At 41.9% G+C, this 144,179-nt stretch overlaps 2 protein-coding genes across 2 annotated transcripts; both read left to right on the top strand.

The window, feature by feature from the left end:
- Positions 1–936: 936 nt before the first annotated feature.
- LOC128097081 (signal-regulatory protein beta-1-like) lies at positions 937–11,685 on the top strand. The gene is given in 5 exon segments (XM_052717249.1): positions 937–1,303; positions 5,715–6,032; positions 6,480–6,509; positions 6,512–6,790; positions 11,573–11,685. Coding segments are annotated over 5 exon segments (1,107 nt in total).
- A 31,262-nt stretch (positions 11,686–42,947) lies between these two features.
- On the top strand, positions 42,948–133,547 carry LOC128097080 (signal-regulatory protein beta-1-like). The gene is made up of 5 exons (XM_052717248.1): positions 42,948–43,311; positions 57,681–58,031; positions 126,196–126,513; positions 126,964–127,278; positions 133,435–133,547. Exons 1-5 carry the CDS (start codon positions 42,948–42,950, stop codon positions 133,545–133,547), a joined length of 1,461 nt encoding a protein of 486 aa, XP_052573208.1.
- The last annotated feature ends 10,632 nt before the right edge of the window (positions 133,548–144,179 follow it).

The following is a 144,179-nucleotide window of genomic DNA, read 5'->3' as shown; positions in this document are numbered from 1 at the left end:
GCCAGGTGACCACACCATGTGCAAGGAAACAGCAGGGCCTCCTGGAGGGTGGGGTGCTGTGGGACCCTGTGATAGTTGCCTTTTTACACCAAATTAGAACTTCTGACCTCCAAAGCAAAAAAAAAAAATGTTTCTTTTGTGTCAAACCACTAACTTTATAATAATCTGTTACATCATCCTTAAAGTTACTATAATGCTGGGGTTGGAGAGATGGTTCAGGGGTTAAGACCACTTGCTACTCTTTCATGGGGCCCAGGTCCAATTCTGAGCACCCACATGGTAACTTATAACTATATATAACTTCAGTTTAAAGGGCTATGACATCCTCTTCTGGATTCTTTGACCAATAGGCATGCATTTGGGTGCACAGACATACATGGAAGCAAAATACCCATACACATAAAATTAATTATGTAATTAATGTGATTATAAAACATTTTAAAAGCTAGTAACTTAAACAAAGGGTTTATTTCTCTAATTAAGGTGCATCTTACTGCATATTAGGAAATATCTATGTCAATATCACACCAGATGATAAAGCAACCCCATCGTGAGCTGGGGGTCTGACCTAGAATCTTGTAATCAAATGTACATCTCACTAACGATACCTAGCACTTAGGTTTACATCTCTCTGGTCTAAAAGAGTCATATAATCACATGCTACTATAAAAGAAGTGCTCATGACATGTGCACAGAAAATGAAAACCAAACAGATACTGGATGAAGCACGAGAATTCCAAGCAGAATTGGGGCTTCAGTCAGAATCCTGCCAAGTTCTCAGTGTCTGTGATTCAGTTTCTTTGTCATTTACATTCTTTTGTTCAGAGGCCCAGGTGAGGAGAACTGTGATCATGTCATGCTGAGCTCTAGTACATAACAGTATTTGATCACAAACTAGAGGATCCTCTGGGTTCCCATCAGGATGAGCACTGACTGATGTTTCCTACAGGAGCAGCTACACAGAAGGAGCTGAAGGTGATTCAGCCTAAGAAATCAGCTTCTGTCTCTGCTGGAGCATCAGCCACTCTGAACTGTACTGTGACCTCCTTCTCCCCCGTGGGGCCTGTGAAGTGGTTCAGGGGTACAGGACAGAGTCGGCACCTAATATATAGTTTCACAGGAGAGCGATTCCCCAGAGTCACAAATGTTACAGATACTACAAAGAGAAACAACCTGGACTTTTCCATCCGCATCAGTAATGTCACACCTGCTGATGCTGGTACCTACTACTGTGTGAAGATCCACAGAGCAGACACTGGCAAGGAGATTGGGTCTGGGGGAGGCACAGTGCTGAATGTGCTTGGTAAGTATCTCTTTGTCCTCCTCATCCCTGATATCTCCAACAGGTCAAAATGTGCCCAAGATTCTGTGAGCAGCAAGTGAGAAGCAAGCCTGTAAGTGACCCTCATGTTCATAGGGTGACTTTACTCCAACTGTAGACCAAGGAAGCAGAGGAGAGGAGAGGATGTGATTTGTTAGAGGTGCCACTTCTGGTAAATGGGGGTAAATTCATACCCTTGTCTGCCTTGCAATATTTATCTTTCATAATCTGTCCCATTCTAGTGGCTCCATAAACATAGCTAATGCCATGTTCAGTGACAGGGACAAACCTGGCCTATACCTCCAGAGTGTATTACCTTACCCGATTAAGTCTTGTCTTTCTGTCCAAACAACCTGGGCCTAGTGTACACCAGGTTCCACTCTAGATGTCAAACGAGATGGCAAGAAGCAGGCAAGCAGGAGTTCTTTACCCAAGACATGTGTCTCCTCTTCCCAAGAGGAAAAGCACATCAAGGCAGAGAGTGGCAAGGCCAGAGCACAGTGTGCTTTTCTCATTTTTCCTTCATCCACAGCACACTGAGATCCTTTGGTATTTGCCCACATTCACTGTGGAATCTGTCACTCTTGGTTTAATTGGTGGCCTTTATCTTGGATCTGTCTGGACACATTTTCTTTCCTATTTGCACAGGCACTGAAGGTTCTGGGCAATGTAGTCTTGTGTCCTGGAGGGTGTCTCCAGGTAGATGACCTCCAGTTACCAGCAGAGGCATCAGGACATTCACTTTGACCTGCCTTATTTCTTGGTCTTGATTCTGGCAATTTTACATCATGAAGGACAGCCAGACTATCCAGTCCAGGCCTGTTTGAGATGTAAACCCAGTTTGCCAGTGCCCTGTCTATGGTCTCATAGCCAGTTAGTGCTGGGACCTGGCCTTGAACCCACATCTGACTCCAGACCAGCTTCTTGCTGTCCAAGCAAGGAACACCATCTCCACATCAGAGCCTGGTGCATAAGAGATGCTGAGTCAGATTTTCTCAAATTCAGCCAGCATTTCCATTCTTCCTTAGCTCTACAAGGTTTCAAGATGTTCATCACACTCAGATGCTAATAGTAGTGATGAGAAAGGTACCTTAATACCAGCCGTAACCTCACCCCATATTAGAACTGAGAACTGTTCTCCTATGTAAACAAAGCATGGTAGTTCAGCAGCTAGAGACACACTAATTCAGATCCCAGATCATGAATGTTTCATTTGTTTCAAATTGTGGCCACTAAAACAGAGCTACAGCGGATGAACTTGTATGGCCACAGTCCTGGCAATAAGGCATATGACTGTAGTTGTTTTTTACTCTTTGGGGTCCTGCTACCCAGATTCCAAATAAACATACAGAGACTTATTTTTACTTACGAATGCCTGGCCTTAGCTTGGCTTGTTTCTACCCAGCTTTTCCAACTTAAGTTATCCCATTTCTCTTTAACTATGTCTTGCCTCTTGGCTTTTTTATTTTTTTTATTTTATGTTATCTTTCTTCTTACTCCATGGCTGGCTGTGTGGCTGGCTCCTGCTGTCTTCCTCTCCTTCTCCTTTTCTCGCTGCTCCTCTTCTCTTTAGCCTAGATTTCCCCTCCGATTTAATCTCTCTGCCTGCTAGCCATGTCTATTTCTCTCTCCTGCCTAGTTATTGGCTGTTCATCTCTTTATTAGACCAATCAGGTGTTTTAGATAGGTGAAGTAACGTAGCTTTATAGAGTTAAACACATTCAATATAAAAGAATGCCACGCATCTTTGCATAATTAAACAAATATTCCACATCATAAATGAATGGAACACATCTTAAACTAATATCCCAAAACACATGCCATCTGAAGGAGGCCTGCTGCATTTGAGGGTGAATTAGTTATAATGATGTTACCAATTTCCTACCTGGGTGTGGCATAGCAAGTTTTCTCACAACCTATCAACAAAGGGAGAGACAAGAGGAGTGGCTTCGTCCTGACACCACACAGGGGTCTCACATGGTACCCTCTCCTGCTAGCACAATATGTAGACTTCCTAAACTGAAGGAGTGAAGTCATATAACACACTTAGAGAAACTGCTGACATGGAGGAAATATTTCATCTTGTAAGCTTTGCTACTCAGAATCCATGTGACCTTGGATTTTCACTTTCCTTCTCCAGGCCTTAGTTATCAATTAAGTATGGGTGGGGGTTGATAGTGCTCAACCTGGGTGCTCTTCTATCTTTGGAATAACTTGGGAAACTGAGATTAAATTCCAGATCCATGTTCCTTTAAAGTCTGATTTGGGTTTTGGCATCTAAAATATCAAATGCTCCAGAACAGCTTGGGTTTAAAATCCCCTCAGATACATTTTCTGAAACAAGAGGAGATATTTGTGATTATTCCCTTGATAGAGCTCTTAGGCTACCAAGCTGAGGCATGACAACCCCTTATGCTTCAAAGTATCAGGGCCCAGCCTGCTGCACACAATATCCTAAAGCCCAAGTAATGTGCCAGTGACATTTCTCAGAGAGGTGACCCAGGGTCCCCAAGATCCTACCAAGTCAGAACCATGTTTGACTCCAGTCTCAGGCACACAACTTCCCTGTATTGCACAGGACTGCAGGAGAACAATATCTGAGGCCAGACATTTCTCTCTTTCACTCAGAACTGTATCTTAATGACACAGTACATCACTGAGCTGTGTTCTTCAAACTTCTCATGGTCATCTGCTCTCTATAATTAACTCCTCTGGAGGCAGTGCTTGTGGTCTTGATTGTGCCATAAAAGGCACTGATCAACTTTGAAGATCACTAAGAAAGAGGAGGATGTCAGGGTATAAAGTTATTTCTCAAACTGTGGGTTGGGACCCCTCTCCTGGTTGAACACTTTCACAAAGGTCTCATATCAGATATTTATATTATGATTTATAGCAGTAACAAAATTACACTTATGAAGCAGCCACAAAAATAATTTTGTGTTTGGGGGTTACCACCCCATGAGGGTTGCAGCATTGGGAAGGTTGAGAAACACTGGTATAAAGGCTTCAGCTCCTTAAAAGTAGATATTTCATGGGAGGGGCAGGAATAATCTAGAGACATGCCATCTTGGGCCTTTATGGATTTTGCTGCAGCTAATAGTGGCAAAGAATAAATATATGATCTCACATATAGTAACAACTGCAGTGATACATAGAATTATAAGCACACACTTAGGCATGGGTTTCTACCTTCATTTACATCTTTCTATGGTGACATATTTTTCAGTTTTTATGGAAAAGGACACTGATGCCCATTACATAAAGATCAGGATTGAAATTAGTCACATGTTGGGGTGAGATGACATTCGTCATTTGGTCTGTGTAACTTGTCCACCCACAGGCACTCTGATATTAATCCCACCAAAGGTTTGGTCACTGGAATCTGGGAAATACCAACATGGCCAGAAACTCCTGATAAATAGTGACTCTTCCCTCAAACCTGTAGGGATATCAGCTGTACTCGTATTTGGATACCTTGACTTCAAATAACACTCATGGTTTACACTCCTGATTTGATGCACATTTGAGAAGGAGTCACATATGCAGCCTGTTACACATAATAACTTCAGCACAAGGCACCTACACAACACACTGCTGCCTCCCTCTCACTACTCCACCCACACATGTGCTTTCAACCAGGGAATGTTACTGTCTGCTCAACAGGGTCATATCTGTTCTCTTGTGATTAACAGTTAGGAAATGAACCACCTTTAGCTTCTTCTGCAGAGGGTAATCACTGTTTTCAAACTCAAATCAAGTCCAACTGAAGCCCATTTAGAGATGCAGACTACTGAGCTCTCAATGTTAAATTCAGAGTTGGCACAGATGAGACCTACTAGCATGTACTTAAGGAAAGAAAGCAAACAAATATGGGAAGCACCTCTGTGACGTCATTTATTTCCTGAGTTACTATAGATGTAAATCTACAAATATTTTCCCTAGATTTGCTAGGTTTCCAGAGGAAGCCAGCAGGAGAAGATGATAGAAAATACAAAATACATTGATAATTGCCTTCCTTTGCCAAGGCTAAGAATTCTCCCTAGACTTGCTCTTCCTCCTTTACTTCCAGGGATCTTTGCTAAACTGTAGAGGCAAAAGCACAAAGGATACCACAGAAGGACCAGGACAAACCTTGCCCCCCCCAACAAAAGAAGGAAAGAAAAGAAAAGAAAAAGCAAATACTAAAACAAGGAGGATAAACAGTTAATAAGGTCTGTATCTGGGACACAGCTATGACCTTAGAGTAGAGCTTAGTGTGGCTGAAGCTCTGGTCTTGATCCCAAGCACCACAGTAAACAATAACAATAAGACAGTATCTAAGAAGGGTCCTCAAATGTGATGGCAACAGTGGTGGCCATCACAATCACATTCTTGTCTACGTGCCTCTTTGTAACTAAACCATCTCCTCCTGTGGTCTCGGGCCCTGCAGTCAGAGTTACTCCTGAGCAAACAGTGAGCTTCACATGCAAGTCCTATGGCTTCTCTCCTCGAAACATCACACTTAAGTGGTTCAAAGATGGAAATGAGCTCCCTCACTTCCTAACTACTGTGGACCCCAAAGGAGAAAGCGTCTCCTACAATATCTCCAGCACAGCCCAAGTGGTATTGAGCCCTTGGGATGTCCACTCTCAGATCATCTGTGAGGTGGCCCATGTCACCTTGCAAGGAGGCCCTCTCCATGGGACTGCCAACTTGTCTGATACCATCCAAGGTAAATGACTCTGAATCCCAGCTCAAGCTCACATCTGTTCAGAATGGTTTGGTCCATAGTTCCCAGCAAGCATTCATGCATACCATATAGAGGTTTAGGGGAGTCATAGACTATGGTCAGCATATAAAGAAAACTATTTAAACAGAAAAAATTACAGCTGTACTGATTATAAACCATGCCCCTCATTCCTGATATTTTCATTTTACTGTTGTTATTGCTTTCCCATTGAACCTGGGAGTTGTGCTTATTGACTTCATTTATTACGACACTCACCTTGTGCATCTATGTGTCAGGAGCTGTGTTTAGGGGTTCTACTCTGGCACAAATAATCATCCTTTTCCCACGTCAATCTTGGAACAGGGCTGGTTCCTCCATACTTCAGCCTCTCCTCTGAGGTCTGTCTGTGCTTAGGCTTTGAAGTCTCAGCTTCTGCTTCTGCTGTTTCAGTTTCACCCACTGTGGAGATCAGCCAGCAGCCATCAATGGTATGGTTTCTAATAAGTTCTACCCTTTGAGCCTTCGCTTGACCTGGTTAGAGAATGGAAAAGTATCCCAGATAGAAGAGCCTTCTATGTTCACAGTAAACAAGGATGGAAGCTACAGCTGGACCAGCTGGCGCTTGGTGAATGTATCTGCCCATGAGGAGGACATGTTACTCACCTGCCAAGTTGAGCATGATAGACAGCCAGCAGTCCTAAAAACCCATACTGTGGTGATCAGTGCACAGCAGAGGGAACAAGGTATTAGCACCATGTCTGGTGAATCTCCACCCCAGCTTCTTGGCTGTTGGCAAATTTATCCTCTTTTTTTTTGAATGTCAAAGGTAGCATTTTGCTTATTGTATGATAGTCCTAATATCTACAACTGAATAGAATGTTAAAGTTAGCTTTCATTGCCAACTTCTGAGGGGTCTCATACATCTCTCCATTGATGTGTTGATATTCACAGCTATTAAATAAGGGAGACAGGAAGGCATCATCCTACCCTAGAATCCTGTCTCTTGCCTTTTCCCTAATGTTTGTTATTTCCTCATGTTCATATTCTTCCTTTTCAGTATCTTCCCTGTCTCCTTTCCATTTTACACTTTTCCATGGACATCTGAGTCCTCACTGAGTGTAATCCCAATGGGCCTCCTGAGCACCTGTAGTTTTACTGTGGATCAGGAACCCAACTGACTGTGAGTGGTCATTTCATCCTGATTTGTTGTAATAGACAAATATCTATGTATTCAGACCCTGACTCCACACTTAGTACAAGCAGCTTTGAATTTGGCTGTCATCTCTTGCCCTTCATTGGTCATCATCTAATGAGTCATCAGTTTTATAGACAAGGACTCTAGGGGTGGGGAAGCAATAGGGATGTTGAGTTCTTGCCCTGAGACCTTGTGACCTGGTCTAATTAATATACTAAGGTCCCTGGGAGCAAGGTCATCGAGAGTGTATAAGGCAAATTTTGCTAGTAAAGTATTTCTCCTTGATTTGTTACTATGCTAGTACTTAGAATGAGATAAAGACCCCTTTGTATGAATTTGTTTTATTTTCCTCTCATGAAACACCAGCTGTGGCCCTCAACTCCCATGACTTTTACAAACTTAGGTTCCTTGTCATACAGCCTTTTTTGTGAACTTCATCTGTGGTGGTATTTTACTTGTACTGAAATGTGATTTTAATTGTATGTTAATAAATAAAGTTGCCTGGGGGTCAGAGCTATTAGAGCCATAGCAAGTGCGTGGCGGTGGTGGCCCACGCCTTTAAGGACCTGGAGGGCGGTACATACAGGCAGTGACGAGGCAGTCACATGTTTGGGTTTACAACCAATGAGAAGGCAGAACAGCTAGAGTATATAAAGACATACACACAGGAAGTAGGTCCCTTTCGGAGAGCTCTCTTGGCTGAAGAGGATCCCTGAATCAGGAAGGGTGAGGCTCTTAGCTCTGACCTCTTGGCTTTCTTCTCTGAATTGGCTCTGTGTTTCTTATTTAATAAGACCGTTGGTTACATCTACATTCATCTGTTGAATAAACAGCAGGTCGCCCAATTATCTGTTACATCACCATTAAAACAGTAAAGTTTAGAATATACCAGCTTCCTTAGAGTATGACTTATGTAGATGCTGCATAATTATACCCTATGATGGCTCTGTCATGTGTGCTCATCCACTTGCAAATGCAGTCCACAGTGGGTTCTCAGGTAAATAAGGATATTTTTATTCAAATCTAATACCATAATCACATTCAATGAAATTAACTATAATTTCCAACAATATTTCAAATGGACTGTATCTTCAAAATTACTTTATAGACTTTTTTGTGTGTCATAAAATTAGGTTCTTCAAAATGTATCACCTTCCACAGTTTACCCATTAACAAATAATTTTAGAACTTTTTGTCCATTTTATGTGAGTATTCAAACTTCTGCTATAGAATTTCTTAGACAATCGTGTTGTCCTTTTTAAGTCTAAGTGTATATGTATATGTATATGTATATGTATGTGTGATTATATAGTGATGTTCCTCTCTAGGTATTGATGTGGAAAACTTGTCATAGCTCTTTCATTTCATCAGTCTTTCTGGAAGATTTCCAATATTTTCCTCTTCCAAAAAAAAAAAAAACTTCTTTCAGTGATCATATCTATTTTTTCAGTTTCCATTTCATTGATTTTCTACTCTTCTCTCTTTAATATTCTTAGAAGAATATGTAGAAATACCTCATGGGTCACCAAATGATGTAAAGGAAATTAGGGTCCTGTCTTGGGATTCTTAGTGCCATTCATTTAAGAATGGGTTCAAAGGATGGGAAGCTCAATAAGAATTTAACTAGAGTTTGAAAATAAAAAATTCCTTCAGCAGGCAGGCTCTAAATCTCATCAGATTCCCAGAGGTTGATAATGTAGCAAAGAAAAGGAAAACAAAAATCAGAAACAAATAAACAAAAACTCCCCAAAACTTAGCCAGTGCAAAGTCCAGACACACGGTGAACAACAGGTGGGGAGGGAGCTGTAGGAAATAGTACTGCAGCCCATACATGGTACCCGGTAAAGCAAGCTTAGGTTCTGGCAAGCCCTGAAAGAAGATAGGAAAAAGAAAAAAGGTTGTTCCTTCTTAATCAAGGCCCAGAAAGGTGAACTTCACTGTGGTTCAGCTGGGAAGAACTGTACTGGGAGAAGAAATGCTGGGAGCAAAAAGGGCAGCATCTCATTAAAGGATCAATTATTCCACCCCTTTATCATGACTCATGTTTAATTTGGCCTCCTAGGGCCCAAGTTGAGATTCTAGTCTCTTGATGTGAAGTTTACTTAGGCTTTTGTTACTAATCTAAGGATAGTATTTCCTTCATTCTCTCTGGTTTAGTTTGGTTGGTTTCCTGGAGGTGGGAGACAATTCACTTCAATGCTTGATGCAGAAGAATTACCTTTCTATGGATAACTATTGTCTGCTACTTTAATTTAAACAATTACACCTCTACCACAGCCCTGGGAACAATGACCATTAGTCCTGGGATCTTCAATGCTGGACAGTTCAGTAATTAAATTGCAAATTCTCTTCTTTGAGTGTATTTCCCAGACTACTTTTTCATGTCAGAATCCCACCAAAGAATTCTATAGTGAAAGTGGGAAGGCAGGCCTTTCCAGAACACTGTGATATTAACACATTTATGAAAGAGCCTGTGTAACACAGGGAGCCATGGGATCATAGTGCAATGACAACAAAAGACACAGCAACTCCTCAGAGAGCTGGAGCACCGGATGGCCACTGAGAATTCCTTCAGATTGAAGAGGAAGGAGGAGGCAATAGAATTTATATCTGTACTCTGCTGTATCAAGTTGGGTGTTTGCTTCTTCCTAAGGCCCCATCAAGACCATTTTGATTCTTGTTTGTTTCGTCTTTGTTGTTGTTTGTTTGTGTTTTCAGGCAATGCTATACTTTCATTTCAAACTCAGGCAAAGAAATGTGTTGTTTAAATTGCCATTCCAACATACACAAGGGAAGTCAATTCAAGAACTCAAACATCACACCCACAGTCAAAAGCAGAGAGAAGCAAATGCAGCCTTACTATATGCTGTGTGATGCTCACCTAGCTTTCTTTTCTCGTCTTACACAGTGTGGAGTCCTGTGTCTAATGAAATGGTGCCACCCACACTCAGATTGGTGCTTACCATCTCAATTAACAGCTAAGACAATGCACCACACACCCACCAACAGGTCAACCATTTCTACACAATTTCTTAGCTGAAATATTCTTAGAATTCTAGGTTGTGTGAAGTGGACATTTAAAATTAACTATTATAGACAGTGTCTCTGGAAACTTAGGCTAGTAAAAACTCACACTTCTGATCCTCTTGTTTGTACTTTCCAGGTGTTGAGATTATAGGCATCAAAACATGACATTTATTCTCGTAGATTTGTCTATAGAATTTTTGTCCTTCATCTGCACATTTTCAGCAAATAGTTTCCAGCAAGGCTGTTTACAACTTCAGCAGGCTCTCTTACCCCAAGAATCTGGATTTTTCCAGGATTCTTTTATCTAAACAAGGCACTCTGTAAACTCTTTCTCTCAATGGATCATCTTTATGTGCATGTCCTGTGCCTAGCTATTCCTGGATAATTGAGAGACTGAACTTGTCTTGTCGAAGGACGGTGTCCCAGGGATCATCTAAATACCTGCAGTAAGGAACTTCTCTGAATTCCACTAACCTTGTGACATACCTGCAGATCAGATTCCCCATTGAAAAGGAAATAATAATCCTTAAATCCCAATAGTTCATTCTAGATCAGAATATGAGTGGCCATGGCCCAGGAACACAGATTTAGATCACATCAAAGTTCACTGTGGAAGAACTTTTATTTATTTATTTTTTTGTAGTAACAGAACAAAGAAAGTCCTAAGTCAAGACACTTTTGCAGTACATTGGTGGAAACATGGAAGAGGTGGGTTACCACACAGCAGAGAACCCTGTTCAAGGCTTCAGAGGCTATCTGATGACATGATTAGTATCTGGAATGGTGGAAGCTAGTGGTCTGCTAAGTTAATATATTCCAAAGGAAAACTAATCTTCTGCTTGTACATTCTGAATTATTTACCTCATGGTCACAAAGCTGTTATGTCAAGTACAGAGAAAGGCTATTAAGAGAGCTGAATATGGTCCACGATAATTTGGCTCTGGACCGGAAGCATGCCAAATTCTCCAATTCTCTGAAATTCAAAAAGTTAGTAATCATGACAAAAAGATCAGTTTGAAGGTTCAGCTTCTTTGTGACAACTTTTGTTCGTAAAATCAAGTGCTATGTGTCATTGAGTAGAAGTTCTTACCCAGTCTCTCTAGAAGGAAACTTGGTGACTTGGGGCAGGGCCAATGGGAAATTTGAAATCCTTTTACCACATCTTCTGCTTTGAAGTATTGAGGCTGGGATAGGGCACAGATCAAACTCCTCAGAGCTTTGATGGATGGGCTTGAGAATCCACAAATGGACCACGTAACGATCCCTGAGGATAAACCCCTTGTATGCTCTCTAATGGTTCCTGTTACCACTTGATTTCCAGGACTGAAGACATCAGATACTGCTGAGGTCCTTGTAGCTGTGTTCCTTGGACCCAAACTGCTACTGGTAATTGGTGCCTTTGCCATCTACATGCACAAGAAGCAGAAGGCCTGACTGTAAGTTAGGAAGGATGGAGGCTGTATTAGTTACTATTCTGTCGATGTGACAACATACTATAAGGAAATTAATTTATAGAAAAAAAGGGTTTATTTGGCCATACTGTTCCAGAGACATATGAGCCCATCAAACCTAAGAGGCATGAAGACAGATCAGGGAGCCAAGAGCTCACATTCTTGTGGAGAACATTAAACAGAGAGAATAAACTGGAAGTGTCACAAGGCTTTTTAAGATCAAAGCTACGTCCTGTGACATAGGCTGCAGTGTCTAAACCTCTCCAAAGAGTACCACCAACTGGGAACCATACATTCAAGTATCCTAGAATATAGAGAATATTTCTTATTCAAACCCCAGAGGGTTACCAGTCTTTGTACTAACAAAGAAGGGGCAGGGGCAGTAGGAGGGCCAAGGCATTTGTGAAAGTTTTACCATCTGTGGTGATGACATGTTGCTGAGGATCCTCAGGAATCTCTTGGAAGCCTTTGAGACATCCCAAGCTCCCAGGAAGTATGTGTGTCCTTCAGGAAGCTTTCAGTCAAGGATCAACAAAGGCATCCAAAGAAGCCTAAAGGAAGTGAAGGACATGGGCCCTGGGGAGGATGTGGGGTATTGGCCTCACTGCCCCTGTTAAAGGTCACCACAGAAAGTGGAAAGCAAGGGTTCATGGGAAACAGCAATCTACATTATGGACCAATTTTTAGAAGTTCCAAAGACCTGTAATAAGGACTGTTCCTTCTTTGTTCTCTCTGTGATCATAAAGAATAGACTCACAAAGACTGTTTGACTCAGGGACTAGGCTTAGATGAAACTTTTGTGACATGGGCACCACATCCACTCAGGACAGGAGGAGAGCAGTAACAGGGACATTGCAGCACTAAGGTACAATGTGTAAGTGGTGAAAGGATTTTTGAATGAGAGGTGATTCTCTACAACTCTTCTCTTCATTCTGCCATATCAGACCCTGACTCTCTGACATCATCTTTCTTATAGGGGCTCAGACTACAAGAAGCTGGTGAGAAGCTGTAGAAGACTGCTCTGAATGCCTCCCTCATGAGGAGAACGCCAACTCAGATTCCCTGTTATTCCTCTGCATAAGCATTGATAGATAGCTCATAGTTGTGATGCTGTGGTTATTGGATTCTATTCTTGGGGTTCTGAATCTCATTAATAAAATAATTTAAAAATGAATTCAAGTATAAGTTCAAAGACAGTTTATTCAAGTTATAAGGGAAAATTCCAAGTTCAGACACATATACAACTGAAAAACTTCACAAAGGAGGAGAATGGAGGATTAAAGGGGAAATACACTCATGCTGTTCAAGAAAGCATGAAGGTCAGACATATGGTGAACAAACTTCCACACTGTGAAAAGGGGACATTTCTAGCAAAAGTAAGGAAGCCTGAAGCATCATAAAAGGTATGCTTAGATTCAGCCACCATACAAAATACAAAAGAAAGAGACAGAAAGAAAGTAAAAAGGAAAATGCTTTGTGGGCATCATAAGTGAGATGAGATGGTTTACATGGTAAATGTGACACTATATTGAATCACTCAAAGGTGTCACAAGGAGAGATTTTCTAGATTGTCTTGTGGTCATGTCTGTGGGAGACTGTCTTGATGACATTAGTTGATGTGGAAAGATCTATTCCACTGGGGGGCTCACCATCCCATACTTGGGTCCTGGAAAATATAAAAAGAATATAATAGAAAGTAGCCTGAGGAGTCAAAAACATGTATTCATTCTCTCTCTCTGCACTTGACTGTGATATGACAAGCTGTTTCAAATGCCTGCCACCTTGACAAGCAGTTACAGATTGTAAGTTCGAATAGAGAGATAAAATGAACCCTTTCTCTGCTAAATTGTTTTTCTCGGGGTATTTTATCACAGCAAAAGAATTTAAACTGGGACAATTGGCAAAAGGGGGGCGATTTCATCAACTCGGGTACACTAGAATTGACAAGTGGCTTTTAACAGTGTGAAGTGGAGATGTAAATGAATTGTCATTACATGAACAGCAATGAACAAAAGCAACTTGTGGAGGAAATAATTTATTCGGCTTATACCACTCTATTACAGTTCATCATCAATGGAAGCCATGGCAAATATTCAGGGAAAAAGCCCAGAACTGCAGGAACTGAAGCAGAAGCTGAGGAGAAATGTTGCTTACTGGCTCGCTACACATCACTTGCTCAACCTGCTTTCTTTCTTTTTTTTTTTTTCTTATTTTGCAATACCATTCAGTTCTACATATCAGCCACGGATTCCCTTGTTCTCCCCCCTCCTGTCCCCCTCCCCTTCCCCCCAGCCCACCCCCCATTCCCATCTCCTCCAGGGCAAAGCCTTCCCCACAGACTGAGGTCAACCTGGTAGACTCAGTCCAGGTAGGTCCAGTCCCCTCCTCCCAGGCCGAGCCAAGCGATCCTGCATAGGCCCCAGGTTTCAAACAGCCAACTCATGCAATGAGCACAGGACCCGGTCCCACTGCCTGGATGCCTCCCAAACAGATCAAGATAATCAACTGTCTCACCCATTCAGAGGGCCTGATCCAGTGGGGACCCCTCAGCCATTGGTTCATAGTTCATGTGTTTCCATTCATTTGGCTATTTGTCCCTGTGCTTTATCCAACCTTGGTCTCAACAATTCTCGCTCATATAAACCCTCCTCATTCTCGCTAATTGGACTCCCAGAGATCCACCCAGGGCCTAGTCATGGATCTCTGCATCCAGATCCCTCAGTAGTTGGATGAGGTTTCTAGCACGACAATTAGGGTGTTTGGCCATCCCATCACCAGAGTAGGTCAGTTCGGGCTGTATTTCGACCATTGCCAGCAGTCTGTTGTGTGGGTATCTTTGTGGATTTCTGTGGGCCTCTCTAGCACTTTGCTTCTTCCTGTTCTCATGTGGTCTTCATTTACCATGGTCTCCTATTCCTTGTTCTCCCTCTCTGTTGTTGATCCAGCTGGGATCTCCCGCTCCCCCAAGCTCTCTTTCCTCGACCCTCGCCTTTCACTACCCCCACTCATGTCCAGGCTGTTCATGTAGATCTCATTCCATTTCTCTGTCATTGGGTGATCCCTGTGTCTTTCTTGGGGTCCTGTTTTCCAGGTAGCCTCCCTGGTGATGTGAGTAGCAGTCCAGTCATCCTTGTTCCATGTCTAGTATCCTCCTATGAGTGAGTACATACCATGTTTGTCTTTCTGAGTCTGGGTTACCTCACTCAGGATGATTTTTTCTAGATCCATCCATTTGTCTGCAAACCTCATGATGCCATTGTTTTTCTCTGCTGAGTAGTATTCCATTGTGTATATGTACCACATTTTGTTTATCCATTCTTCAATTGAAGGGCATCTAGGTTGTTTCCATGTTCTGGCTATTACAAACAATGCTGATATGAACATAGCTGAACAAGTGCTCTTATGGTGTGTCAACCTGCTTTCTTATACCATGTAGGACTACCTGCCCAGGAGTGGCACTGCCCACAGAGAGCTGGGCCCTATCACATTAATTATCAATCAAGAAAATGCAATACAGTCTTGCCTACAAGCAAATATTGTAGAGGCTTTTTCAGTTGAGATTCCTTCTTCCTAGATAACACTGGCTTTTGCCAAGTTGATTAAATATTATCCAGCATATCTTGTAAAATATAGAATCATATATTTGAGATCATTTGTTATAGAAGCTTGGAGTGCTGGTGCCATGACCTCTCACAGTTACTGTTGTTATTTGCTTCTTTATTGATTGAATAACTGCCTAGGTTGCTTACTTAATGCTATCCTCCTAAGCACACCAGCACTTGCGTTTTTGTCCTATAGTGTTTGCTAAGAAGCTACAAATCTTTGTGGGACAAAAGAGACTTATTTCAATTAGATTGACACAGAACCGGTGCATGGTTTATTTTACTAGTTTGTATATACTTGCAGTTGAAGCAGACATAGTCACAGTGAAGTAAGTCAGGGTGGTGCTACTTTGTATTTCCATTTCCTCCTTTGTGCTACACTCAGTAAGTGATCCCTGTGAGGGTGTACGGGATGACCTGTGCAGAGTGCACAGCCTTAGTCTGTGGATTATGCAGGTTCCTGTCAGAAACTGATGAGCACTAGTTGGTGTTTCCCTGTGCAAACTGCTGCACCGGGTGACCTGCAGGTGATCCAGTCTGAGAAATCAGGTTCATCTGCTGCTGGAGAGACAGTCACTCTGAGTGCACTGAGACTCCCTTGAATCCTGAAGGCACATGGAATGGTTCAGGGGTGTGCGCACAGCTGGGAGATAACATATAGGTTCACAGGAGAGCATTTTCCCAGAGTTACAAATGCTTTAGACATCACAAAGGGAAACAACCTGGACTTTTCCATCTGAATCAGTAACATCATCCATGCAAACAGTAGTACCTACTGTGTGAAGTTCCAGAAGGGGCACTTATAACAAGAAGCTGCAGTCTGAGCCAGACAGCAAACTGACTGTGCGTGAGTACACTGTTGTTTCCTTTATCTCCAATATATGGCAGCAGTTATGTTGTCCATCCTTCTATGAATAACAACTAAGAGGCAGGAGTGAGGGATGGGTGCTAATGTTCATGAACTGATTTCACCGCAATAGGTCGGGGAAGCCAAGAGGTGCAGAGGACTTGCCAAATAATGAGATCCCCCTTCTGGTTAATGGAGGAATATCAGATCTGCTTTGTCTGCCTGCCTCACAGTCCTAGTCTTTTCCTGTCTGATCCAGACCTCTGTGTGCACAGACAAGATCTCAGTCAGTTGAGTGACTTATGTAGTGACAGGATCAGATATGACCTGCTTCCTCACAGAGCACTTTTCCTCCATAGGGAAGTCTTTTTATTTAATGCTCTAAGCCCTGAGGGTCTGCTGTGACAGTCTCAACTTTGGATGACATGGAAATATCAGGGAGTATATAAATCAGGATCTCATCTCCATGAAAGCTCTGTATTTCCCTTCTGTGAGGACCTATGTCAGTACATAGGGGGCAGGATGTTTTTCCCACTTCCTCTTCATCTACAGCACACAGAAATATCCTGGAACACCCGAGTTTCCTGTGAACTCCTTCAGTCTTGGTAGAGGAACTGAAAAGAGGTTCTACATTTTCCGTGGGCCTGTCTGGAAATCTCGTGTACCAAAGATGACCTACTCTCAGAGGCATGAAGACTGAAAGGAGCTGAGCCATGGCCCAGAGATGGATCCTGTGCGGGTGATGTAGGGTTCTCAGGTTAGGCAAGGAGATGCTTATTTGGATTTCTGAAAGATGCACATAGTCCTCTTTTCATATATTAATTCTCAGATTTTACACACAGAAATGACATTAAGATAATCCAATCAACCCTTTTAATGATGTGAGATCTGTCTGTATGGCTATGCCCTTGTCCAAGAACCCATGTATAGTTAATATAAGGATCTGGCCCAGAGGCTAGTTATGACTCCAAGACAGCCTTTTGAGCCACCAGATGAAGACACTGTCTCCAAGGAGACAGTTGCACACCGAGTGATGTATCTAAGCCTATTATTGTTTTACATACATTTGTATATATATTTAGTGAGTGTGCATTTGTACTCATGCAAAGTGCTTATCTAGAGGTCAGAGGACAACTTGTGGGAGTCAGTTCTCTCCTTACACTGTGTGATTTCTGGGTATCTAATTCAGGTGATCAAGTTCAGCAGCCAGAACCTTGATCCACTGAGCCTTGTCTCTGGCTTTGAATCAAAGCTTCTTAAACTCAGTCACTACCCAGTGAAAGAACATTTCCATTTATCAATTTCTCAGGAGATCAGATGCTCCCCATATTCAAACACGGAGGCCCAGCTGTGATAGGCAAACCTTTCACCAGTGTCATCCACATCTTCAGTCCATATAAGAATAGAGTTTCTCCCCTTATTCCTGGGTAAACACAGAACCATACTTCAGTACAAAGACATATCACAATAAGGTCTTTGGTAGTGAATGCATCATTTGTTTCCATTTTTAGCTACTGAAACAGTGCTAGAGTGGGTGAACTTGTACAACCACTACCTTTTCCAGGAGGCACAAGAACTCTGGAGAACAGCTAGGTCAGAGGGTGGATGTATTTCAGTTTAGAGAGATTTACACAGTTTTCTATCCTGGTTGTAGAAGCCTCAAGAGTCCTTCCTTGCCTTTAACTGAGGCAGGAAAAGTGGCTTCATTCTAACTTCGAAGTTATCAACTTTACAGACACTAAAGTTCCCAGGTTACCAGTACATCCTCAGCAACCCCAGGTGGGTCAGAAGAGGAGCAGTTGGGTGATTTTCATTATATTCTTGTTACACACTGCCATGCCATCTGCCCAAGCAGTGACCCAGATGAGAAAGTGGGGATGCAGAGACAGGATATTTCACACTTTAACTTTTGACTGTGGGAAAGGGGTCCCTTGGTGCCTCTTCTTTTTCTGTTACTATACAGAAAATAATATGAGTGCTTGTGTGTCAGATTTTGAGTGATATTCAACATAAAAATAAAAGGACATAAAACAGTACTACCTGATTATTCAATCATTGTTTAAAAAAGATATGTATGTAAATGTTTCCAGATAACAACGAGTAAGTATTGTTCTAGAAGCATGCTTCAAGTTCTAGTTATGTTTTAAATACACATCTAAAAAGATGAATGATCATGTCCACCCAGAACATTTGAACATTTTAAAATGTATTTCTTGATCTCCTCTAATAGTTATAAGGTAGGAAATAAATTTAGATCAATTCTTATAATGTACAAATTATGCAGTTACTCAGTAAAAGCAAACAATAGTAATTTTAAATTCTAGGAGCAGGATTTTGAATGATATATATTTCCTGGAATAATGTAACACAGCACCATTCAGTCTGTGATTTGAACAAAAGTTTATTCTGTGTTTCAACCAATCTTAGTGAGTACTAAGGATTTTTTTCAAGAAGGCTAGAGTGATAACCCCAAAGAATATTTTAAAAGGTAGTTTCAAAGTTGTTTTGGGTGACTAAAGAGGTTTTATGACTTAATAGACTTTAAACCTAGAAGGTTAATAATTAATGCTAGAAATGCTTATGAAAATCATACTCATGCTAATAAATTTATGCAAAAATCTCAAAAAAAATTTTAGGGTTAAAGAGAAAATAGTAACAGTGAAAAATGTTTTTTAAAATTGAGTATAGGGATCTGTCAATTAGAATGCCAAAAATCAAATGCAGGATAATAACACTTTAATATTTGGAATGTATGAGAGGGTCTATTCTGTTAATATTCTAAAAATCTTAGTTTTTTCCAATCTTAATTATGTCCAGACTATCTCTAATACCTGAAGTTAAATTTAAGGCACACAGAGAGGAAAATAGTGCTGAACTACTAAGGGTTTGAGGTTGTTCCAAAGATGAATGGCAGTAACCACAGCATCAAAGCAACCAGCACTGGGACCATTAGCACCCACTGCATGGTAGCCTTCTACAGTGAATGGAACTCATTCACAAAGAGACGCTAACTTGTGAGCAGGTAGGGACCAAAGTTAAATGCCAGCTGTGGGACTCACAGTTCTACTCTCTGTCCCTCACACTGTTCTTGTCAAAATGTAGACATGCTCAACCCTCTCCTGACACTTTGTGCTGTGTATACTCCAGCAATAAGCATTAAGAATACAACAGACTGTTCAAGTCTTGTGGGGCTGTTCCCAAATCAAGAAATTCCTATGACTGTCCCAGAATATCTCTCTGCAGCTCCCATGTGATTGGTCACAACACTCAGTGGTCTATAGGCTGCTTTCCCAGTACTATGGTGAGTCTTCTCTGAGCATCAACCATAGAGCAGTGCTACCAGCTGCTCAGCGCGCCACATCTGGTCTATTCATGCAGGAAGAGATTGGTGGTTCCTGGAGGGAACCTGAGACCCCTAAAAATAGCAGCCTCTCTCTGTCTTCTGGGCTCCAAAGAGTTTTTATTCCGCTAAAATTCTTGAAGTTGGGTTCACTGGATATATGTGAGTGCTAAGAGTTGGTGTTTCAGAAATGGGGAGACTCTCTATGTTGAAGGGAAAAAAAGCTCAAGGGCCCAGAAAATAAACTCTAGTGCTGTGGGATGTCCTGTATGCTGTATGTATGATTGATTGATAAATAAAACACTGATTGGCCAGTAACCAGGCAGGAAGTGTAGGCGGGACAAAGAGGGAGGAGCATTCTGGGAAGTGGAAGGCTGAGTTAGGAGATGCTGCCAGCCGCTTCAATGAGAAGCAACATGAAAGATACTGGTAAGCCATGAGCCACGTGGCAAGGTATAGATTTATAGAAATGGGTTAATTTAAGATAGAAGAACTAGATAGCAAGAAACCTGCCATGGAGATACAGTTTATAAGTAATATAAGCATCTGAGTGATTATTTTATAAGTGGGCTGCTTAACTGTGGGGGCTTAGCAGGATCTGGAGAGAAACTCTCCAGCTACACTCTAGGAAACAATGGTGGGGGAAGGGATGCATGTTCCATTCAGCCTCAGATTCCTTATCTATGAAATGAGGATAATCACCAATCCTTATAGGAGCAGAAAATGGCTACAAACAACACTTCTTTATTCTACGCCGAAAACTTTGATGAATGTTTGAGAGGAAGTTGCATATTTACAACTATAGAATGTGTGACCCATGCTGCCCAGAGTCTGTCACTCAGGGACTCACTAATAATTAGCAACCACATAGGACAAATGGTGGACTCCACACAGCAGACACCTGCCCTCCTTTCTCTAATCCATCTATCTACATACTTTCAGGACCAAGAAGTACTTCTACCTACTCAGGCTGCCTGTGTCTGCGCCTCTTATGATTAGTTAACAACTGGGAAATTAGTTATCTCTGGCTTCCTCAGCATAGGACCATCCTTGTTTTCAACCCCAAACTGAAGCCACCAAAAGACCTGGTTCAGAGAAGCAGCCCTGCAGGACTGAGAAAGAAAAAACATAGTCTGAGGGGGTGGCTGACCTTGTGCTAAGCCTTGGCTCACATTCTTGGTGGTCAGAACATTCATCCCCCCCCCCCCCAATTCCTTTTGTAGACAAGGGAGATGAACAGTTGCTTTCAGTGCTGAACAGAGGTGGGTACCAACGTGATGGTGTCTATCCCATTCCTCCCTTCAGTATAACCAACGAAGTACTGCCTCCACAGTTAAGTGGATGCTTATTAAAGTTCACTGAACTGCTCTCCTAGAGAAATCCAGAAATGATGTTTTGTTTGGTACACACAAATTTACTACTAAATGTTCCATCAAACAGCATACCTAATGTTTTGTTTACTATTATGTGACTAGAAGATTTCAATAGGAATCATTTCAAGATCAGAGAATATTCCATCCCAGTGTTACCTTGACCTCAGGAGCACCACCCTGGAATTGGTTGAGTATTTCTACTTAAGACAGAGATAGAAGAAGTCAGAAATCTACTACATCTTGGATTTCAGATTTGAGTGTTTGAAGCACATCTTACTAAAATTAGATCCAGTTGGTGAGTCACTAAAACCTCAAGTTGTAGTGAGGAACTACATAGGACTAAGGTAGGCTCCAGAGAGGAAGGAATCTTGCCCCATTCATCTGAGTCCCGCTGAAAATCCACCGTGAGAAACCCCTCCCCTCCACCTGCCTTCACAGCCTAGTTTCTGTTTCACAACCATGTGTCCTGGGTTGTTTTCCTCTAACACAACCACTCCATGCAGAGGGAGCCAAGTCATCTTTTCTCTCCACAGAGCAGATTATGGAATCTAACCTGTAGTAGTATTTTTTCATTGGGACCACTATTCTGCAAATAATGACATGGAGGTTTATTATTAATTATGAAGGCTTTGTCTTAGCTTAGGCCCAAATTGCTCTTGTAACTTAAATTCCAAACCCAGCTAGCTCTTGTATCTTAAATTAACCTGTTTCTGTTAATCTGCATTCTGCCATGTGGCTTTTTCCTTTCCTCAGTGTGGCACATCCAAATTGCTCTGAATCTGCTGTTGAAATCCTCACACCTAGATTTCTCCTCCTCCTCTTTCTCTCCCTCTAGAAATCCCACCTAACCTCTTCCTGCCTTGTTATTGACCATTCAGCTCTTTATTAAATCAATCAGAAGGAGAAGGTACCTTGTCAAAGACATATCTTCACAGTATACAAATATTCTGCAATACTCATCAGTATAGACACTGGACAGAGTCGACACCCTAAATCTCCATGATACCAGACCCTGCCTCCTGGACCCAGACTCCTCACAGTATCCTGTTGCTGACCCTCCTGCTGGGCCTCACGGGTGTGCATGTCCAGAGAGTAGAATCCTCTCTCCCTGTTTCCAGCCAGCCTTGCTCATGGAATTCATGGGCTTCAGGTAAACATAGGAGCTTAGACAGGAAGGAGGATTAGTATCTTGTCTGAGAGCCTAGAGACAGAGTTTTCTGTAGGTCCTTCACCTGCAGGAAGGCACTGGGAGCAGCTGTCAGATGCTTCAAACAACAATAATTTCTTATGTTTGTATAGCATCCAGTGTTTTAAAGAAAATATCTTCAGAGAATCATATTTAAATTTCTGAAACAATGAGGCCTGTTACATCACCTAGAGGGCCAGGATTTCGCTTTTAACATTGTTCCAATTACACTTACACAGCACCCAATGCCAGCAGCACAAGATGAGACCCCCCCCACACACACACACAAGGCTCTTAGCACTTCCTGCTTTTAACTTGGTGAATTTTCTCCACAGTTGTGTGATAGATGCTCTTACTGATCTGATCCACAAGGAAAAACTGAGGCAGAGATAAGAATTTCTTCTCAACACTCACACTAGTATAAAAGGTAAGATTTAAATCTAAGCCAGCCACCTTGAAATTTGTTTCTTTCCTATTTTTACCTCCTTCCTTCCTTCCTTCCTTCCTATCTTACCTCCTCTCTCCTCTCTGGAGCTGGGGATTGAACTCACTGCCTCATATAAATATATACTCACCATTGAGTTATACCACTAGTGCAACTACAAGACCCAATTTCTTCTTCTTTTTTATTGTTCGTTTTAACCACATTTGGCCACCTGGCTTCCAACTATAAATTAATCTCAGAAAGATGCAGAAAATGTAGGGAGGGCAGACACCTCAGGCTTCTCAGTCTATGAGAAACAAACACAAAAACTTCTTCAAAGATGAAAATCAAATGCTGCCCAACATTTGCTACACACCAAGTCAATGATCCCTGGAACAGACCTCAGAGAACAGGCTTCACTAATCTCCAAGTTGGATTTTCAGCCCCACCAAGAGGACAACCAAGATCAATGTCACATATCCACAGATAAAATTCAGAATTCTTGCCCATGGTGTATCTGATACTCCCATTCTGCCAAGTATTTCCCTGAGATATTTTTAAATCTGAAAATGGCAGTAAATCCTTCAAATAACATACTCTATTACCAAGATAGAGCCTACTTCTACATATCTTGATTGTACATACACATCTGTTTTTGTTTATGTATGAATAGTGGTGCATACACAGAGATACATTTTTAAATGTCTTTCTCTGTTGTTATATAAAATAACCCTTTAAACTACATAACATTCTCATAGGACAGCAACTTCATTTTCCTTATAACCCAGTGTCGTCTCCCTGCTTCATTACTTGCAAACTCATACAGGAAGCAAACTTCCCTTTTGCTAAAATAAAATTTGCCTCAAACCCTTTCTGTCCACTTACACCTTGGATATCCCCCTTGTGTCCAGGGGATGAAAGAAGGAAATAAGGACTAAGAGTAGCAATGCTATAGCTGCTCTCTGGGGTCTTCCTCAACCGCCATGTGCTGGTGGCTTGGTGTTCAGAGTGGAATGTTGTCAGATCTTAAAGGGGAAAGGTACTGGTCTTAGTTACCTGGAGGCACACACACTCTCAAAGGGGATTGTGAGTCCCTGCTCTCTCCTTTTCTCTTGCTTATGACCCAGCCATGCTTTGCTTTACCACTGTCTCTATCTGATGAGCATCTTCTCAGAGACCCCCAAAGCTACAGGACTGCCAAGGGATTGAAGCCTCTAAAGTGGGGAACTGTAGTAAAACTTCTCTCTTTGCTAGTTGATTCATCTCAGGGATTTGCTTTTGTACTGGGGAGTTGCTCAACTCAAAGACTATAATTCAAGTCAAGTGTACCCCAAAACTTATGTGTTAAGATTTGGTCCTGAGGCAGTGGCAATATTTTAGGAGGTGATCCAAAGTTTAGGGGATAGGGCTTTAGTAGAAAAAGGGTGTGTCTGCCTCTTTGGACGTGCCTATGAAGGTTCTGCATGTTTCTCATCCACGCCTTCATTTTTCTGCCATTACAGAAAGAACAACATCAATCCAACACATATTCTTACTGCAAGATGCTCTGCTTTGGCATGGGTCCACTCCAGACGAACCAAGTAACTGTGGATAGAACCCTCTGACCAGAAGCCTAAAGAGTCAGTTCATTTTCAAATGTTTTCTCCCAAGTATTTGCAACAGCAACAGAAATTCTACACAATGACCTATCATTATCTGTATCCTATCCTTGTCCATCTAAGGCTTCACACCTACATCTAAATTTGGTTCCACACCCTGTACCCAGCTCCTTGTTTCTACAGATTATCCAATGTTCATAAAAGTCGCCTTGTTTCTGGAAATCTGTTGAGCAACAATTTTTCAATTTCATATACTCCATGCTTGTCAAACAGTGTTAGAAATACTCTTGGCTCTACCTCATGTGAGCATTATATACCAGTTACTCCTGTCACAGCCTGTCACAAATAAGGAAGGTGGAGGGGGGGGTGAGCAGAAGGAGGGGAGGGAGGGGAAAATGTGGTTGGTATGTAAAACGAAAAGAAAAACATTTAAATAAAAAAAGATGACAAAAAAGAGAGAAAAAACAAAACAAAAACAGAAGAAACATAAAGAACTGCAAGGTCCCTCAATAGAACTGATAGTTGTGCAAGGGATTCACCATAACCCAGAGAGCAGGATCTCTCCCATGAGATTTCTGCAGTGACAGCCAATGTTTGTGGAAAAGGGTAGAACAGGAACAAGGGGTTTTGACTTTCCTCTCCTGGTTGTTCCATTTTCTCTTTATATGCAAATAGCTTCCCTTTCAGAATGCCATTTACTTGGGAAACTCAGTTTCTGTAGAATTCCACATAAATCTTCATTTTAAAATAGACATCGGTGATGCAGGAGAGTAGCACACAGAGCATGGTGCAGATAATATTGGAGCTGAATTGAAACCTGTTAAATTGGTGAATAAAAGAGGCAGAGTCAGCCTGGTGGTGGTGGCACATGCCTTTAATCCCCGCACTTGGGAGACAGAGGCAGGCAGATCGCTGTGAGTTCGAGGCCAGCCTGGTCTACATAGCAAGTTCTAGGACAGCCAAGGCTACACAGAGAAACGTGGGCTCGAAAAAAGACAAAAACAAAAAAGAAACAAACAAAAAAAGAGAGGCAGAGTCATTGCCTAGGTGGGACTTTGCTTTTACTAGAGGAAACAACAGTAGTCTATGAATAGGTAAACAAAATATAATCTAAAAGATAATGTACATTACAGGAAAAATGCCCAGCTGGCTGATAAAAGAAGAATCTGTGGGACAAGAGATTGAAAATAAGGTAGTGTGGGTAAGCAACTGAGAAGAGGAAATTTGAGCCAAAACTAACAGAAGGTGCTAGACTGAGCCATGAGGCCACCCAAGAGATGAATTTGTTGAAGGGCAGCAGAGGCATGGGCAAAGACATGAGATCAGAGCTCCCTGTTACAGTCAAGGACCTGAACCTTAACTCTGAGTGAATGAGAGACACTCTGAGTAACAAAAAGTGTCATGACCTGACGTGAGTTTTAAATTCATTTTTTGGTAACCAATTGAACACAAGCTACTCAGAAAAGATAGAAAATTCTCACATATGTCGAGACAAGACAAAGAAGCTTGCACAAGACAGTCATGGGAGGAACAAGTAAAAGAGGTCAGATATTGAGTACAAGCTAAAGTAGAGTCAAGGATTTGGGGTGGGAGTAAAGACTTCAAGATGTGGGACTCTAACATCTGGAAGCAGAAACACACCTGACCTGAAACCTGCAGGAATAAGGATTGAATCTCGAGTTCACTGCTGGACCTGTTCACTGTGAAGTTTGTCTTCCTTCAAGGAGCCTCTAGAGCACACAACTGGACAAATTCACAGCCAGTGTAAAAGACTAGGCTCTATTTGCCTTCTAAAATTTTTTTAAATTCCTGTTTTAGTAATTCAGCTACCCACCTCCTGTCATACATAAAAGTGTTTCTTTTATGATTTTTCATGTCCTTGTGTTTGTGTTATAGATGGTAAGAACTGCAATTTCCTATTCATGGATTTTCATTTGATGAATATCCAAACTTTTCCTGACTTTAAAACACAAACCGGGCTGGAGAGATGGCTCAGAGGTTAAGAGCACTGGCTGTTCTTCCAGAGGTCCTGAGTTCAATTCCCAGCAGCCACATGGTGGCTCACAACCATCTGTAATGAGATCTGGTGCCCTCTTCTGGCATGCAGGCATACATGCAGGCAGAACATTGTATACGTAATAAATAAATAAATCTTACTTCAGTTTAAAAAAAAAAAAAAAAACCACAAACCATCTAATTAATGATCAGGATATGACAACTCCTACCTATAATGAATGGCATGTGCCCTCTTCAGTGGGTGCATTTGTTCACACACATAATGAAGTGTTTGCATCTGAAATGCTCACATATTGTGAACGTATAACGTTTTTTCCCTGAGGAGTAGCTGCACATTAAAAATAATGCACAACTTAGCCATGGAGCCCTGAGAACCTGATTTGAGATTTGATCATTTTTTTAGACTTGTATCCTTGCTGCTGGAATCCATGCCTGTTTTTAAGGACTCATTATATATGAGGTAATGTTTTCACATTTTTCCACATTACCAGAAAACTAGTAGTCTATTAGATAGTGACATAATCTGGGACATTATACACCTGAAGTTAAGTGACTGGGCCAAAACTGATCTTCTTGTCCCTTCAGCTACTAAATCATTTTCATTCAGTAGTAAGTTTTTTCGGTTTCCATGAGTTTGTAAGCTTTCTGTAGTTTCTGTTGTTGTGGATATCCAGCATTAGCCCATGGGGGTCTTATAAGATGCAGCATTTTATTTCAGTTTTCTTGTATCTGTTGAAACTTGTTTTGTGCCTGAGTATGTGGTCAGTTTTGGAGAAAGTTCCATCCAGTTTTGAGAATTAGGTATACTCTTTTGTGTTTGGGTGATAGGTTCTGCCAATATCTGTTAGGATCATTGGTTGATAATGTCAATTAGCTACAGCATTTATCTGGATGACCTGTCTGTAACCCAGAGTTGGATACTGAAGTCTCCCACTATCAATGTGTTAGCGTCAACATGTAATAAACGGCTTCCCTTGTGTTTGGGGCATAGATTGTAAGAATTGCAATTCCACGGATTTTCCCTTGATAAATATGTCATAGTCCTCCCTATGTCTTCTGACTAGTTTCGTTTGAAGTTTTTTTTTTTTTTCAGCTTTTAAAATGCTTACACCAAGTTCCTTCTTAGATCCATTTACTTGGGACATGTTAAAAAATGTTTATCTTTGGTGGTAAAGTTTGTTTCTTAGATGCACTAGAAGGATAATTTCTGTTTCTGCATCTATTATGTTAATCTGTGTCTTTTTATTGGGAAATAGAGACTATTGATGTTGAGAGTTATCAATGACCAATGATTATTGATTCCTACTCTTTTGTTGCTGTTGTTTCTCCCTACCTATCTATCTATCTATCTATCTATCTATCTATCTATCTATCTATCTACCTACCTACCTACCTACCTATCTATCTACATCTCTCTTTGTGTCTCTTTCTCTGTATCTCTGTCTCTGTCTCTTTCTCTGTCTCTATGTCTCTCTCTCTCTCTCTCTCTCTCTCTCTCTCTCGTGTGTGTGTGTGTGTGTGTGTGTGTGTGTGTGTGTGTGTGTGTGTGTGTGTGTGTGTGAGTGTCTGTGTATCTGTGAGTTTCCTTTCTTTTGACTTTTATACGCTGGGATTTTTATTCCTTGTGTTTTATTGATTATAGCTAATCACTTTAGGTTTGAGTTTTTCTTCTAGAGTCTTCTGTAGGGCTGGATTTGTAGATCATTATTGCTTAAACTTGTTTTTTATCACAGACTGTCTTATTATCTCTATAGATAGTGATTGAACGTTTTGCTGGATATAGTAATATGAGGTGACATTTGCAGTCTGTAGCACATCTGTCTAGGCCCTCTTGACTTTTAGAGTCTACAGTCAGAAATTGGGTGTATTTCTAATATGTCTGCTTTTATCTGTTACTTGATCATTTTCCCTTGTTGCTTTTAACATTCTATCTCACTTCTGTACATTTAGTGCTTTGATTATTATATACCAAGGAGACTTTATATTTTGGTCCTGTCTAGTTGGTGTTCTGTATGTTTCCTGTGCCTTGATAGGCATCATCTTCTTTAGGTTAGGAAAATTTTTGTCTATGATTTTGTGTGTAATACTTTCTATGCCTTTAACCTGGGTTTCTTCTCCTTCCTTTTTTTTTGTTATTCTCAGATTTTGTCTTTTCATGGTGTCACAGATTTCCCGGATGTTTTCTTCAGTAGCATTTTAGATTTAACCTTTTTTAAAGCTCCACCCATTCCTTTTGTTTTCTTCAATGCATGAGATTCTCTCTCCCATCTCTTGTACTCTGTTGGTAAAGCTTGACACTGTGGTTCCTGTTCTAGTTTCTAAATTTTTATTTCCACATTTCTTTCAGTTTGGATTTTCTTTACTGATTCTATTTCTGCTTTCAGGTCTTGAATGATTTTATTCATTTACTGATACTGTTTGTACTTTCTTAAATTTCTTTAAAGGATTTTTTTGTTTCCTCATTAAAGACCTCTATCACAAAGCTGCAATGTACACAACATTAACACTTTTCACTGGTTATTCCTTTAGATGCTTTTTGGCATCTCATGGCTCTTGGTCTCATGTTCATACTCTCCATTTTAAATCCCTCAGTGTTTAGGAGTTGCTTCTTATAAAAACCTACATCTTTTTGTTGTCATTTTTTTCTTTTTATTCTTTTGTCATACAATACATTTTAATTCATGAAGTCTTTATAGATGTGATCCGACTGTGTCAGGGTAAAATAGAGCTACCATTTGCTTTATTCAAAACATTGTTATTTTAGTCACTGTGTTGACTCTGATATATGCCAATAGCTGGACACTTTGTGCAACAGCTGAAGCATTGGATGAGGAAATAATACTAAATGCAAATTAGGTTACAGCAGAGACAGACACAGTACATTTGTCCAGCACTTTATTCTAGAAGCAATAAACCTCAGGGCTATAGAAGCAGAAATGGTCCTGGGAACTGGTGCTGATAGGCTAAGCCTAGCCCTGAGCAATGTTCTCTTGTAGCTGAAATCATCTAAAACCCTTCTTTTCTGCTTTCCAAGAACCCACATGTGTTTGTGAGAAAGAATATGAAGAGTGACAGAGGGAAAGCTCATGAAAGTCTTGAAGAATTTCAGTCTCACTGGTTGGGGTGATTAACTGTCAAGTGAGTAAAAAATGTTCCATATGGATAACTTTGCATGGGGTCATAGAGTTTTCTTTTGAAAATATTACATTCTAACTAACTTTTCAAGACATTAGTGAAGATATTTAGCATCAGGCTCTGTGTGAATCCGTAGACTTAAGAGCTGGGCTGGGGATAAGCAGAAATCGGGAGGGATTGGCCTCGAGTGACTAGGAGTAATGGTGATGATGACTTAAGACAGAGGCAGAAGTCTGTGTCTGGCATGTCTCAGTAAAATCCTTCAGAGTATTTCTTAGTTATCAATTTATAAAGCAGGCATAACATTCAGTGGATGCAATAATAAGAATGTATTACTAGTCATATGTATGTAAATTGGCTATAATTCAACAGACCAAAGTAAGATTGCTTCAGTATGACTTTAAATTTATGGTATAGCATGACTTCTTAGTCTTTTTTCCATTGGTTCATGTTATATTTACTGCTTTCCACTTATACAACATCTACTGATAATCATTTTCATAAAGCGTGTCACATGGATGAGCCCATATGTATTTGGCAGGCAACAGCAATTTTGTACAATGTTAACAAAAAATAATGAGTACTTGCCAAAAGGTAAGATAGCTTACTATACTATGCAGCTTCTTTTATGAAGGTAATTCTGTATTATTTCATGGAATACAGATATTTATATTAAAATTTTCACTGGGAATATTTCTCCCCTCTAGAGGATCCCAGGGGACATCTTTGCCACTTAATTCATACCTTGATGACATTCCAGCTTCCTATAATAGTTCATGTGCTGGCTAGAATCTCATCCCACAGTAACTACTATAGATTTTAAGTTTTCATTTAACAGTAGCCCAATAGATTGCACCAATTATTTGATTAGTAATCTATCGCTGCCGAACAAATAGTTGTCAACACTGTAACTATGCACAAAAATATGCAATGACTTCTCTCTCACATACAGGTAAGTTGTTTAATGTTTGGTTGACTTAGGATGAGATATGAAAGCCATAGTAGCATGCTCCTCATTAACAACCACATAACTGTCTGGCCATATAAATATATATTCCTCCCAGGATAGACACAAAGAGCACAAAGGCCCGAAGTCACCATGCAAACACATTTCTCCTCCCTGCTTCTTTCATATCTGACACTGTGACTAGATTCATGTCAGACATGTCTGACACCTGACTAGACTCATGCTCTAGTCCTAATGTGACTCAGAAAGGTTTTCAAAGTTTAGGCACTTCTACAAGTCTGTTGACTTTTACATTCTTCTAACACAACACCATCATATTCAAGAAAAAGATATCTCACAGTGGCCATCCAGTCTTCCCAAGGCATCTATCTGTACAGCCTTATTGATCTGTTTAGCCTTCTAACCAATGATAATAAAGTGATTTCTTAAAAGTCCTCACTGCCTTTCCTACTTCCATTGACACTCTGTTGACAGTATTTAGTGACTGCTGTTGAAAGCAAACATCAATAGGCTTAGGTGATGGTAAAAGTAAGAATAGTTAACTAAACTGAAAGTAAGTAGAAATTTTTATTATTCATAGACAGGATCTCCATATGTACTCCTGGATGGCCTGGAACTCAGAGAGACCCACTTGCCTGTGTCTGAGTGCTGGGGTAAAAGACATATACCACCATACTTGGTTTGAGTTCCTTTTTTTTTTATTCAGTCCTGGCCCACCTGCCTAGAGTAGCATTGCCCACCGCTGGCCACACTCTCCATAATTAGCAATGGAGAAAATGCTGCAAAGACGTGCCCATGGTCCAACATGAAGCAGGAAATCGCTCAATTGAGGTTTCTCTTCTCAGGTGTCAATTTCACAGCCTTTATTAACCATCACACTCACTGAAAACCTCAGCAAACACTTCTTATACCAGCATTAGAGAGGAGAAGATTGGGTCTTGATGGTTTGCCTCTCTACTCTGTTCCTAGTCATCTATCTGTGGTCAGTGAGGGCGCTTATCCTTTCCCCTCCCTGTTTCCTAACTGCACACAGTGGGAATTGAATTATTTTCTTTTTATCCGGAACCGACTCTGGACATCTGTTCTCCCTGACTGAAGAAACAGTCCACACTGTTCCCTTCTCAGTATGATGTACTCTTCCATCCTCCACAAAGTATATATTTATTGAAGTGCTCCCACTTGCTCTCTGGAAGACATTAGGGTGTTATGATACAATGCTCTGGACAAGGCAACTTCAGAGAGCAAGGATTTATTTGGCTCCCATCTCCAACTTACTGTTCATCATTGCAGTGAATTCAAGGTGGTGAGAATTTGAAGCAGAGAGTGACATTATAGCCCAAGACAAGTGTGGGTTGCAATGAATTAGGGTGTGTATGTTAGTATTTAGCTTGCCCTCTCATTTTGTAGTGGAAGATCCCCTCCTGAAGAAATTATTTTACCCAAAATTAAGACGTGTTTTCCCAACTTATTTAACTAAAGACAAGCCCTCACTGACAGTCTAAGAGGAATTCTAAATCTAAACAGTCTCTCACAGATGTCCCCGGAGGCCTGCTTCATCTGTGTCAAGTTGACAATTACTACAAACCATTAACAGATTCTACTTGGTTTGTGTAGGTGAACAGACTCTTTAGCTTCACGTGGACTACATCTACCAGGCTAGCAGTGGACTCACAAGGGGTCATTCCAAGAGGCCAGCTGATTTACTCCAGCACTGAGCTGTTTTTATAAACATCATATGGGCTTAACTGAGAACTGCTGTGGGATGGTCTGTATGGCAAATGTGTTGCTGATTGGTCAATAAATAAATCACTGATTGGCCCGTGGTCAGGCAGGAAGTATAGGCGGGACAAGGAGGAGAATAGAGCTGGGAAGTGGAAGGCTGAGTCAGAGAGACACTGCCAGCCGCCATGATGACAAGCCGCATGTGAAGATGCTGGTAAGCCACGAGCCATGTGGCAAGGTATAGATTAATGGAAATGGATTAATTTAAGCTGTAAGAACAGTTAGCAAGAAGCCTGCCACGGCCATACAGTTTGTAACCAATATAAGTCTCTGTGTTTACTTGATCGGGTTTGAGCGGCTTGGGACTGGCGGGTAAGAGAGATTTGTCCTGACTGTGGGCCAGGCAGGAAAACTCTAGTTACAGAGAACTGTTGGATGAGGCTGGGAAAGGATAGGCTGCAAAGTAATAATCTCTGAGGTCTTAAACATAGGTGTGTTAGAAAACATGCTTTTGTGCTGGATTGCAATTGATGAGTTACTAAGATCAGTTGTCTTGAGACCAAGTGGATCTAGTATAGGTTCTAGAGAAGGAGAACGGATTATTTTTTCCTGTGCATATCAGAGTCCCTCTAAAATGGATGATAAATTACCTCTCCCTTGCAGCTGCCTGCAACACTGTGTCTCTATTTCAAAATAATCAGTATGTTTCCTGTTTCATCATATCACTGACATGTTCTTTAGGCAGGATCAGGCACAGCACTCATTTTCTCTGCAGATCAGATCCGGGGATCTCACCAGCACAGACACTGCACTGAGCAAGCTCCTTCAGTCTCACCATGCTCGACCTGGACGCTTGGCCCCACATTCCTCAGAGTAATCTACTGCTGACCCTACTGCTGGGACTCACAGGTGAGTGACCTAGGAGTAGGATCATCTCCCTGCCACTGTCCACAGCTGCCAATGAAATTCAAGGACTCCAGGTAACCACTAAACTGCCACAGGAGAGAAGTTCACAATACTGTTTGTTTTCTATAGGCAGATTCAGAAGTGCTGCTCTGTGAGTTCAGACGTTGACAAAATTCCTTTCAGTGGAATCACACTTAAGTCACTGTAACTCTGGGGCACATGGGAGCCAATGAGTCAGTTCCAAGGCAGCTGATGGCCTGGCTCCAAGCTCAGCACTCTCTGCTCCCTACCTGAGACAGAGGCTGACATGCAGGCCAGTGACAGGGCCATGAGGGAAGTGTCTCTGGTGAGGCTCAGCCACCATTCCTTCTCACTTTGTTTCCTCATTCTGTCCCCCAGTTCCTTCCTCATCTGACCTCAGTCTTCTCACTGAGTGCTGCTTCTTTGAGAGGCCGTGCTATTATTTTCTCTTACCAGTGGCTGTGTTATGTTGCTAGGGTGACATGGCAGTATACCCCAGCTGGAGGCCAAAACCATAAACATTCATTTCCAAACAGTTCTGGAGGCTGGAACTGAGTGATCAAGACGTCTACTGAGCTACTTTCTTCTGTGATGTTTCTCCTGTTGTAAATTGTACCTTCTTGATCTGTCTTCATACACATGATCTTATCTCATCCTGTCAGTGTGGATCTTCTCATTTTCTTTAAATGAATCTAGTCACACTGGATTAAGATCCATCTGAATGATATTAATTGACATTTAACTCATGAAAGATCCTGTTCCAAATTCTGAGGTAATGAGTTATGGCTTTGATATGTACAGTATAAACAATTCATCTACAATGTTGTAGCCACATTGTGAGACTTGAGAAAGACCATCACAGAGCCAATATCTGATGCAAAACACAAAGGGATTTATTGATAACAAGCAAACCTGGGCTTGGTCTGCATCCAACATTCGACACAGTGGGTGGAGAAGGACAGCCCTGATGAGCTCTCAGGGTGAGAGGTTTTTAAAGGGAAAAATCAGAAGCAGGGTGGTACAAGCCTTGGAGTCATATGATTGGGTGAGGGTATGTAACCTTTGAATTTACTGGTTGGGGGTTACCATTATCATTTGGGGGCAGGCCTGGACAAGTCCCATGCTCTGTCTTTGAGCTGCCATGGATGCTATCTGGCCTTGCACGTTCACATTGCCCCATGCACATAGCTCTAAGTTGGTGAGGGTTCCCAGACAATAAACAACCGGCTGAACCTTGAGCAATCAGAGTACGTGCAGAAAGGGAGCTACTGCAAGGACTATGTCATAGTCCTCCCAGAAACTGCTTGCTCAAGTCTCAGGAAACTGAAATTGAGCCCTGATCTCTGAGAAAAGACTGAGCAGGCTGTTATGGCGTCTGCTTGGTCCTTTCAATTACATGTAGCCACACATTCCTGGTCTTCTTGATCTTCTCTAGGGAGCTTTGTTTTCATTATTCTCTTGGTAAGCAGGAATATTGACTCTGTGTGGTCTATCCTTATGATTCCCCAAAGGCTGTTTATCCTCAGTTCCTTCTTTGTCCATGAGGAACATTTGATGGTCTCAGATCAGGGTTTATCAGCCCTTGAGCTCCACACTTTAATTAGGGATTATGTCATCTAATGTCATAGAAGTTGAAGTTTTAAAATGTCCTCATTACACTCTCATTACACCTGATACTAGCATTAAGTTATGAGTTCTGATGATTTTACCACTTCCTGAAGCTTTTTGTTTTTTCCTTAAATTAATACATAATTAAATCAATTGTATCTCTTTTCTCTGCTCTCTTTTTCTTAATTCATTGACTCTCTTTCTTTAAATGCCCCTCCACACACACACAGACACACACACACACACTCCTAAATATATAAATAACAAATTGATAAGTCCATATAATGTTATCCAAACAATGACAACATCGATAAACATGATAAACATCAATAAACACGGTAATATTAAAGGGCAATATATCCTTGTCAGAGATTTGTGTGTTTTTGCTTTGTCTTTTTCTTAGTATTTTCTCTATGCTTTGCTATATTGCTGTCTTCCTACAGGCTCCAATGCAACAGAGCAGCCAGAAGATTGAAATTTTTAAACTGTGGTGTTTAGTGCAACTTCTGTTTTTATTGGTTGATTTATCTCAGGAGTTTACTTCAGTGTTTGGAAGAGGTCTAGCAAAAATTCATGTGTTAAAGGTGTCATCCCCAGATAAAGGCACTACTGTGAGAGATGACAGTAAGTTGGAGATGAGCAACTAACACATTACACACTAGAAATATTTCTTCTTTTGAACTGCTAATCCCAGATGTTTTTCAAATCAATAGGAAGATAATTTAGCAAGCTATAATTATATCCAGATGCCCATCCATATCCAGAGCAGGATTCAGCTCCATGACACCATGCATATCATCCAGTGTCATGGAAGGCTCCATGGCTCAGCAAATCAACTGAAAAATTACACTGCAAAGTCAAGAACACTCACCATGTCCCAGATACTGTGCAAAGCACTCCACAGTTCAGCCTCATGTGGATGATTTGCTCTTAACACATTGCCACACACACAGAAAAAGAGGCAGAAGCACAAACAGCCCTAATGGCGATGTCTAGAGCTATTGCTTGGATGCTGCTTGACTGAAATGGGATTCTATTTCTAATAAATTACCAGTTTAAAATGTGTTTCAGTGACGTGGGAAGATGTCACACTGAGTGAATCATAAGCAGGGAAGAGTTTGTTGGAACTGACTATGAGCTACATGCTGTTACATGTGCTGTACTGGGGAATACAAGTGGCAGAATGGTCACCCATGTGGAGCTTAGACTCTCCTGGGGAAAATGACAACAATTAAGAAAAAAACATGAAACTGATATTTTAAAAGGTGATATATGAAAATATGCCCAATTATCCAAAGAAATAAGAAGGCTATTTGGGGAGTTAGAGATTGAAAGCAGGGGGTGTGGTTGGACATCACTGAAAAGAGGAAATTTGAGTAAAGATATAAAGAAAACTGGAGTGTGTGGCACGTGGCCCAGTATTCTAGAAGATGGACTTTACTCAAAGCGGCACATGGCAAAGACCCTAAGTAGAGCCTACCATGTTCATGGACCAAGCTTTCACTCCAGGTGAGTGGAAGGCAGTACAAGCTTGAAACGGAGAAGCACCATGGCCTGGCAAGTGTTTTAAACTGAGTTTCCATGTAATGGTTGAACACTGACTCTCCAGGACAGATAGAAAAAGGTTGTTGCATGTCAGCAAATGAGAGAGGGTGCCTTGCACAGGACAGTGACAGGAGAGAAAACGGGGAAAGGTCATATTTGGATACAGGCTGAAGAGGAGCCTATACAATTTCCTGAAGGATCAGACTTGATGTGGGAGTCAGACCCTTCTAGGCGTGGGGCACCAGCATCTGCAAGAGGAAATGAGCTTCATGTGAAATCTATAGGCCATGTCAGGAGTTTGCTCTTGAACATGTTTACCCTGAGATGTTTACTTCACTCAGGAAGCCCCTGAAGTGCATCACTGGACAAACACCTTCAGACTCAGAGTGTGGGCATGTGTTCCAGTTCTTCCTTCTAAGATTATTGATGTTACTTTATTAACAAGTCAGCTTCCCTTCTCCCATCTTTCAGACTTTAAAAGTCAAACCAGCTAAGTATCATGGCATAACAGCCCCTGCCCTGTAGTGATATGTGGTCCCTTGAGAAGGCCGAATTGAAATATGATTTATGTACACATCCATTGTATGTTTTTGAATTATTAACACCTTATAATCTTTGCTTAGAATTCTTTGCCAGGAATTTAATCAATATAATGACCTTCTGGATCTGTTGCTAGAATTGTGTTGTTCTTTAGAAGGCATCATGTAGCCTTGTCTTCTCCAGGTTTCCTGTGTTCTCCATTGAGATACATGCATCTGGTGATCATTTTTCCTGCTACACCGATGAAAAGGTCTTTATAGTAAGGACTCTTCCTTCTGAAGATGTGTCTTGGATCGTCTTTTGTGCAATGCCAGCTTTGTGTCCAATCTGGACTTTTCAGCTGCAATTAATAACTTTGCCTGTAGCGACTAAGAGACCTGCTCCCAGTCCCTACCCAGGGTCCCAGAAGTGAAATGCTTCTCAGGAGCAAGCGAAAGAAAAGTCTCTGTACTAATTTCACACACCATCTGTGGGTCATTATCTTTTATTCATCTTTAATGCTAATTCTCCTCTCCTAATTGTCTCCAATTTCTTAGATCTATTTCTCTGTTGTTTTTCTTCTGCTTCTCCTCATCTAGCCTCAAAATTCTTCCCTTACAGGAGGCTTGAAGCAATAATAAAAATTACAAGAATTACCTCTCATTGGTCAAAAGCACATTCCTAGGCTAGGACCCAAGCCATTTACCATGGCAACACAAGGTTTCAAGGTTTCAGGACCAGAGGGAGGGTGCAGAATCCAGTATGACACACTCTGAGACATAACTCTTTATCAGCAGACTTGGCAAGTGAAGAATTGGTATCATATCTTAGGTTACTTTGTGTTAATAACCTTGGTTGGAATTGGCATAGTGTTTTAGGCTTCTTAGCATTAATAACTTGGTGAGACATCTGTGCATCTCTGTAAAGTTTTTAACTTATGATCCGTTTACAGAAAAATTCAATCTAGTTTGAAAGTGCTCTGGGGTTTGAAATCAGCAAAATGTGTGTCGCTTGTCTTGGACTAGGGAGAAATTATTTTCTAATGTTAGTCTGAGCTAAAGGAACAAGGCAGGCTTTGAAGTGTCTACCGTCTTGGTGTAACAACTTTCTCCACAGCTTGTTACAAACTCAGTCAAAGAAAACCACACCCCACAAATAATGACCTAGGTGAGAACAACTGTGACGACACAGCAGAGGGGGTGGGAAGCCCAGTGTGCAGGAATTCCAACAGTCGGAGGGATGGTATCAGTGAAATGATATTTCTTCAGTAGCTCCAGAGTTAATATCAGATGTGGGAAAGTGCCTTCCTCTTTGCTAGCCCTGGGAGAACTGGGTGCCTGGACCACTTGCCCATAGCACAGCCAAAGCCATGAGCCAATACTCAGTACAGACAGAAGCAAAAGAAGAACCACAGTGAACGTGCTATATTGTTGATCAGAGCTTTGCAGTGCAACATACTAAGATAGGTCCCGGGGCAGAGTACTGCATGTCCACCAATTCCCAGTCTTCCCATTAACATAAAACTCAGATTGAAGGTCACATAAGCTTTGACAAAAGAGATCCAACATCCTTCACTTTTATTCTAGTGTAACATGCTCTATTCTCCTCTTTGTGGAAACACGTTTATCTTATATCTTTGGGGCACTTGACAGGCTTAAGGGTTGCTGTTATTGTTTTTCTGCTGAATAAGCTGAATATTGAGGTTGCAACCCCTGTGCTGGTGTGCTGGGATTTCTGTGGGACTCACAGATGAGGATATGATGGACTGTCTGACCTTCTATAACCCAACCAGTATAAAGCCAGAAACACTTATGTTGCTTAGATCGTACATAGCTACTGTAGCCTTTCTGGGGGATAGAACAGAGAAGATGGATGAAGTTTCTTCCAAGCAAAGCTGCTGCATAGATTCCAGATGGTCTCTCTAGATCAGCCAAAGCCTGTAAGTATTGGGTGCTTCTTCTATCTATGATCACACAGTCCATGCACAGAGTTAGCTGAGATTCTCAAATCCACTCTGTAAAGCAGATTCCACAGTGGCCAGGACACTTAGTTCAGTTTTCTGTGGTCTCTTCTCAGAATCACAAGGTGCTAGTGCCACCACCCTGCCCCTTGATGACTTCCTTCCCTTGCCCATAGTACTTTGCCTCAGAGTCCAGCTGGCTACTGCTTTAGTTCTTTCTGAGAGATGAAGTGGGTCTTGGGCATGCACCAATGACCTTAAAATATCCCACATTTCCCATTTTGTCTTTATAGAATTAAATTTATCAAACTACTTTATAAATGTTAAAATATTTCATGTTAGTGTATTATTCATTATGTTAGATTTTTCAGAGGAATGGATGCAAAATGAACATATATGTCATGTTTAGGCAAGCCTACTGGGAAAGCAAGTCATAAGTACTGTTTCCACACTTAGAGTTTTGTTCTTGTCTCAATATTATAGGATCCAGTGCTTAATAAAATTAGAAATTAACATTCTGCTTTTTAAAAACTGAACTAAAGCAGTTCACAAATTTTTGAGAGTTGCTTCATTTATTCAACTTCTGTACATATAATATCTTAGTACAAAAGCTAATTAGGTTTTTTAATTTTTTTGTTACAAAAATTTTAGTCTGTAAATTTGATATGTATATTTAGGATTTCCAGTTGAGATAAATTATATAACTTTGAGTAAATTAGTTACATATTTTGTGTACAAACCAATGCCAAAATACAAATTACTTTGTAAGCTTACATAAACTAACTCATTCCCATTATATTCCCTGTTCATTTTTTAATCAGGAAGTATTCTAAGACTATCCACATGTTTTCTAGATATGATATTAGTTATTACACAAGGTTTTAACTTCTCCAAGGTTCCTTTTTGCTTTTGGATTAAGTTATCTAGGAAGCTGTCCTTCCCAGCAGCTCCTGATGTGTGCCCTTCCCTAAGTCTGTTAATGGGAACCACTGAAGTGGAAGATTAGAGCCACCATTTCCAACAGCTAAGTGGAAGCTGGGAGCTCAGGATGCTTTATGAAATTTCAAAATTCACTATACTGCCAAATTTTATTGCAGCTAGAATTTTCCTGCCTTGCCCACAGTCAGGACAAATCTCTGTCACCCGCCAGTCCCACAGCCGCTCAGACCCAACCAAGTAAACACAGAGACTTATATTGCTTACAAACTGTATGGCCATGGCAGGCTTCTTGCTAATTGTTCTTATAGCTTAAATTAATACATTTCTATAAATCTATACCTTGCCACGTGGCTCATGGCTTACCGGCATCTTCACATGCTGCTTGTCATGGTGGCGGCTGACAATGTCTCTCCTCTCCTTCCTGTTCTCTCAATTCTCCTCTCTGTTAGTCCTACCTATACTTCCTGCCTGGCTACTGGCCAATCAGTGTTTTATTTATTGACCAATCAGAGCAACACATTTGACATACAGACCATCCCACAGCACTTTGTGTTGTTTTTTGCACCTGAGCCTTATCTTTGTCATTTTTTATTTCAACCCAAGGGAAGCCATTAGTATTTCTTGCATGGTAGGTATCATTATAATGAACTCAAGCTTTTGATTAGGAATACATGTCTTCAATGGAATACTACTCAGCAGAGAAAAACAATGACATCATGAGGTTTGCAGGCAAATGGATGGAACTAGAAAAAATTATCCTGAGTGAGGTAACCCAGACTCAGAAAGACAAACATGGTATGTACTCACTCATAAGTAGATACTAGATGTAAAGCAAAGGTTAACCAGACTGCAACTCACAACTCCAGGGAGGCTACTTAGTAAAGAGGACCCTAAGAAAGACACCAGGATTGCCCAAAGACAGAGAAATGGATGAGATCTACATGAGCAAACTTGTGTGTGTGGGGGGGAGAGGTGTAATGGAGGGCAAGAGTAGAGGGAAAGAGAGCTTAGGGGAGCGGGAGGTCCCAGCTGGATTAGGAGCAGAGTGGGAGAACAGGGATAGAGATACCATGATGAATGAAGACCCTAGGGGAATAGGAAGAAGCAGAGTGCTGGTGAGGTCCCCAGAAATCCACAAAGATACCTCCACTGTAGACTACTGGCAATGGTCGAGAGAGGGCCTGAGCTGACCTGCTCAGGTAATCTGAAGGCTGAACACCCTAGCTGTCATGATAGAACTCTCATCCAGTGTCTGATGGAAGCAGATGTAGAAATCCACGGCAGGGCGCCAGGTGGAGTTCCAGGAGTCTAATCGGTGAGAGAGAGGAGGGATTGTATGAGGGAAAGATATTGAGACCATGATTGGAAAAAGCACAGGGACAAATAGTCAAACTAGTGGAAACACATGAACTATGAACCAATGGCTGAAGAGCCCCCAAGAAACTGGACCAGGCCCGCTAGATAAGTGAGACAGTTGATTAGCTTGAACTCTTTGGGAGGCCCACAGGCAGTGGAGCCAGGACCTGTCCTTGGTGCCTGGGCTGGCTTTTTTGGAGCCTGGGGCCTATGTTGGGACACTTTGCTCAGTCTTGGTGTAAAGAGGAGGGGACTTGACCTGCCTCAGCTGAGTCTAAGAGGCTGGGCTGACTCCCCAGGGGAGACCTTGCCTTGGAGGAGGTGGGAATGGGGGGGACTATTTTGGGGGTGAAGGCTGGGGGGGTGAGCGGAGGGAGGACGGGAGAATCCGTGGCTGATATGTGAAATTAAGTTTAAAAAAATATTAAAAGAAAAAGAGAATAGCGTGTCTTCTCTCCTATATTGTTCCCAAAGTGTTGTCATGTGAGGAATCCTTGGTTTTATTTAAATTCTGGGTGTATTTTTTTCTTTAAGAACTGTGAACACACACACTATCTCATTGCCCTTGGAAGCTTCCATTTTTGATAAGGACTGTATTCATATCATTTTGATGTTGAAGAAGATGAGTCATGCTCTAGGCTGCTCTTAGTATTCTCTGTTACTCCTCTTTTGTCTGTTGGATTCTAGTGTGTGCTGGTGTGGGTCTCTCTGAGTTTACCTCACATTGAATTATTTCAGTGTGTTGGAATTATAGTTCTTACATTTTATCAAAACAAGAAGGTGTGAGACATTTTTTCCAATAATCTTGTCTCTATACTCCAAATTCTTCAATTTCTCTCTTTATTCTCTCCTTACCCCTGCATTGCTGAGTAATGTTACTCTATCCATTTCTATTATTTAGATTTTTATTTTGTAACCTCCAAAATCCTCTGTGGACCCTGTCTATTGAACTAATAAGTTATGTGGTTCTCTACTCCCCAATTCCATTAGATTCCTTCTTATAGTTTATCTCCATTTATCTTCATATTTTGCTATTCAGACTCTTGACTTTCTTTAGTGAATTTCCATTTGTTCGTTGCATATCTCAAATGAACGTTGTACAGTCTTGGTCCAGTAGTGTAGTACAGTGTAGCACAGTGCAGTCCTCCCAGATTACCAAAATCCAGGCAAAAATGGGTCAGAAGTGTCAGAGTTGTGGGACTTGGAGTTACTGAGCAAACAGGGTGCTGTGATGGGAAGACAAGTGACAAGGGACAGAACCCTCGGTGACCACACCATATACAACAAACAAAGCCGGTCCTCCTGGAGAGTGGGGTCCTGGGACACCATGTTAACTGCCTGGCCCACCAAGTTAAAATGAAACTTCTGACCTCGAAAGCATGAAATAAACAGTTCTGTTGTGTCAAACCGCTTACTTATAGCAATCTGTTACATCCTTAAAGTCAGTATAACGCTGGGGCTGGAGACACGGTTCAGGGATTAAGAGCACTTCCTACTCTTCCATAGGACATACGTTCAATCTTATAACCACATGGTGGCTCACAACCATCTTCAGTAACTTCAGTTCCAGGGGATCTGACACTCTCTTCTGGGTGCCTTGGGCACCAGGCATGCACAGAAGCAAAATACTCACATACATATAATTAATTAGTTAATTAATTAATGTAATTATTATATTTTAAAAACTGGTAATTTAAGCCAAGGTTTCATTTAGCTAATTAAGGTGCATGTTATTGCATATTGGGAGCTATCTATGGCATTATAACTCTACCTAATAAAGCAATCCCATCAAGAACTGGGGGCCTGACCCAGAGAAACTTGTAATAAAATGTATATCTCAACTGTACAAAGCACTAAGTTCACATCTCACTGTTCTAAAAGAGTCAGGTCATCACATCCAATACAATTATTTAAGAAGTGCCATATGCCATGTGCACAGAAGATGAAAACCAAACAGATACTGCATGAAACATAAGAATTCCAAAAAGAATTGGGGCTTCAATCAAAATACTGCCAAGTTCTCAGTGTCTCTGTGACTCAGTTTCCTTGTCTGTTACATTCTTTTGTTAAGAGGTGCAATTGAGGAGACCGTGATCACATCATGCTGAGCTCTAGTAAGAAACAGTGTTTGATCACAACCTTGAAAAGCTTGTGGGTTCCCATTGTGATGAGCACTAACTGATGTTTCCTGCAGGAGCAGCTACTCGGGAGCTGAAGGTGATTCAACCTGAGAAATCAGTTTCTGTCTCTGCTGGAGACTCAGCCACTCTGAACTGCACCGTGACCTCCTTGGTCCCTGTGGGGCCCGTGAAGTGGTTCAGGGGTACAGCGCAGAGTCGGCACCTAATATATAGTTTTACAGGAGAGCGATTCCCCAGAGTCACAAATGTTACAGATGTTACAAAGAGAAACAACCTGGACTTTTCCATCCGCATCAGTAATGTCACACCTGATGATGCTGGAACCTACTACTGTGTGAAGTTCCAGAAAGCAGACTCTGACAAGGAGCTTAAGTCTGGGGGAGGCACAGTGCTGAATGTGCTTGGTAAGTACTGACTGCTTTGTCCTCCTCATCCCTGATATCTCCAACAGGTCAAAATGTGCCCCAGATTCTGTGAGCAACAGAAAGAAGTCTGCAAGTGACCCCCCATGTTCATAGGGTCCACGCCAACTGTGGACCAAGGAAACAGAGGAGGGGAGAGGACATTCTATTTGCTAGAATTCCCCCTTCTGGCAAATGGGGGTAAATCCATACCCTGGTCTGTCTGCCCAGCAGTCCTTACCTTTCTCAATCTGTCTCAGGCTAGTGCCTCCATAAAACCCTGAGAGCTGACTGCCTTGTTCAGTGACAGAGTCAGACTTGGCCGACTGCCTCCAGAGTGTACTTCCCCTACTGATTAAGTCTTCTCTTTCTCCTCATACAACCTGGGTTGAGTATATGTCAGATTCCACTCTAGCTGTCAATAGAGATGGCAGTAAGCAGGCCAGTAGAACCTCTTTACTCAAGATGTCTGTCTCCTCCTCCCAAGAAGAAAAACAAACCACAGCAGAAAGTAACAGGGCCAGGGCATGGTGGCTTGGTTTTCTCATTTCCTCTTCATCCACAGCACACTGGGAGCATTCACAATGTGTCCACATTCCCTGTGGAATCTCTCACCTGGTTTAGATGCTGGCACCAAGCTAGGCTTTTGCCTTAGATCTGTCTGAAAAAGTTTTGTGTCAGGTACCAACTCTCTCAGACACTGAAGGTTCTGAGCAATGTAGGCTTATGTCTATGGGAGTCTCCAACTGGATGACCTCCAATCCCCAGCTGAGGCAACAGGACACTCACTTTGAATTTCCTGACAGAGGCCTGAAGTCTTCTTTTTAGGTCTAGATTCTGAGAATTTTTCAGCATGAAGGACAGTCAGACTACCTAGTCCAGTCTTCTTTGAGATTTTAGCTCTGTGTTCTAGTGCCCTGACTGTGATCATGTAGTCAGTTGTTGCTGAGATCTGTCCTGGAACCCACATCTGATTCTATCTCCATTGAGAAGCCTGATGCATAAGAAATGCTGAGTCAAAATTGCTCAAACTCAGCCAGAATTTCCTTTCATCATCAGCTCCCCAAGGTGGCAAAATGTTCCTAACAGTTAGATGCTAATAGTAGTGATGGGAAAGCTACCCCAATGTCAGCCACACCCTCACTCCATGTCAGAACTAAGAACTGTTCCCCTGTGTAAACAAAGCATCATATTCCAACAGCTACAGATACACTAATTCAGATCCCAGACCAGGAACATTTCATGTGTTTCACTTTGTCACTACCCAAGTGGTGCCACAGTGGATGATCTCATAAAACCACAGTCCTGACCATAAGGTACACACCCTGTGGTCAGGGCCTGTTGAGTCTCAGGGTGAACTAGTTTATAAAGATATCACCCTTTGCTCACCGGTGTGCAGCTGTAGCAAGACTTCTCAGAATCCCTCGATGGAGAGGGACAGAGAGAACGGCTTCATCCTAACTCGATAGATGTCACAAATAAGGACACTGAAGTAATGCAATGTCTAGGCAACCCCAACCAGCAAGGGGCTCAGATAAGATGCAATCTATAGCCTTGCAGTGATATTTCATCTGCTGTGTCATTTGCCCTAAGGATGCCCTGGATGAGAAAGTACATGTAAGGAGGAGATCAAAATACAATGTGCTATGTGCCACATCTCCAGTATATCATTTTCTCCCTAACCATGTGCTATTGGAGAGACATCACTTCTTCCCTTTAGAGATGAGCCTGAGGTTCATAAAAGACACCTGACTTGTGAGCAGGTGAGGAAGAATTACGAATTGACCAAAGCATCCTGCCTCATAAACTAACACTGCATACATGGTATACATCCCACATAGCTTATTCCCTAAGCAGCAGCCACAGAATGGAGCTGACTTCTATGCCTAGTCTTGAAAATATGGTCTGTCCATGGAAGAAGAAAAAAGGAAGGGGCCCCTGGAACAAGAACCTCTTTTCTGGAACAGGAAGGTTGACTAGAATTCCTCAAGTTAGATTGTTAGAAAGAGGCAGAGCCAGGGGCAGGGCTACAGAACTGGGGACAGTTGCTTTGTGTGGTAAATGAAAGTGAGGGCACAGGAAATGGCCTCTGAGACGCAGCAGGGAAGTGGGGACAGAGTCTCTGTTTCAGCCTCAGTGTCCTCATTGTGGCCTGGTGATGACCACAGACCCTTTAGAGATAAAGGCTGCCCCTGTGTATATCATGTGACACAGCAGCTCCCCCCAAACCAGGTGGCATTATGGTTGTAAAACCTTGGCTAACTTACTCTAAATTTGAAGCACGGTTTCCCTTCCTGTACAACGTATATACCTGCACCCTCTTTGTGAGGGTGCTATGACTATCCACAGAGTTGCTAAGAGACTGGCAGCAAGAAGCCATGGGAGAGAAAACCTTGCTCTCTGTGCAGTCCTCAGTTTCCCTTTCTGTGAAGATGACAGCCATGTTCCATGGTCAATGTTATGAATGAATCCTAGATGGCAATGTCAGGGTCATTACAGGGCTTCAGTAGTGCAGTGGTCTGCAGGAGAGAGGACTGAGACTAAGTGTCTGCACATGGTCAGGCCTACCACAGCAATACCCCCGTCCTGGTACCAATTTCTTTCTAAATTGTGGTTACAATAGCTGTGAATAAACACCATGGGCACATAAGCTCTTACAAAGGAAGACATTTCATTGGGGGTAGCTTACAGTTTCAGAGGTTTGACTTAGTATCATCATGGAGCAGACATGGCAGCACTCAGGCAGACATGGTGCCTGAGTGTATATAAGCTGAGAGACCCACATACTGATCCATAGGCAACAGGAAGTGAAATGTGTGTCATACTGAACATATCTTGAACATATTTTAAACTAAGGAGCCCATTCCCACAATTACACACTTCCTCAGACAAGGCCATACCCACTCCAACAAAGCCATATCTCCTAATAATACCCCTCCCTATGAGCTTATGGGGGCAAATTACATTCAAACTACCACTTACCTTAAACCTATAGAGATATCAGGTTTGCTGGAGTTTAGATAGCTTGACTTCAAATAACACTTGTTTACAATCCTGATTTGATGGACATTAGAGAAGGGATCACATATGTAGAAATACAAATGTGTAATGATATTTTCAAATGCAGCCTGTTACACATGATAACTTCAGCACAAGACATCTACACAGCACACTGCCTCCCTCACACTCCTCCACCCATACGTGTGCTTCCAACCAGGGAGTGTTACTCTTTGCTCAACAGGCTCACACCTGTGTCTCTTATGATTAACAGGAAATGAAATACCTTTAGCTTCTTCTGCAGAAGGTGAGCACTGTTTTCAAACTAAGCTAAGTCCACCTGAAGCCCATTTGGAGATGCAGACTACTGAGCTCTCAATGTTAAATTCAGACTCGGCATAGTTGAGACCTACTAGCATGTAGTTCAGGAAAGAAAGCAAGCAACCGGGGAAGCAGGAAGGGCTCCAGCTTTGTGGTCCCTCTGTGACGTCATTTATTTCCTGGGTTACTATAGATGTGAATCTACAAATATTTCCCCTAGATTTGATAGGTTTATGGAGCAAACCAGCAGGAGAAGATGATAGAAAATATAAAATACACTGGTAATTGCCTTCCTTTTCCCAGGCTGAGAATTCTACCTGGTTTTGCCCTTCCTTGTTTACTAGTGGGGATCTTTGTTAAATTGTGGAGACAAAAGAACAAGGGATACCACAGAAAGACCAGGACAAACCCTGCACCAAAAAACAAAAACAAAAAAAACCCCCAAATCTCTAAAAACAAAAGGAGGAGGATAAACAGTTAAGCTCTGTGTTTAGGACACGGCTGTCACCTTGGAGTAGAGCAGGTTCATAGTGTGGCTGAAGCTCTGGAATTGATCCCAAGCACCACAGTAAACAATGACAAGGAGGATAAGGTTCTAACATTTAAGAAAGTTCCTCACAATGTGATGTCATCAGTGGTAGCAATTACAATCACATCTTGTCTACATGCTGCTTTGACTTTGTCTACTTTTGTAGCATGTAGATGAGAGGTGGTAGCCCATACAGTGGCATGGACTAGACAAAGAGGCTGAAGGAAAGAGTGTAAGTAAACTGCAAAAGCTCTGGGTTTGGTGTCCTGGGTTTCAGCACCAAAATGTTAGTAAAATGATGGCTGAAACTACGAGGAGACAGTTCAACCCTAGAGGGCGAGGTATCCCAGACACCTCAGAGCTACTTAGGACAAGAGCTCTGCCCTGAAGGTATCCTGGACACCTGAAGCTGTTTAGCACAGCTCTGATGGCTGAGACTGCAAAGAAGCAGCCCAACCTTGGAAAGGAAGGTTTTCTGACTTCTCCGGAGAGTCAGGCCTGGAACTACTTCAGCAAGGAAGGGTATCCTGACTCTTTGGAAAAGTCAGGGTATCCTGACTCTTTGGGAAGGTCAGGATATACCTGGTATGATGGTATGATGGGGGATGGCTTCCCCACAGGACACAGCAATCCTGCTCCTCTCCTGGAAAGCCACAATCTCTGGCTCAGTGTTACCAGCTCTTTCTCGCTCAGTCCACTACAGGACATCCCAGCAAGGTTCTTCTGTCCAGCTCCTCCTTGCTCAGTCCACTATAGGACATTCCAGCAAGGCTCTTCTGTTCAGCTCCCCCTTGCTCAGTCCACTATGGGATGTCCCAGCAAGGCTCTTCTGTTCAGCTGTCAATGAAGGTCTTCACCCAATACTCTTTTGAGAAAGAGGTTTATTTAGGAAGGAGTCCAGGAGAGTAGCTGCCTCTACCAGGGTGGAGAGAACAGCTCACAACTGACTGGGTAGGGCAGTTTATATAGGATGTCTAGGGGGTGGAGTCAACTGTGATTGGTTAGTTTATTTTCTGCTCAGGGATTGGTCAGTTTTCAAGGTTTTTTCTCCTCATTCTCTCATGTCCTATTCCCTTACTAGAAAAGTATGTCCACTCAAAATTGACATAAATTTTTGCCTTTTTACCCTAACAGCAGCTCCCAGGATACTCCTGCATCCCTCCTCTTTTTTTCATCAAAAATCCCCAAACCTCTCTTTGTAGGGAAAAGGGGCTGGCTAGAGAAACCGACCTGACCCTGGAGCCCAGAATTAGGGAAAGATGGCTCAGATAAGACCAGTGAGAGAAACACAGTTTAACACAGATCAGAACCATCTCTGCCCCTGTCCAATTGACTTGTGAAATCAACCAATCACAGAGCAGGACAGTAGAATCCTGGCCCTAGGGCCCAGGACCAGGGAAAGAAAGACAGCCTGTGTTTGGGACCTGAGCTAGAGAAGTGAACACTTATTCCCCAAACCCAGAACCCAGGAAATATGCCCTGACTCTGAGACTAGTACCAAAAGAACAATCTTGGTCCCTAGAATCAGAGTCAGTGAAAGAAATGTGCCCTGGCCTTAGAGGTAGTGTCAAAAAGCCAAGAAAGGCCAATGAAAGAAACACAGTTTGGCCCTGAAATCAGGGCCATCTCTGCCCCTTGCTCACAAAGTAAGGCAATCAACTCCTTAGTGTCCTGCTTGTCCGCAGTTTGGACAGGGTCAAGGCATCAGTCAATGTAAAGGGCAGTTTTTCACCCAGCAGCCAACTTTGTTTCATTTAAAGCAGCGAGCTCCAGGTGTGGGTTCTTGAATGCCCCACCATCTTTTTTGAAGGAGATTAGAGGTGCTTCCAGGAACTGGCATGTCTCTTTATCATGCTTGTTTTATATGTCTGAGTTTAAGCTGCAGGCAGTGTCAGGACAGGAAAGGGTTATTAAGTTGGGGAAGTAGCCAGGGCCTTGGCTGAGGGAGGTGTCAGATAAGAAGGATCATGAAGTAATTAATAGTGGAGAACTTGGCTTCAGGAAGACAGGAGGGAGGAGGCAGTGGCTGTGGAGGTTCAACAGCAGAGGCTGAGCTGACAGGGCACACAGGAGAGCAAGTGTGGCAGGAGCCAGTGGCTGATACAGGGAATTTGGTTTCAGGACAGGAATAGAGCATCATGGGACTGAGATGGTTTTCGGAGCTATGGCAGTGATGGGGAGGCTGGACTGTGGGAGATATTTTAAAGAGAAGAGGGTAGAAGGGTAGAAGAGGGTAGACATTTTGTAGAAGGGAAGTTTGGGGAGTGTAGAACAGAGTTAATGTATAAGAAATTTGGAACTCTATTTGTGTAAGCTGCAGGAGGAGTTTCAGGACAGAAAAGGGTTAAATTGAGAAAGTGGCAGAGGGAAGTATGGCTGGCCTTCACAGAGGAGGCTGGCTGGCATGAGAGAGTCAGTGACCAGGAGCTGGGGATGGGATGGGCAGGGATGGGATGGGCAGGGATGGCATCGGGGGCTGCAGCAGCCATGGAGGAGGCTGGTGGGTTTGTTCCAGTTACTGGTTGTCAAGGAAAGCTGGAGAGACTGACCAGCTGCTGGGCCCAGCAGAGTGGAGCGGGCAGGGCAGCGAAAGACGCTGTGGCAACTCAGGGAGGAAGGCAGGCTAGGAGAGGGAATCTGAAAAGGACAGAAATCTGTTTCAGAGCAGAAGGAAAAAACAGAAGGCTGTTGTTAACAGTTTAAGTGGCAGTGAAGTTTTTTGTTAATAGAATGAAGGCCATAGCCATGGTGCTCGGTGGGGGACGGGTTATGGCCTGTGGTGGCAGCTGCTGGGGCCTGAGCGGTGTGACCCGTGGTTCTGGTGCCTTGGGGAGAACAGGAAGAGTAGGGCACACATGGCAGAAATGGCTGGCTTGGTCTGCTGAGATTGCAGTCCATGGTACCCTGATGGCATGGCTTTCACTTGGTCACAACATGGCATGAGCTGGCTCACAGAACTCTGCTGCTGTTACTGTGATCAAGCTGCAGGGTGTGGGGGATAGGGAGTGCAAAGGCAGACAGACTATGAGTCCCAGTGTTCCTGCAGAGCTGCGGCAGATGTTTGGAGGACCACAAAGTAGAACGAGAAAGTTTGCAACTGTGAATAGAAGAAAACAGAGACAGTCAGGTCTGAGAAGTAGGCAGGGACAGGAGGAGGCATCGGAGTTCTCAGAGAGAGGAGGCGGAAGGCAGGGACAAGTGGAGACCTGAGAGGTCTCCAAGAGGGCAAGGGGGGCTATATCTCTTTGTTTTGGTCCTTATGCCCACAGACTTGTAAAGGTTTTGATTTGTTTGGTCTTTAGGGAGCATAAGGGCTGTTTTTTGAGGGTTAGGATGTATCAGTAATTTTGAGTGTGTTGGAATTTTCAGTCAGGATGGAAAAAATGGATTCCCTTTGCTAATGGTGACCTTGGGCCAGGGTTGAAGGCCTAGAGCTTCCCCTGGCCTGGAACAGCCATACAGAGACCTCTGAGAGAGAGGCATGACACTCAAACTCCATCACAAAGAGGGAGACAATCCAGGAACTGTCAGACAGGACTTTGGGAGGGTTAGGAGAGGACACTGGATTCCAGTGACATGGCCACAAACACGACAGGAAAACTTCCAATCAAGCCAAAGTAAACAGAATGTGCCTATCAGCTGCCCAAGGGAGTCTACCATAACCAATGAAGTCTGTGCTGGGATGCAGTCTCCCCAATCCCACAGGACAGAGCAAGGACTCTGGACACTCCACAGCTGTCACTTGATAACCTGGGGATTATTTAGGACAGAAAGGGAACAGGAATTTACCAATCTGCCCCTGTTGGATTAGATCAGGCATCAAGAGGTCCAAATGTTTGAGAACTGTGTTGGTGCTGCTAAGGGATCCTGTAGACAGAATCCTGGGTTTTGGCACCAATGAAAGGAAAAGTATTAGCCTAGGACCCTCAAGACCAAGTTCTCAGCACTTTATTTGCCAAGATGACATAGGAGATTTATTTGTTCCAGAGGGGCAGAAGGTAGGGATAAGGGGAAAAGGACAGGAGACAGGGGAAGAGGGAGAGGGGGAAGGGAACCAGGGAAAGGGGACAGGGATATTTGTCCCAGAGAGACAAAGGACTGCCTCTGGATAGATGGGAGACAGATGTAGCACATAGGAAAACTGCATTCTATAAAGGTAAAATGAGAAACTCCCTGTTAGGATGAGGCTTAATTTTAATTGAACATGTGAATTAGGTGAGTCAAAGAGGACTTCAGATTGCTGGATTTCAATACTTTGATAGCAAGACCTTGGAAATCAGCCTCAGGAGGAGGAGGAAGTGACTAAATGAAAAATAGACCTTCAGGGGATAGCTCCAGGAATGTAATCTGATGGTTTTTATCAAGGCAGAGGGAACAGGGGAGAAGGTCAAGGTCTGCCAGAGCCACATGCTCTAGTGGGCTAGTGTCCCTTCACTGTGAATAGAACTAAAGGACTCCAGGTGAACACCAGGACTGACAAAGGAGAGAAGTTCAGAACAATGTTCATTTTCTAGAGGCAGTGTCCTGAGTACTGCTCTGTGAGTCTGTCTGTTGCAACAGGTGACCAAAATACCCTGTCTGAAAATTATTAAAAAAACAATAATTAAATTTTTCTAATATTAAGGCTGACAGAATTACTTTCAGCAGAATTCCACTTAAATTAATATAACTCTGAGCCCCATCAGTGAACACAAGTCAGTCCCAAAGCAGCTGATGGCCTGGCTCCATGCTTATCACTGCTCACTTCCTGGCACATTGAGGCTGACATGCAGGCCAGTGACATGGCCAGAGGGAAGTGTCTCTGCAATGCTCAGCCACCATTCCTTCTCACTTAAGTACCTTATTCTGTACTCTCCTCCAGTTCCTTCCTCATCTGACCACAGACTTCTCAACGAGTGCTGCTGCTTTGAGGGGCTGTACTATCATTTTGTCTTACCAGTGCCTGTGTTCTGTTTCTAGGGTTGCCATGGCAATGTAGCCCAGGCTAGAGACCCATACAATAGACATTAATTTCTTCAGAGCTTTGGAGGCTGGAAACCCAGGGTCAGGATGTCCACTGAGCTACTTTCTTCCACAATGCCTCTCCCATTGTAAATTATACCTTCCTTCTCTCCACATGGGATCTTACTTCAACCTGTCTCTGTGGAACTTCTCCATCTCTTGAAATTTAACCAGTCACAGTGGGTTAAGATTCACACCAATGACTCAACTGACCTTTATCCCTTTAGAGACCCTGTTCCAAATACAGTCACATTATGAGGTACTGTGGTCATAGCTCTGAAATATGGAGCATAAGCAACTTGTATACAACAGGTCCTCACACATCCCTGGTCTATTTGATCTTCTCCAGGGAGCTTTGTTTTCCTTCTCATGGACACTTCTTATTGACACTCTGAGTGGCCCTTGCTCACGATTCCCAAAGGCTATTTGTCTTCAGTTCCTTCTTAGTCCATGAGAAAAACTTGATAACTTCAGGTCAGGGCTTAGCAGCCCTCAGGCTCCTCCCCGCTGTGGTTAGGGGCTCTATTGTGTCATCTAATAATAGAAGTTGAACTTTAAAATGTGCTCACTACATTTTCACTGAACCTGATTCTAGCAGTGATTGATGAATCCTTCTGATGATTTTAGCACTTCCTGAAGCTTTTTATTTTTGATTTTATCAAAATAATACATAGTTACATTAATTATATCATTGCCTGCTTTCTCTTTTTTCTCCCCTTCTTTGTTTCTTTGACTGCTCTCTCCCTTCCTCCCTCCCTCTCTCTCTCTCTCTCTCTCTATATATATATGTATATATATATATATATATATATAACTCCATGATATCTCTCTTTATCTCTCTCTCTTTCACACACACACACACACACACACACACACACACACACACACACACACTTTCCTAAATATATAATTATAATTTGATCAGTCCATATACTGTTACCTGAACAAAAACAACACCAATACACATGACAACATTAAAGGGGAATATGTCACTGACAGACACTGTGTGTCTTTGCTCTGTCTTTTTAGTCATGTTCCAGCCTTGAGTTGCCTTATTATTCTCTTTCTACCATGATCGTCTGTCTTCCTACAGGCTCCAATGCAACAGGATGGCCAGCAGGTTAAAATTTCTAAACTGTGATATTTAGTGCAACTTCTGTTTTTATTGGTTGATTTATCTTAATAATTTACTTCAATACTGGGAAGTTGTCTAGCACAAATGTTGTACTTTGAGTCTGAAATATACTCAAAAATTCATATACTAATTTAGCCTTTGTTCCCAGCTGATGGTACTGTGAGAAATGATTGGGTGTTTAGAAGGTAAGGTGGACATGAGCCACATTGTTCCATTACACACTGTCCTCATAAGGAGGTTCTGCCTCCCCTGAGACCACAGCATTGGAGCCAGTCCAGCCAGGATCCCTGAACTCTCTCAATCAGTGAAACAGAGGACATATTTACTTCTTTGAACTGCTGATCCCAGGTATTTTTCAAATCTATAGGAAGCTAATTTAGCAAGTTACAATTATCTCCAGATACACATCTGTATCAAGAGCTAGATTCAGCTCCATAATCTGTGCCCAGCTCCATGACACTCTGCAGATCATCCAGTGTCAGTAAATGATCCATGACTCAGCAAATTAACCAAGAAATTACTTTTCAAAATCATGAGCAGCCACCATGTCCCAGATACTGTAGAAAGTACTCCAAGGTTCTAGCTCATATGGGCCTACATGTCAAGTTAAAACTCATGTCACATTGCACAGACAGAGAAAAAGAAGCAGAAGAACCAACAACTCTAGTGGCAGTGTGGAAAGCTGTGGCTTGAACCCAGGCTGTCTGACTGAGGTCCTGGGATTAGCAGTCAGTGCCCCTAGAGAGTTTAATCTCCTCTTGAACTTTAGCCTGATGAAGTGAGGACAGGGTCTGTGGTTTTCTTCTGGGTTCTTCAGCTTACTCTTTACATACAAACAGCTTTTCTTTGGGAAGCTCATTCACATGGGAAACTAGTTTTCAATTTCTACATAAATTACCAATTTAAAATGGGGTTCAGTGACAAGGGAAGATGTCACACTGAGCAAATCATACATAGGGAAGAGTTTGGTGAATACTTACTATGAACTAGAGGCTATTGACAAAAGAGATCCAACATCCTTCACTTTTACTCTTATGTACCATGCTCTGTTCTCCTCTTTGCTGAAACACTTTTCTCCTGCATCATTGTGACACGTGACAGGCTTGAGTGTTGCTGTCATTATGGTTCTGCTGGGATAAGTTGAATGGTGAGGCTGGAACCTCTGTGCTAGTGCTCTGGGATTTCTGTGGACTCACAGATGAGAACTGACAATCTTCCAAAACCCTACCTGTGTGAAGTCAGAAACACTTCCCTGACTTAGTACATAGCTACTGCAGCCTGGGCTCTGGGAATGGGACAGAGAAGGATGGAGAATCTCCTAAGCAAAGTTGCTGTGCAGACTCCAGCTGGTCTCTCTAAATCAGCTAAAGCCTGTAATGACTGGATGCTTCTATTAGCTATGATCACCCACATCCATGCACATAGAGTTAGCTGAGATTCTCATGTCCACTCTGCAAAGCAGATTCCACAGGTGTCAGGATACTAGGTTTAGTTTTCTGTGCTTTTGTCTCAGAAAGGCAGGTTCTAGTCCCTCCTGATGATTTCCTTCCCTCTCCCATAGTTGGTTACCTCAAAGTGCAGTGGCTACTGCTTTAGTTCTTTGTGAGGGATGAGATGGGTCCTGGGGCCATGACATTGACTTTCACATCTCCCCATATTTACCATTTTACCTTTAGAGAATTAAATTTATCCAAGTATTTGTAAATGTCAAAAACATTAGTTCATTTTAGTTTCTGTTCATTATGTAATATGCTAATAAGAAATATTGCAGAAGAATGGCTCCTACAAATGTGTCCTGTTTAAGCAAGCCTGCTAGAGGAGCAAGTCATTCATACTGTTTCTATACTTTCTGTTTTATTTCTGTTTCAATATTATAGGTCCTGGTGCTTCATAAAATTTTAAGTTACAACTTTGTTTTTAAATACTGTATTAAATCAGTCTACAAAATTTTGAGTGTTGCTACATTTTTCAAATTCTGGAGATACTTTAGTAAAAGCTAAATAGGTCTTTTTAATCTTTATGGTGTTTTCTAACCAAAATATTAGTCTATAAATTTATTATATAAATTCAGGATTTCCAGTTGGAACAAATTATAAACTTTGACAAAATTATTTATATAATTGGTGTATATAACTATACCAAAATATAAATTACTATGTAGGCTCATATAAGCTAACCCATTCCCATTATTTTTCCCATATTTTATTTTTTAATCAGTAAGTATTCTAAGACTATCCACGTGTTTGCTAGATTCGGCATTATCTCATTACACAAGGTTTTAATTTCACAGACTTGCTTTTTGCTTTTGGTTTCAGTTATCTAGGGGGAAGCAGATTTGCCATAACAGATATTCTTCTTTGAGACCTAACAGTGACTGTGAAGCCTGAGCCCATCCCCCATCTTTCCTAGCAGATCCAGGTGTATGAACTTTCCTAAGGCTATTAATGAGAACTGCAAGGTAGAATATTAGAGTCACCATTACCAAACAGCTAAGTGGAAACTGGGAGCTCAGGATGCTTTATGAAATTTTAAAATTCATGATACAGACAGAAGTATTGTCTTTTAAACTAGGCCTTATTCTCTGGGATCCTTTATTTCAACACAAAGGAAGTCTGTTAATATTTCCTGCAGGGCAGGCATCATTGCAGTAAACTCAGATTTTTAACTAGAAAGAGCATGTTTACTCCCTAGTGTTGGACCCATAGTTTGCCATGTGTGGAATCCTTGGTTTTACTTAAATCCTGGATGTGTTTTTTTCTTTTAGAACTGTGACTACACACACTCTCTCATTGCCTCCTGGATGCTGACATTTCTGATATGAGCTGTGTTCACATCATTTAGCAGGATGAGATGAGTCATGCTCCAGGCTGCTCTCAGCATTCTCTGTTACTCCTCCTCTTTTGTCTGTTGGATTCTAGTGTGGACTGGTGTGGGCCTCTCTGAGTTTATCTTACACTGAATTGGTTCAGTGTGATGGATTTATAGTTCTTACATTATAATAAACCAGGAAGGTGTTAGACAACAGATTTTTTTCCCCAATAATCTTGGCAGTACACTCCAAATTCTTCAATTTCTTCTCTTAATTGTACCCCTGCAGTGCTGACTGAGTAAGGTTACGGGATCCTTTTCCATGATTTGAGATATTTTTTGTAACCTGCTAAATCAATCCTCTGTGGACCCTGCCCTTTGGACTAAGTTATACACATCTCAACTCCTCAATGCCTTTTGGTTCATCTCACAGTTTCTCTGCATTTGGTGTTATATTTGCTATTCAGACTCTTCACTTTCTTTAGTGTTTTTCCTTGCTTTCCTTTTTGCTCTTTTCATATCTCAAATGAATGTTGTACAGTCTTGGTCCATTAATGTAGTATAGTGAGTGCAATACAGTGCACCTACCAGATCATCAGCGTCCAGGTAAGAAGGCATCATCAGTGTCAGGGTTATGGGAAGACAGGTGACCACACCATGCGCAAGGAAACAGCAGGACCTCCTGCAGGGTGGAGTGCTGTGACCCTGTGACAGTTGTCTTATTACAGTAAATTAGACCTTCTGACCTCTAAAGTGTGAAGTAAAACGTTTCTGTTGTATCAAACGACTAACTTTTTAGGAACCTGTTATATCATCATGGGATTGGAGAGATGGTTCAGGGGTTAAGGCCACTTACTACTCATCCATGAGACCCAGGTTCAATTCTGAGCACCCACATGGTGACATAACTATATATAACTTCAGTTCCAAGGGTTGTGACACCCTATTCTAGCTTCCTTGACAGCTAGTCATGCATTTGGTGTACAGACATATATGGAAGCAAAATACCCATACACATAAAATTAATTAGCTATCTACTGTGATTATAACACATATCTTTAAGAACTGGTAACTTAAACAGAGGGTTTATTTCTCTAATCAGGCTACATGTTATTGCATATTGAGAGCTATCTATGGCATTATCACTTCACCTGGTAAAGCAACCCCATCGTGAACTGCAGGCCTGACCTAGAGAATCTTGAAATCAAACATACATCTCATTAGTTATATCTAGCTCTTACACTCATGTATAACTAGCTTTAAAGAGTCCCATGAATCACACCCAATACTATTACACAAGAAGGACTCATGCCATGTGCACAGAAGGTAAAACCCAGCGGACACTGGATGAAGCATGAGAATTGCAAAGAGAATTGGGGTTTCAGTCAGAATCCTGCCCAGTTCTCAGTGTCAGGGATTCAGTTTCCTCGTGTGTGTTAATCCTTGTGTTCAGAGGCCCAGGTGAGGAGAACTGTGATCACATCATGCTGAGCTCTAATAAAGTAGCAGTATATGATTATGAACTAGAGGATCCTCTGGGTTCCCATCAGGATGAGTACTGACTGATGTTTCCTGCAGGAGGAGATATCAGGGAGAACCTGAAGGTGATTCAGCCTGAGAAATCAGTTTCTGTCTCTGCTGGAGCATCAGCCACTCTGAACTGCACTGTGACCTCCCTGCTCCCTGTGGGGCCCGTGAAGTGGTTCAGGGGTACAGGGCAGAGTCGATACTTAATATATAGTTTCACAGGAGAGAAGTTCCCCAGAGTCACATATGTTAAAGATCCCACAAAGAGAAACAACCTGGACTTTTCCATCCGCATCAGTAATGTCACACCTGCTGACGCTGGAACCTACTACTGTGTGAAGATCAACAAAGCAGACTCTGACAAGGAGCTTCAGTCTGGGGGAGGCACCCAGTTGAATGTACTTGGTAAGTACTACATAGTCCTCATCCCTGATAAATCCAACAGGTTATAATGTGCCCAAGATTCTGTGAGCACCAAGGAACAAGCAAGCCTTTAAGTGACTTGCATGTTCATAGGCTGACTTAACCCCAGCTGTGGACCAAGGAAGCAGAGGAGAGGAGAGGATATGCTATTTGCTAGAGGTGCCACTTTGTAGATAGAGTTTTTCTCTCCAGGTCCTGCCAAGCCCCAGCAGTCCCACAGCCCACTTATAAACACACAGACTCTTATATCATTTAAACTATTTGGCCTAATGGCTCAGACTTCTAGCTATCTAGTTCTTACATCTTAAATTAACCCATTTCTATAAATCTATACCTTGCCACATGGCTCATGGCTTACCAGTATCTTACATGTTAGTACTCATGGTGGCTGCTGGCAGCGTCTCCTCCCCAGCCTTCCTGTTCCCAGAATTCTCTTCTCTGCTTGTCCCACTTATACTTCCTGCCTAGCTACTGGCCAATCAGCATTTTATTTATACAAAGCGATATCCACAGCACTTCCCCTTTTCTTTTTTTTCAAAAAGGAAGGTTTTAAATTTCACATAGTAAAATTACATATAACAAAACAATTATCAAGCAAGAATTACAGTTATAATATCTAGTCTATTTATAATATCTAGTCTATTTGGCAAAATTAAAGAAGATATCCTATCTATCCTATATTTGTGAGTCTAAGGTTTCATATCTAACTTATCTTTCATCATAACTAAGGAAAATTATAACTATCTAGTTTCCAACTACGTCAAAGACCTCAGAAGGATATAATATTACCTGAGAAATGGGAGAAGGATGCAAGCAATTTTTGGGAGTCTTGCAGGGTAGACAGAGACAGCTGGCAGCCTGGACAGTCACCTAATGTTCCTTTGTAAAGTTGGCACATCTGTCTTCAGCCCACAGGCCTAGAGTCTCTCAGTCACTTCTCTCTGTGTCCTGTAGAATGTCTGGCAATTTCTTCCATGAATCAGGAACATGAAGGACCATTTTGCCAAACAAAGTTCAGTGGTCACCTTCCTATGGGTCCTGCATGTCCAGTTGATATATTTTTTTTCAAGCAGTCCAGGCAAGAACAGTTTCTTGCCCAAATGGTTATTTTTGCCAATGTGAAGATAAACTCCATATAGAGTGTCTTCAATGCCCATCATCCTCTCTGAAGTAAATCGGTGCTGCCAGGAGCAGACACGTCTCATTGTCCAGAAAGTCTAAATTTTTTAAAACATTTTAAATGCCATAATCTGTAGGTCTTTGAAGGGTTTGAAGAATCCTTATCTATCTGAAATATATCTATATATACAAGAAAACTTAACTAATATGGCTACAAGTTTGACTATCACAGAAGACTATTAATCTGTATTTTTTAATTATCCATTAAAATTTAAATGAGTTACATAAACATAATACCTCCAATGAGAGTAGAAATATATATACAGTATAACAAAATTAAGTTTAAACTTGTATCAATAAACTAAAATCCATAGCAATGTAAAAAATTTCTAAACAAGTTGTTACTCTTTAAAAGTAGGTTTATTACTCTACCTTTCATCCTATTATATCTATATTATATCCCCTTTTTGTAGATGAATGGTCTTGTTAAATAAGAAACACAGAACCAATGCAGAGATGAAAACCCAAGAGGTCAGAGTTCAGACCTAAAAACCTTACCTTTCACTGCTGCTGCTGTCCTCTTCAGCCAAGAGAGCTACTTCCTGTCTGTTTGTCTTTTTTATAGACTTTCTATTCTGCCTTCTCATTGGTTGTAAACCCAACCACATGACCTCCTCGCCACTGCCTGTCTGTACAGACCTCCAGGTCTTCTATGGTTGGTATTGAGATTAAAGGCGTGTGTCTCCATGCTGGCTGTATCCTTGAACACACAGAGATCTGCCTAGCTCTGCTCCTAAGAGCTGGGATTAAAGGCATGCACCACCACCACCCAGCTTCTGCTATGGCTTGCTATTAGCTCTGACCCTCAGGCAACTTTACTTATTAATATACAAATAAAATCACATTTCAGTACAATTAAGATATCACCATACCTTTTCTTCTTTAGAAAGAGATCACATTTATAATCAACCTGTTTTAAATAAAAATATTGGTTTTTCTCTGTCCCACACCAGAAGGTTCTTTTGATATGGGACACAAGAATCTCTCAACCTTTTATTTTAGGAATATGCTTGGGTTTAGAGATGGAGTGAACCAATTCCACCTCCAAAGCCAGCTTGGTATTTTTGGGAATTTGGGCATAGCTTCTCTTGCTACTTCCTGCTGGAGGGGGTTGCTGTATCTTATGGGGACACGAAGAAAATTTTAGGCTTATAGAGTAGTCCGTGAGGGTGTATTGTCTGAGGCAGTTGCCTTGAAACCATTCTGGATGTTGGATCATCTGGGCCATGGTATCATCAGAGACCATTCAGGGGGTCTTGGCTGGTCAAACTTGATGTGTCTTAATCTGGAACAAATCCCTAGCCTCTTGCTTTCTGTGGAAACAAAAACAGAGCCTCCTTTCCAAAGCAACATATCCTTAGATCCAAATTTTGAAGTCAAGGTATCTTTAAAATACACATATTGGCTTAACTCAACAGCTTTTACAATCAAATGTTTTTCTGCAGTTAAGAATCCCAAAGATGCTGGGTGGTGGTGGTGCACACCTTTAATCTCAGTGCTCAGGAGGCAGAGCCAGGCAGATCTCTATGAGTTTGAGGCCAGCCTGGGCTACCAAGTGAGTTCCAGGAAAGGCGCAAAGCTACACAGAGAAACCCTGTCTCGAAAAACCAAAAAAAAAAAAAAAGAATTCCAAAGACAACACAATCCAGATTCTCTGTGTAATATCCATCTTTATATGGCTTATTTTTATACTACCTTTACTGTCTCTTTAAAGACTTTATTTTTAAAAACTATGTATTTTTTAATTTATTAATTTATTATGTATATAGTGTTCTGTCTGCATGTATGCCTATAGGCCAGAAGAGGGCACCAGATCTCATTACAGATGGTTGTGAGCCACCATGTGGGTGCTGGGAATTGAACTCAGGTCCTCTGGAAGAACAGCCAGTGCTCTTAACAACTGAGCCGTCTCTCCAGCCCAAAACTATGTATTTTTTATATAACTGTATATATTTCTTTTTCTCTCTCTTCCAAGCCTACATACATTTTTACACACATTGTAAACTATTGTATCTGAATCTTTCTTAAGGTGAATCTATTGTTTTAAACTACAGCATTACTAAGGCTAAAATAGCAGCTTTGGCTGGTGGCTCCACCTACCTCAGCTTCCCAACATGGCGGTGGTATGTTTACCACCAGCTCTGGGAGTCATCAACTCTCAGAAACAGTGGGTCTATGGTTCTATCAAAGCAGCTTGTAGCCCAGAAATCTCTGTCTCTCTGTCTCTGTTTCTCTGTCTCTCTGTCTCTGTCTCTTTCTCTCTCTCTTGTACTAGCAAAAGCTAAATCCACCATGCAATGTAATGTGCCGCTTGAAGACACCTCATTCTCTCCATACTGTAAGTCAAGTGCACACGCCAGGAACCCACCATAGTAGCTCAAACCAGCAGGCTGCCGCTAACTTGAGAGAGACAACTAGGAAGCTGTTTTTAGCTCCATTTTAGGATCTTTATTCTCAGGTTTTAGGTGGAAACTCTTGCCAACCCATTGGGCACCATTTGTAGCTAGAGTTTTTCTCTCCAGGACCCACCAAGCCCCAGCAGTCCCACAGTCCACTTATAAAATAAACACACAGACTCTTATATCATTTAAACTATTTGGCCTAATGGCTCAGGCTTCTAGCTATCTAGTTCTTACATCTTAAATTAACCCATTTCTATAAATCTATACCTTGCCACATGGTTTGTGGCTTACCAGTGTCTTATATGTTTGTACTCATGGTGGTGGCTGGCAGCATCTCCTCCCCAGCCTTCCTGTTCCCAGAATTCTCTTCTCTGCTTCTCGTACCTATACTTCCTGCCTGGCTACTGGCCAATCAGCATTTTATTTATAGAGCAATATCCACAGCATCACTTCTGGTACATGGGGGTACATCCATACTTTTGTCTGCCTCACAATACTTACCTTTCTTAATCTGTCCCAATCTAGTGGCTACATAAAGATAGTTGATGCCATGTTCAGTGACAGGGACAAACCTGGCCTATACCTCCAGAGTGTATTACCTCACCCGATTAAGTCTTCTCTTTCTGCCTGAACAACCTGGGCCTAGTGTACACCAGGTTCCACTCTAGATGTCAAGAAGCAGCCTAGGAGGAGCTCTTTTCCCAAGATGTGTGTCTTCTCCTCCCAAGAGGAAAAACACATCACGGCAGAGAGTGGCAAGGCCAGAGCACAGTGTGATTTTCTCATTTTTCCTTCATCCACAGCACACTGAGATCCTTTGGTACATGCCCACATTCACTGTGGAATCTCTCACCCTTGGCTTAGATGCTGGCACCAAGCAAGATCTTCGTCTTGGGTCTGTCTGGAAACATTTTATTTCTTACTTGCACAGGCACTGAAGGTTCTGGGCAATGTTGGATTATGTCCTGGAGGGTGTCTTCATGTAGATGATCTCCAATCACCAGCAGAGGCATCAGGACATTGTAGCTAGAGTTTTCCTGCCTGGCCCACAGTCAGGACAAATCTCTCTCACCTGCCAGTCCCACAGCCTCTCAGACCCAACCAAGTAAACACAGAGACTTATATTGCTTATAAACTGTATGGCCGTGGCAGGCTTCTTGCTAACTGTTCTTACAGCTTAAATTAATCCATTTCCATTAATCTATACCTTGCCACATGGCTCGTGGCTTACCGGCATCTTCATATGCTGCTTGTCATCATGGCGGCTGGCAGTGTCTCTCTGACTCAGCCTTCCACTTCCCAGCTTTATTCTCCTCCTTGTCCCGCCTACACTTCCTGCCTAGCCAATGGCCAATCAGTGTTTTATTTATTGACTAATCAGCAACACATTTGCCATACAGAACATCCCACAGCAGGACATTCACTTTGAAACTTCCTAATAGAGGCCTGAAGTCTTATTTCTTGCTCTTGATTTCTGGCATTTTTACAGCATGAACAGCCAGACTATCCAGCCCAACCCTATTTGAGATGTGAGCCCAGTTTGCCAGTACTCTGTCCATGATCACATAGCCAGCTGGTGCTGGGATCTGGGCTTGAAGCCACATCTGACTCCAGGCCAGCTTCTTGATGCCCCAGCAAGTGACACCATCTCCATATAGGAGCCTGGTGCATAAGAGATGCTGAGTTAGAATGTTTTGAACTCATGCAGCATTTCCATTCATCACCAGATCCCCAAGGTTTTCAGATGTTCTTCATAGTCAGATGCTAAGAGTAGTGATGGCAAAGCTACCTCAGTGTCAGCCATGTTAGAACTGAGAACTGTTCCCCTGTGTAAACAAAGCATCATAGTGCAGCAGCTAGAGATACACTAATTCAGATCCCAGATCATGAATGCTTCATTTGTTTCAATTTGTGCCACTAAAGCAGTGCTACAGTGGATGAACTTGTAGAGCCACAGTCCTGGCAATAAGGCACATGCCTGTAGTTGGTTTTTACTATTTGGGGTCCTGTCACCCAGCTCCCAAATAAACACACAGAGACTTATTTTTACTTACAAATACCTGGCCTTAGCTTAGCTTGTTTCTAGCCAGTTTTTGTAACTTAAATTATCCCATTTCTCTTTAACTATACTTTGCCTCTGTAATTTTTATCTTTGTTTCTGTGTATTTTTCTTTCCTTCTTACTCTAGGGCTGGCTGTGTCGCTGTGCAGTTGGCCCCTGGTATCTTCCTCTCCTTCTCCTTTTCTCATTTTTCCTTTCTCTTTAGCCTGGATTTTTCCTTCTATTTATTGTCTCTTCCTATTAGTCCCACCTATTTCTCTCTCCTGCCTAGCTATTGACCATTCAGTTCTTTATTAGATCAATCAGATATTTAAGACAGGCGAAGTAACACAGCTTTACAGAGTTAAACAAATGAAACACAGAAGAGTGAAACACACTTTTGCATCATTAAGCAAATATTCCACAGCATAAATGAATGTAACATATCTTAAACCAATATTCCACAACACATGCCCTCTGGAGAAGGCCTTCTGCATTTGAGGGTGAAATAGTTATAAGGATGTTACCATTTTCCTACCTTGGTGTGTATAATCCCAACCCCTCAACAAAGGGAGACAAGAGGAGTGACTTCATCCTGACACCGCACAGGGGTCTCACATGATACCTTCTCCCTGCTAGCACAGTATGTAGACTTGCTAAAATGAAGGAATGAAGTCATATAACATGCTTAGATAAACTGCTGACATGGAGGAAATATTTCATCTTGTGAGCTTTGTTTCTCAGAAACCATAAGACCTTGGATTTTCACTTTCCCTCTCCAAGTCTTAGTTTTCAGTTAAGTGGAGGTGAGGGTTGGTGGCTGTCAACATGGCTGCTCTTTTCTCTTTTGAATAATGTGGTAAACTGAGAGAAACCCTGGATCCATGTTCCTTTATTGGTCTGATATGGGTTTTAGCATCTGAAATATAGAATGACTCTAGAATGTTCTAATAAACAGCTTTAGTTTAAAATCCCCACAGATACATTTTCTGAAACAACAGGAGATATTTGTGATTATTCTCTTCATAGAGCTCTTAGGCCACCAAGCTCAGGCATGACAACCTCTTATGCTTCAAAGTAACAGGGCCCATTTATACATTTTTGTATGAATGATTTATACATTATTGTAAAGTCCAAGTTATATGCCAGGGACATTTCTCAGAGAGGTGACCCCTGGGTCCCTAAGATCCAACCAAGGCAGAACCATGTTCAACTCCACTCTCACATATACAACTGCTCTATATATTGCACAGGACTGCATGAGAACAATTTCTGAGGCCACACATTTCTTTTTCACTCAGAATTGTACCTTAATGACACAGTGTGTCCCTGAGCTCCATCCTTCAACATTCTTATGATCACCTACTCTCTATAATTAGCCCCTCTGGAAGAGATGCATGTAGTCCTGATTGTACTGTAAAAGCCACTGGCCAACTTCATGAGAAGATCACTAAAAAGAGGAGGATGTCAGGGTATATAGGTGTGTCTCAACCTGCGGGCTGTGACCCATCTCTTCTTTGAACACCTCCACAGAAGTCTCATATTCAATATTTATATTATGGTTTATAACAGTAGTGAAACTACAATTATGAAGCAGTTACAAAAATATTTTTATGGTTGAATGTCACCACCACGTAAGGAACTGTATTAAAGGGTCACATCATTAGGAAGGTTAAGAACAACTGATATAGAGGCTCTGCTCTTCCATAGGTTTTTCAGAGTTAAACAGGAACAATCTAGAGACATGCCATACTGTGCCTTTATTGGTTTTGCTGCAGCTAACAGTGGCAAAGAATAAATATATGATCTAACATCTAGTAACAACTGCAGTGATAGGTAGGATTTGTAAGCATGGAATGCTAACTTCATTTCAGTCTTTATATGGTGATATTTTTACTCAGTTTTTACGGAGGGCCCATTGATGCTCATTAGATAAAGATCAGTATTCATATTAATCACCTTGGGGTTGAGATGAGCTTTGTCATTTGGTCTATGTAACTTGTCCACCTACGTGCACTCTGATCTTAATCCCACCAATGGTTTATTCACTAGATTCTGGGCAGTGTCAAGATGACCAAAAACTCCTAATAAATAGTGACTGTTGCCTCAAACCTGTAGGGACATCAGGTGTGTTCATGTTTAGATACCTTGACTTCAAATAACACTTGTTTATACTCCTGGTTTGGTGAAGAGTTGGGAAAGAGTCACATATGTACAAATACAAATGTGTATGATATTTGCAAATATAACTTGTTACACATAACAACTTCAGCACAAGGCATCTACACAGCACACTGCCTTCCTCACACTAGTCCACCCATATTTGTGCTTTCAACCAGGGAGTGTTACTGTCGGCTCAACAGGCTCACACCTATGTGGCTTATTATAAACAATTAGGAAATGAACCACCTGTAGCTTCTTCTGCAGAGAGTAATCACTGTTTTCACCTGAAGCTAAGACCAACTGAAGCCCATTTAGTCATCAGTTTTACAGACATGGAATCTAGGGATGGTAAAGCAATAGGGATGTTGAGTTCTTGCCCTGAGACCACGTGATGTGGTCTAATGTAATGAAGGGAAATCTAAGGTCCCTGGGAGCAAGGTCATCGAGAGTGCATAAGGTCAGTTTTTGTAGTTAAGTATTTCCCCTTGACTTGTTACTATCCTAGGACTTAGGCAGAGTTAGATAGAGACTCCTTTACATGAATATGTATTATTTCCCCATCATAAAAAACCAGGAGTGGCCATCAACTCTCACGACTTTTTAAAAACATAGGTTTTTTTATCATGAAGCCTTTGTTGTGAGCTTTATTTGCTGGATGAACAATTGGTCACCCAAATAATCTTTATATCACCATTAAACAGTAAAGTTTAGAAAGTACCAGCTCCCTTAGAGTATGAACCCTGATGGTTCTGTCATGTGTGCTCAACACTTCTAAATGCAGTCCACACACAGTGGGTGCTCAAGTAAATAAAAATAGTTTCATTCAAATCTAATACCACAACAAATTCAATGAAATTAACTATAATTCCCAACAATGACTTCATATGGACTGCATTTTCAAAATTATTTTATAAATTTTCTTATGTGACACAAAATTAGTTTCTTCAAAAAGTATCACCTTTCACAGTTTCACCAATAACAAATAAGTTTACAACTCTTTGTCCATTTTATATGTTTTCAAACTTCTGCTATATAATTTATTAGATGATCATATTGTCCATTTTAAGTCTAAGTGTATATGCAATTATAAAGTCATGTTCTTCTCTAGGTATTGATATGGAAATCGTCATAGTTCTTTTATTTCATCAGTCTTTCTGGAAGATTTCCAATATTTTCCTTTTCCAAAAGAAACTTTTTTAAGTGGTCATATCTATTTTTCAGTTTCTATTTCATTAATTTTCCACTGTTCTCTCTTCAGTATTGTTATAAAAATTTGTGAAAATAACTTATGGGTCATCAAATGATATAAAGGAAATTGGGGTCTTATCTTGGGACTCGTAGTGCCATTCACTTAAGAATGGACTGAAAGCACAGGAAGCTCAATGAGGATTTAATTAAAGTATGGAAGTAAAAGATCCCTTAGGCAGGCTCTAAATCTCATCAGATTCCCAGAGGTTGATAATGTAGCAAAGAAAGGGAAAGCAAAAACAGAAATAAATAAACAAAAAACTCCCATGCTGTTCTAATCCAGATACATGGTGAACAACAGGTTGGGAGGGAGCAGTAGGAAATACTACTGCAGCCCATACTTGGTACCAGGTAAAGCAAGCTTGGGTTCTGGCAAGCCCTGAAAGATATGGATAAAGAAAAAAAGTTGTCTGTTCTTAATCAAGCCCCAGAAAGGTGAACTTCACTGTGGCTCAGCTGGGAAGAACTGTACTGGGAGAAGAAATGCTGGGAACAAAAAGGGCAGCATCTCATTAAAGGAACAATTATTCCACCCCTTTATCATGACTCATGTTTAATTTGGCCTCCTAGGGCCCAAGTTGAGATTCTATTCTCTTGATGTGAAGTTTACTTCTGCTTCTGTTGCTACTCTCAGGATAGTATTTCCTTCATTCTCTTTGCTCCTGGTTTACTTTGGTCTTGTTGCATTCCTTAAAGTGGAAGGCAAGTCACTTCAATGCTTGATGCAAAAGAATTACCTTTCTATGGATAACTATTGTATGCTACTTTAATTTAAACAATTACACATCTACCACAAGCCCTGGGAACAATGACCATTAGTCCTGGGATCTTCAATGCCAGACAATTCAGTAATCAAATTCCAAATTCTTTTACTTGAGTGTGTTAACCAGATGACTTTTCCATGTCAAAATCCCATGGAAGTATTCTGTGGTGAATGTAGGAAGGCAGGCCTTTCCAGAACACTGTGATATTAACACAGATGTGAAAAAGCCTGTGTAACACAGGGAGCCATGTGATCATAGGGCAGGAACAACAAAAGACACAGCAACTCCTCAGAGAGCTGGAGCACAGAATGGTCACTGAGAATTCTTTCAGGCTGAAGAGGAGGGAAGAGGCAATAGAATTTATATCTGTACTATGCTGTATCAAGTTGGGTGTTTGCTTCTTCCTAAGACCCTATCAAGACCATTTTGATTCTTGTTTGTTTCGTCTTTGTTGTTGTTTGTTTGTGTTTTCAGGCAATGTTATACTTTCATTTCAAACTCAGGCAAAGAAATGTGTTGTTTAAATCACCATTCCAAGATACACAAGTGAAGTCAATTCAAGAACTCAAACATCACAGCCACAGTCAAAAGCAGAGAGAAACAAATGCAACCTTACTATATGCTGTGTGATGCTCACCTAGCATTTTTTTCATCTTCTTACACAGTGTGGAGCCCTTTGTCTAAGGAAATGGTGCCACCCACACTTAGAGTGGTGTTTACCATCTCAATCAACAGCCAAGACAATGCTCCACATACTCACCAACAGCTCAACCATATCTACACAATTCCTTAGCTGAGATGCTCTTCCTAGAATTCTAGGTTGTGGGAAGTGGGCATTTAAAACTAACTGTTACAGACACTGTCTCAGGAAACCTGAGCTAGTAAGAACTCATACTTTGGATCCTCTTGTTTCTACCTCCCTAGTGTTAGTATTCTAGGCTGTTGTGGATATCGCTCTGTATAAATAAACACTGATTGGCCAGTAGCCACACAGGAAGTATAGGCAGGACTAACAGAGAACTGCCACCAGGACAAGGAAGATGTAAGGTATCAATAAGCCACGAGCCATGTGGCAAAGTATAGATTAATAAAAATGGACTAAATATAAGAGTAAGAGCTAGATAATAATAGGCCTGAGCCAATGGCCAAAGAGTTTAAATAATGTAAGAGTCGGGGTGTTTATTTTATAAGTGGGCTCCAGGACTGGCGGGACTTGGTGGGAGCTGAAAAGAAATTCTCCAGCTACAATAGGCATTGGCTAAAAAACTGGTTGGTTGTTGTTGTTCTTGTGCTGGGGACTGAACCTAGGAACCCAACCTAACCTTACATCTTAGGTAAACACTACAACCAATGCACAACATAACCAGCCTGTTTCTGTTTCTAAAACCAAATTTTAATCTTTGATTAATTTCAAAATTAATACTACTTCCTGAACAACAGAAAAATTTTAGAAGGCATCTACACTGGGGTGGACTTGGGTTGTATGATGGCTGAGGCACCAAACCATGACATCTATTCTGATAGACTCATCTATAGAATTTTTGTCCTTCATCTGCATGTTTTCAGCAAATGGCTTGATCAGACTGTTGGCCACTTCAGCAGGATCCCTTACCCCAAGAATCTGGATTTTTTCAGGATTCTTTTATTTAAACAAGGCACTCTATTAAACTTTTCCTCTCAATGTATCATCTTCTTATGCATGTCTTCTGCACAGCTATTCCTAGGTAATTGGAGACTGAACTTATCTTTTCCAAGGACAATGTTCCAAGGATCATCCTAAATACCAGCAGTGAGGAGCTTCTCTGAATCCCACTAACTTTGTGACTATACCTACAGATCAGATTCCACATTGAAGAGGAAATAATAATCCTTAAACCCCAATAGTTCATTCTCGATCAAAATATGAGTGGCCATTGCCCAGGAACACAGATATAGATCACCTCAAAGGCCACTGTGGGAGAACTTCTATGGAATTTTTGTAGAAATAGAACAAAGAAAGTCATAAGTTAAGACATTTTTGCAATACATTGGTAGAAACATGGAAGAGATGGGTTATAACACAGAGGGGAACCTGGTCGAGGCTTCAGATGCTATCTGATGACATGCTTAGCATCAGGGTTGGTGGAAGCTAGTGGTCTGCTAAGTTAATATATTCTAAAGGAAAACTAATCTTCTGCTTGTACATTCTGAATTATTAACCTAATAGTCACAAAGCTGTTATGTCAAGTATAGAAGAAGGCAATGTATGGATATTAAGAGAGCTGAATATGGCCCAAGATAATCTGGCTCTGGATCTTCAACATGTCAAACTCTTCAATTCATTGAATTTCAAAAAGCTAATAATCATCACAAAGGGTTCACTTTGAAGGTTCAGATTCTTTGTAAGAATTTTTGTTTATAAAAAAAAGGTGCTATGTGGCATTGAGTATAAAATATTATCCAATCTCTCTAGAAGGAAAAATTCTTGACCTATTTGGCCAGTGCATAACTTGAAATCTCTTTGCTGTATCTTCTGCTTTGAAATGTTGAAGCTGAGATAGGGCACAAATTATCACTCCTCAGAGCTTTGATGTACTTAGGAATCCATAAATGGGCCAGGTAAAGATCCCTGATGATAAACTCCTTGTATGCTCTCTAATAGTTCCTGTTACCACTTGATTTCCAGAACTGAAGACATCAGATACTGCTGAAATCCTTGTAGCTGTGTTCCTTGGACCCAAACTATTACTGGTAATTGGTGCCTTTACCATCTACATGCACAAGAAGCAGAAGACCTGACTGTAAGTTGGGAGGGATGGAGGCTGTATTAGTTGCTATTCTGTTGTTGTGACAACACAACATAATGAAAACAATTTATAGAAGAAAGGGTTTATTTGGCCATACTGTTCCAGAGTCATATGAGTCCATCAAACCTGAGAGGCATGAAGAAGATCAGGGAGCTAAGAACTCACATCCTTGTGGAGAGCATGAAACAGAGAGAATAAACTGGAAGTGTCACAAGCTTTTTTAATATGAAAGCTCACCTCCTGTGACACACTTTCTCTGGCAAGGCTGCAGTGTCTAAACCTCTCCAAAGAGTACCACCAACTGGGAACCATGCATTCAAATATCCTAGAATGTAGAGAATATTTCTTTCTTTTTTTTTTTTAAAAAAAGATTTTATTTATTTATCATGTATACAGTGAGTGTTCAGCCTGCAGGCCAGAAGAGGGCACCATATCTCATTGTAGATGGTTGTGAGCCACCATGTGGTTGCTGGGAATTGAACTCAGGACTTCTGGAAGAACAGCCAGTGCTCTTAACCTCTGAGCCATCTCTCCAGTCCAAGAATATTTCTTATTCAAACCACCAGGGGGTTATCAGTCTTTGGACTAACAAAGAAGGGGCAGGGGCAGTAGAAGGGCCAAGGCATTTGTGAAACATTTTTACCATCTGTGGTGATGACATCTTGCTGCGGATCCTCAGGAATCTCTTGGAACCTTTTGAGACATCCCAAGCTCCCAGGAAGTGTGTGTGTCCTTCAGGAAGCTTTCAGTCAAGGATCAACAAAGGCATCCAAAGAGACCTAAAAGAAGTTAAGGACATGGGCCCCAGGGAGGATGTAGGGTATTGGTCACTGGCCCTGTTAAAGGTCACCACAGAAAGTGAAAAGCAAGCATTCACGGGAAATAGCAATCTACATTATAGACCAATTTTTAGAAGTTCCAGAGACCTATATTAAGGAATGTTCCTGCTTTGGTCTCTCTGTGATCATGAAGAACAGACTCAGAAAAACTATGACTCAGGGACTAGGCTTAGTCCTGGACAGGAGGAGAGCAGTACCAGGGACATTGTAGCACTAAGGTACAATGTGTACATGATGAAAGGAGTATTGAATGAGAGGTGATTCTCCTCAGCTCTTCACTTCATTCTGCCATATCAGACCCTGAGTATCTGACATCACCTTTTTTTAATAGGGTCTCAGACTACAAGAAGCTGTGGAAGACTGCTCCAAATGCCTCCCTTACAAGGACAACTCCAACTCAGAATTCCCTATTAATCCACTATAAGCATTGATAGCTCGCAGTTCTAATGCTGTAGTTATTGGATTCTGTTCTTGGGGTTCTTAATCTCATTAATAAAAGAATTTAAGGTGAACTCAAGTGAAAGTTCAAATATAATCTGTCAAGTTTTGAGGGAAAATTCCAAGTTCAGGCAAGTATACAACTCAGCAACCTCACAGAAGAGGAGAACGGAGAAGAAAAGGGAAAACATACTCATGCTGTTTAAGAAGACGTGGAGGTCAGACACATGGTGAACAAACTTCTACGTGGTGAAAACGTGGCATTTAGAGAAAAAGTAAGAAAGCCTAAATTATCAGGAAAGTTATACTTAGATTCAGCCAGCATCCCAAATCCAAAAGAAAGAGACAGACAGAAAGAAAAAGCAAGTGTTGTTTAGTCTGATCTGGCCACACTGAGTTAGACAGACCCACTTGAACCTCAACATACCATGTAGGCACTGCACTGGGTAGTGTTCATAGCTTTGTAGCTGAGATCCCACTGTCTCTGATCCCAGGGGCGGGGATGAGCAGATGCAGAATCAACAGCACAGACTTTGGGAAGTATATAGGCAGTCTCGTTTATTAAACAAAGGGCTGAGGTATTTATGTGGGTGCTGTTTGGTGGGACTTTCTCTCTATGGTTACTGTGGCCTTTCTTGATTTGGCTTTGGGTCTTACATCAGCAGTTGTCATCTTCGGGGTCCAGTTTCAGGCTCCTCTGTGTCAGGACACCACTGGGCATGTCACAACTCTTTGTTTGCTTAAGGTGTGGCAGGGTGCTTTCAGCCTTACCCACCTTAGAGTAGAGAGAATTCTGGGAAGGAAATGTTTAGTATATGAATGAATGGGAAATTTTGTATTGTTTTGTTTTTTGACACAGGGTCTACTTTATAGCATTGACAGTCTGTATATTGCTAAGTAGACAAAGTTGACCTTAAACTCATCAAGATCTTCTTGCCTCTGCCTCCTGAGTCCTGGGATTGAATGTGTGCTACACCCTCATACTTCTGTAGGAAAATTTATTCTTCCTATCTCTTTAGTGTGGTTTAAGAGGGTCCGTTGTCATTGTGATTGACCCTGACCACCTGGAATGTTAGGTCTTCAGCCAGTCTATGGATTCTGTTCTCTTAACCATGAGTTTTCTTTAATGGGCCGTTACACCTACTCTAATATCTCCTGAAAAGGTAACCCTGAAACCATTTAGGGGTGAGATCAGGATCTGAGCCTCCAAACTTTTGTTATCTCTGGCCCAAGGCCATTTTGGGCTTCTAGACAAAGAAGAAACTAGTTGTTTCTTTGAGGTCTGTTTCCCTAAACATCTTGTTCAGATTTAATCTCTTCTTCTTCTTCTTCTTCTTCTTCTTCTTCTTCTTCTTCTTCTTCTTCTTCTTCTTCTTCTTCTTTAACATAACTCTTGATTGATTCTATGGGAATTTCATCACATCATATGCTCCATTCCTGCTCACTTCCCAGTCCCTCCATATCTGCCCCTTTCCCCTGCAGCATCCCCCCCAAAGAAAACTCTGTAAAATATTAATTAAGCACAGGCCCCCAGATCAGTATGGCCCCAGAAGCAGCATTACCCTCAGACACCCACATGGCCTCATCCCATGGCTTTAGGTGGTAGTAGGACCACAGATATCAACTCAGACCCTGGCTGCTCTAGAGCCACAGACCCAGACATGGCTCTTGGCAGCAGCCTGGGCCTGGGCAACCATGGCCCTGTGTGGCAGCACAGGCCACTCAGATAGGCATGGCCACCATGGCAGCAGAGGACCCAGAGACCAACACGGCCACAGGTTGTGGCCAAGAGCCAGAAATGAATGTGGCCTTTGGTGACAACATGGGCCACACATACCAACAGAGACCCTGGCTGTGGTAATACCATGGACCCAGACATGGTCCTTGGCAGCTGCCTGGGCCTGGATGTCACCAAGGCCCCAGATGGAATGGCCTTCAATGGATTCTGTGGCGACTGTCCGCCATTGCAAGATGGCGCCGACTTTCTCTCTGGGCAACGCCCTGCCACATCAGCCTTTGAGCTGTCTGTCACGTATGTCTAAGCCTGTCTGCCTAGCAACAGCGCCTGTCCAATCCCGCACTGCCTCGTGTATCAGACCGGCATGACACACCTCCAGCCTGCATATAAGCACTCCGGCATCCGTGCTCGGGGCCCCTCACCTCCAGCTCTCCCTCAACCAAGCAGTGCTTCAATAAACCGTGATAGAAGAAGAATCCTCGAGTCGTGGTGTCCTTCCCCGCTGGTCGGGGCGCGCCGCAGCTGGTGCTGAAACCCGGGAACCATCGTGAGGGGCCAAAGAGGATTCAGAACTTCACACGGGAAGCGGACGACGTCGGTAAGTTAAGTTCCCCAGGTATGTTGATTGCTGGAATCAACCCTTTAGTCTTTGCTGGTTTGTTCCTTTTGATTGTTCTTGTTGTGTTATTTTGCTGTTTTTGGCTCCGGTGCCACCAGCCAGGACAGGAGTGCCTGTGTTGCTGTTAAAAAAAAAAAAAAAAACGAAGGTAAGACCGCTGTAGATAAAGCGGCAGCGTACGCCCGTGGATAAGTCTTCTGTAGATAAACCAGCGCCATGGGTGGAAGTCATAGCTCTCACTGTGAGGCTTTTATTGATCCGGCCCAGGCAATCCTGCGCCAGAGAGATCTGAAGATTAGCACCAGTTCATTACGGAAAGTTCTACAAGATATTGATAAAGTGGCTCCATGGTTTTTAGTTTCAGGAGACCTAACGGGCCCATGTTGGGAAAAGCTTGAAAAAGATCTGGAGAGAGCTAAGGAGGAAGGAACGTTAGGGAAGGGGACTTTTCCTTTTTGGAAACTGATGCGATCCTGTTTGAAAGATGACCGGAGTGTGGAAGCATTGAGAGCAGGCAGGAGAGCGCTAACAGCATATCAGGACAGTCTTTCTGGAGCAGAAGGCAGAGACAGTGAAGATAGAGGGGAAAAAAAAAAAAAAAGACAAAAAAACAAAAACAAAAAAAAAAAAAAACAGGAAAAACAAAAAGAAGGAAGGAAAAGGGTAGAGCTGAGTGCACCGCTCTATCCCATACTGGATGAGTTTGCGGCTATAAACTTATCTGAGGAGGAGGAGGAATCTGAGGATGAGCTTTCTGAAGAGGAGGAAGCTGATCTTGAGGAGGAAGCGGCTAGGTATGAGAATGGCAGATACGGGGGATTGGAGCCATCAGGCAATAAGGCGCCATTGTCTGATAGGAAACCACCGCCCTACACGAGCTCAACCTCCGGATGTCATTTTATTCGCAGCCAAACTTGGTCGCGACTAGCTTCCGCTTTCCCCGTTTTTGAGGACCCTCAGACCAATCATCGCTGGCATGAGCCTATTCCTTATAAGCAGCTCAAAGACTTAGTACAGGCGGCTCAAACCTATGGTCATTCTGCCAGTTATACCTTGACTTTGTTGCAAAGACTAGCCACTCAGGCCATGACCCCGTCTGATTGGTTTGAGGTAGTAAAAGCATGCTTGTCTACAGGGCAGTATTTGGATTTCAAGTCCATTGTCACTGATATGGCGCATACCCAAGCTCGCATAAATGCGCAGCAATTGCAGCAGCCAGCCTGGACAGCGGATATGTTGTTAGGCCAGGGGCAGTGGGCAGCTAATCAGACAACATACCCAGTACAGGTTTACAATCAGATTAATGATATATACATCAAGGCTTGGAGAATGTTACCAAAAAGGGGAGAGGTTTCAGGTAATCTTACAAAAATTGTGCAAGGACCAAGTGAGCCTTTTTCAGACTTTGTGGCTCGTATGATGGATGCTGCAGGAAAGATCTTTGGTAGCGCTCAAGAGGCAATGCCCCTTGTTCAACAACTTGTCTATGAGCAGGCTACTAAGGAATGCAGAAGAGCTATTACACCTTGGAAGAGTAAAGGACTTGAAGCTTGGTTAAAAGCATGCCGAGAAATAGGCGGCCCTCTAACCAATGCAGGGTTGGCAGCAGCCGTGATCGCAGCCAGTAAACAGAATGGAAAAAAGACAGGAGCTTGTTTTAAATGTGGGCGGGTCGGACATCTGAAACGTGACTGCCCTCAATCTAATCCGGGAATTGCCAATAATGCTAGGGTCCCCGGAACCTGTCCTAGATGTAAGAAGGGGAAACATTGGGCAAATGAATGCAGGTCAGTTAAGGACATCAATGGGCAGCCGATCCCTCAATCAACTCAGTCTCCTTGGCCAAAAAACGGGCAGCGGGGGCCCCGTCCCCAGGGCCCGAATGCATATGGGGCGCTTCAGGAGCCCAGCCTGCGACCACCTCCGAAGTCAGGAGAGCAACCACAGGCTCCGCAGGGCTGGACCTCCGTGCCGCCTCCGGACTGGTATTGACACAAAAAATGGGGATACAAATGCTAAATACAGATATGTCTGGGCCTTTACAAAAGGATACTATAGGGATTATTATTGGGAGATCATCAAACACCATGAGAGGATTAATGGTACTGCCAGGAGTAATAGATCCAGATTATACTGAAACTATTAAAATGATGTGTCATTCCCCTTACGGAATCATCTCCATAGCTCCTGGAGATCGCATTGCCCAGTTAATCCTTATTCCATCCAAACATAACAATTTCCCGGCTGCAAGTAGAGTGCGTGGCCCTCAAGGGTTTGGCTCTACGGGAGTAGACCTTGCATGTTTATCCCTAGACCTAGGCCACCGGCCTATGCTGACCTTACATATTAAAGGGAAAGATTTCACTGGCCTTGTGGACACTGGTGCTGACAGGAGTGTCATGCGTCGAGAAGATTGGCCAAAACAGTGGCCTTTACAGGAGGCTTCTCAGTCCTTACTAGGTTTAGGATACCAAGAAACGCCAGAGATAAGTGCAAAGACGCTACACTGGCGGACACAGGATCAACAAGGCATGTTTCAACCCTTTGTAGTGAGCATTCCTATTAATCTGTGAGAAAGAGATGTCCAACAACAATTGCGACTAATTTTGACTAATGAGTATTCCCAAGCTAGTAAAGATCTTATGATGAAACAGGGCTATGTGCCCAAAAGAGGTTTAGGAGCTTCCCTACAAGGAAGGGTTGAGCCACTTGATGCAAGATTTAAAGCGGACAGGAAGGGTTTGGGTTTTTCCTAGGGGCCACTGAGGATGTATTAAGTATTCCTTGGACAACGGATAAGCCAATTTGGGTACCTCAGTGGCCCTTAACACAGGAAAAACTTTTGGCTACAAAAAATCTGGTCAAAGAACAACTGTCCTTAGGACATATTGAGCCTTCTCTTTCACCATGGAATTCACCAATTTTTGTTATTAAAAAGAAATCTAAAAAATAGAAACTACTTCATGATCTGAGAGCTATTAATGGCCAAATGAGGATCATGGGTCCAGTGCAAAGGGGGCTACCCTTGCTCTCTGCCCTACCTCGAGGATGGCCTTTGATAGTAATTGATATTAAAGATTATTTCTTCTCCATCCCTCTCTCCCCTAATGATAGAGAAAGGTTTGCGTTTACTCTTCCTTCTGTAAATCATGAGAAGCCAGATCTAAGGTTCCAATGGAAGGTCTTACCTCAGGGCATGGCTAACAGTCCCACTATGTGTCAAATTTATGTTACAAAGGCTATTGCTCCCATTAGAAACAGCTTCCCCTCGGTGTGCATAATTCATTATATGGATGACATCCTGTTGGCCGCATCGAATCGGAGCATATTGAATAAATCCTTTACTGCCCTACAGAAAAGCCTGAAAGACTGGGGCTTATATATTGCTCCTGAGAAGGTGCAGGAGACAGAAACAGTTCAATTTTTGGGGGCACAGATCGATGCCACCTGCATCAGACCTCAAAAAATAAATATTAGAATTTCCCAGTTATCCACTCTGAATGATTTCCAAAAATTGCTAGGAGATATAAATTGGCTTAGAGGATATTTGGATATCCCTAGAGAAGTTTTGCAACCTTTGTTTAAGATATTAGAAGGAGATCCCAATGTTACTTCCTCTAGGAGTATTACTCCTGAGGGACTTCAAGCTTTGCAAATAGTCGAGGAGGCCATAAATCGGGCTCAGCTTTCTCGCATAGTGCCACAGAAACCATTGATACTATGCATTCTTCAAACAGCTGGAGTTCCTTTAGGGGTGCTCTGGCAGGAAGCTCCTCTACTATGGATACCAGGACATTCACCAGGATTGAGGACATTGTCTTATTATCCAGATTTAGTGGCGCATCAGGCTCTTGTTGGCATTAAGTTAGCTATCCAACATTTTACAAAGGAGCCAGATAAGCTTATCATTCCTTATACCCAAGAACAAGTACAGATGTTAATGGCCTCAACAGAGGTTTGGCCTGTATTAGTTACATCATTCTCTGATATAATAGATAATCATCTTCCCTCTAATAAGCTATTATCCTTTGTAAATAGAAATGAGGTTTATTTTCCAAGGGTAACCCAATCAGTTCCTATTGCAGAAGCAGTCACTATCTATACTGACGGCTCAAAAACGGGCAGAGGAGTGTATGCCCAATCAGGGAGTGAGCCAAAGGTTTTCCAATTTACCCCTGACAGGCCTCAAGTAGTAGAATGCTTGATGGTCTTACAAATGTTTAAAGATTTTCCACATTGTCCTGTGAATGTTTTTTCCGATTCTCACTATGTTGTTAATGCCGTGGCCCATTTAGAGACGGCAGCCATTGTTCAATTTCATAGCTTAGCTTCTCCCATATTGCTCCAACTTAAGCATGCTGTTTTGGATCGTAAGTTTCCTTTCTATATAGGGCATTTGAGGGCACACTCTTTGTTGCCTGGACCTATGGCTACAATAAACGACATGGTTGATAAGGCTACGCGTATGACACTTGTAGCTATGATCGATCCATTGTCCCAAGCAAAGGAATTTCATCGCCAGTACCATGTCCCTGCTAATACACTTCGGTTGAAGTTCTCCATATCACGCAGTCAAGCCCGAGAAATTGTTAAGCAATGTACGGGCTGTGTGCAATTTTTACATCCACCTCATGTGGGTATTAACCCTCGAGGATTGAAACCTCTTACATTGTGACAAATGGATGTTACACATATTCCAGAATTTGGGAAATTAAAGTACGTGCATGTTTCAGTTGATACCTATTCTGGTATCATTTTTGCCTCCCCATTAGCCGGAAAAAAGGTAATACATATAAAAACTCATTGCCTTAAAGCCTGGGCGGCATGGGGAAAACCCCAAATGATTAAGACGAACAACGGCCCAACATATGCATCAAAAGGTTTTCAAAATTTCTACAGTCAATTACAGGTTGTCCACAAAACTGGTCTTCCCTATAATCCTCAAGGACAGAAAATTGTGGAACGTGCTAACCGTACTCTCAAGGTGTTGCTCATTAAACAAAAAGGGGGAATAGCTGCATATGCATCACCTAAAGAACGGATCTCCTATGCTTTATTCACCCTAAATTTTTTAATTCGAGACATGGATGATAAGACTGCAGCTGATCGCCATGCACAGGCGATCCCCACCCCCCAGAACGCAGTTATCTGGCGGGATGTGTTGGATAACAAATGGTATGGCCCGGATCCTGTTATCACCAGGTCCAGGGGAGCTGTTTATGTTTTCCCACAGAACCGTCCGGATCCCATTTGGGTGCCTAAAAGACTCACCAGACAAGTAAAAAAGGCTCTACAAGATGTTCCCTCAGATGAATATGAGCCGTTGGAAGCTGAGAGTAGTCCTGCTACTAATGATATGGAGCCTGGAAAGAATGGAACAGAGATGGGGAATACTGTCAGCGTTCCCGAAGCCGATGCCAGTTCGCCATAATGCCGCAGTGTTTCCTCGCTTTTTTACCACCACCAAAGAGCTAGGCCTCCCTTGGCTTCCTCTAGATGGGCAGACTGCTCCGCTAGGAGAAAATCGTAGTTTTCAGGAGGAGGGATCAATTTGCTTTACAGTCAATCCTGAGAATCTTAATGAGGAGAAATGTTTGATATTCAAACAACAGGGTTTAACATGGTTCGAGGGTGACACTATCGGTAAGTACGCTATGACCTCAGTAGAAAACTGTGCCAATAGTAATAAGAGCCTTTATTATCAAGTTCTTAATTCTACCTCTTATGAAAGAGCCGTGTAGTTTAATGGCACCTTCATAGTTCCTCGTAATAATTTTGAGGGTGAGGATTCTCCCCCGGCTCAGCCAAAATATGCTCCACATTGTCTGGGAGTTTATGAGGGAGAGACTTGGCCATGGACTGATTGTCAGTCAAAGATAGTGACATGGGCAGATTCGAGCAAACGTTTTACATTCTCGCCTGACATGCGTGGCCCCAAGAAGGATAACAATGTGTATGATCAAGGATTTTTTCTGCAAGATCCACGGATGAAACCTTATGATAAATGGATGCTTTGTGGAGTAAATGGCAGCTGCTCTGGTTTAAACGTATTTTCCCTGCTACAAGGAGGAGCAGCGGGTCTTACTAATTTTACAAGGATGTCTCTTTCGAATTCCTCCATGAAGGACCCACCTACTAATGAATGGGGTGCCTCATGGGAACAGAAGTCCTTGACAGGTAGAATTGTAAAGATAGTTAAGCAGTTTAAAAATGATACCTTCTCTCCCGCTCCGGTGTGTGTGTATCCTCCATTTTTGTTTATATTAAGTAATTCTTCTTTTGAAAGCTGCAGCGATAGGGGCTGTATGCTTGCACAATGCTGGGATGCCACCCAATATACTAGAGCGATGGTGGCCCGTGTTCCCCGCTGGATTCCTGTACCAGTTGAAACACCTAGCCCCATGACGTTGTTTCGCCCAAAAAGAGACTTTGGCATAACTGCGGCTGTGATTATTGCGATCTCGGCCGCTGCCACGGGGGCTACGGTTGCTGGCATTGCTATGTCCACCTCGGTGCAAACAGCATCTACCCTTAATCAATTATCTGATCAGGTAACTCAAGCTTTAGATTCTCAGGCCAGATTGGATTCACATATAAAAGGTGGCTTATTAATAGTGAATCAGAGAATTGATCTAGTTCAGGAACAACTAGATATGCTTTGGCAATTGGCTCAGCTTGGATGTGAATGGAAATATAATGCGCTCTGCATTACCAGTGTCCCTTATAGGAATTATACCAGGGCTGCTAATTTATCCCGTGCCTTATCTCATTATTTAGCAGGAAATTGGTCCAACGACTTTGATGTGCTGTTGGGAGATCTTCGACATGCAGTGGTTGCCATCAATTCCACACGAGTGGACCTCAGCTTGGCTGAGGGGATGACCTCCTGGATCACTTCTGCAGTTTCCCTGTTTAAGGAGTGGGTGGGAGTGGGGATGTTTGGGAGTGTGATTCTTGTAGGACTGGCTTTGGTGTTGTTTTTGCTGTGTCGCATGTCACGAAGGCGCAAGGTAGAAAACATGGCTATGGCTAAAGCTTTGGCTGCCCTGGATGCGGGCAGTTCCCCCCAAGCTTGGATAGCTGTTCTAAAAAATGTATAATACGATGCCCTTGTACCTGGAGGCAGCTTTATGCCATTGCACCCAGAGGGATTGTATTTTACTTGATGGTGGCCTGATCCAGTGTTGCCTTTGCACCTCCAGGGGTATATACCCATTGTACTGGAGAAGGAGCATGGGTCTGCCAGGTCTCCTTTGATCGGTTCACACATCATGAGGTGGGAACCTGATTGGGAGTAAGTCCTCATGCCATTTTTTAAGAAAAAAGGGGGAACTGTGGCGACTGTCCGCCATTGCAAGATGGCGCCGACTTCCTCTCTGGGCAACGCCCTGCCACATCAGCCTTCGAGCTGTCTGTCACGTATGCCTAAGCCTGTCTGCCTAGCAACAGCGCCTGTCCAATCCCGCACTGCCTCGTGTATCAGACCGGCATGACACACCTCCAGCCTGCATATAAGCACTCCGGCATCCGTGCTCGGGGCCCCTCACCTCCAGCTCTCCCTCAACCAAGCAGTGCTTCAATAAACCGTGATAGAAGAAGAATCCTCGAGTCGTGGTGTCCTTCCCCGCTGGTCGGGGCGCGCCGCAGATTCAGGGGCCAAAGACACCAACACATACCCTGCCTGAAGTAGGGCCACAGACACAGACATGGCCCCACATCACAGCCTGGGCCTGGATGTCACCATGGTGCTGGGAAGCAGCACAAGTCACTCAGATCAGCATGACCCCAGTGGAAGCATGGTCCTTGGGCACCAAAATGAACAGTCTCCAGACATCCTTGTGGCCTTTGGTGGCATTATGGGTCATGGATGTCAACACAGATACTGGCTGCAGTAGGACCACAGGACCCAGACGTGGTCCTCAACAGCAGCCTGGGCCCTGAGTCACCCTGGTCCCATGTACCAAGTGGGCCACCCACACCAGCCAGTTCCTCATCGCCTTTGATTCTTCAATCTGCCTCTTTTCACAGCACATTGACTGTCCTGCATCTCTTTCTCTCCCATATCTCCACCAAATATATTCTCATCAAAGTGGTACCTCATTTGGCACAGGTGAGTGAGCCTTCAGGCAGCCCAGACTGTAAGAAGACAGCCTGGGCTGTCAGTGGCTTTTACCCACATGAGTTTCACAGCATCAAATGGGCCTGTAGATGCCTCAGCCAGTCCAGACTGTCAGCCACTTATTCTTATCACATGGTCTTCATCTCGGGTCTGGAAATTATTCTGATTTCCTCTTGACAATGTGAAGAGTCCCTTTCTGAGTACACCTAAGGATCTGGAATCATTGACTCAGGCTGGCCCTCACTGTAAACTTTTTATCTCCTGGATTCTACTATAACCAAACTTCTAACCTCACTGATATTCCTTAATTTGCTACATCCTAATTTTATGAATAAAAATTGATCTTTTAATTATTTGACCAAGCATTCTCAGATAGCCTCCATCAAAAAAAAATTAAAAATATGCTCTGTCATCTTTTTTCTTATCCCTGCTGTTCATGATAGAAATGCTGTGAAATTTCAGAATTTGAGTCATTTTGCTTTATCTTTCTTCACTTAGCCACATGAAATGATGAGTTTAAAATGAGCATGACTATTCTTAAGATAAGAAATGTTTAAAATTTGTTTCTGAAAAGAGGATAAAGTACTGATTTGTAGTGCTTGTGACATTCAATACTGTAAATAGTCTTATCAAGCTAAGCCTCAAGTAACCAACAATTTAAACTCCGGATACACAGCCATGAATCTTTCTCACAGACTGGGCCAAACTATACCTACTCACTACTACAGTGTGTCTACACTGTGAACATGGCTTACCTCCTCTGTCCCTCACCCTTAGCCATAGGACCAAGGGCAGAATCTACAGCATCTGCCAGTTTCCATTTTAGCTACCAGAATGTGTTGTCAAATCAATTAAATTTAGTGACACCTCTGCTTCTTCAATATATCTTAATAGTTCACTTTCTCTCTTTTTTTCTATCTCTGCTCAATGTCACTTTGTCACCAACTTTTCTCACAACACACTCTATAAATTTGGGCAACAAAGAAGCAACACATCTGTGAATTTGCTATGTGTCTGGAAATTAGAATATCTTAGTTCCGTTCACTGATGATGTGATCAAATACATCAGCAAAACAATTTTAAGGATAAAATGAGGAGGTCTCCCAGTGATAATCAACTGATGGCCAGGTTTGCTGCTGGATCTCTGGATGAAAGTTGGATAAATGAGGATACTTCTAGTGAGAGATTGGAAGAAATCTGTACACATAGATTTTCCTCTGTGAGATATAGTTTTCATAAAAGGTAGATTGCCATTCTAAATGAAACAATTCTACTTGTTGTCAAGCTTTTTAAAAGTTTTAGTGGTCATCTATTTTACCTTTGAATGTGGACAAAAAGAAACTAATTAATGAAGACCCTCAGATGCTTTGTGTGCATTATAAGTGAGATGAGAGGTTTTCAATTGTAAATGTGACATGATCTTGAATCACATGAAAGAGTCACATGGAGAGATTTTTCAGGATCAGATTGTCCTGTGGTCATGTCTGTGAGAAGACTATCTTGATGACATTAGTTGATATAGGAAGATCCATACCACTATGGGGGTTACCATCCCATACTTGGGTCCTGGAAGGTATGAGAAGATTGTAGAAAGTAGGCTGAGGTGTGCAGACGTGCATCCATTCTCTCTCTCTGCACTTGACTGTGATATGACAAGCTGTTTCAAATGCCTGCCACCTTGAATTCCCTGCTGTTACATACTGTAAGTTCGAATAGAGAGATAAAATGAACCCTTTCTCTGCTAAGTTGTTTTTCTCGGGGTATTTTATCACAGCAACAGAATTTAAACTGGGACAATTGGCAAAGCAGGTGATTTTATCAACTCAGGTGCACTAGAATTGACAAGTGAATTTTAACAGACTGAGGTGGAGACGTAAATGAATTGTCATTACATGAACAGAAATGAGCAAAAGCAACTCCTGGAGGAGAGGGTATGTTTGACTTACAGCTCTATATTACAGTTCATCCTCCATGGAAGCCATGGCAAATATTCAGTGCAAATGCCTAGATCTACAGGAACTGAAGCAAAGGTCAAGGAGAAATGCTGCTTACTGGCTTGCTACCCATCATTTGCTCAGCTTGCTTTCTTATACCAACCAGGAGTGGCACTGCCCACAGAGAGCTGGGCCCTATCACATCAATTATCAATCAAGAAAATGCAATACATTCTTGTCTACAAGCAAATATTGTAGAGACTTTTTCATTTGAGATTCCTTCTTCCCAGATAACACTAGCTTGTGTCAAGTTGATATAAAACTTATCCAACATATCTTGTAAAAATATAGAATTAGCCATCTGAGATCATTTATTATAGAAGCTTGGAGTGCTGCTGCCATGGCCTCTGACAGTTGCTATTGTTATTTGCTTGTTTATTGATTGGATAACCTTCTAAGTTGCTTACTGAATGCTATCCTTTCTAAACACACCAGCAATTACTTTCTTTTCCTTTTTTTTTTTTTTTTTTTTTTTTTGATTTTTTGAGACAGGGTTTCTCTGTGTAGCTTTGCGCCTTTCCTGGAACTCACTTTGTAGACCAGGCTGGCCTTGAACTCACAGAGATCTGCCTGCCTCTGCCTCCCGAGTTTTGGGATTAAAGGAGTGCGCCACCGCCGCCGCCGTCGCCGCCGCTGCCGCCGCCGCCGCCACCACCACCACCTGGCAGCACTTTCTTTCTTGTCCTGTAATATTTGTTAGGAAGCTACAAATCTTTGTGGGACAATAGAGACTTACATCAATTAGGTTGACACAGAACCAGTGCATTTTTATTTTACTAGTTTGTATGTACTTGAAGTTGAAGCAAACATAGTCACAGTAAAGTCTGGGTTGTGTTACTTTTCTATTTACTCTCAAGCATGAAGCCTACTAACTCCTCTACTGTGAGCACCTGCTCAGAGTGGACTCGTTCATTACTGTCATGGGGATGGAGACCACATTCTGGACAGGTGTTTCTCATGCAGAACAGAGTTTGCATGCCATTGTGATTATGTCTCCTCCCAAGCCCAGGAAACTCTCAACTATCTTTCCCTCCCACTTTAACTCTATTCCTTCTAGTGTCAAATATAATTTCCTGTAGCAGTAACACCTGTGTTACTACCGGTTCACCACGTCAGAAGGAGGGCCTGAGGATTAAAAACAGAGACAAGACAGCAGGTCATTCGACTCAGCAGAATGCCGGATGCCATTTATTGAAGGAGGGAGGAGGCCTTAAAAACAGACTTAGAGCACATTTCGAGAACCCAGGAGGGCAGAAGTCACTACAGATGTTTTACATTCTTGCATCCTAGCTGTTTACACTAAATGCAGGATACACAAACAAGGAACCTCCAGTAACCTGAACAGATACAAAAAAATTGAAATAACCTCCTCTATTCTATCAGACCACCATGCCTTAAAGTTAGAATTAAACAACTACATAAACTACAGAAAGCCTACAATCTCATAGAAACTGAATAATGTTCAACTGAATCACCAATGGATCAAGGAAGAAATAAAAGAAATTAAAGACTTCCTAGAGATCAATGAAAATGAATGTACAACATTCTCAAACTTATGGGACACTATGAAGCAGTGCTAAGAAGAAAATTCATAGCAATAAATGCCCACCTAAAGAAGTTGGAGAAATCTCACACTAGTGACTTAACAGCACACCTGAAAGCTCTGGAAAAAAAAGAAGAAAACTCACCCAGGAGGAATAGATGCCAGGAAATTATCAAATTGAGAGCTGAAATCAATAAAATAGAAACAAAGAGAACATTACAAAGAACCAATTAAATAGAGTTGGTTCTATGAGAAAATCAACAAGATAGACAAACCCTACCCTAATTAACCAAAAGGCAGAGAGAATATCCAAATTAACAAAATCAGAAATGAAAAGGGAAATGTAATAACAGACAACAAGGAAATCCAGAGAATCATTGGGTCATACTTAAAAAATCTGTACTCTACAAAATTGGAAAATCTAAAAGAAATGGACAATTTCCTAGATAGGTACCACATTCCAAAGATAAATCAAGAACAGATAAACAATTTAAATAGACCTATAACCCCTAAGGAAATAGAAATAGTCATTAAAAGTCTCCAAACCAAAAAAAAAAAATGGCCAAATGGTTTCAGTGCACAATTCTAACAGAATATCCAAGAGGAGCTACTAATACTCTTCAAATTGTTCTGCACAATAGAAACTGAAGGAACTTTGCCAATTTCTTTCTATTGGCTACAGTTACCCTGAAACCCAAACCACACAAAATGCAACAAGAAAAAGAATTATAGACTAATCCCTCATGAACATTGATGCAAAAATACTCAATAAAATACTGGCAAAATGAATCCAAGAACATATCAAAAAAATCATCTACCACAAACAAGTAGGCTTCATCCCAGAAATGCATGGATGGCTCAACATATAAAAATCTGTCAATGTAATATACACCATATTGAAAGAAAAAAAAAACACATAATCATTTCCTCAGATGCTGAAAAAGCCTTTGACAAAAATCCAACACCCCTTCATGATAAAGGATTTGGAGAGATCAGGAATGCAAGGAACATATTTAAACATAACAAAGGCAATTTACAGCAAGCCGACCACCAACATCAAATTAAATGGAGAGAAACATAAAGCAATTCCACTAAAATCAGGAATAAGACAAGGCTTCCCACTCTCCCCATATCTATTCAAAATAATACTTGAAGTTCTAGCTAGAACAATAAGACAACAAAAGGAGATCAAAGGGATACAAATTAGGAAGGAAGAAGTCAAACTTTTGCTCTTTGAAGATGATATGATAGTATACATAAGTGACCCCAAAAATCCTAACAGGGAACTCCTACAGCTGATAAACACCTTCAGTAATGTGGCAGGATACAAGATTAACTAAAAAAAAAAAAATCAGTCATTCTCCTATATACAAATGATAATGGGCTGAGAAAGAAATCAGAGAAACACCACATTTTACAATAGCCACAAATAATATAAAATACTTTGGGGTAACTCTAACTAAGCAAGTGAAAACCTGGATAACAAGAACTTTTTTAAGTCTTTGAAGAAAGAAATTGAAGAAGATATCAGAAAATGGAAAGATTTCCCATGCTAATGGATAGGTAGAATCAACATAATAAAAATGGCAGTCTTACCAAAAGCAATCTACAGATCAGTGCAATCCCCATCAAAATCCCAACACAATTCTTCACAGACCAGGAAAGAACAATATTCAATTTCATATAGAAAAACAAGAAGTCCAGGATATGTAAAACTATCCTGTATAATAAAGCAACCTTTGGAGGCATTAAGATTCCTGACTTCAAGCTTGACTATAGAGCTATAGTAATGAAAACAACTTGGTATAGGCATAAAAACTGACATATGGACCAATGGAATTGAATTGAAAACCTTGATATTAATTCATACACCTATGAATACCTGATTTTTGATAAAGAAGCCAAAACTCTACCATGGAAAAAAGAAAGCATCTTCAACAAATGGTGCTGGCATAACTGGATGTCAACATGTAGAAGATTACAAAGAGAACCATATCTGTCACCGTGCACAAAACTTAAGTCCAAGTGGATCAAAGACCTCAACATAAATCCAGCAGTAGGAAGTATCCTTGAATGCATTGGCACAAGAGACCACTTCTTTTTTTTTTTTTTTAAGATTTATTTATTATGTACACAGAAGAGGTTGCCAGATCTCATTACAGATGGTTGTGAGCCACCATGTGGGTGCTGGGAATTGAACTCAGGACCTCTTGAAGAGCAGTCGGTGCTCTTAATCTCTGAGCCATCTCTCCAGCCCCAAGAGACCACTTCTTAAATATAATACCAGTAGCACAGATGCTGAAAGTAACATTAATAAATGGGATCTTATGAAACTGAGAAGGTTCTGTAAAGCAAAGGACATGGTCAATAAGACAAAATGGCAGCCTACATAATGGAAAAAGATCTTTACCAACCCTACATCTGACAGAGGGCTGATCTCTGAAATTTAAAAGAACACGTTAAACTACACATGAAAATACCAAACAATCCAATTTGAAAATGGGCTACAGAGCTAAACAGAATTCTCAAGAGAAGAATCTCAAATAACAGAAAGACATTTAAGGAATTGCTCAACATCCTCAGTCATCAGGGAATGCAAATCAAAATGACTTTGAGACACCATCTTACTCCTGTCTGAATGGCTAAGATCAAAAATACTGATGACAGCTTATATTAGAGAGGATGTAGAGCAAGAGGAACACTCCTACACTGTTTGCGGGAACAAAAACATGTACAGCTACTTTGAAAAATTAGTATGGCAGTCTCAGAAAATTGGGAATCAATCTACCTCAAGACTCAATGATACCACTCTTGAGCAAAACTCAAGGAATGCTCAATCATGCCACAAGGACACATGCTCAGTTATGTTCATAGCAGCATTATTCATAATAGCCAGAACCTGTAAACAACCTAGATGTCCCTCAACTGAAGAATGGTTAAAGAAAATCTTGTACATATACACAATAAAATATTACTCAGCTGTAAAAAACAAACAAACAACAACAAAAAAACAATGACCTCATGAAATTTGCAGACAAATTGATAGAACTAGAAAATATTATCCTGAGTGAGGTAACCCAGACTCAGAAGGACACATATGGTATGTACTCACTCATAAGTGGATACTAGATGTAAAGCAAAGGATAACAACTACAACCCACAGCTCCAGAGAGGCTAGCTAACAAGGAGAACACTAAGAGGGACACATGGATCACTCTGAGAAGGGTAAATGGACGGGACCTCCTGAGTAAACTGGGGGTGAGTGGGAGCAATAGGGGGTAGGGGGCAGGGGGTAGGGGGTAGGGAGTAGGGGATGGGAACATGAGAAAATGGAATGGTTGAACTGGAACAAGGATAGAGTGGGAGAGCAATGAAAGAGAAATCTTGATAGAAGGAGACATCATGGGGACAGGGAGAAACCCGGTTCTAGGAAAGTTCCCAGGAATCCACAAGGAAAACCACAGCTTAGACTACTAGCAATGGTGGAGAGGGTGCCTGAGCTGGACTACTTTGGTAGTCAGATTGGTGAATACCCTAACTGTCATCGTAGAACCTTTCTCTAGTAATTGATGGAAGCAGATGCAAAGATCCACAGCCAAGCATCAGGCCAAGCTCCAGGAGTCCATTTTAAGAGAGAGAAGAGGGATTCTATGAGCAAGGTGCACTGAGATCATGATGGGGAAACCTATAGAGACAACAGAATCAAGCTAGTGGGAACTTGTGAACTTTAGGCCAATAGCTGTGGAGCCTGCATGCGACTGGACTAGGTCCTCTGTATAAGTGAGACAGTTGTATAGCTTAGTCTGTTTAAGGGCCCCCTGGCAGTAGGATCAGGATCTTTCCGTGGTGCATGAACTGGCTTTTTGGAGCCCATTACCAACGGTGGGACTCCTTGCACAGCCTTGATGCCTGAGGAGGGGCATGGAACTGCCTCAAGTGAATGTATCAGGCTTTGCTCACTCCCCATGGGAGGCCTTACCTTTTAGAAGGAGGGGATGGGGGATGGGATTGTTGGGAAGGCTGGGGAGAGCAGGAAGGGAGGACAGATGAGAAGGGATCTGTGGCTGGTATGTAAAATGAGTAAAAAAATTTCTTAATAAAGAAAAAAATGTGTGGACACTGTAGCGTCCAAAAACAATGTAAAGAATACAGCTAATGTCTCCCTTCTACCCCTAATAAAACCTCTTTTCCCTTCCCTGCCCTTGGATGCAAAAGTGACTAGGAACTGTGTTTATCACAGTGTGGCAAAAAAAAAAAAAAAGAAATGCTACATGTGTGGTATCCAAAAAATTCTTTCTGTCTGAGGGTACTCTAACTGTCATATTTTTTCTTCCTACAAAATTCTTACTAATTTTTACATGATACAGATTCAAAATCTACAGATTTAATGTGCTTTTGTATCCTTAGCTGTTGTCTTAGGGTTTCTATCACTGTGAAGAGGCACGGTGACCATGGCACCTCTTATAAGGAAAACATTTATTGGGGTGTCTCACTTACAGTTTCAGAGGTTCAGTCCATTACAATTATTGAGCAGAGCATGGTCATATGCAGGCAGACATGGTGCTGGCTACATCATGATCTAAAGGTAACAGGAAGTAGACTGTCCATCACAATGAGGGAAACTTGAGCTAAAGAAACTTTGAATCCTGCCCCCACAGTTGCATACTTCCTCCAATAATCTCACACCTACTTCATCAAGGCCACACCTCCTAATAGTGCCCCTCACACCTACTTCATCAAGGCCACACCTCCTAATAGTGCCCCTCTCTTTGGGGGCCATTCTCTTTCAAACCAACACAGTTGGGAAAAGTGACAGCCCTAGGGAATGCACCATGGTGGTGTCTTCTCTAATGGCTCCTGCTAGTCCTTGATTTCCAGTACTGGAGACATCATCTCCTGCCACAGTCTTTCTAGCGCTTCTCCTTGGTCTCAGGATACTGCTGCTGGTTATCTCTGCCATTTACATCTACAGGGAGCAGAAGTTCTGACTACAAGTTAGAAGAGGTGGAGGCAGAGTGGTACAAGGATAGACAGAAAAGAGGAACAGCCAGCAAGAGGCTAAGTCACCTGTCACACAGTACTGGGATATCTGGTCTCTAAAGGGTATGACAGGTTTCCAGAGATCCTCAAGAGTCAAAATGAAACTACTGAGAGGTTCCCCAAATCCGGGGAGATGAGTGTGATATTAAGCATCAGGAGAATTACCAGACCTGGAGAAGCAAGAGGACATGGGACAAGGGGTGGTATGAGTGATATTGACATGGTTGCTTGCCTTTGAAGCCAACTTCACCTTAGTAAACATTAAGGGAACAATCTTTAGAGGTTTCAGGTGGACTTCTCTAAAGACTCTTTCCACTTGAGACACTGCTGTGAGCATAAAGAAAGCACAAGGATAGGAATCCTGACACTTGGAGGAGGCTGTATCACAATGTTATGACATGGTCTTCTCCTCCACTCAGAACATGAATACTCAGAGAAGTCAGCACCAGAAACATAACTTCCAGAAGACTATTTGAAACTGGTGAGAGGAGTGTTGTGTAGGACAGGATTCCACAGTTATCTATCAGTCTCCTCCACTGCCAGCGGACACTCTCAGCTTCTATATGAAATAGTGTCACTTGGAGGGTTTCGGCCTGGAAGAAGCAGCTGATGAGATTTCGTACACTCTGTTTTTAATTGCTCCTCCTCCAGTGGCTGGCCTAGCATTCCTTGTTTCCCCTCTTCATGGGCCATAATGCCTCAGAGTTGGGTCTGCATCAGCTGTATGAGGCAGGAACTCTAGGAAGCAGCTCTGAACACCAACTTGACTCTATACAAGTACCTTAGACTCCTCCATTAAAATCTACCCAAGCTCCAATGTGATGAGCACATGAGTTATGTGGTTACCCTAAGTGTCGCCAGTTTTGTTGATCATGGTGAAAATATTGGGAGAGTTCAGAGAATGTGGACCATTTTCATTTCTCTTTCAGCTCTCTCCCACATACAGTGATGATTTCAAAATATTTGTGTCCACCCTTGACATGGTAACTTCAAATTTTGAGTCTATAGAGAATCGGTGTTGATTTGTAATGCTTACATTGTTCTGTCATGTAAATACTCTTCATTGTGGACAATTTCATGCTATCAAGAGTTTAAACTGAAGAACACAGACCTAACAATCTATCCCAGGCCAACTCAACCCCCCCACACCACAGTATTATATCCATAGCTCTTCCGAGGCTCATGTCTTCTGAGCCTTCATTCCAGACATATCCTCTTACAGTGTTGTCACAGCCTCAACAAGCTTGCATTTCAGAAAGCAGGATACTTAGAGAAACTGAATGAAGCAGAGTTACTTCTCTGCTTTTTCCCATTGTGTCTGCAAAGCTTACTCTCTCCTTTCCCTCATGTCTTTATAAAATTTCACTCTATCAAATGTTCATTGCTTACCCCAGTGTTAAATATATACAAAGAAGAAAACATGGTTGGTTCAGGAAAGAAAGCAGACATATAATTACCTATCATGAGTAAGATTCATTAGGAGAAAGAACCATAAAGCTGTGTTATTACCTTAAGGCAGAAGGGAGGACACGAAAACTGAAATATAGGTAGATGATAAATTAGATGATAGACACACACACACACACACACACACACACACACACACACACACACGTAGTGGGTAGTCATTCCAGCTTTGGTCTGGAAGTTCCAACCCCCATTGAGGCTTTGGTAACTATCACACCTACAAGGTGGGGCCAAGGGAGGGCCCTGAAGACCCAGGATCAGGACAATGTGCTCTCTTGTTTCCTGGACCGGTATGCTAGAGGTAGACCAAGGAGAGTTCTCCAGAGAACACTGCCGGACTGTGCTGCATCTATTCTAGAACCTGCCACCTACCTATCCCTTCATTTGTAATTACCAACTAAATAAATCTCCCTTTTAACTACGTGGAGTGGCCTTAATAATTTCACCAATATCTGACGCCCAACGTGGAATGACTACCGACTCCACACACACACACACACACACACACACACACACACACACACACACACACACACACACACATACACACACATACAGAGGGAGAGGAGGGATAGAGATATAAATGATAAATCTACAAAACAGCACAATTGTCTTAAAAACAAAGATGAGGCTTTCTTTTTGCATCTGGAAGAGAGCTTTGTTCTGAGCAAGAGAACTAGGGGGAAGGAGATAACCTCCATGGGAAGGATGGCAGCAGGGAGCACAGACCAGAAGAGCCTCCTCTGAGAAATCCCCCAAACAAAGAGCTACCTGACTTTTATGTTGTCAGATGTTGACAGGAAGCTTTATTCCATGTGACTTGGTTCAGGATCGCTTACATGACAAGAAGTATGGAGCAACCAAGGAATCAGTGATATTTCTTATGTAGACGGTCCTGGATTGAACAGATGTTTCCCTCAGTCATGTTCACAATTCTCCTTCTTTGTTTCTGGTGGCAGTTGTTTTTGAAGAATTTGATTCTGTGAGAAATAAAAGCACAAAATTTGTATATAATAATAAAAGTAATAAGTTTATTAAGAAAAGAGGGTCCAAAAGCAAACAAAAGAATCGTGGAGAGAATAGGTTCCCAAAGAATGAGTGAAGAATTCCTTTGAGTTCAGGAGCTGAATACCAAGAGTTTTGGTCAAATCTGTCCCTTGAGGACATTTTTGACAGTGTTGAATCTTTTCAAGCTTGTGGACATAAAAGTATTCAACAAATGGTCATAATAATGTTAGGTTACACACAGAGCTGACTAATGAATCCTGATTTGTGGAGCCAATGATGACCCAAACCAAAGCTTGTTCTCAACCAGTTACAGTAGAGCTAGGAGGATGAGCCTGTCTTTGCAAGAAATGCGGTCCACAAAGGTGTTAAGAAAGAAATATGTGGATCATATCAAATCTATAAGACATCATGATATGAGTCTACTTTTTCTCTCTCTCTTTCTTTCGCTTATCCCTCTGTCCTTGACATAGCATTTATATGTGACACAAAACAGGAATAATATATCCAAAGTTAGAATAATCAAAAATACAGAATGTTGTAAACAGTAGAGCGCAGATGAAAGAAGCAAGAAATATAAATAATAAAAATAATGTTTGTATGTGTCATCATCGTTCCTGAATCAGCCTGAATACATGCTTTTCCTCTTTCTCCAGTCTTTTTAGATATGTAGAATTGGTCCAACTAATGTTGCAGGTTTAGTAGGCAAATAGGCATATAAACAGAATGTTGGGTCCAGCAAAATGGCTTAGCAGCTTGAACCACTTACCACAAACACTAATAACTTGGGTTTGCTTTTCAGGATTCACGTGGTAAAAGGAGAGAACCATCTCCAACAGCTGTGCTCTGACCTCCACAGATGCACCATAGAACAAGTGCTTCCTTTCTCTTCCTCTTACAGGTGCATGTACACTGACATGTCCTGCTTTCAGGTTAGGTGATGTGGTTAAGAATACAAAACTTGCTTTTCAAGGAAATCACTTTGTGGATTGAGCCTTTTCTCCAGAACTTAACATTATAAACACAGCTTTTTCAAATTGTAACATTTCTGCCATATGTGACTGTTTCTTATGTACTCTATCTTCCCACCCCCTCTTTCTTTAGAATGTCTTTTGTCTTATGATATGCTGTATAACAATTGTAAAGTTGTAACTGGTCCTTTAGGCTTTTTACTTACTTGTAGTAATATGAAAAAATACCAAAAGTATTCTACAATACTATAACCAGGGCTTAGTCTTTGGGTGATCCTGGAACCCTGTAAAGATCACTGGTGGCTCTAATTTTTCTTCCCAATGAGGAGGTTGGAGGAAGCTGACCATAAGTGTTGGGTTTTCCCTTGAAGGAAGAACAGATGGAGACACAGTCAGCTCTGTGGCATAGGCTGGTTACCTTCTTGTAGGTAAATTGGGATCTGGAAGAATCCTGAAGATAAAAATCTGTTAAAATAGTTTCTTCCTCAAGATTGGCAACTAAAAATCTTGGATTTGAGGGGTAGAGAGATGGCTTGGCAGATGATATTTTCCAGAGGACCAAGGTTCAATTATTGGCACCCAAATGGCAGCTCAAATCTGTCTGTAACTCTAACCTCATGAGAGTCACAGTCATCTGGCCTCTTTGAGAACTGTATGCATATGGTACACAGTTTAGACACTCATGCACATAAAATAAAAATGAATAAAATCTCAAACAAAAATTTAAATCTGGGGTTCTGTAAGAAAGAAATATCCCACCTATAACTGAATAGTTTCAGGCACATCAATACGGATGGGGAATTTCAAGCACACCATAACTGGATTTTAGATTCCAAAGTGGTTCATTCCCAGACAGAAGTAAGGCCTCTTACCATCCTCACTCTGCAACAAAAGCCTAGACAAGCACAGACAACCATACTTGGGAAATCATGCACACCTACGGTCTCTGTACTTTATCCCAAGTGCGTGCATCACTCTCAAGTGATGCTACCAAGTGTAAACTATGCGACAACCAAGGGCCTTGGGTGATTGGCTGCCGCTTCACATGATCAGTGAGGAGTAAAGGACATAAATGGAAGCTATTGATCTTGGAAGTAAGAGGGAGTCCAGGGATGGCACATAAGCTTGGACACAGGAGGTTCAGAGAGTGGCAGAAGGCCACTTGTAAGCAACTAGTCCCATGAGGTAAGGGCCCTTCAAAAAACAGTGTTTGTTTTTCCTGTCTTCCCCTGGCACCATGAGTATCAATAATGACCTAAAAGTTTTCAGGCATTTTATACCCATTATCTCATTTAAGTTTCACTGAGGTGCAACAAGAAACATCTGAACCGTAGCTAAGAAAGGAAAAATAAATTCTGAGGGGGTGGCTGACCTTGTGTTAAACCTTGGTTCACACTCTTTGTAGGTCAGAATATTCATTTATCCTTCCTCTCTCTCCAGTTCCTCTTGTACACAAGGGAGATGAATAGGTGCTTTCAGTGTTGAACAGAGGTGGGCATTAATGTGATGGTGTTTTCCATGCCCCAAGAAAGTGTCTACCTTATTCCCCCCCCTTCAGCATAAACAACAAATTTAAACCTCCACAGTTAAGTAGATGTTTATTGAAGTTCACTGAACCTCTCTCCTAGAGAAATCAGGAAATTATGTTTTGTTTGGTACAGACATATTTACTACTAAGTGTTCCATAAAAAAGCATTCATACGGTTTACTACTATATTAGTAGAAGATTGAAATAGGAATCATTTCAAGATCAGAGAGTATTCCATACCAGCGTTAGGTTGACCTCATGAGCACTACTCTGGAATCAGTTGAGTATTTCTACTTAAGACAGAGATGGAAGAAGTCAGAAATATACTACATCTTAGATTTCAGAGTTGAATGTTTGAGGTACGTCTTACTAAGCTTAGATCCTAGTTGGTGAGTTACCAAGACCTCAAGATGTAATAAAGAACCATGTAGGACTAAGGCAGGCTCCAGAGAGAAAGCCTTGTTCTTGCCACACTCATCTTAGTCCCTCTGAAAATGCACCTTGAGGAACGCCTCCCCTCTGGGTGACTTCACTGCCTAGTTTCTGTTTCAAAACCACATATCCTGTGTTGATTTCCTCTAACAAAGCCACTCCATGAAGAGGGAGCCAAATCATCTTTTCTTTCCACAGATCTTCAGAGAATCGTATATAAATTTCTGAAACAATGAGGCTGCTACATCACCTAGAGTGCCAGGGTCTCGCTTTTAACATTATTCCAATTACTTACACAGCACCCAATTCCAGCAGTACAAAATGAGCCCCGCTACACACACATACACACACACACACACAAGGCTCTTAGCACTTACTGCTTTTAACTTGGTGAATTTTCTCCACAGCTGTGTGATAGATGCTCTTACTGATCTGATCCACAAGGAGAAACTGAAGCAGAAGTAAGAATTTCTTGTCATCACTCACATTAGTACAAATGCAAGATTTAAACCTAAGCCAGCCATCTTGAGACTTGTGCTTTCCTACCTGTTTTTACCTCCTTCCTTTCTTCACATCTCACCTGCTTTCTGGAGCTGGGAATTGAATTCACTGCCTCATAGGTACTAAATATATACTCACCATTGAGTTATACCACCAGTGCAACTACAAGACCTAATTTCTTCTTTTTTAATCTTTTTTAAACCACATTTGGCCACCTGACTTCTAACTATAAATTAATCTCAGAAAGATGCAGAAAATGCAGTGAGGGCAGACCCCTCAGGCTTCTCAATCTATGAGGAACAACCAAAATAACTTCTTCAAGGATGAAAATCAAATGCTGCCTCCCATATGCTACCCAGCATGTCAATAATCTCTGGAACAGACCTCAGAGAACTCGGCTTCAATAATCTCCAAGGTGGATTTTCAGCCCCATCAAGAGGACAACTGAGATCAACCATCACATATCCACAGATAAAATTCAGAATTCTTGTCCATGGTGTATCTGATACTCCGATTCTGCCAAGTATTTTTCTGAGATATTTTTATCTGAAAATGGCAATAAATCCTTCAAATAACATTCTCTATTACCAAGCCAGAGTATACGTCTACATATCTTGATTGTACATACATATCTGTTTTTGTTTATGTATGAATAGTGGTGCATACACAGAGATACATTTTTAAATGTCTTTCTCTGTTGTTATATAAAATAACCCTTTAAACTACATAACATTCTCATAGGACAGCAACTTCATTTTCCTTATAACCCAGTGTCGTCTCCCTGCTTCATTACTTGCAAACTCATACAGGAAACAAACTTCTCTTTTGCTAAATGAAATTTGTCTCAAACCCTTTCTGTCCACTTATGCCTTGGATATCCCCCTTGTGTCCAGGGGATGAAAGAAGGAAATAAGGACTAAGAACAGCAATGCTATAGCTGCTCTCTGGGGTCTTCCTCAACGGCCATGTGCTGGTGGCTTGGTGTTCAGAGTGGAATGTTGTCAGATCTTAAAGGGGAAAGGTACTGGTCTTAGTTGCCTGGAGGCACACACACTCTCAAAGGGGATTGTGAGTCCCTGCTCTCTCCTTTTCTCTTGCTTATGACCCAGCCATGCTTTGCTTTACCACTGTCTCTATCTGATGAGCATCTTCTCAGAGACCCCCAAAGCTACAGGACTGCCAAGGGATTGAAGCCTCTAAAGTGGGGAACAGTAATAAAACTTCTCTCTTTGCTAGTTGATTCATCTCAGGGATTTGCTTCTGTACTGGGGAGTTGTTCAACACAGAGATTATAATTCGAGTCTAGTGTACCCCAAAACTTATATGTTAAGATTTGGTCCTGAGGCAGTGGCATGGTTTTAGCAAGTGATCCAAAGTTTAGGGGATAGGGCCTTAGTAGAAAAAGGGTGCATCTGCATCTTTGGATGTGCCTATGAAGGTTCTGCATGTTTCTCTTCCATACCTTCATTTTTCTGCCATTATAGAAAGAACAACATAGATTCAACACATATTCTTACTGCAAGATGCTCTGCTTTGGCACGAGTCCACAGCAGAGAAGCCAAGTAACTGTAGAAAGAACTCTCTGAAACCAGGAACCTAAAGTGTCAGTTCATTTTCAAATGTTTTCTCCCAAGTATTTGTAACAGCAACAGAAATCCTGCATGATAACCAATCACTGTACTGACATCTGTATCCTATCCTTGTCCATCTAAGGTTTCACACCTACATCTTAATTTGGTTCCACACCCTGAACCTAGCTCCTTATTTCTGCAGGTTATCCAGTGTTCATAGAAGCCACCATGTTTCAGGAAATCTGTTGAGCAACAAATTTTCAATTTCATAAACTTTCTGTATGTCAAAGAGTGTTGGAAAAACTCTTGGCTCTACCTCATGTGAGCATATATCCCAGTTACTCCTGTCACAGCCTTTGACAGACTTAGAATGTGGGGGGTGAGCGGAAGGAGGGGACGGGGGGGGGGGGGGGGGACTGTGGTTGGTATGTAAAATGAAAAGAAAAACATTTAAATGCAAAGAGATGATGAAAAAGAGAGAGAGATAAAAAAAAAGCAGAAGAAGCACAAAGAACTCCAAGGTCCCTCAATAGGAACTAATAATTATGCAAGGGATTAGCCATCACCCAGAGAGTTGGATCTCTCCCATGAGCTTTCTGCAGTGACAGCCAATGTTTGTGGAAAAGGGTAGAACAGGAACAAGGGGTTTTGACTTTTCTCTCCTGGCTGTTCCACTTCCTCTTTATATGCAAATAGCTTCCCTTTCAGAATGTCTTTTACTTGGGAAACTCAGTTTCTGTAGAATTCCACATAAATCTTCATTTTAAAATAGGCACCAGTAATGCAGGAGAGTAGCACACAGAGCGTGATGCAGATAATATTGGAGCTGAATTGAAACCTGTTACATTGGTGATGAAAGAGGCAGAGTCAGCCTGGCAGTGGTGGCACATGCCTTTAATCCCAGCACTTGGGAGGCAGCGGCAGGCAGACAGCTGTGAGTTTGAGGCCAGCCTTGTCTACAGAGTGAGTTCCAGGACAAGCTCCAAAGCTACACAAAGAAACCTGGACTTGAAAAAAAGACAAAAACAAAAAAGAAACAAACAACAACAACAAAAAAAAAGAGTCAGAGTCATTGCCTAGGTGGGGCTTTGCTTTTACTAGAGGAAATAACAGTAGTTTATGAATAAGTAAACAAAGTATAATCTAAAAGATAATGTACATTACAGAAATATGTCTAATTGGCTGATAAAAGAAGAATCTGTGGGACAAGAGATTGAAAATAGGGTAGTGTGGGTAAGCAACTGAGAAGAGGAAATTTGAGCCAAAACTAACAGAAGGTGCTAGACTAAGCCAGGTGGCCATACAAGAGATGAATTTGTTGAAAGGCAGCAGAAGCATGGGCAAAGACATGAGATCAGAGCTCACTGTTACAGTCAAGGACCTGAACTTTGAATGAATGAGAGACACTCCGAGTAACAAAAAGTATCATGACGTGACGTGAGTCTTAAATTCATTTTTTTGGTAACCAATTGAACACAAGCTACTCAGAAAAGATAGAAGATTCTCACATATGTCAAGACAAGACAAAGAAGCTTGCACAAGACAGTCATGGGAGAAAGAAGTAAAAGAGGTCAGATATTGAGTACAAGCTAAAGTAGAGTCAAGGATTTGGGGTGGGAGTAAAGACTTCAAGATTTGCGATTCTAACATCTGGAAGCAGAAACACACCTGACCTGAAACCTACAGGAATAAGGATTGAATCTCGAGTTCACTGCTGGACCTGTTCACTGTGAAGGTTGTCTTCCTTCAAGGAGCCTCTAGAGCACACAACTGGACAAATTCACAGCCAGTGTAAAAGACTAGGCTCTATTTGCCTTCTAAAATCTCTTCAAATTCCTGTTTTAGTAATTCAGCTACCCACCTCCTGTCATACATAAAAGTGTTTCTTTTATGATCTTTCATGTCCTTGTGTTTGTGTTATAGATGGTAAGAACTGCAATTTCCTATTCATGGATTTTCATTTGATGAATATCCAAACTTCTCCTGACTTTAAAACACAAACCATCTAATTAATGATCAGGATATGACAACTCCTACCTATAATGAATGGCATGTGCCCTCTTCAGTGGGTGCATTTGTTCACACACATAATGAAGTGTTTGCATCTGAAATGCTCACATATTGTGAACGTATAACATGTTTTTTTTCCCCTGAGGAGTAGCTGCGCATTAAAAATAATGCACAACTTAGCCATGGAGCCCTGAGAATCTGATTTGAGATTTGATCATTTTCTTTGACTTATATCCTTGCTGCTGGAATCCACGCCTGTTTTTAAGGACTCATTATATATGAGGTAATGTTTTCACATTTTTCCACATTACCAGAAAGCTAGTAGTCTATTAGACAGTGACATAATCTGGGACATTATACACCTGAAGTTAAGTGACTGGGTCAAAACTGGTCTTCTTGTCCCTTCAGCTACTACATCATTTTCATTCAGTAGTAAGTTTTTTCAGTTTCCATGAGTTTGTAAGCTTTCTGTAGTTTCTGTTGTTGTGGATATCCGGCATTATCCCATGGTGGTCTTAGAAGATGCCGCATTTTATTTCAGTTTTCTTGTATCTGTTGAAACTTGTTTTGTGTCTGAGTATGTGGTCAGTTTTGGAGAAAGTTCCATCCGGTTTTGAGAATTAGGTATACTCTTTTGTGTTTGGGTGATAGGTTCTGCCAATATCTGTTAGGATCATTTGGTTGATAATGTCAATTAGCAACTGCATTTGTCTGTTTAGTTTTTGTCTGAATGACATGTCTATTTACAAGAGTTGGATACTGAAGTCTCCCACTATTAATGTGTGAGGGTCAATATACAATAAAATTGGGTGCCCTTGTGTTTGGGGCATAGATTGTAAGAATTGCAGTTCCCTATCCATGGATTTTCCCTTTGATGAATATGTAATATTCTTCCCTATGTCTTCTGATTAGTTTTGTTTGAAGTTTTTTTTCAGCTTTTAAAATGCTTACACCAAGTTCCTTCTTATATCCATTTACTTAGGATATGTTTTCCAATTCTTTTACCCTTAGAAAATGTTTATCCTTGGTGATAAAGTTTGTTTCATAGATGCAATAGAAGAAAGTTTTCTATTTTTTATCTATTTTGTTAGCCCATGTCTTTTTATTGGGAAATAGAGACCATTGATGTTGAGCGTTATCAATGACCAATGATTATTGAGTCCTATTATTTTGTTGCTATTGTTTCTCCCTATCTATCTATCTATCTATCTATCTATCTATCTATTTATCTAACATCTATTTATCTCTATCTCTCTTTGTGTCTCTGTCTCTGTCTCTGTCTCTCTCTCTCTCTCTCTCTGTGTGTGTGTGTGTGTATGTGTGTGTGTGTGTGTGTGTGTGTGTGTATCTGTGGGCTTCCCTTCTTTTGACTTTCATACTCTGAGATTATTTATTCCTTGTGTTTTATTGGGTATAGCTAACCACTTTAGGTTGGAGTTTTTCTTCTAGAGTCTTCTGAAGGGCTGGATTTGTAGATCATTATTGCTTAAACTTGTTTTTAATCACAGAATGTCTTATTATCTCTATAGACTGTGATTGAAAGTTTTGCAGGATATAGTAATATGGGGTGACATTTGCAGTCTGTTAAAGTCTGTAGTACATCTGTCTAGGCCCTCTTGACTTTTAGAGTCTACAGTCAGAAATTAGGTGTAATTCTAATATGTCTGCTTCTATCTGTTACTTGATCATTTTCCCTTGTTGCTTTTAACATTCTATCTCACTTCTGTACATTTAGTGCTTTGATTATTATATACCAAGGAGACTTTATAATTTGGTCCTGTCTAGTTAGTGTTCTATATGTTTCCTGTACCTTGATAAGCATCATCTTCTTAAGGTTAGGGAAATTTTTGTCTGTGATTTTGTGAGTAATCTTTTCTATGCCTTTAACCTGGGTTTCTTCTCCTTCCTCTATTTTTATTATTCTCAGATTTTGTCTTTTCATAGTGTTGCAGATTTCCCAGATGTTTTGTTCAGGAACATTTCAGATTTACCCTTTTTAAAGCTCCACCCATTCCTTTTATTATGTCTTCAGTGCATGAGAGTCTCTCTCCAATCTCTTGTACTGTATTGGTGAAGCTTGACTCTGTGGTTCCTGTTCTAGTTTCTAAATTTTCACTTCCAGATTTCTTTCAGTTTGGATTTTCTTTATTGATTCTAGTTCCACTTTCAGGTCTTGAATGATTTTATTCATTTACCTTTATTGTTTGTGTTCTCATAAATTTTTTAAGGGATTTATTTGTTTCCTCATTAAAGACCTCTATCATATTCATACAGGTTGCTTTAAGGTCTTTTTCTTGCATGTCAACTATGTTGGAATATTCATGGCCTGTGGTTGTAGGGTTGCTGTGCTCTAGTGGAAATATATTGTCCTAGATGTTATTAATTGTGTTTTAACCTGGCATCTAGGCATCTGGGATTGGGAAGATTATAATTCTAGGTATTGACATTATGTCCTATTTTTGGAGTGGGACTTTTGTTTTTTGGATAGGTTTTGTTTGCTCTGTGGTTCCTAGGAGAATATGGTGGCTGTGTGTTCCCTATAGAAAAATATTCTGGGATCTTATAAGTGTAGGCACTGGTGGTTCAAAGTGAAATGTGTTTTTGGAGGTTGGGACCTGAGATATAGGAATGGGGAAGAAGCTGAGGGTGGTGGAGAGACTTCAAAAGAGGGAAGAGTTCATGTTATTCCTCAAGAATCTGCTTAGCTAGTCACTTGGGTATCAATTCCAAAGAGCTGGGACTATGGTTACCATCTCTGCTTTCTGGTAGTTAATTTTGTGAGTCCATTTGCATAGGTCACAGTGTTCAGATATTTTGGAAACCATCATTCTGGGTGTTTTTACAAAGATCAGTTTTCTTATTTGTTTTGGTGTGTGATATGATGTGTGTGTGTGTGTGTGTGTGTGTGTGTGTGTGTGTGTGTGTGTGTATGTGTGTGATATGTGAGCACACATGCACTCCTGCATGTGTGATTGCTTAAATTGGGCTGCATCTTCATCCAACCCAAACTAGCTGGATTTTCCAGCCACCAAAATCTTGTGGGTCATTTTATTGAAAGAAATCTCACTTTTCTTCTGTGTAAATGTTAGAGGGAAAAAATGATTTCCATATGGCACATAGAAACACACAAACAAGATAATTCCTTTTGCAAAAAAAAGAGGGGGAGGCATGCATCAAATCCCAAACTGGGCTGCATCACACAGAGGTAAACATAGATCATGTCTTTTAGCTTTAAAGTAGGTGGTGACTGCATCTCATCCCGTTGGTGGGAACTCAACTTAATCTAAGGCAGCTCACTAATTGCACAAAGGGGAAGGAGGGGGTTCAGGAAATATGAGTTCTTGCCAGGCTAAGTACCTTTTATTAAGAAAATTGCATTAAACATGTTCAAAGTAGAAGTGAAAAGAACAACAGATGTGGCTGATTATCAAAATTATAAGAAAACTTTTATATCTACAGCACATCCACAGAACAACTCACCCACATTTGCTTGCACAGTTCCTCAGATGAGAGCACAATTACTTGCTAAAGGTGCTCACCCCATCTTTGGACAGTGCTGCCTTTCTCCTAGATCTAACTAACACAAAGCTGCAATGTACACAACATTAATACTTTTTCAGGTTATTCCTTCAGATGAATTTTGGCATCTCATGGCTCTTGGTCTCATGTTCATCTTCTCTGGTTTAATACCCTCAGGCTTCAGGAGTTGCTTCTAATAAAAACCTACATCTTAAAGCACAGGGACAAATAGCCAAATGAATGGAAACACATGAACTATGAACCAATGGCTGAGGGGTCACCAACTGGATCAGGCCCTCTGAATGGGTGAGACAGTTGATTGGCTTGATCTGTTTGGGAGGCATCCAGGCAGTGGGACCAGATCTTGTGCTCATTGCATGAGTTGGCTGTTTGAAACCTGTGGCCTATGCAGGATTGTTTGGCTCGGCCTGGGAGGAGGGGACTAGACCTACCTGGACTGAGTCTACCAGGTTGACCTCAGTCTGTGGGGAAGGTTTTGCCCTGGAGGAGATGGGAATGGGGGGGGGGGTTGGGGGGAAGGTGAGGGGGACGGGAGGGGGGGAGAACAAGGGAATCCGTGGCTGATATGTAGAACTGAATTGTATGGCAAAAAAAAAAAAAAAAAAAAAAAAAAAAAAAAAAAAAAAAGATATTGAACACTTTCTCAGGTATTTATTTACTATTTGTATTTCTTCTTTGGAGTACTATCTAATAAACCCATTAGCCATTTAAAAAAAAAAAACCTACATCTTTTTGTTGTCATTTATTTTTTTTTTTTATTTTTGTTCTCTGTCATACAATACATTTTAAATCATGGAGCCTTTATAGATGTGATCCGACTCTGTCAGGGTAAAATAGAGCTACCATTTGCTTTATTCCAAATATTATTATTTTAGTCACTGTGTTGACTCTGATATATGCCAATAGATGGACACGTTGTGCAACAGCTGAAGCATTGGATGAGGAAATAATACTAAAGACAAATTAGGTTAGGCAGAGACAGACACAGTACATTTGTCCACCACTTTATTCTAGAAGCAATAATCCTCAAGACTATAGAAGCAGAAATGCCCCCAGGAACTGGTGCTAATAAGCTAAGCCTAGCCCTGAGCAATGTTCCCTTGTAGCTGAAATCATCTAAAACCCTTCTTTTCTGCTTTCCAAATACCTACTTGTGTTTGTGAGAAAGAATATGAAGAGTGACAGAGGGAAAGCTCATGAAAGTCTTGAAGAATATCAGCCTTGCTGGTTGGGGTGATTAATTGTCAAGTGAGTAAAACATGTTCCATATGGACAACTTTGCATGGGGTCATAGAGTTTTCTTTTGAAAATAACACATTCTTACTAACTTTTCAAAACATTAGTGAAGATATTTAGCATCAGGCTCTGCGTGAATCTGTAAACTTGAGAGCTGGGCTGGGGATAAGTAGAAATCGGGAGGGATTGGCCCAGAGTGGCTAGGAGTAATGGTGACGATGACTTAAGACCGAAATCAGAGTTCTGTGTCTGGCATGTCTCAGTAAGAATACTTCAGAGTGTTTCTTAGTTGTCAATTTATAAAACTGACTAACATTCAGTGGATGCAATAATAAGAATGCATTACTTAGTCATACATGTAAATTGGCTATAATTGAACAGACCAAAGTGAGACCGCTTCAGTATGACTTTAAATTTATGGAGTAACGTGGTTTCTTAGTCTTTTTTCCATAGACTCATGTTATATTTACTACTTTCCACTTATACAACATCTACTGATAATTATTTTCACAAAGCATGTCACATGGATGAGCCCATAAGTATTTGGCAGGTAACAGCACTTTTCTACAATGTTAACAAAAAATAATGAGTACTTGCCAAAAGGTAAGATAGCTAACTTCTTTTATGAAGGTAATTCTGTATTGAAATTTTCACTGGGTAAACATCTACCTTCCAGAGGATCCCTGGATCTCTGGACATCTTTGCCATTTAATTCATATCTTGATGACATTCCAACTTCCTATAATAGTTCATGTGCTGGCTAGAATCTCATCCCACAGTTACTACTATAGATTTTAAGTTTTCATTTAACAGTAGCCCAATAGATCACACCAATTATTTGATTAGTAAACAATTGATGCTGAACAAATAGTTGTCAATACTGTAACTATGCACAAAAGTATGCAATGACTTCTTGCTCACATACAGGTAAGTCGTTTAGTGTTTGGTTGACTTAGTATGAGATATGAAAGCCATAGAGGCATGATCCTCATTAACAACCATATAACTGTCTGGCCATATAAATAAATATTCCTCCCAGGATAGATACAAAGAGCACAAAGGCCCAAAGTCACCATGCAAATACATTTCACCTCCCTGCTTATTTCATATCTGACACCATGGTATTGGAAAGATTCATAATCTAGTCCTAATGTGACTCAAAAAGGTTTTCAAAGTTTGGGCACTTCTACAAGTCTGTTCACTTTCACACTCTTCTAACACACCATCATATTCAAGAAGAAATACCTCACTGTACAGGTTCCAGTCTTCCCAAGGCATCTGTACAGCCTTATTGATCTGTTTAGCCTTCTAACCAACAAGAGTAAAGTGATTTCTTAAAAGTCCTCACTGCCTTTCCTACTTCCATTGACACTCTGTTGACAGTACTAAGTGACTGCTGTTGAAAGCAAACATCAAAAGGCTCAGGTGATGGTAAATGTTAGAATAGTTAACTAAACTGAAAGTAAGTAGAAATTTTTATTATTCATTGACAGGATCTCTAGAACTCAGAGAGACCCACTTGCCTGTGTCTGAGTGCTGGGGTTAAAGACATGTACCACCATACTTGGTTTGAGTTCCTTTTTTTTTTTTTATTCAGTCCTGGCCCACCTGCCTAGAGTAGCATTGCCCACCGCTGGCCACATTCTCCATAATTAGCAATGGAGAAAATGCTGCAAAGACGTGCCCATGGTCCAACATGAAGCAGGAAATCACTCAATTGAGGTTTCTCTTCTCAGGTGTCAATTTCACAGCCTTTATTAACCATCACACTCACTGAAAACCTCAGCAAACACTTCTTATACCAGCATTAGAGAGGAGAAGATTGGGTCTTGATGGTTTGCCTCTCTACTCTGTTCCTAGTCATCTATCTGTGGTCAGTGAGGGCGCTTATCCTTTTCCCCTCTCTGTTTCCTAACTGCACACAGTGGGAATTGAATTATTTTCTTTTTATCTGGAACCGACTCTGGACATCTGTTCTCCCTCACTGAAGAAACAGTCCACACTGTTCCCTTCTCAGTATGATGTACTCTTCCATCCTCCACAAAGTATATATTTATTGAAGTGCTCCCACTTGCTCTCTGGAAGACATTAGGGTGTTGTGATACAGTGCTCTGGACAAGGCAACTTCAGAGAGCAAGGATTTATTTGGCTCCCATCTCCAACTTACTGTTCATCATTGCAGTGAATTCAAGGTGGTGAGAATTTGAAGCAGAGAGTGACATTATAGCCCAAGACAAGTGTGGGTTGCAATGAATTAGTGTGTGCATGTTAGTATTTAGCTTGCCCTCTCATTTTGTAGTAGAAGATCCCCTCCTCAAGAAATTATTTTACCCAAAATTAAGACCTGTTTTACCAACTTATTTAACTAAAGACAAGCCCTCACTGACAGTCTAAGAGGAATTCTAAATCTAAACAGTCTCTCACAGATGTCCCCGGAGGCCTGCTTCATCTGTGTCAAGTTGACAATTATTACTAACCATTAAGAGATTCTACTCGGTTTGTGTAGGTGAACAGACTCTTTAGCTTCACTTGGACTACATCTACCAGGCTAGCAGTGGACTCACAGGGGGTCATTCCAAGAGGCCAGCTGATTTACTCCAGCACTGAGCTGTTTTTATAAACATCATATGGGCTTAACTGAGAACTCTTGGATGAGGCTGGGAAAGGATAGGCTGCAAAGTAATAATCTCTGAGGTCTTAAACATAGGTGTGTTAGAAAACATGCTTTTGTGCTGGATTGCAATTGATGAGTTACTAAGATCAGTTGTCTTGAGACCAAGTGGGTCCTGTATAGGTTCCAAAGAAGGAGAACGGATTATTTTTTCCTGTGCATATCTGAGTCCCTCTAAAATGCATGATAAATTACCTCTCCCTTGCAGCTGCCTGCAACACTGTGTCTCTATTTCAAAATAATCGGTATGTTTCCTGTTTCATCATATCACTGACATGTTCTTTAGGCAGGATCAGCCACAGCACTCATTTTCTCTGCAGATCAGATCCGAGGATCTCACCAGCACAGACACTGCACTGAGCAAGCTCCTTCAGTCTCACCATGCTCGACCTGGACGCTTGGCCCCACATTCCGCAGAGTAATCTACTGCTGACCCTACTGCTGGGACTAACAGGTGAGTGACCTAGGAGTAGGATCATCTCCCTGCCACTGGCTACAGCTGCCAATGAAATTCAAGGACTCCAGGTAACCACCAAACTGCCACAGGAGAGAAGTTCACAATACTGTTTGTTTTCTATAGGCAGATTCAGAAGTGCTGCTCTGTGAGTCCAGACGTTGACAAAATTCCTTTCAGTGGAATCACACTTTAGTCACTGTAACTCTGGGGCACATGGGAGCCAATGAGTCAGTTCCAAGGCAGCTGATGGCCTGGCTCCAAGCTCAGCACTCTCTGAGACAGAGGCTGACATGCAGGCCAGTGACAGGGCCATGAGGGAAGTGTCTCTGGTGAGGCTCAGCCACCATTCCTTCTCACTTTGTTTCCTCATTCTGTCCCCCAGTTCCTTCCTCATCTGACCTCAGTCTTCCCACTGAGCACTGCTTCTTTGAGAGGCTGTGCTATTATTTTCTCTTACCAGTGGCTGTGTTCTGCTGCTAGGGTGACATGGCAGTGTACCCTAGACTGGAGTCCAAAACCATAGACATTCATTTCCAAACAGTTCTGGAGGCTGGAATTGAGTGATCAAGACGTCTACTGAGCTACTTTCTTCTGTGATGTCTCTCCTGTTGTAAATTGTACCTTCTTGATATGTCTTCATACACATGATCTTACCTCATCCTGTCTGTGTGGATTTTCTCATTTTCTTTAAATGAACCCAGTCACACTGGATTAAGATCCATCTAAATGATCTTAATTGAATTTACCTCTTTAAAGATCCTGTTCCACATTATGAGGTACTGAGTTATGGCTTTGATATTTAGAGTATAAACAATTCATCTACAATGTTGTAGCCACATCGTGAGACCCCCGAGAAAGACCATCACAGAGCCAATATCTGATGCAAAACACAAAGGGATTTATTGATAACAAGCACACCTGGGCTTGTTCTGCATTCAGCATCCCACACAGTGGGTGGAGAAGAACAGCCCTGAGTTCTCAGGGTGAGAGGTATTTAAAGGGAAAAATCACAAGCATGGTGGTACAAGCCTTGGAGTCATATGATTGGGTGAGGGTATGTAACCTTTGAATTTACTGGTTGGGGGTTACAATTATCATTTGGGGGCAGGCCTGGACAAGTCCCATGCTCTGTCTTTGAGCTGCCATGGATGCGAGCTGACCTTGCACGTTCACATTGCCCCATGCACATAGCTCTAAGTTGGTGAGGGTTCCCAGACAATAAACAACTGGCTGAACCTTGAGCAATCAGAGTACGTGCAGAAAGGGAGCTACTGCAAGGACTATGTCATAGTCCTCCCAGAAACTGCTTGCTCAAGTCTCAGGAAACTGAAATTGAGCCCTGATCTCTGAGAAAAGACTGAGCAGGCTGTTATGGCGTCTGCTTGGTCCTTTCAATTACATGTAGCCACACATTCCTGGTCTTCTTGATCTTCTTTAGGGAGCTTTGTTTTCATTATTCACTTGGTAAGCAGGAATATTGACTCTGTGTTATCCATTCTTATGATTCCCCAAAGGCTGTTTATCCTCAGTTCCTTCTTTGTCCATGAGGAACATTTGATGGCCTCAGGTCAGGGTTTATCAGCCCTCGGGCTCCACACTTTAATTAGGGCTTATGTCATCTAATGTCATAGGAGTTAAAGTTTTAAAATGTCCTCATTACACTCTCATTACACCTGATACTAGCATTAAGTTATGAGTTCTGATGATTTTACCACTTCCTGAAACTCTTTGTTTTTTTCTTAAATTAATACATAATTAAATCAATTGCATCTCTTTTCTCTGCTCTCTTTCTCTTAATTCATTGACTCTGTTTCTTTAAATGTCTTCACACACACACACACATACACACACACACACACACACACACACACACACACACACACACACATACTCCTAAATATATAAATAACAAATTGGTAAGTCCACATAATGTTATCCAAACAAGGACAACATCAATAAACATCAATAACATGATAATATTGAAGGGCAATATATCATTGTCAGAGATTTGTGTGTCTTTTCTTTGTCTTTTTCTTAGTATTTTATCCATGCTTTGCTATATTGCTGTCTTCCTACAGGCTCCAATGCAACAGAGCAGACAGAAGATTGAAATTTCTAAACTTCGGTGTTTAGTGCAACCTCTGTTTTTTTTTTTTGGTTTTTCAAGACAGGGTTTCTCTGTGTAGCTTTGTGCCTTTCCTGGAACTCACTTGGTAGTCCAGGCTGGCCTCGAACTCACAGAGATCCGCCTGGCTCTGCCTCCCGTGTGCTGGGATTAAAGGCGTGCGCCACCACCGCCCGGCTTGCAACCTCTGTTTTTATTGGTTGATTTATCTCAGGAGTTTACTTCAGTGTTTGGAAGATGTCTAGCACAAATTCATGTGTTAAAGTTGTCATCCCCAGATAAAGGCACTACTATGAGAGATGACTGAATATTTAGACAGTAAGGTGGAGATGAGCAACACTAACCCATTACACACTAGAAATATTTCTTCTTTTGAACTGCTAATCCCAGGTGTTTTTCAAATCAATAGGAAGATAATTTAGCAAGCTATAATTATATCCAGATGCCCATCCATATCCAGAGCCAGATCCAGCTCCACAACACCATGCATATCATCCAGTGTCAGGGAAGGCTCAGCAAATCAACTGAAAAATTACACTGCAAAGTCAAGAACACTCACCATGTCCCAGATACTGTGCAAAGCACTCCACAGTTCGGCCTCATGTGGATGATTTGCTCTTAACACATTGCCACACACACAGAAAAAGAGGCAGATGTCTAATGGCGATGTCTAGAGCTGTTGCTTGGATGCTGCCTGACTGAAGTCACGGGATTCTATTTTTAATAAATTACCAGTTTAAAATGGGTTTCAGTGACGTGGGAAGATGTCACACTGAGCGAATCATAAGCAGGGAAGAGTTTGTTGGAACTGACTATGAGCTACATGCTGTTGTAGGAACATGTGCTGTACTGAGGAATACAAGTGGCAGAATGGTCACCCATGTGGAGCTTAGACTCTCCTGGAGAAAATGACAACAATTAAGAAAAAAACATGAAACTGATATTTTAAAAAATGATATCTGAAAATATGCCCAATTATCCAAAGAAATAAGAAGGCTATTTGGGGAGTTAGAGATTGAAAGCAGGGGGTGTGGTTGGACATCACTGAAAAGAGGAAATTTGAGTAAAGATATAAAGAAAACTGGAGTGTGTGGCACGTGGCCCAGTATTCTAGAAGATGGACTTTACTCAAAGCGGCACATGGCAAAGACCCTAAGTAGAGCCTACTGTGTTCATGGACCAAACTTTCACTCTGGGTGAGTGGAAGGCAGTACAAGCTTGAAACGGAGAAGCACCATGGCCTGGCAAGTGTTTTAAACTGAGTTTCCATGTAATGGTTGAACACTGACTCTCCAGGACAGATAGAAGAAGGTTATTGCATGTCAGCAAATGAGAGAGGGTGGCTTGCACAGGACAGTGACAGGAGAGAAAACGGGGAAAGGTCATATTTGGATACAGGCTGAAGAAGAGCCTATACAATTTCCTGAAGGATCAGACTTGATGTGCGAGTCAGACCCTTCTAGGCGTGGGGCACCAGCATCTGCAAGAGGAAATGAGCTTCATGTGAAATATATAGGCCATGTCAGGAGTTTGCTCTTGAACATGTTCACCCTGAGATGTTTACTTCACTCAGGAAGCCCCTCAAGTGCATCACTGGACAAACACCTTCAGACTCAGAGTGTGGGCATGTGTTCCAGTTCTTCCTTCTAAGATTACTGATGTTACTTTATTAACAAGTCAGCTTCCCTTCTCCCATCTTTCAGACTTTAAAAGTCAAACCAGCTAAGTATCATGGTATAACAGCCCCTGCCCTGTAGTGATATGTGGTCCCTTGAGAAGGCCGATTTGAAATATGATTTATGTACACATCCATTGTATGTTTTTGAATTATTAACACCTTATAATCTTTGCTTAGAATTCTTTGCCGGGAATTTAATCAATATAATGACCTTCTGGATCTGTTGCTAGAACTGTGTTGTTCTTTAGAAGGCATCATGTAGCCTTGTCTTCTTCAGGTTTCCTGTGTTCTCCATTGAGATACATACATCTGGTGATCATTTTTCCTGCTGCACCAATGAAAAGGGCTTTATTGTAAGGACTCTTCCTTCTGAAGATGTGTCATAGATTGTCTGTTGTGCAATGCCAGCTTTATTTCCAATCTGGCACTGCAGTGTAGTACACCTGGACTTTTCAGCTGCAATTAATAACTTTGCCTGTAGTGACTAAGACACCTGCTCCCAGTCCATACCCAGGGTCCCAGAAGAGAAATGCTTCTCCGGAGCAAGGGAAATAAAAGTTTCTATACTAATTTCACATACCATCTGTGGGTCATTTTCTTTTATTCTTCCTTAATGCTAATTCTCCTAATTGTCTCTAATTTCTTAGTCCTAATTCTCTGTTCTTATTTTCTTGCTTCTCCTCATCTAGCCTCAAAATTCTTCCCTTACAGGAGGCTTGAAGCAATAATAAAAATTACAAGTTACCTCTCATTGGTCAAAAGAACATTCCTAGGGTAAGCGATAAGGTGCTGAGCCATTTACCATGGCAACACAAGGTTTCAAGTTTTCAGGACCAGAGAGAGGGTGCAGTGCCCAGTATGACAAACTCTGAGACATAACTCTTTATCAGCAGACTTGGCAAGCGAAGAACTGGTATCATATCTTAGGTTACCTTGTGTTAATAACCTTGGTTGGAATTGGCATAGTGTTTTAGGCTGCTTAGTATTAATAACCTTGGTTAGACATCTGTGACTCTGACCTTGTGTATCTCTGTAAAGTTTTTACTTATGATCCATTTACAGAAAAATTCAATCTAGTTTGAAAGTGCTCTAGGGTTTCAAATCAGCAAAATGTGTGCCGCTTGTCTTGGACTAGGGAGAAATTATTTTCTAATGTTAGTCTGAGCTAAAGGAACAAGGCAGGCTTTGAAGTGTCTACCGTCTTTGTGTAACAACTTTCTCCACAGCTTGTTACAAGCTCAGTCAAAGAAAACCACACCCCACAAATAATTCCCTAGGTGAGAACAACTGTGACGACACAGCAGAGTGGGTGGGAAGCCCAGTATGCAGGAATTCCAACAGTGGGAGGGATGGTATCAGTGAAATGATATTTCTTCAGTAGCTCCAGAGTTAATATCAGATGTGGGAAAGTGCCTTCCTCTTTGCTAGCCCTGGGAGAACTGGGTGCCTGGACCACTTGCCCATGGCACAGCCAAAGCCATGAGCCAATACTCAGTACAGACAGAAGCAAAAGAAGAACCACAGTGATCGTGCTATATTGTTGATCAGAGCTTTGCAGTGCAACATACTAAGATAGGTCCCGGGGCAGAGTGGTGGCAGATACTGCATATCTACAAATTCCCAGTCTTCCCATTAGCATAAAACTCAGATTGAAGGTCACATAACTGTAGCTAGAGTTTTCCTGCCTGGCCCACAGTCAGGACAAATCTCTGACACCCGTCAGTCCCACAGCCGCTCAGACCCGACCAAGTCAACACAGAGACTTATATTGGTTACAAACTGTATGGCCGTGGCAGGCTTCTTACTAACTGTTCTTACACCTTAAATTAATCCATTTCTATAAATCTATACCTTGCCACATGGCTCGTGGCTTACCAGCATCTTCACATGCTGTTTGTCATTGTGGCGGCTGGCAGTGTCTCTCTGACTCAGCCTTCCACTTACCAGCTTTATTCTCCTTGTCCCGCCTACACTTCCAGCCTAGCCAATGGCCAATCAGTGTTTTATTTATTGACTAATCAGCAACACATTTGCCATACAGAACATCCCACAGCACTTCCCCTCCTTTTTTTTTTCAAAAAGGAAGGTTTTAACTTTAACAAAGGAAAATTACATATAATTTGGGAATTTGGGCATAGCTTCTCTTACTACTTCCTGCTGGAGGGGGGCGCTGCATCTTATGGGGACACAAAGAAAATTTTAGGATCATGGATTAGTCCATGAGGCTGTATCGTCTGAGCCAGTTGCCTTGAAACCACTCTGCATGTTGGATCATCTGGGCCATGGTGTCATCAGAGACCTTTCAGGGAGTCTTGGCTGGTCAAACCTGATGTATCTTAATCTGGAACAAATCCATAGCCTCTGGCTTTCTGTGGGAACAAAAGCAGAGTCTCCTTTCCTAAGCAACATATCCTTATATCCAAATTTTGAAGTCAAGGCATCTTTAAAATATACATTTTGGCATAACTCAACAGTTTTTACAATCAAATGTTTTTCTGCAGTTAAAAATCACAAAGACAACACAATCCAGATTCTCTGTGTAATATTCATCTTTATGTGGCTTATTTTTTAATATTAATTTTACTGTCTCTTTAAAGACTTTATTTTTTAAAACTATGTATTTGTTTATATAACTATATATCACCTTTTTTGTCTCTTTCAAGCCTACATATATTTTACACACATTTTAAACTATTACATCTGAATCTGTCTTATTGTGAATTTATTGCTTTAAGCTGCAGCAGCTGTGGCTGCTGACTCCGCCCACCTCAGCTTCCCAACCGCCAGCTCTGGGAGCTATTGTGGGTCTATGCTTTTATCCAAGCAGTGTGTAGCCCAGAAACCTCTTTTTTGTGTTTTGTACTAGCAAAGGCTAAATCCACCATGCAGCTTAATCTGCCACTTGTAGAGGCCTCATTCCCGCCATATGGCAGGTCGAGCGCACACACCAGGAACCCACAAGAAGCTCAAACTGGCAGCTGCCGCTCATTTGAGAGAGACAATTAGGAACTGTTTTTAGCTCCGTTTTAGAATCTTTTTTATCAATTTTTAGGTGCAAACTCTTGCCACCACGTTGGACGCCATTTGTAGGCAGAGTTTTCCTGCCTGGCCCACAGTCAGGACAAATCTCTTTCACCTGCCAGTCCCACAGCTGCTCCGACCCGACCAAGTAAACACAGAGACTTATATTGGTTACAAACTGTATGGCCGTGGCAGGCTTCTTGCTAACTGTTCTTACAGTTTAAATTAATCCATTTCTATAAATCTATACCTTGCCACATGGCTCGTGGCTTACCGGCATCTTCACATGCTGTTTGTCATCGTGATGGCTGGCAGTGTCTCTCTGACTCAGCCTTCCACTCCCCAGCTTTATTCTCCTCCTTGTCCTGCCTACACTTCCTTCCTAGCCAATGGCCAATCAGTGTTTTATTTATTGACTAATCAGCAACACATTTGCCATACAGAACATCCCACAGCACATAACCTTTGACAAAAGAGACCCAACATCCTCTACTTTTATTCTAGTGTAACATGCTCTATTTTCCTCTTTGTGGAAACACTTTTTTTTTTTTTTTTGCTTCATTGGGGTACTTGACAGCCTTAAGGGTTGCTGTTATTGTTATTCTGCTGGATAAGTTGAATATTGAGGTTGCAACTGCTGTGCTAGTGTGCTGGGATTTCTGTGGGACTCACAGATGAGGACTGTCTGACCTTCCATAACCCAACTAGTATAAAGCCAGAAACACTTATGTTGCTTAGATCATACATAGCTACTGTAGCCCTCTTTCTGGGGGATAGAACAGAGAAAATGGTCAAAGTTTCTTCCAAGCAAAGCTGCTGTGCAGATTCCAGCTGGTCTCTCTAAAACAGCTAAATCCTGAAAGGACTGGATGCTTCCATTAGCTATGATCACCCACATCCATGCACACAGTTAGCTGAGATTCTCAAATCCACTCTGTAAAGCAGATTCCACAGTGGCCAGGACACTTAGTTCAGTTTTCTGTGGTCTCTTCCCAGAAACACAAGGTGTTAGCCACCACCCTGCCCCTTGATGACTTCCTTCCCTTGCCCATAGCATTTTGCCTCAGAGTCCAGCTGGCTACTGCTTTAGTTCTTTCTGAGAGATGAAGTGGGTCTTGGGCATGCCCCAACGACCTTAAAATATCCCACATTTCCCATTTTGTCTTTATAGAATTAAATTTATCAAACTACTTTATGAATGTTAAAATATTATTTCATTTTAGTTTATTATTCATTATGCTAGAGCAACTATACTAATATGAAATTTTGCAGAGGAATAGATGCCATATATATGTCATGTTTAGTCAAGCCTACTGGGAAAGCAAGCCATACGTACTGTTTCTATACTTTGTTTTTTTCTTGTCTCAATGTTATAGGAACCAGTGCTTAATAAAATTAGAAATTAACATTCTGTTTTTTAAAAACTGAACTAAACCAGTTCACAAAATGTTGAGAGTTGCTTAATTATTCAACTTCTGTACATATATTAGTACAAAAGCTAATTGTCTTTTAATTTTTTTGTTACAAAAATTTTAGTCTATAAATTTGATATGTATATTTAGGATTTCCAGTTGAGATAAATTATATAACTTTGAGTAAATTAGTTATATATTTTGTGTACAAACCAATGCCAAAATACAAATTACTTTGTGAGCTTACAAAAACTAACTCATTCCCATTATTTTCCATGTTCATTTTTTAATCAGAAAGTATTCTAAGACTATCCACGTGTTTTCTAGATATGATATTATCTATTACACAAGGTTTTAACTTCTCCAAGTTTCCTTTTTGCATTTGGATTAAGTTATCTAGGAAGCTGTCCTTCCCGGCAGCTCCTGATGTGTGCCCTTCCCCAAGTCTATTAATGAGAACCACTGAAGTGGAAGATTAGAGCCACCATTTTCCAACAGCTAAGCAGAAGCTGGGAGCTCAGATGCTTACGAAATTTCAAAATTCACTATACTGCCAAATGTTGTATTGTCTTTTACACCTGAGCCTTATTCTCCGGCATCCTTTATTTTAACCCAAGGGAAGCCATTAGCATTTCTTGCAGGGTAGGTGTCATTATAATGAACTCAAGCTTTTGATTAAGAATAGCATGTCTTCAATGGAGTACTACTCAGCAGAGAAAAACAGTGACATCATGCTGCTTACAGGCAAATGGATGGAACTAGAAAAAATCATCCTGAGTGAGGTGTAGCTAGAGTTTTCCTGCCTGGCCCACAGTCAGGACATATCTCTGTCACCAGCCAGTCCCACAACCGCTCAGACCCAACCAAGTAAACACAGAGACTTATATTGCTTACAAAACTGTATGGCCATGACAGGCTTCTTGCTAACTGTTCTTACAGCTTAAATTAATCCATTTCCATTAATCTGTACCTTGCCACGTGGCTCGTGGCTCACCGGTATCTTCACATGCTGCTTGTCATGGCGGTGGCTGGCAGTGTCTCTCTTTCCTTCCTGTTTCCTCAATTCTCCTCTCTGTTAGTCCCGCCTATACTTCCTGCCTGGCCACTGGCCAATCAATGTTTTATTTATTGACCAATCAGAGCAATTTGACATACAGACCATCCCACAGCACTTCCCCTTTTCTTTTCTTTTTTTTTTTTAAAGAGGAAGGTTTTAACTTTTACACATCTCCAAACCAGCTTGGTATATTTGGGAATTTGGACGTAGCTTCTCTTACTACTTCCTTCTGGAGGGGGTTGCTGTATCTTATGGGGACACAAAGAAAATTTTAGGATTATGGAGTAGTCCGTGAGGGTGTATAGTCTGAGCCAGTTGCCTTGAAACGGTTCTGGATGTTGCATCATCTGGGCCATGGTGTCATCAGAGACCTTTCAGGGGGTCTTGGCTGGTCAAACCTGATGTATCTTAATCTGGAACAAATCCATAGCCTCTGGCTATCTGTGGAAACAAAAGCAGAGCCTCCTTTCCAAAGCAACATATCCTTATATCGAAATTTTGAATCAAGGTACCTTTAAAATATACATTTTGGCATAACTCAACAGCTTTTGCAATCAAATGTTTTTCTTCAGTTACGAATATCAAAGAGAACATAATCCAGATTCTCTGTGTGGTAGCCATCTTTACGTGGCTTATTTTTTATATTACCTTGAGCCTATTGCTTTAAACTGCAGCATTCAAAGACTGAAACAGCACTGTGCCTGCTGGCTCTGCCCACTTCAGCTTCTCAACATGGTGGTGGTACATTTTCTGCCAGCTCTGGGAGCCATCAACTCTCAGAAATAGTGGGTCTATGCTTCTATCAAAGCAGCGTGTAGCCCAGAAACCTCTTTTTTTTGTTTTGTTCTAGCAAAGGCTAAATCCATGACGCAGCTTAATGTGCCACTTGCAGAGGCCTCATTCCCGCCATACGACAGGTCGAGCGCACACACCAGAAACCTGACTTAGTAGCTCAAACAAGCAGGCTGCCACTAACTTGAGAGAAACAACTAGGAACTGTTTTTAGCTCCATTTTAGAATCTTTTTTCTCAGGATTTAGGTGGAAACTCTTGCCAACACGTTGGGTACCATTTGTAACTAGAGTTTTCCTGCCTTGCCCACAGTCAGGACATATCTCTGTCACCAGCCAGTCCCACAGCTGCTCAGACCCAACCAAGTAAACACAGAGACTTATATTGCTTACAAAACTGTATGGCCGTGGCAGGCTTCTTGCTAACTGTTCTTACAGCTTAAATTAATCCATTTCCATAAATCTATACCTTGCCACGTGGCTCGTGGCTCACCAGCATCTTCACATGCTGCTTGTCATGGCGGTGGCTGGCAGTGTCTCTCTTTCCTTCCTGTTTCCTCAATTCTCCTCTCTGTTAGTCCCACCTATACTTCCTGCCTGGCCACTGGCCAATCAATGTTTTATTTATTGACCAATCAGAGCAATTTGACATACAGACCATCCCACAGCAGTGAGGTAACCCAGACTCAGAAAGACAACATGGTATCTACTCACTCATAAGTGGATACTAGATGTAAAGCAAAGGATAACCAGACTGCAACTCACAACTCCAGGGAGACTACCTAGTAAAGAGGACCCTAAGAAAGACACAGCGATCGCCTGATGTTAGAGAAATGGATGAGATCTACATGAGCAAACTGGATGTGTGTATGTGGAGGGTGTTAATGGAGGGCAAGGGTCAGGAGAAAGAGAGCTTAGGGGAACAGGAGGTCCCAGCTCGATCAGGAGCAGAGTGGGAGAACGGGGAGGGAGATACCATGATGAATGAAGACCCAGGGGAATAGGAAGAAGCAGAGTGCTAGAGAGGTCACCAGAAATACACAAAGATACCTCCACTGTAGACTACTGGCAATGGTCTATGGAGTGCCTGAGCTGACCTGCTCAGGTGATCAAATGGCCGAACACCCTGACTGTCAAGATAGAACTCTCAACCAATGACTGATGGAATGATCCACGGCCGAGCACCAGGTGGAGTTCCAGGAGTCCAATCAGTGAGAGAGAGGAGGGATTGTATGAGCGAGAGATATTGAGACCATGATTGGAAAAAGCACAGGGACAAATAGTCAAACAAGTGGAAACCATGAACTGGCCCCATAGAACTGGACCAGACCCTCTGCATAAGTGAGACAGTTGATTAGCTTGAACTCTTTGGGAGGCCCCCAGGCAGTGGAGCCAGACCTGTCCTTGGTGCCGGGGCTGGCTTTTTTGGAGCCTGGGGCCTATGTTGGGACACTTTGCTCAGCCTTGGTGTAGGGAGGAGGGGACTTGACTTGCCTAGGCTGAGTCTACCAGGCTGGGCTGACTCCCCAGGGGAGACCTTGTCTTGGAAGAGGTAGTAATTGGGGGCCTGGTTTGGGGTGGAGTGCTGGAAGGTGAGAGTAGGGAGAACGGGGGAATCCGTGGCTGTTTTGTGAAATTAAGTTAAGTATAAAATAAAAATATTAAAAGAAAAAGAGAATAGCGTGTCTTCTCTCCTATATTGTTCCCAAAGTGTTGTCATGTGAGGAATCCTTGGTTTTATTTAAATTCTGGGTGTATTTTTTTCTTTAAGAACTGTGAACACACACACTATCTCATTGCCCTTGGAAGCTTCCGTTTCTGATAAGGACAGTGTTCATATCATTTTGATGTTGAAGAAGATGAGTCATGCTCTAGGCTGCTCTCAGCATTCTCTGTCACTCCTCTTTTGTCTGTTGGATTCTAGTGTGTGCTGGTGTGGGCCTCTCTGAGTTTACCTCACATTGAATTAGTTCAGTGTGTGGGAATTATAGTTCTTATATTTTATCAAAACAAGAAGGTGTGAGACATTTTTTCCAATAATCTTGTCTCTATACTCCAAATTCTTCAATTTCTCTCTTTATTCTCTCCTTACCCCTGCATTGCTGAGTAATGTTACTCTATCCATTTCCATTATTTAGATCTTTATTTTGTGATCTCTGTGGATCCTGTCTATTGAACTAATAAGTTAAGTGGTTCTCTACTCCCCAATTCCACTAGATTCCTTCTTATAGTTTCTCTCCATTTATCTTCATATTTTGCTATTCAGACTCTTGACTTTCTTTAGTGAATTTCCATTTGTTCATTGCATATCTCAAATGAATGTTGTACAGTCTTGGTCCAGTAGTGTAGTACAGTGCAGCACAGTGCAGTCCTCCCAGATTACCAAAGTCCAGGCAAAAATGGGTCAGAAGGGTCAGAGTTGTGGGACTTGGAGTTACAGAGCAAAAAGCTGTGATGGGCAGACAGGTGATAAGGGACAGAACCCTCGGGTGACCAAACCATATAAAACAAACAGTCGGTCCTCCTGGAGAGTGGGGTCCTGGGACACCATGCTAACTGCCTTGCACACCAAGTTAAAATGAAACTTCTGACCTCGAAATAAACAGTTCTGTTGTGTCAAACCGCTTACTTATAGCAATCTGTTACATCCTTAAAGTCAGTATAACGCTGGGGCTGGAGACACGGTTCAGGGATTAAGAGCACTTCCTACTCTTCCATAGGACACTGGTTCAATTCCAATAACCACATGGTGGCTCACAACCATCTTCAGTAACTTCAGTTCCAGGAGATCTGACACTGTTCTAGGTTCCTTGGGTACCAGGCATGCACAGAAGCAAAATACCCACACACATATAATTAATTAGTTAATTAATATAATTATTATAATATATTTTAAAAACTGGTAATTTAAGCCAAGGTTTCATTTAGCTAATTAAGGTGCATGTTATTGCATATTGGGACCTATCTATGGCATTATAACTCTACCTAATAAAGCAATCCTATCAAGAACTGAGGGCCTGACCCAGAGAAACTTGTAATAAAATCTACATCTCATTAATTATACAAAGCACTAAGTTCACACCTCACTGTTCTAAAAGAGTCGGGTAATCACATCCAATACTATTATTTAAGAAGTGCCATATGCCATGTGCACAGAAAATGAGAACCAAACAGATACTGGATGAAACATGAGAATTCCAAAAAGAGTTGGGGATTCAATCAGAATATTGCCAAGTTCTCAGTGTCTCTGTGACTCAGTTCCCTTGTGGTTACATTCTTTTGTTAAGAAAGCCAAGTGAGGAGACTGTGATTGCAACATGCTGAGGTCTAGTAAGAAACAATGTTTGATCACAAACTAGAGGATCCTCTGGGTTCCCATCATGATGAGCACTAAATGATGTTTCCTGCAGGAGCAGCTACATGGGAGCTGAAGGTGATTCAACCTGAGAAATCAGTTTCTGTCTCTGCTGGAGACTCAGCCACTCTGAACTGCACCGTGACCTCCTTGTTCCCTGTGGGGCCTGTGAAGTGGTTCAGGGGTACAGGGCAGAGTCGGCACCTAATATATAGTTTCACAGGAGAGCGATTCCCCAGAGTCACAAATGTTGCAGATGTTACAAAGAGAAACAACCTGGACCTTTCCATTCGCATCAGTAATGTCACACTTGCTGACTCTGGTACCTACTACTGTGTGAAGTTCCAGAAAGCAGACTCTGACAAGGAGATTCTGTCTGGGGGAGGCACAGTGCTGTATGTGCTTGGTAAGTACCGCTTTGTCCTCATCCCTGATATCTCTAACAGGTCAAAATGTGCCCAAGATTCTGTGAGCAGCAAGAAAGCAGCAAGTCTGCAAGTGACCACTCAAGTTCATAGGGTGACTTTATCCCAACTGTGGACCAAAAAAAAAAAAAAAAAAACCAGAGAAGAGAGAACATGCTATTTGCTAGAGGTCCCCCGTCAAGTGAATGGGGGTAAATCCATACCCTGGAATGTCTGCATGGCAATGCTTACCTTTCTCAATCTGTCTCAGGCTAGTGCCTCCATAAAACCCTGAGAACTGAGTGCCTTGTTCAGTGACAGAGTCAGACTTGGCCGACTGCCTCCAGAGTGTACTTCCCCTACTGATTAAGTCTTCTCTTTCTCCCCATACAACCTGGGGCTGAGTGTATGCCAGATTCCACTCTAGCTGTCAACAGATATGGCAGTAACCAGGCCAGCAGGAGCTCTTTACCCAAGATGTCTGTCTCCTCCTCCCAAGAGGAAAAACAAACCACAGCAGAAAGTAACAGGGCCAGGGCATGGTGGCTTGGTTTTCTCATTTCCTCTTCATCCACAGCACACTGGGAGCATTCACAATGTGCCCACATTCCCTGTGGAATCTCTCACCTGGTTTAGATGCTAGGCCTTTGCCTTAGATCTGTCTGAAAAAGTTTTGTGTCAGGTACCAACTCTCTCAGACACTGAAGGTTCTGAGCAATGTAGGCTTATGTCTATGGGAGTCTCCAACTGGATGACCTCCAATCCCCAGCTGAGGCAACAGGACACTCACTTTGAATTTCCTGACAGAGGCCTGAAATCTTCTTTCTAGGTCTAGATTCTGAGAATTTTTCAGCATGAAGGACAGTCAGAATACCAAGTCCAGTCTTCTTTGAGATGTGAGCTCTGTGTTCTAGTGCCCTGACTGTGATCATGTAGTCAGTTGTTGCTGAGATCTGTCCTGGAACCCACATCTGACTCTATCTCCATTGAGAAGCCTGATGCATAAGAAATGCTGAGTCAAAATTGCTCAAACTCAGCCAGAATTTCCTTTCATCATCAGCTCCCCAAGGTGGCAAAATGTTCCTCACAGTCAGATGCTAATAGTAGTGATGGGAAAGCTACCCCAATGTCAGCCACAACCTCACTCTATGTCAGAACTAAGAACTGTTCCCCTGTGTAAACAAAGCATCATATTCCAGCAGCTACAGATACACTAATTCAGATCCCAAACCAGGAACATTTCATGTGTTTCAATTTGTCACTACTCAAGTGGTGCCACAGTGGATGATCTCATAAAACCACAGTCCTGACCATAAGGCACACACCCTCTGGTCAGGGCCTGCTGAGTCTCAGGGTGAACTAGTTTATAAAGATATCACCCTTTGCTCACCGGTGTGCAGCTGTAGCAAGACTTCTCAGAACCCCTCGATGGAGAGTGACAGGGAGAATGGCTTCATCCTAACTCGATAGATGTCACAAATAAGGACACTGAAGTAATGCAATGCCTAGGCAACCCCAACCAGCAAGTGGCTCAGATAAGCTGCAATCTATAGCCTTGCAGTGATATTTCATCTGCTGTGTCATTTGCCCTAAGGATGCCCTGGATGAGAAAGTACATGTAAGGAGGAGATCAAAATACAATGTGCTATGTGCCACATCTCTAGTATATCATTTTCTCCCTAACCATGTGCTATAGGAGAGACGTCACTTCTTCCCTTGAGAGATGAGCCTGAGGTTCATAAAAGACACGTGACTTGTGAGCAGGTGAGGAAGAATCAAGAATTGACCAAAGCATCCTGACTCATAAACCAACGCTGCATACATGGTATACATCCCACATAGCTTATTCCCTAAGCAGCAGCCACAGAATTGAGCTGACTTCTATGCCCAGTCTTGAAAGTATGGTCTGTCCATGCGAGAAGAAAAAAGGAAGGTTCTGCCAGAGACTGGGGGCCCTGGAACATGAACCTCTTTTCTGGAGCCACCTAGAACAATGATTTGGTCTAGAATTCCTCAAGTTGGGTTCTTAGAAAAGAGTCAGAGTCAGAGGCAGGATTACAGAAATGGGGACAGTTGCTTTGTTGTGGTAAATGAAAGTGAGGGCACAGGAAATGGCCTCTGAGACGCAGCAGGGAAGTGGGGACAGAGTCTCTGTTTCAGCCTCAGTGTCCTCATCTGTGGCCTGGTGATGACCACAGACCCTTTAGAGATAAAGGCTGCTCCTGTGTATATCATGTGACACAGCAGCTCCCCCCAAACCAGGTGGCATTATGGTTGTAAAACCTTGGCTAACTTACTCTAAATTTGAAGCACGGTTTCCCTTCCTGTACAACGTATATACCTGAACCCTCTTTGTGAGGGTGCTATGACTATCCACAGAGTTGCTAAGAGACTGGCGTCAAGAAGCCATGGGAGAGAAAACCTTGCTCTCTGTGCAGTCCTCAGCTTCCCTTTCTGTGAAGATGACAGCCATGTTCCATGGTCAATGTTATGAATGAATCCTAGATGGCAATGTCAGGGTCATTACAGGGCTTCAGTAGTGCAGTGGTCTGCAGGAGAGAGGACTGAGACTAAGTGTCTGCATATGGTCAGGCCTATCACAGCAATATGCCAGTCCCTGGTACCAATTTCTTTCTAAATTGTGGTTACAATAGCTGTGAATAAACACCATGGGCACAGTAACTCTTACAAAGGAAAACATTTCATTGAGGTGGCTTACAGTTTCAGAGGTTTGACTCAGTATCACCATGGAACAACAAGGCAGCACTCAGGCAGACATGGTTCTGGAGAATAAGCTGAGAGTCCCACATACTGACCCACAGGCAACAGGAAGTGAAATGTGTGTCATACTGAACATATCTTGAATGTATTTGAACTAAGCAGCCCATCCCCACAATTACACACTTCCTCCAACAAGGCCATACCCACTCCAACAAAGCCATATCTCCTAATAATACCCCTCCCTATGAGCTTATGGGGGCAAATTACATTCAGTCTACCACTTACCTCAAACCTATAGAGACATCAGGTGTGCTAGAGTTTAGGCAGCTTGACTTCAAATAACACCTGTTTACAATCCTGATTTGATGGACATTAGAGAAGGGATCACATATGTAGAAATACAAATGTGTAATGATATTTTCAAATGCAGCCTGTTACACATGATAACTTCAGCACAAGTTATCTACACAGCACACTGCCTCCCTCACACTACTCCACCTATATGTGTGCTTCCAACCAGGGAGTGTTCCTGTCTGCTCAACAGGTTCACACCTGTGTCTCTTATGATTAACCATTAGGAAATGAACCACATTTAGCTTCTTCTGCAGAGGGTAAGCACTGTTTTCAACCTCAAGCTAAGTCCACCTGAAGCCCATTTGGAGATGCAGACTAGTGAGCTCTCAATGTTAAATTCAGACTCGGCACAGTTGAGACCTACTAGCATGTAGTTCAGGAAAGAAAGCAAACAACCGGGGAAGCAGGAAGGGCTCCAGCTTTGTGGTCCCTCTGTGACGTCATTTATTTCCTGGGTTACTATAGATGTGAATCTACAAATATTTCCCCTAGATTTGCAAGGTTTCCAGAGGAAGACAGCAGGAGCAGATGATAGAAAATATAAAATACACTGGTGAATGCCTTCCTTTGCCCAGGCTGAGAATTCTACCTGGCCTTTCCTTTCCTCATTTACTGGTGGGGATCTTTGCCAAACTCTGGAGATAAAAGAATAAAGAATACCCCAGAAGGACCAGGACTAACCCTGCCAAAACAAATATCCAGAAAACAAAAAACAAAATGAGGAGGATAAACAGTAAAATTATGTGTCTAGGACACAGCGGTCACCTTGAAGTAGAGCAGGTCCTCAGTATGGCTGAAGCTCTGGAATTGATCCAAAGCACCATTGGAAACAATGACAATGAGATTAATACCTATGAAGGGTCCTCACAATGTTATTTCAACAGTGGTGGCATCACAATCACATCCTTGTCTACATGCTCCTTTGTAGCTAAACCATCTCTTCCTGTGGTGTTGGGCCCTGGTGGCAGAGTTAGTCCTGGGCAGACAGTGAGCTTCACGTGCAAGTCCCATGGCTTCTCTCCTCGGACCATCACACTTAAGTGGTTCAAAGATGGAAATGAGCTCTCTCGCTTCAGAACTACTTTGGACCCCAAAGGAGAAAGCGTCTCCTACAATCTCTCCAGCACAGCCCAGGTGGTGCTGAGCCCTCAGGATGTCCACTCTCAAGTCATCTGTGAGGTGTCCCATGTCACCTTGAAAGGAGGCCCTCTCCATGGGACTGCCAACTTGTCTGACACCATCCGAGGTAAATGACTCTGAATCCCAGCTCAAGCTCATATCTGTTCAGAATGGTTTTGTCCATAGTTCCCAACATGCATTCATGCACACCATATGGCAGTGGGAATCATAGACTGTCACCAGCACATTAAAACAATGTATTTATTTTAACAAAAGTAATTATACCTATACAATTTATGAGCCATTTCACTCATTCCTGGTATTTTCATTCATTTTACTGTTGTTATAGCTTTCCCAGTGTACTTGCGCATTGTGCTTATTAATTTCACAGATTATGACACTCACTGTGTGCATCTATGTGTCAGGAGCTGTGTTTAGGGGTTCTACTCTGACACAAATGCTCATCCTGTCCCCAGGATGAACTTACAATGGAGATGGTTCCTCTGTACTCAGCCTCACTTCTGGCATCTGTCTGTCTAGGTTCTGTCTGTCTCAGCTTCTACTTGTGCTCTTTCAGTTCCACCCACTGTGGAGATCAGCCAGCACCCATCAGTGCTATGGAAGCAGATAAATGTCAGCTGCCAGGTGAATAAGTTCTACCCTTTGAGACTACAACTGATTTGGTTAGAGAATGGAAATATATCCTGGACAGAAGAGCCTTCTCCACTCACCGTCAACAAGGATGGAACCTACAGCTGGACCAGCTGGCTCCTGGTGAACAGATGTGCTCATGAGGAGGACCTGGTACTCAGCTGCCTGGTGGAGCATGATGGACAACCACCAGTCATTAAAAATCACACTGTGATGACCAGAGCACATCGCAGTGAGCAAGGTATTGGCACTATGTCTGGTGTGTCTCCACCCCAGCTTCTTGAATGTTTGTAAATTTTCCCTCTTTTTTTAATATCAAAGGCAGAATTTATGCTTACTGTATGATAATCTTAATATCTACAAACCAAGTAAAATGTTAAAGTTAGCTTTCATTGCCAGCTTCTCACAGGTCTCACACATCTCTCCATTGATGTGCTGATATTCACAGATATTAAATAAGGAAGACAGGAAGGCATCATCTTAGCCTAGCATTCTGTCTCTTGAATTCTTACCTAACATTTGTTATATCCTCATGTTCATTTTCTTCTTTTCAATATCTTCCCTGTCTCCATTCCATTTTACACTTTTCCGTGAACATCTGGACCTCACTCAGGGTCCTGTGCTACCTCCTGAGTGTAATTATGACAGGCTTCTGAGGACCTGTAGTTTTAGTGTGGATCTGGACCCAGCTGACTGAGTGGTCATAACAGGGGCTTCATTTCCTCCTTGTTTGTTATAAAGGACAGATATCTATGTATCCAGACCCTGGCTTACACTTAGTACATGCAGCTTTCAATTTGACTGTGATCTCTTGCCATTCATCAGCTGTTGCTGACTCTGCAGCTGGGGTCCCACTGTCTCTGATCCCAGGGTAGGGGGTGAATAGATGCAGAACCAGCGACACAAGCTCTGGTAGATTGTAAGCAATCTCATTTATTAAACAAAGGACTGAGGTATTTATGTGTGTACTTTTTGGCAGGCTCTGCTTCCAGCTGCCATGGTGTTTCCTGGTTGGCTCTGGGTCGTTATGTCAGCAGTGGTCATCTTGGGGGTCTGGTTTCAGGGCCTTCTGGGTCAGGATACTACTATGCATGTTAGAGCTCTTTGTTTGCTTAAGGCATGGCCCAGTGCTTTCGGCCTTATCTGCCTCATTCAGTCACCTAATGAGTCATCATTTTTACAGACATGGAATCTAGGAATGGTAAAGCAATAGGGATGTTGAGTTCTTGCCCTGAGACCACGTGATGTGGTCTAATGTAATGAAGGGAAATCTAAGGTCCCTGGGAGGAAGGTCATCGAGAGTGCATAAGGTCAAATTTCTAGTTAAGTATTTCCTCTTGATTTGTTACTATCCTAGGACTTGGGCAGAGTTAGATAGAGACCCCTTTACATGAATATGTATTATTTCCCCATCATAAAAAAAAACAAGTGTGTCCATCAACTCCTATGACTTTTTAAAAACATAGGTTTTTAAAGTCTTTGTTGTGAAGCTTTATCTGCTGGATGAATAATGGGTCACCAAATATTTTTTTATATTACCATTAAACAGTAAAGTTTAGAAAGTACCAGCTCCCTTAGAGTATGAACTATAAAGGTGCTGCATAATTATACCCCCTGATGGATCTGTCATGTGTGTTCAACACTTCTAAATGCAGTCCCCAGTGGATGCTCAGGTAAATGAATAGTTACATTCAAATCCAATACCATCAACAAATTCAATGAAATTAACTATAATTCACAACAATGACTTTAAATGGACTGTATTTTCAAAATTACTTTATAGACTTCCCTATGTGATACAAAATTAGGTTCTTCAAAAAGTAGCACCTTTCACAGTTAGACCAGTAAAAAATAAGTTTAGAATTCTTTGTCCATTTTTTTCTGAGTTTTCATACTTCTGCTATAGAATTTATTAGATGATTATATTGTCCTTTTTAAGTCTAAGTGTATATGCAATTATAAAGTGTTCTTCTCTAGGTATTGATGTGGAAAACTTATCATATCTCTTTCATCAGGCTTTCTGGAAGATTTCTAATATTTTCCTTTTCCAAAAAACTTCTTTAAGTGGTCATATCTATTTTTCAGTTTCCATTTCATTAATTTTCTACTGTTCTCCCTTCAATATTATTATAAAAATTTGTGGAAATAACTTATGGGTCATCAAATGATATAAATGAAATTGGAGTCTTGTCTTGGGATTCTTAGTGCCATTCACTTAAGAATGGAGTCAAAGGATAGGAAGCTCAATGAGGATTTAATTAGAGTATGAAAGTGAAAAATCCCTTAGGCAGGCAAGGTCTAAATCTCATCAGACTCCCAGAGGTTGATAATGTAGAAAAGAAAGGGGAAGCAAAAACAGAAACAAACAAACAAAAATTCCCATGTTGTTCTAGCCAGCAGAGTCCAGACACATGGTGAACAACAGGTGGGGAGGGAGTTGTAGAAAATACTGCAGCCCATAGTACCAGAGAAAGCAAGAGAAAGATAGGGAAAAAGTGGGGGGAAAAAGTTGTCCCTTCTTAATCAAGCCTCAGAAAGGTGAACTTCACTGCAGCTCAGCTGGGAAGTACTGTACTGGGGGAAGGAATGCTGGGAACAAAAAGGGCAGCATCTCATTAAAGGAACAATTAATTATTCCACCCCTTTATCATGACTTATGTATAATTTGGCCTCCTATGGCCCAAGTTGAGATTCTATTCTCTTGACTTGAAGTTTACTTAGGCTTTTGTTGTTACTCTCAGGATAGTATTTCCTTTACCCAACTTGCTCCTGGTTTAGTTTGGCCTTGTTGGGTTCCTTAAGGTGGGAGGCAAGTCACTTCAATGTTTGATGCAAAAGAATTACCTTTCTATGGATAACTATTGTCTGCTACTTTAATTTAAACAATTTCACCTTTACCACAAGCCCTGGGAACAATGACCTTTAGTGCTGGGATCTTCAGTGCCAGACACTTCAGTAATCAAATTCCAAATTCTCTTATTTGAGTGTATTATCCAGATGACTTTTCCCTATCAGAATCCCATGGAAGTATTCTATAGTGAATGTAGGAAGGCAGACCTATCCAGAACACTGTGATGTTAACACAGATATGAAAGAGCCTGTGTAACACAGGGAGCCATGGGATCATAGGGCAGGGACAACAAAAGACACAGCAACTCCTCAGAGAGCTGGAGCACAGGATGGCCATTGAGAATTTTTCAGGCTGAAGAGGAGGGAAGAGACATAGAATTCCTATCTCAACTCCACTGCATGAAGTTGGGTGTTTGCTTCTTCCTAAGGCACTATCAAGACCATATTTAATTCTTGTTTGTTTTGTCTTTTTTGTTGTTTGTTTGTTTGTGTTTTCAGGCAATGTTATAGTTTTATTTTAAACTCAGGCAAAGAAATGTATTGTTTAAATCACCATTCCAGGATACACAAGGGAAGTCAATTCAGGAACTCAAACATCACACGCGCAGATAAAAGCAGAGAGAAACAAATGCAGCCTTACAATATGCTGTGTGATGCTCACCTAGCTTTCTTTACTATTCTTACAGTGTGGAGCCCTGTGTCTTACGAAATGTTGCCACCCACACTCACATTGGTGCTTACCATCTCAATTAACAGCCAAGACAATGGTCCACACACCCACCAACAGGTCAACCATATCTACACAATTCCTTAGCTGAAATGCTCTTCCTAGAATTCTAGGTTGTGTGAAGTGGACATTTAAAATTATCTGTTACAGACACTGTCTCAGGAAACCTGAGCTAGTAAGAACTCACACTTTGGATCCTCTTGTTTCTACCTCCCTAGTGTTAGTATTATAGGCATTGGCTAAAAAACTGGTTGGCTGGTTGTTGTTGTTGTTGTTGTGCTGGGGATTGAACCTAGGAACCCAATTAAAGTTAAACACTACAACCAATGCACAACCTAACCTGCCTGTTTCTGTTTCTAAAACCAAATTTTAATCTTTGATTAATTTCAAAATTAGTACTACTTCCTGAACAACAGAAATATTTTAGAAGGCATCTACACTGGGATGGACATGAGCTGTATGATGGCTGAAGCACCAAACCATGACATCTATTCTGATAGACTCATCTATAGAATTTTTGTCCTTCATCTGCATGCTTTTAGCAAGTAGCTTGATCAGGCTGTTTACCACTTCAGCAGGCTGCCTTACCCCAAGAATCTGGACTTTTTCAGGATTCCTTTATCTAAACAAGGCACTCTGTTAAACTCTTTCTCTCAATGTATCATCTTCTTGTGCATTACCTCTGCAGTTATTTCTGGGTTATTGAGAGACTGAACTTGTCTTTTCCAAGGACAATGTTCCAAGGATCATCCTAAATACCAGCAGTGAGGAGCTTCTCTGAATCCCACTAACTTTGTGACCATACCTACAGATCAGATTCCACATTGAAGAGGAAATAATAATCCTTAAACCCCAATAATTCATTCTAGATCAAAATATGAGTGGCCATGGCCCAGGAACACAGATATAGGTCACCTCAAAGGCCACTGTGGAAGATCTTCTATGGAATTTTTGTAGGAATAGAACAAAGGAAGTCATAAGTCAAGACACTTTTGCAATACATTTGTGGGAACATGGAATGAATGGGTTATAACACAGAGAAAAACCCTGCTAGAGGTTTCAGATGCTATCAGATGGCATGTTAAGCATCAGGGTTGGTGGAAGCTAGTGGTCTGCTAAGTTAATACATTCTAAAGGAAAACTATCTTCTGCTTGTACATTCTGAATTATTAACCTAATGGTCACAAAGCTGTTATGTTAAGTACAGAGGAAGGCAATGTATGGATGGATATTAAGAGAGCTGAATATGACCCAAGATAATCTGGCTCTGGACCTGCAACATGTCACACTCTCCAATTCACTGAATTTCAAAAAGCTAATAATCATTACAAAAGGTTCAGTTTGAAGGTTCAGATTCTTTATAAGAATTTTTGTTTATAAAAACCAGGTGCTAAGTGGCATTGAGCATAAAATCTTATCCAATCTCTCTAGAAGGGAACCTTCTTGACCTATCTCAGAGCCAGTGGGTAACTTGAAATCTCTTTGCTCTATCTTCTGCTTTGAAGTATTGAAGCTGGGATAGAGCACAGATTCAAATTCCTCAGAGCTTTAATGCTGCGGGCCGCAGAAATATATCATAAGAACTCAGCTGGTTATGGCAAAGTCACTACCTGGAGGAATCAGGGAATTCCTCCAGAGGAAGCCAAATCCCAAGGAGTTTTTGGTGTTACTTGGCTTGTTATATATCAGCTGTCTTCTGTTATGAAAATCATGTGTGCCTTCATAGTTTTCCCAATTGACTTTTCCCTAAGAACGGCTAACAATGTGGACTGATCACTCTCTAGACATACACATTCCAGGCATTTGGAGAACAGCCTCAGGAAAGGCTTTCTCTGGAATCAGATATCTCCCCTAGCCACTTTCAAGGACTAAAGGAGACACCACCCAGGTGGTTGCCCAACTCCCGAGGACTAACAGTGATAACCACCTACAGGCGAGTCTCCTGACTTAAGGTAAATTCCACAAGGAGACACCGCCCAGGTGGTCGCCCAATTTCCAAGGACTAACAGTGATAACAGCCCACATACAAGTCTCCTAACTTAAGGTAAATTGGACAAGGAGACACCGCCTAGGTCAGGTGGACGTTAAGTAATAGCTTTACACAATTTAGCTCGGACCCTCCTTTTATATACCGGGACCTCCAGGACAGAGGGTAGGAGAAGAGAAAAGAGAATGGAAGAACTAGACGGGTAAGAACTTGAGAGGAACAAACTGAGATGGGGAAGAACTAGATTGAAGGGCTAGGGGCTGGAGAGATGGCTCAGCCGTTAAAGGCTAGGCTCACAACCAAAAACATAAGATTGAAGGGCTAGAAGAGAGTACTAGAGGAATGAGATGGAAGATGAGGATGAGCCAGATGGGGAACAACAAGATGAGGAAGAACGAGATGAGGAGAGAGAAAGAGATGGGAGAAAAGATGATATGGGAAGGAACAAGATGGATGAGACCCTAGAAGGGGCAGAACAAGATGAAGGAATTAAGATAGAACCCAGAGGGGACCGCGGACAAGTGTAGAGAGAAATCAGGCAAAAAAAGACCTAAATATGAGAGCAGAATATAAGCTTGTAACTGACACAGAATAATAAAGTTTATGGACTAAGGAGTTTCGTGTACATAGATTCATTTCTTCCCATCAAAGATTAATTATCAGCTGGTTGTAGATTCTTCCCGGACCCTGGGAGGGGACTATCGAGAGGCTGGACCCCCATAGTCCCCGATACTTTAATGTACTTGGGAATCCATAAATGGGCCAGGTAAAGATCTCTGATGACAAACTCCTTGTATGCTCTCTAATGGTTCCTGTTACCACTTGATTTCCAGAACTGAAGACATCAGATACTGCTGAAATCCTTGTAGCTGTGCTCCTTGCACCCAAACTGCTACTGGTAATTGGTGCCTTTGCCATCTACATGCATAAGAAGCAGAAAGCCTGACTGTAAGTTAGGAGGGCTGGAGGCTGTATTAGTTACTATTCTGTTGATGTGACAACACAAATGATGAAAACAATTTATAGAAGAAAGGGTTTATTTGGCCATACTGTTCCAGAGTCATATTAGTCCATCAAACCTGAGAGGCATGAAGAAGATCGGGGAGCGAAGAGCTCACATCCTTGTGGAGAACATTAAACAGAGCAAATAAACTGGAAGTGTCACAAGGCTTTTTAAGATCAAAGCTCACCTCCTGTGACATACTTTCTCTGGCAAGGCTTCAGTGTCTAAACCTCTCCAAACAGTACCATCAACTGGGACTCATGCATTCAAATATCCTAAAATATAGAGAATATTTCTTATTCAAACCACCAGGGGGTTATCAGTCTTTGGATTAACAAAGAAGGGGCAGGGGCAGTAAGAGGGCCAAGGCATTTGTGAAACATTTTTATCATCTGAGGTGATGACATCTTGCTGAGGATCCTCAAGGAATCTCTTGGGACCCTTTGAGATATCCCAAGCTCCCAAGAAGTATGTGTGTCCTTCAGGAAGCTTTCAGTTGAGGATCAATAAAGGCATCCAAAGAGGCCTAAAGGAAGTGAAGCACATGGGCCCTGGGGAGGATGTGGGGTATTGCCTCACTGTCCCTATTGGAGGTCACCACAGAAAGTGGAGGACTAGGATTCATGGAAAACAGCTATCTACATTATGGACCAATTTTTAGAAGTTCCAAAGACCTGTAATAAGGGCTGTTTCTGCTTTGGTCTCTCCATGATCATAAAGAATAGACTCAGAAAGACTGACTCAGGGACTAGGCTGAGATGACACTTTTGTGACATGGGCACCACATCCACTCAGGACGGGAGGAGAGCAGTACCAGGAACATTGCAGCACTCAGGTACAATATGTACATGATGAAAACAGTATTGAATAAGAGGTGATTCTCCACAGCTCTTCTCTTCATTCTGCCATATCAGACCATGAGTATCTGACATCACCTTTCTTATAGGTGCTCAGACTACAAGAAGTTGTTGAGAAGCTGTGGAAGATTGCTCCAAATGCCTCCCTTACAAGGACAGTTCCATCTTAGAATTCCCTATTGTTCCCCCATAAACATTGATAGCTCACAGTTCTGATGCTGTTGTTATTGGATTCTATTCTTGGGGTTCTTAATCTCAGTAATAAAAGAATTTAAGGTGAACTCAAGTGAAATAATCTGTTAAGTTTTGAGGGAAAATTCCAAGTTCAGGAAGGTATACAACTCAGCAACTTCACAGAGGAGGAGAATGGAGGAATAAAGGGAAAACATACTCATGCTGTTTAAGAAGACGTGGAGGTCAGACAAGGTGAACAAACTTCCACATGGTGAAAAGGTGCATTAAGAGAAAAAGTAAGGAAGCCTAAAGTATCAGGAAAGTTATACTTAGATTCAACCAGCATCCCAAATCCAAAAGAAAGAGACAGACAGAAAGAAAAAGCAAGTGTTGTTTAGTCTGATCTGGCCACACTGAGTTAGACAGACCCACTTGAACCTCAACATACCATGTAGGCACTGCACTGGGTAGTGTTGATGGCTTTGCAGCTGGGATCCCACTGTCTCTGATCCCAGGGGCAGGGGATGAGCAGACGCAGATTCAACAGCACACACTTTGGGAGGTATGTAAGTAGTCTCATTTATTAAACAAAGGGCTGAGGTATTTATGTGGGTGCTGTTTGGTGGGCTTTCTCTCTATGGCTATTGCGGCCTTTCTTGATTTGGCCTTGGGTCTTACATCAGCAGTTGTCATCTTCGGGGTCCAGTTTCAGGCTCCTCTGTGTCAGGACACCACTGCGCATGTCACAACTCTTGGTTTGCTTAAGGTGTGGCAGGGTGCTTTCAGCCTTACCTGCCTCAGTGTAGGGAGAATTCTGAGAAGGAAATGTTTAGTATATGAATGAATGGGAAATTTTGTATTTTGTTGTTTGACACAGGGTCTACTTTATAGCATTGACAGTCTGTATATTGCTAAGTAGACAAGGTTAACCTTAAACTCATCAAGATCCGCTTGCCTCTGCCTCCTGAGTCCTCGGATTGAATATGTGCTACACCCTCATACCTCTGCAGAAAAAATTTTTCTTCCTGTCTCTTTAGTGTGGTTTAAGAGGGTCCGTTGTCCTGGTGATTGAACCTGACCACCTGGAATGTTAGGTCTTCACCCAGTCTACAGATTCTGTTCTCTTAACCGTGAGTTTTCTTTAATGGGCCCTTATACCTACTCTAACATCTTCTTGAAAAGGTAACCCTGAAAGATTTACAAGTGAGATCAGGATCTGAGCCTCTAAACTTTTGTTATCTCTGGCCCAAGGCCATTTTTGGCTTCTAGACAAAGAAGAAACTAGTTGTGTCTTTGAGGTCTGTTTGCCCTAAACATCGTGTTCAGATTCAAACTCTTTTTTTTTTTAATGTAACTCTTGATTGATTCTATGGGAATTTCATCACATCATATGCCCCATTCCTGCTCACTTTCCAGTCTCTCCATATCTGCCCCTTTCCCCTGCAGCATCCCCCCCCCCAAAGAAAACTCTGTAAAATATTAATTAAGCACAGGCCCCCAGATCAGTATGGTCCCAGCAGCAGCATTACCCTCAGACACCCACATGGCCTCATCCCATGGCTTTAGGTGGTGGTAGGACTACAGACATCAACCTAGACCCTGGCTGCTCTAGAGCCACAGACCCAGACATGGCTCTTGGCAGCAGCCTGGGCCTGGGCAACCATGGCCCTGTGTGGCAGCACAGGTCACTTAGATAGGCATGGCCACCATGGCAGCACAGGACCCAGAGACCAACACAGCCATAGGTTGTAGCCTAGAGCCAGAAATGAATGTGGCCTTTGGTGACAACATGGATCACACATACCAACACAGACCCTGGCTGTGGTAATACCATGAACCCAGACATGGTCCTCAGCAGCAGTCTGGGCCCTGAGTCACCCTGGTCCCAGGTAGCAAGTGGGCAACCCACACCAGGCAGTTCCTCATCACCTTTGATTCTTCAGTGTGCCTCTTTTCACAGCACATTGACTGTCCTGCATCTCTTTCTCTGCCATTTCTCCATCAAATATATTCTCATCAAGGTGGTACCTCCTCACTGGGTACAAGGTGAGGGTGCCTTCAGCCAATCCAGACTGTGAGGAGACAGGCTGGCCCACGGGTGTCTTTTACCCACATGAGCCTCACAGCATCAAATGGACCTGTAGATGCCTCAGCCAGCCCAGACTGTCAACCACTTATTCTTATCACATGGTCTTCATCTTGGGTCTGGACATTGTTCTGATCACCTCCTGACAATGTGAAGAGTCCCTTTCTGAGTGCATCTGGGGATCTGGAATCATTGACATAGGTTGGCCCTCACTGTAACTTTCTGTCTGCTGGATTCTACTATAACCAAACTTCTAACCTCACTGATATTCTCTAATTTGCTACATCCTAATTTTATGAATAAAAATTGCTCTTTTTCCTATTTGACCAAGCATTCTCAGATAGCTTCCATCAAAAAAAAAACCCCAAAATTAAAAATATGCTTTCTGAAGTCAATATAGTCTCTGTCATCATTTTTCTTATCCCTGCTGTTCATGATAGAAATGCTGTGAAATTTCAGAGTTTGAGTCATTTTGCTTTATCTTTCTTCACTTAGCCACATGAAATGATGAGTTTAAAATGAGCGTGACTATTGTTAAAATAAGAAATGTTTAAAATTTGTGTCTGAAAAGAGGAGAAAGTGCTGATTTGTAGAGCTTGTGACATTCAATAATGTAAACAGTCTTATCAAGGTCAGACTCAAGTAACCAACTCCAGATACACAGCCATGAATCTTTCTCACAGACTGGGCCAAACTATACCTACTCACTACTACAGTGTGTCTACACTGTGAACATGGCTTACCTCCTCTGTCCCTCACCCTTAGCCACAGGATCAAGGACAGAATCTCCAGCATCTACCAGCTTCCATTTTAGCTACCAGAATGTGTTGTCAACTCAATTAAATTTAGTGACGCCTCTGCTTCTTCCAATATATCTTAATAGTTCACTTTCTCTCTTTTTTTCTATCTCTGCTCAATGTCACTTTGTCACCAACTTTTCTCACAACACACTCTATAAATTTGGGTAACAAAGAAGCAACACATCTGTGAATTTGCTATGTGTCTGAAAATAAAAATATCTTAGTTCCATTCACTGATGATGTGATCAAATACATCAGCAAAACAATTTTAAGGATAAAATGAGGAGGTCTCCCAGTGATAACCAAGTGATGGCCAGGTTTGCTGCTAGATCTCTGGATGAAAGTTGGATAAATGAGGATGCTTCTAGTGAGAGACTGGAAGAAATCTGTACACATAGATTTTTCTCTGTGAGATATAGTTTTCATAAAAGGTAGATTGCCATTCTAAATGAAACAATTCTACTTGTCAAGCTTTTTAAAAGTTTTAGTGGTCATCTATTTTACCTTTGAATGTGGACAAAAAGAAACTAATTAATGAAGACCCTCAGATACTTTGTGTGTATTATAAGTGAGATGAGAGGGTTTTCACTGTAAATGTGACACGATGTTGAATCACATGAAAGAGTCACATGGAGAAATTTTCAGGATCAGATTGTCCTGTGGTCATGTCTGTAGGAGACTGTCTTGATGACACTAGTTGATATGGGAAGATCCATCCCATTATGGGGGTCACCACCCCATACTTGGGTCCTGGAAGGTATGAGAAGATTGTAGAAAGTAGGCTGAGGTGTGCATACATGCATCCATTCTCTCTTTCTGCATTTGACTGTGATATGACAAGCTGTTTCAAATGCCTGCCACCTTGAATTCCCTGCTGTTACAGATTGTAAGTTTGAATAGAGAGATAAAATAAACCTTTCTCTGCTAAGTTGTTTTTCTCGGGGTATTTTATCACAGCAACAGAATTTAAACTGGGACAATAGGCAAAGCAGGTGATTTTATTAACTCAGGTGCTCTAGAATTGACAAGTGAATTTTAGCAGAGTAAGGTGGAGACATAAATGAATTGTCATTACATGGACAGCAATGAGCAAAAGCAACTCCTGAAGGAGAGGGTATGTTTGACTTACAGCTCTATATTACAGTTCATCCTCCATGGAAGCCATGGCAAATATTCAGTGCAAAAGCCCAGAACTACAGGAACTGAAGCAAAGGTCAAGGAGAAATGCTGCTTACTGGCTTGCTATCCATCATTTGCTCAGCTTGCTTTCTTATACCAACCAGGAGTGGCACTGCCCACAGAGAGCTGGGCCCTATCACATCAATTATCAGTCAAGAAAATGCAATACAGTTTCTTCTACAAGCAAATACTGTAGAGACTTTTTCATTTGAGATTCCTTCTTCCCAGATAACACTAGCTTGTATCAAGTTGGTACAAAAGTTATCCAATATATATTATAAAAATATAGAATTAGCCATTTGAGATCATTTATTATAGAAGCTTTGAGTGCTGGTGCCATGGCCTCTGACAGTTGCTATTGTTATTTGCTTGTTTATTGATTGGATAACCTTCTAAGTTGCTTACTGAATGCTATCCTTTCTAAACACACCAGCACTTACTTTCTTTCTTTTTTCTTTTCTTTTTTTTTTTTTTTTGGTTTTTTGAGACAGGGTTTCTCTGTGTATGTTTGCGCCTTTCCTGGGACTCACTTTGTAGACCAGGCTGGCCTCGAACTCACAGAGATCTGCCTGCCTCTGCCTCCCGAGTGTTGGGATTAAAGGCGTATGCCACCACCACCCGGCAGCACTTTCTTTCTTTGTTGTGCCCAGATCGTGACCCCCGAGAGACCACCAAAGACGAACATGCCAGAATGCAAAAGCAAGGTTTAATTCCGGATATCCAAAAGCAATACAAGCCCAGGCAGGGACTTCGTCTAATACATCCAATGTAGTGGAGGCTGGAGGAAGTGCCCGCCTGTCTGCACGCTCAGTTTTTAAAGGGAAAAATCACAAGGTTACATAATTTAGGGGTGCTAGTACGGGTACAATTTTGATTGGCTCACTTCTAGGGGCTTTCTAGAAATCATGGCTTAATCTTACTTCTAAGGGAGTGGTTGCCCGCCACCATTTCTCATCGGCTGCCCTCAGGTGGGGGCATTTCTGTGGTCAGTTACCCTGGAAACCAGGGAGAGGACATTCCATAGTCCGGCAGGCATTACCTCGTGACTACCTTGTGACTCTGTACTTTTACACTTCCTGGTTTCTGGAATCTGGACTGACTTGTTTCAGTAACTATTGGCCTATTCTGTTGCGTCCGCCTCGACCAGCAAGGAAGACACAACACCAGGCTCTTCTCCAAGCAGTTTATTCAGGTACCTTGAAACAATCTTCTGACCCCGGGGAGAGCCAACCCCCAACTTAAATAGCCTCTGGGTAGCCTACCCCAGTCTGCCACGTGGGTACCACGGATAGGTCCAGGTACGCAGAAGCAAGCCAGATCCCAGCCTTAGCCAAATAAGGAGTTGTTTTTCAGAGTTGTTTTTCAGAGAGGGTGGAAGGCAGAAGCCAGCGCCATCTAGGAGGTGCGGCTGCACGCAGCTCTCTACAGTTTCCCCCTTTTTTTATTTATTGCAACAGGCAAGAGTAGAGGCCTGATCTCTGTAAGATTGAATCAGGGACATTGTACTGACTCTCACTTAGGCGTCAGCTACCCGAGGAGTGCCAGACCCGTCCAATACCCTTTTCACAGAGGTGGGACATGAAGTATCGACCCACATGCAATCAGGCGTGCTCTCCTTGGGGTCCGATACGCAATGGGCCCCAAGTGCAGTGCTTAAGCCTTGCATCCCGTGCTAGGGAACTTAATGCTTCATGGCGGCCAACCATGCTTGAGGGATTGGCCCGCCTCTACAGCTGTAAAGGCCTGAATGATCATGGCTGCATTGTGATGCTGAGAAATCCTAAGCCGGCAGATACACCACAGGCAAACCAGAAAAACCAGCACCATAAGGCCAGCTAAAGCCCCTATGCCTGCCCATTCCTTAAGATGATTCATGGCCATCGAGATCCATGAGGACAGTCCCTCTGCCAGTCCAGCGTCCACTCGGGTAGAATTCACAGTGACAATGGCCATCCTCAATTGCCCCATCATATTGTCAAATTCTCCAGACCAATTGCCTAAACGATAGCTAGACAATTCTTTAGATAAATTCGCTGCATATGTGAAATTGTGATATTGTATGCTAGTAACACACAGGCCAGCATATTTCCATTGACATCCTAATTGGGCGAGCTGCCAAAGCACGTCCATCTGTTCTTGGACCAGATCGATGCATTGATTTATGATCATCAGGCCTCCTTTTAGCTGAGCATTTATGCCCTTTTGGAGATCCAGGGCTTGGGCCACATTGGCAGAAAGATTATTCAAAGTTTGTGCTGTTTGCACTGTATGACTCATAGCTATGGCGGCTGTGGCTGCCCCTGCAGCCGCGAGGGAAATAGCGGTAATGATAGCGGCAGTAATACCAAAGTCTCTCTTATTCCTGAACAAGGTCATAGCATGCGGGGCATCAACAGGTACAGGCACCCAGCGAGGCAGCCAAACAATCATGGCAAATTTATATGATGTACTATTCCAACATTGAGTATAAAAGCAGGTAGCATTATCGCAATGATGAGGCACATCTCTACTCACTATGAACATAAAAGGGGAATATACACACACTGGAGTAGGCTGATATGAAATATTGTATAAAGGCTCAGCTCCTTCCTCAGAGCAGCCTATATTAGTTGCTTTAATGCCGGTCACCCCGGGACTCAATGTGACTGTCTTAGGAGACACTTTTTTGCCCCAACTGCCCCAGTGCTTGGACTGACTCCATTTAAATTGACCAACTCCATGCATACTACCTCCAAGCATAGCCATGGGCTCCAAATTCATGCAGCTCCCATTAACGCCATATAAAAGCCAATTATCAAATGGATTAGAGACATAGGATTGAAAAGGGTTTTGGTCACTAAAATTGGACCCGGCAAAGGAGCTATTAAAGGCAGTACTGATCCCAGGGGAGAAGGTGAAATGCTTTCTGGCATCAGCCCAGACTATGGTATGAGATTGACACCCTGTCCAAGGCCACATCTCTCCCCAATTCATACCCCAGCAATAAGGGGCCCATTTTGGTTGTCTGGGGGGCACATCATCCTTCATTTTTGCAGGCCACCATCCTGACAGCCATGTGGCATTTGCAGTAATGCAAGGCCCAGAGGTACTTTCAGGCAAATCGAACCATCCCACAGTTTGATTATAAAGCGGGATGCACTGGGCCTGTTGGGAAATATTTTCAATTATCTGAAAGCAAAGTGTTCCTTCTAGGTGGAACGATCTATTCTCCCCTATGGGGGCAATTTCAAAATCTAAAGGGAAATAAGCTACATCTATACTTTTATTACTACTAAATAGCCGAGGAAACAACTGAGCATTATGATGAACTGGCATCAGCCTCGGGAACACGGACAAGAGTCCCCATCTTTGTTCCATCATCCCTGGTTGCACCACAATTATGAGGAGCAGAAGACTCGCCGCTGTGGCCATCATTTTCTTCCTCATACTGGACTCTTCTTGTAAGGAGTTCTGGCACCCACACCAGATCCTGTCGATCCTGAGGGAAAACACAAACAGAGCCTCGTGCCCATGTCAGCACGGATCAGGCCCATGCCAGAGCCCTGTCAAAACATCTTTCCATTTTACCATTCCCCTAGTAGGGTCATGAGGCTCCTGATGTCTATCCATTGCAGAGCGACTCTGAGCATCCAAAGTTAAAAAATTGATGGTAAATAGAGCCAAGGAAAGTCTCTCTTTCGGGTTACGGCCGTGGCCTATTCCCCCTTTTTGTTTTTGTAGACATTCCTTTAACGTGTGATGAGCACGTTCCACGATGCCTTGGCCCTGGGGATTGTAGGGCAGACCATGAACAAGCTGGACCTCCATCTGAGCGCAGAAAGAGGCAAACTTTTGTCCCGTATAGGCTGGCCCATTATCAGTTTTGAGTTGTTGAGGCTTACCCCATGCTGCCCAGGCTTCCAGGCAATGCACAATGACATCATGTGCCTTTTCTCCTGCCAGTGGCATGGCATGCATGACACCTGAACAGGTGTCCACAGAAACATGGACATATTTGGTCTGTCCAAAATCGGAGATAAGTGTCACATCCATCTGCCATACTCTAAGGGGAAGTAATCCTCAGGGATTCACACCAACACTGGGTGGATGCTGATGAATTACGCAATGAGGGCAGTCTAGAACTACTTATCGAGCATCAGCTCGAGAGAGATTGAATTTTTGTTGTAGGGTCTTGGCATTAACATGAAAATTGTGATGAAAGTCCCTAGCTCTGTCCAAAGCAGAGCTTAAGAATACCCATTCTTTGCGAGTCCACTGATCCACAATATCATTGCCTTTACAAAGGGGCCCTGGCAGGCCAGTATGGGCTCTAATATGGAAGGGATAAAAGGGAAGTGTTCTTTGCCAAATCAACTGCTGTAATTGTTGAAATAAAGAGCAAACAGGGCTAGAACTTTTAATAGGTCCAGCTGCTTCTAATACCTTAAGAGCATTAACAACATAAGCAGAATCAGATATTAAATTAAAAGGAAAAGGGCAGGCTCGAAAGACCTCAATCACAATCTTTAGTTTGGTAATTTGAGGAGCCTCAGGTTGAAATTGATGTTGTACAGGCTCTTGGCCAGCTATCATATTGACTCCACACCCCATTTTTGACCCATCAGTAAATATATTAGGAGCTCCAGGTACGGGCTTGGGTGCGGTAACTTTTGGAAACAGCACAAGATGTTCTTTATAAAAGGTCATTAGGGGATGTTTGGGATAATGATTATCTATAGGACCACTAAAAGGGCAGCGAAGAATAGCCCAATCATCTATGGTGGCAGTTAAAACCTGGACCTGATGACTAGTGTAGGGTACTATGATAGAGTCTGGCGAGGCCCCAAAATGTTGAATGCATTGTTGTACCCTGGTTATGGTGATGGTTGCCACCGCATTAGGATAATGTTCAACAGACATGGCCGGGGAGATTTTAGGATAAATCCATAACAAAGGGCCATTTTGCCACAACAGGCCAGTAGGCTGGAAGAAAGTGGGCAAAACACAAAGGATGACGCCCTGGCCCTCCTGCACTCATCGTAAAAAGGCTCCTTGCAGCCTCTCTTCTACCCTGGCCAGAGCTTTTCTGGCTTCTGTAGTTAATTGCCTAGGGGAATCCAGTGCAGAATCTCCATTGAGAATATTATAGAGGGGTTTTAACTCATAATTTGGTAGTTTCAAATAGCCCCTAATCCAATTAATATCACCCAACAATTTTTGAAAATCATTTAGTGTTTTCAAACAATCCTTTCTCAATTCTACCTTTTGTGGAGTAATTTTGAGATTATCTACTTTTGATCCCAAATACTGGATTACTGTATCCTTCTGTACTTTCTCTGGGGCTATAACTAATCCCTTTTCCTCCAACATCTTGATCAGGTCTATATAAGCTGTTTCCAGCAACTGTTCCTTACGTGCTGCTAATAAAATATCATCCATGTAATGAATGCACCTCAGGGTTGGATGCTTCTGTCTAAGGGGGGCAATGGCTTCCCCTACA

The sequence above is a fragment of the Peromyscus californicus genome, unplaced genomic scaffold (genome assembly GCF_007827085.1).
Source record: "Peromyscus californicus insignis strain IS unplaced genomic scaffold, ASM782708v3 Scaffold_5__1_contigs__length_169319896, whole genome shotgun sequence".
Lineage (NCBI taxonomy): Eukaryota > Metazoa > Chordata > Mammalia > Rodentia > Cricetidae > Peromyscus > Peromyscus californicus.
The sequence above is the reverse complement of the archived record's forward strand: the minus strand, read 5'-3'. Positions and strand labels throughout refer to the sequence as shown.

Bases quoted from the DNA above. Each gene is read 5' to 3' on its own strand.
- LOC128097080 (XM_052717248.1), top strand. From the start codon at position 42,948: ATGTTTCCTGCAGGAGCAGCTACTCGGGAGCTGAAGGTGATTCAACCT. The intron at 58,032-126,195 runs GTAAGTACTACA...GCTCCTTTGTAG, and splicing joins CACCCAGTTGAATGTACTTG to CTAAACCATCTCTTCCTGTG. The intron at 126,514-126,963 runs GTAAATGACTCT...GTGCTCTTTCAG, and splicing joins CTTGTCTGACACCATCCGAG to TTCCACCCACTGTGGAGATC.